Source organism: Panthera pardus, unplaced genomic scaffold, assembly GCF_024362965.1.
Source record: "Panthera pardus isolate Hobbes unplaced genomic scaffold, ASM2436296v1 HiC_scaffold_26, whole genome shotgun sequence".
Lineage (NCBI taxonomy): Eukaryota > Metazoa > Chordata > Mammalia > Carnivora > Felidae > Panthera > Panthera pardus.
The window spans coordinates 2,256,295-2,372,328 of record NW_026526832.1 but is presented as its reverse complement, the minus strand read 5'-3'; the positions used below and the strand labels follow the sequence as shown (position 1 = coordinate 2,372,328).

The window sequence follows — 116,034 nt, the reverse complement described above, 5'->3', positions numbered from 1 at the left end:
GGTTGGCACTATAAATCAGGAGAAGGCCAAGGATCCTCTTTCTTACCCACAAAGGCCTGCAGGGAAGGTTTAGGGCAGATTCCCAGGTGTCTTGGGGGCTGGGATCAGCAGTGAAGGCAGAGGGGAACAGGGCGCACAGACCATGGCCTGCTCTCCAGCACCCCCGAGGGGAGGGGAGGTTGGACTTACTGTGGCAGGTGAAATGGGTATGTCAATAGCACGTCTAGAGTCTAGAACATTCCCTGACAAGGAAGATGAGAGACGTGAGCCCAGCTGGGCACCTGGAAACCCCTAAACAAGTCTCATGACCCTAATCGCCCATGATAAAAACTTAGCTGAGACTGTCTACAGCTACAAAAGTAAGGAGAGGAGAAAAGGACAAAAGAAGGAAGGAAAGATCATAAAACAGTGCTATTTAGAAATGTGGAGAAAAGTACTAGGGGGGAATAAAGCTAAAAGCGTTGAACATGGTTGCGATCGCCTCATTACATTACCATTTATGTGTGTTTTGTGTGTATTTTTTGATTCTCGGGCGGTCCTGATTCTCAAACTTTAGTGTGCCCTAAAACCCGGAGGGAGCTTACTAAACTCCGGCCCCACCCTCTGACTCTGAGTAGGTCCACCGCAGGCCCAGGTGTCTGAGTGCTTAATCTGCCACAGGGATTCAGAGGACCACTTGGGCACTTCTGCTCTAGATTCTGAGAGGGGTAGAGGGCAGGATAGAGCTAAGCCTCAAATTGTCTTCCAGGTCACATCCCCCTCGCTGTGAGTTTTTGCGCCAACCACTTTGCTTCTCTGTTTCCCCGTCTTAGCAAGGGATCGAATTAGGTCAGAGCTTCTCGAGATTTTTGAGAGGTTCAAGTTGAGGATCTAATGTAAGTCTTATCAGAGAAATGCAATATACTTTGCACACAATTTCGGGGTCCCTTAGGTTTTTGGTTACAGTCTTTTGGAAGGAATATTCTCCAAGAACATGTCCCTTTTAGCTCTGATGTTCAAGGCTGATATGGATTCTGGAGGCTGTGGGCAGGCTGGCTGGGGAGAGAGGGCAGGACTCCCATCTGGACAGCTACTTAATAGTCACGGCCCATAGGTGGTCTCATGCACTGAACGGGCACCTCACACTGCCTGTTATGGGCTCAAAGAGCTGATCACTAACTTGGCAAATATAAATCTCCTCCACCTTGACCAAGACACTAGTGGCTAAGTCTCCTGCTGGGAATGATGAGGGACCAAGGACATCAAGGGCTATAAGAAATCAGAACATCTCAAAGAGTTGCATTTAATCAAAAGCTGATTCTAAGAAAGACAGGTCAGCTGGGGAAGTGGGCCCAGCTCTACCCTTGTCCTTCAGATCCTGGAGAAAATGGTCTTTCTAGATAAGTAACGATTTTGATAATGGCCATGGTGCTCATTCCTCATCTGGTTCATGGGCTCAGATGCCCTGGGAAGGGACAACCTGTACAGTTGTGAGGCCCAAAGGTCTTTAGTCATCTTTGTCAAGGCTGAGAAGACCTTTCATCCAGACGGAAGCCTATTATCTAGGGCCATCAGAGGCCGAGATTGAGTGCTGAGTTCAGACCATTTCGGGTCTAATCGAAGGAACAATTGGCTCCTGCTGCTTCCCTAATCTCAATGAGATTAATTGAATCTGTGGCACATGGCCAGCTGGTCAATGGTCACAGTGCCAAGTTCTTAGATAGGAAGAGCAAACTCAGGGCCACTGAAGTTGTGAGCCACCCATTGGGACATGTGTGCTGGCACAGGACTCCTGACCACAAGCCGATCACCATCCCAGCCTGGAGGAATGGCCGTCCGTGGGAGGCTGGTGGGACTGGCCTCCCCAAGATATTTACATCCCCCATCAGCCCACCGTCCTGCTCTCTCATTCCCAGTCTCAGTATCCCACTACTACATCATGACGCATTATATAACATGGCAGAATAAGGTTGTCGACTGTTCTGTCTGAGATTGTGCCTTCTTTGTCTTTTTGTTTTGTTTTGTTTTTGTTATTTATGATATGGCATGATTACACTAAATTAAGTGTCATGCAGAAAAGAGTATATATGGTATGATTGCACTTACACAAAATTCTAGAAAATTCAAACTAACCCAGTGACAGAAAGCAGATCAGTGGTTGCTTAGGAATGGGGGCATGTGGGTGACAGGGAGTGAGAGGGAGGAATTATAATGGGGCACAAGGAAACTCTAGACTGTGATGAATATTTCATTATGTTGATTGTAGTAATGGTTCTAGGGATTCATACATATGTCAGACTTCTCAAATTCTATATTTTATTTTATTTTATTTTATTTTTAATGCTTATTTATTTGTGTTGAGAGAAAGAAAGGAAGAGAGAGGAAGGCAGAGAGAGATGGTGAGAGAGAATTCCAAGCAGGCTCCGTGCTGACAGCACAGAAACTGACACCAACGTCCATCTCACAAACCATGAGATCAGACCTGAGCCGAAATCAAGAGTCAGACACTTAACTGACTGAGCCACCCCAGTGCCCCTCAAATTTCTCATTGGAAATATGTGTAGTTTATTATATGTCGACTAGACCTCAATAAAGCTGTTAAAAAATTAATCTCCTAGTATAAAATAGTTCAACAAGGTGGCCAGATTTCTGTTAACAAAAAAAGAAAGAAAGAAAGAAAGAAAGAAAGAAGAAAAGAAAAGAAAAGAAAAGAAAAGAAAAGAAAAGAAAAGAAAAGAAAAAAAGGCACCTTCCTATACCAGGACTAATCAGTTCGAAAATATAATAGCATCTACAATATCAGCACAAATCACAAAACATCTAGGCACTGACTTTTTAAAACATGTGACACCTCCGTGGGGAAAATTTTAAACTCCATGAAAGAATCCAAGAGGATATGCACTTGATGGGATGACTCAATATTATGGATGACAAGTGTCTGTAGATTGACGTAGACACAGACATAAGTATGGAAAGTACTTGATTTATCAGAAATGCCCAGAGCTCCAAGTAAGAGAAAGTACAGCACCATCTGAGCACAGTGGGGGTTTTATTAGCAAGGAAGATGTCAGGAAACAATCAAAAGGGTCTGCTGCATCACTAAGCATGGTGCAGGGAAAAGTTTCTGACCGGGAGTCAAGAGCCTAGGGTTCGAATACCAGCCCCCACACAAGAGCACTGGAACTTTGGGTCAATATCTTAACGTTTTTGGCCTCTTACCATCATTTATAAAAGCAAAGTCTACACCATTTGATCTCTATAGTATATGTAGTTCCACATTTTACTGCTGAACTAACAGGCTTTGGGAAGGTTAAGTGAGTTGATTCCTCCTCAGCCCTCCTGTTCCTACACCTTCAACTCATGCATAGCCACCCAGGGAGTAAGGAGGTACCTCCAGTCCTCTGGATCCTCAGCCCTTGTCCTTTATGAAGATATCCACATGATTGATCTCCATCAATCCTCTCAGCAAAGCCAAGGGACAGCCAGCACTGACATCTGGGAGGATCAAAGTTCTGCAGACGTCCCACGGATAATGGCCCCAACTTGTTAATATCTTGGATGAGCAAGGTCCTGGCTTGAGGTAAATGCTCAATAAATATTTGTTGAATGAGTGAGTAATTAAATTGCTTCTTATTCTACAAATGGGAAAACTGTGGTCAGGGAAGCTGATGTACCCCCAGGGTGGTGGGGCCAGGAATCCACGATACCTGGCCACAAATCCTACAATCTTTTCAGTAGATGGGAATGCCTATTTCTCATGTCCATTGAAGATTGGGAGCAGAGGTAGGAGTCAGAAGAAGGGACCCTCCTCACGGGCCACTGAAGATGATTTGGCAGCAATAAACTGTAAAGGCTGCAGTCTGAGTCTGTGAATGAATGGTTCAAGGTACAATTTGGGGCTGTCCTGTTACGCTCACTTGAGGGCCAGAGTGGTGTCCTTAGGCCAGCGTGCCATGATCTCCGGTGGAGATTTGAACAGAGAGGATGGTAGTTAACTTGCAGGGCCAGTGGGGGAGATTCCAGGATGCTCAGGGAGGCCTCCAGCAATGCATTCAACCTCATCAGCAGAGCCTTCCCTGGCAGCATTAAGGGCCATGCTTTACTAATGAAATACAGACTTTTCCTTGTTTTTTTTCTTTTCTTTTCTTTTCTTTTCTTTTTAAATTTTATTTTATTTTATTTTCTTCTTTTCTTTTCTTTTTAAATTTTATTTTATTTTATTTTAGACAGAGAGAGCAAGCAGGGGAGGGACAGAGAGAGAGAGAGAGTTTCCCAAGAAAGCTCTGCACTGTCAGCACGAGGCCTGATGCAAGGCTCAAACTCACGAACTATGAGACCGTGACCTGAGCCGAAGTCAGACACTTAACCGACAGAGCCACTCAGGTGCCCCTCTTTTCTCAAGCTTCATTCTGTGATGATGTGACTCCCATCACTTGGTCCTGATCATCACCCTCACCCCTGAGGGTGAGAGAAAGAAATGGCTTACACTAGAAACAGGACAGGGCAATGTCCGCCACTCGGGTGTGGAAGCAGAAGGCAAGGTCAAAACCACTTGCTGCCTTAGAGGCTCGGTGCTGGGAGTGGGCAGGGGCCTGGCACTCAGCACAGTTCTGAGAGCGCCAGCCAGGTGGGCTTCAGTGGCTGGCAAGCAATTGTGACTGGGACAGACTGGACCCCAAGAGCCAGGGAGTCTGCTCTTTCCCGGACAGCTCCTGCCTGGGCTCAGCCTGGGCCTGAGGTGAACTAATAGGAAAGGCCAGAGGCACTGCTCGTTCGTTCATTCATTCATTCATTCATTCATTCATTCATTCAATAAATGGTTATTTAACACCTGCAATGTGCCAGGCACTGATGTCTCTGATTTTCTGGTCTAGTAGCCAGACTCGCTGGTAATGCACTAGAAGAGAAATTCCCCAACTCCGAGTATATATACTTCGTTAAAATACAAAGTTGCTTTGCATTTAGAATGAAAATGTGAAGAGGAGATACCTCTGGCACGGAGGAGACAGTTCTGACATTGCTCCCAGAAGGGCTGCCTTCTCTGCTGTTTCCTAGCTGTGCAGCCTCAGACAAGATGCTTTCCGTCTCTGGATCTCCGTTTTCTCTGGGTGAAATAGGAGTTGTAGCGTGCATCATGCCTGCCCGATGGGGCATTGGGAATGCATAAGTCCTGCTGAGCTGTGCTGTGCAGATTATGGTTCAGCAATTTATTCTAACCTTTGGCGATTTGGATTCTCTTTGAATCAGTCTCCCCAACTAGAGTGAAAAATATCAACCCAACCCAGGGTCAAGAGTTTGTCCACTTGGGAATCAAGCAAATGGTTGGAGACACCTGACTGGTCCCACTCAGGCCCACGCATCTTTGGTTTTTATTATTATTATTATTATTATTATTATTATTTTATTTTTTAGAGAGAGAAAGGGAGAAAGCGTGCACAAGTGGGGGAGAGGGGCAGCGAGAGAGAACCTTAAGCAGGCTCCACGCTCAGTGCGGAACCTGATGCAGGGTTCAGTCTCACGACCCTGGGATCATGACCTGAGCTGAAACCAAGAGTTGGACACTCACCCGACTAAGCCGTGCAGGCTCTCCTGGCCCACACACTTTTGTAATAAACTTTGAATCCCACTTAACTCAGTTAATCCTGCCCTTTCTCGAGACACCAGAGTCTCCTTGGGAAACTTTGCCCTGACCTTGGAAACAACTTCTTTCAAGGCTATTTTCAGCAAAGACAGCAAAGAAAGCTGACAGACTCCAGGGGCCTAAGTTACAAGGGGGGTAGTTTAGTCAAATAATATTTAGTTGAAATTTAACCATATTGTCAAAAGCTTTGGTCAAAGCAGGGACTTGGGCCAGAGATGGACATGTGATTACAAGTGTCCCTACCCCTGACACACATACCTTCAGCAGATGGGGCAATCCCTCCTCTCAGTGGACCATGTGCATGTCATGAGCTCTGCCCACATCATGGAATCCTGTACTTCTCCATGTTACTTTCCAAGAGCAGGGGGCTCTAGTGTTTCTATGAAATGTTTATAAGGATGTTGCTTAAACAGACCCAAGGCCCTTTCTCATAGATCTCTAATTACATCTTCACTCCGTGCAAGGCGTTTGTTTCCCTGGGTAACGGAAGATCTGCCAGGAGGCAAAAGCCAGAAGACTTGTCACTTGTAGGCCAAGTTTGTGACATTTGTTTTATTCTTATCCGTTCACTCGGCTATTCCACAGACACGCCAGGCATGTCCGGAGTGCCTTCTACTCTAAGGGATTTTGCTAAGCTCTAAAGATACACATAACAACACAGTCCCTGCCCTCAAGAAAGTTACAAGTAATAAACAAAACAGAAATAGAAAATGGGGTTACAAACCCTAACTCTCCAACTGTACCATTTTACTCCTGAGTTAATATTATGATGATCATTCCCTAACAGTTGAAATCCTCCCAGTCATAGACTGATAAACTGAAAGTAAGCAGTAGAAATTTTTTTGTGTATGTTTTTTGAGAACTTTACTTCTTTTTTTTAAAGTTTATTTATTTATTTTGAGAGACAGAGAGAGAGAGATGCAGAAAGAGAGAGAGAGACAGAGAGAGAGAGACAGAGAGAGAGAATCCCAAGCAGGCTCTGTGATGACAGCACAGAACCCGATTTAGGGCTCGAACTCATGAACATTGAGATCATGACCTGAGCCAAAATCAAGTCGGACACTTAACTGACTAAGTCACCCCGTCACCCCAGGAACTTTGCTTCTTAATCAAATTTCCACAAAGTTTACAATGTAATAGTTCGATAGAAGCTTGAGGTACAAGGGGAGAGATGACAATTCAGGGGTCCCCAAGATTTTCCGTTTAGCCTCAGACCAAATGGAGCTTTGGGTATCCCCGTGCTTGTCGACAGTGCTGCAGAATAGCTCAGGGTTACACTTTGAAACCTACCACCCTTTGAGACCTTGGCAGTCTCAAAAATCCTGCAGAGCATTTGGTGAGGTACCAAAGTCGCACATGTGAGGCAGTCGCACACGTTTGGAGAACGTTTGTGGGAAACATCCTGATGAAGGATTTAGCATGGTTCCTCCTAAGTGGGCTCACTCCCAGGTCCAGTATCAACAAAGGGAGGATCAGGATGGTTTTGACATTAATAGATCCTTCTGTCCTGATTTCCATTCAAGGTTCCTATGAAGTTGGTGAGTGTAGTTAGATCCCTGTGAATCAGGATGCACCGAGAAATATGACAGAATCTGACTTCTCACCTTGCATTGGAATCAATGGTCTGGGCAGTGTAGCCCGAGTCCGTGGGTTTGAATCCTGGCTCCTTCCTCTGCTTCTCATCTGCGTGGAGCTTAAACTTCCTAACTTCTCTGTGCCTCATCTCTAAAGTGGGTTTTAATGTGTTGTGAAATACGATAATTCATATAAATGTGCCTGGTACCAGTGAGTGTCAGGAAGCATTAGCTGTAACAGCAACGACGTGCCAGAGGGCCATGAAGCGGTGCCATTGTGAGTCCGGGTGAGACCTCCCACTGAGGTCTAGAGCTGGAAGTGACTGGCTTTTCCCACAGCTACAGGAGGAGCCAGGACCCATCCTTCTGTAGTGGAGAGAGACACTGCCTGAGTATTTCTCACGTGGCAATGATGGCCCCATTGTCAGAAATCTAATCATACAAGCAATCCACTGTGAAAAAATCAAATGAACACAGGTAAAAAGTACCTTTCTGCTACTCCTTCCCTTCCCGCTGCTCTCTTCTCAGGTAACCACTGTGAACCGTGGGGTGTGCCCTTCCAGACTTTCTCTGCATGTGTGTGGGTGTATGTGCATACATAATCATGGCTATTGGGCTTTTAAAATTCAAATGAAATCGTTCTATATTTTTCTGTAACCACTTTTTATTACCTTAACAGTCCATCTCTGGAAATATTCCCAAGTCACTCATGCTTGTCAATGGCTATACAGTAATTCAAGTCACAGATGGACCATAATCAATGTAGGCAATCCTGTACGGGCAGATATTCTGATAATCCCTCTCAAGACACCCCCTTTTTCTGGGTACTACAAAGAAAGTACCAATATGGAGGCTATTCCTTCATGAACCCTCCTTCACACAACTTCCAGACTAAGGATATTCGAGACCACAGACCCTTGAAATGAGAAGGTGCTACACTTTAAATTTGGTATTTAGGGATGTCTGGGTGGCTCAGTTGATTAAACGACCAACTCTTGATCTCAGCTCAGATCTTGATCTCAGGGTATGAGTTTAAGTCCCGCATTGGGCACCACACTGGGTGCAAAGCCTATAAACAAACAAACAAATAAATAAATAAATAAATAAATAAATAAATAAATAAATAGTTTAGTGTTTACTGAGCTGTACTATGTATATGGGAATCCCATCAGGTAAGAGGTTGAGTGACAAGGCAGCCTGAATGAATTCCTCTAAACGATGTTCACCAAGCTTTGGCTGTTTCTGTTGAGCTGTCGATGTGGATGCTGGATTTTGCCCTCAGGATTTTAAGGGACCATGGACATATGACAGTGCACAAACAATCTACTAGGAACAGAAGAGGGGTGGAGAGGAGAGGAGATTGTACAGCATGAACATACACAAATAACATCATTACATCATTACAGCCACCTTGTTCCTCGGGCATACATTGATCCTTCTTTGTGCCAGGGACAATGAAAGTCCAGTCAGGGAGACAAGGGTGAATGACTGCGCCCTGCTACCTAGCACCTTACCATCCAGAGGGAAAGGAAGACATAAAGCTAGGTGAGATTAGAAGATAGAGTGGTACAAACAGTGAGAGAGGCATAGAAAGTCAGGAGAGTTCAGAGTGAGGAGGACATACTTCCAGCTGGGAGAAGGAGGAGAGGGAAGAGGTGAGGATGATCTCCCGCTATTACCCACTGGATGGCACTGACACCCCCATGGTCACCGGGGCTGGAGCTTCCGGGAGCGTCTATAGCCCCTCCCCCATCCATGCACCTACAGTAGACTCCCGAACACTGTAGTGTTACATTTAATTACACAATAGCGTTCCAAGTCCCACCCACCCACCTCCTCCAGAGATCAGGTCCCCCTCTTCTCTTGCCAGAATTTTTGTAGAAGTTTCCGAACTGATTTCTCCACCTCCAGATGTCTCCCCATCAAGCCAGTCTTTCCTGCTGCCTCCACAGAGTAATCTTCTAAAACCACAATCACACCTCTCCTCTGCTTAAAACTTTTGTTGGCTGTCCATCACCTAGCATAGCAGTATCCAAAATGCTGTCACTAGCACATCAGCTTCACTATCTCTTTTTGTCATATCTTTAGGTACCTTTGTGCCAGTTTTTTGACCATGTCTCTCAGTCCCTTACCCTCACTCACCACTATGCTCTGTATTTTAGGGACTTGGAGTCTACAAACTACATTTTCTGAACTCCTTTGCCAGCTGCCTCCCGTTAGGATCTCAGGCATGGTGATCACCCAATCAGAAGGAAAGTGGAAATCAGAAGGAGGAGGCAATCTTGCTTAGCAGCAGTTGCTGGACATTCTAGTGGTTGCTGGTTGGTAGCAGGAATGCAGGGGCTCTAGATTCCAGCAGCCTGGCTGGGGGTGGCCCCCTGTCAGTCACTCATGCCTGAGCCAAGGTGGCAGCCGTTTACCGAATCCAGCACTGAAGGCACCAGCAACCTCCAACACTGTAGAAGCAAGTGTAGGCCTCTGGAGCCCAGCCCAGGGGCATAAATATCCTTGAACCTCCTTTCTTCAGTTGTTCCAGCTCTTCTAAAACCTTGGTGACTAATCCCCTGTATTAAATTTCCTCATTTGAAATGCCTAGGGCACTTTCTGTTTTCTGTACTATTAGTGATGTACTATTCTTCTCTAAGTCGCTCCTTAAAAAACAACTTTCCCTTGTCCTAAGCAATAACATCTATGAGGTCATAAGTTGGTGTATATTTTCCAAATCTATATTAGACTCCACGCATAACTATTAATATTAATATATCAACATAAAAATGTTCATCCATGTACCATCTAAAAATCATCTCCTGTGCTGATACATACTCCATTCTCGGTATATACAGACTCTCGTCTGGGGATCCAATCCAATCTCTCCCTCACTGTCTGGCTGTGGCCTCCCTTTCTGGCCTCCATCCCCAGTACGCCTACAGAGACTCTTCCCTTTTCCTCTCTACTCTTTTTCCCTGAACCTCCCGCTTTGTTCAACAGCAGCCTATTTTTCCATGTCTTTGCATGCTTTGTTCTCTATTCGTGAAAGTATTTTGACTCCTTCCCTGACCAGAATATTCCTTCATTTATTAATTCAATCATTCCCTACATTTTGAAGTTTTTTTTTAAGTTTATTTTATTTATTTTGAGAGAGAGAAAGCAGGGGAGGGACAGACAGAGAGGGAGAGAGAGAATCCCAAGAAGTCTCCATGCTGTCAGCATGGAGTCCGACATGGGGCCCAAACCCAGAAACTGTGAGATCATGACCTGAGCCAAAACCAGGAGTTGGATGCTTAACCGACTGAGCCACCCAGACACCCCTATTTTGAAATTTTATTCAAACTTCATCCTAGTCAAAAGGCAGCTTAAATTCTCATTGTGCTCCCTACTACACAGTGAGTTCCTTTGTGGATTCAAAACGTAGCTCTCCCCTCAACAATTTCACATAGTAGGTCAGTGTATGCTTGCTGAGTGAATACTTGACAAGTAGGTGAATCATTGGATGCCTGTGGCTTTGTTGGGATTGAAGCTGGGGAAAGGCTTCCCAGGAAACCCTGGAGGAGGGACCAAAATGATGTGCATGATCACCATAGAGCACAGGGTGTGCTTACAGAGTGACCCATATGGGATATTCCAGTAAAACCAATATAGGAAGAACTTTAGATCATACCATTAAAGAATTAGAATTTAGTGAAATATGCTTTGCACTGTACCTCTCCTGAACACAAGGGCCCAGCAGCTACCTCTGGATCTTTCATTTCTTTGAGTTTTGTCTTCATACACATGGACCGTCAGGTTACTTGATCTAGACTAATAGGACACTTCTGAGCCAACAGTAAGTCAACCATGAATGACTCAAGAGGTCAATGGCATCTGGACTATTGTCCTACCAACATTTTCTAGACACACACTCTACGGAAAGTGCAAGCTAAGCTCTGGTGTAGAAGAATTTTCAGGAAAGTAAGCAAGGTATACCTTTAAAAATTATAATATGGAAATAATAAAGGTAAAAAATATAAGCTTTGGGGTCCAACAGACTGGGTTCATGTTCCTTTTTACCAACTTCTTATTTGGTACCTGGAAGCAGTTACTAACCTCTTTGTACTTTAGCTTTCTCATCTGAAAAATGGGAATATAACACTTACCTTATAGTATTGTTCTGAGAATTTGATGAGATGGCACAGAAAGACTATCTACTTAGTGTTCAGTTAATAGAAGCTGCTATTTTATCACTATGAATACAATAGAATTAAGGGAACATATTAAAAATTGCCATTGGGTACTTTGGTCTAGGGGAGTAGAGAAAGCAGAGACCTCAGGAGGGCTGTATGGTGAGGGAACGTGGAGCTGAACCTTGAGAGATGTCAGTGGAGTGGCCGTCCCAGATCTGAAGGGCTGGTGACTCATGGCTCTAAAGCAGAGACAAGGCAGAGTTGCAGGGCAGAGGTGACAGGCTGGCGAGATTTCTCTTTGAAGTGTCAGGCTGACTTTGAGGCCAACTGGACTAGCTTTCAACCCTCAGAGAGCAAGGGACACAAGGACACAGGGACATAGGACAAGCAAACACTATTAGCTTCACAGCCAAAATAGGAGCCTAATAAACAAGACTTACAGATAAGTTTTGAGTTGTCTCTTGATTACATCAGCTCACAAATCATCCCCATTGCCTGCCACAGAATCCACAGGATTTTCCACTCCACTGTGTCACAGTGAAGGAGAACTCTCGGGGCGGGGGTGGAGGGGTGGCTTAAATAAATCACAGGAAGGTTTCCCTTTCTACAACAAGGATAGTCCTAAAAGTTATAAAGGGAAAGTTTGTTAAGTGGACTTTTCAGTGCAGTCTGTGTAGTGTGATTCTTTTCACAGTGCAAACCACCACACACAAAGTTTGTTTATCATATTTGCACTTTTGGGCCCCATTGGGTTCTTCAAGCAGGCAGACGTCTAAAAATGCCAAGGATATTGGATGGTTTTAAGGCAGATTCCATTCTAAATACAGGACAGTCATTTACAGAGGGTTCTTTAAGGAAATGCAATGCTCGAGATAGAATAAGCATATGAAAAGCAAAGCTTAAGGAATGTCTTTTAGGGCCAACTCAGCTAGTGGGTTAAGGGCTAAGCACCTGACTCTTGATTTTGGTTAAGGTCTCTGTGCTGCCAGCATTGGAGCCTCCTCAGGATTCTCTCTCCCTCTCTCTGCCTCTTCCTTGTTCGCTCTGTCTCTAAAAGTAAATAAATAAATAAAAATAATGTCTTTCAAAAATTTTTTGTTGAAAAATGTGCATCCCGAAATCCCACCAAAAGGATTTAAGAGAACACATAATAAAATCACAAGTCTTGGGGCGCCTGGGTGGCTCAGTCGGCTAAGCGTCTGACTTCAGCTCAGGTCACGATCTCGCGGTCCGTGAGTTCGAGCCCCACGTCGGGCTCTGTGCTGACAGCTCGGAGCCTGGAGCCTGCTTCGGATTCTGTGTCTCCCTCTCTCTCTGACCCTCCCCCGTTCATGCTCTGTCTCTCTCTGTCTCAAAAATAAACGTTAAAAAAAAAATTAAAAAAAAAAAATCACAAGTCTTCCAGGTCCCATGACGTGGCCAACTGAGCTGATGTAAGCTCTTCCCTCAGCATGGCAAAAATATGCAGGCTGAACCCTAACAGTCTTTCGGATATACAGCTGAGGTCACAAGAAGAAAAGAAAGAAAAATCCCCAAGTTCCACAAGCACAGAGGAAACTGAAAGAACAGTAAGCAGTTTGATGAGGCTGGGGTGCCTGCAGGGGAGGGGTGGCCAGACCTGGAAATAAGTCCCGTTGGCCAAGAATGTGGGTTTCCATGCCCTCAGGAGCAGGAGATGGGGCCTCGGGCTTGTAAAATACACAAAGTGGGAGAGATGACGGCAGGGTTGGAAGGCACTACCCACCAGCCCAGAGAGATGTGAAGGAGCTTGTCCCCAAGCCAAGAGGTACACATAAAAATTGGTCCTGGGCTGGAGATACCTCTGAGACACCTGGAAAAGCCAATGCAAAGTGCTCTGGCCCCCTCTGATAGGAGCTTCACGGTCCTGAAGGACTTGACAGTTTACACAGTGCTCTCACAAGGCAGAGAATGCCGTGACCATTTCACAGAAAAGGAAGTAGAGGCTCCATAAGGCTGAGTGATTTGTCCAGGATCACACATCAGGGAGAGAAATCTGGGCCCAAACCCAAGTCCTTCACCTCCTCAGACATGCCTCTTGCAGAAGTATGAGCAGCTCAGGGCACCTCCTGGAACACCCTGGAATGGGCACGCTGGCACTGCGGACACCCTGGGATCAGATACAACTGTAGAGGTACCTGGCTTAAAATGAATGCCAGTCATATTCTGACCACCAAGAGCACGTCTCCCCTTCTCCCATGCCTCCACACTGCTCATCCGAAGAGGGAGCATGAGAAGGGATGTCTAGTGGGAAGTCGGAAGGCATTATTGTTTGGGGGTTGAGAAATCACACATTGCTCCCATGAAGTGAGAGTCTTTTATTTTTTTTTTCTTCTTGAAAGCCACTTGAACTTTGTCATTGCAGTTAAGCTTATCTCTTCTTGTGTTTGCTTAGCTTGTGGGCAGGGGATATCATAACTCTCTCCTAATTTTATGGAAAGCTACTTACAAGTGTTAGATTTTGAAATGGCCACTAACCTTCTTGGCCCCAAGATTCACTAAAAAAAATGGGGGGTAGGGGTCAAAAGAGGCCATTGCCGATTGCCTGAGAAGGCCTTCTTTGGGATCTTGGGGAGAGAGGAGGTCCTTGCCTCATGTCTGTCAGGCTCTTTGCTCCAAAAGCTGGTAAGTCTTCGCTGTTGTGCCAGTCCATTGACCAGCCTCTGAGTGAATCATGCCCAGGTGTTGCCTGGACTGGGTAGGCAAGAAGTACAGAGGCAGGCAGAAGGGTCTGGAAAGAGTCAGCTCTCAGATACCAGAAAAGGAGTTCCTATCCCAGGCTTCCTGACAGGGCTCTGGGATGGGTGCTAACTTCCTCTAAGGAGAAAAATTCATGACCTTCCTTCCTGCTCTCCACCTTGGAGCCCAGAGAACAGCACTATGGGGTGTGTCATTTGACATCTGTGGTTAAGGGGAGTGGGTCTAGATGTAGACCCAGGTACCCTTCATCTGAGGATAGATGCTGGGCAGCCAGTGGTGGCACAAGAGACCATGGTGTAGCCAAGGCACTGCCAGGAGATCCTCCCAGATGGAACACTTAATGGCTGGGGGATGGGGGTTTAAATGGTCTCATCATTGCCATTTTCTTAGTGGTTATTTCATTGGCTTTAGACTACAGAGCTCCTATGCTCCCCACTGGTGCAAATTTTTACTGATTTACTCCTTGATAAGTGTTTGAAAAGTTCTTTGGGTAGGTGGCAGGTGAGGTGGGGTGGGTGGGGTCTCAAGCATGACTTGAATTTAGTCCAGCACTCAGTCACTATGGCCATTAGACAGACACACACTAGCTGTTAGCCAGTTGCTATTAGCCTACGTCACTCAGATGCCATCTCAGACCACATGGCACTCTGGGATTTGGATAAAATTAGATTAATTTCCCCCAAACCCCTCGCTAAGATTTCTGGGGATCCTTGGAGGGACTGTACTCCCATAGACACTCTACTCTCTGATACAGACAGTCCCTGACCTATGTTCATCTTGGGAGTTTTTGAGTTTACGATGGTGTGAAAGTGATACTCATTCAATAGAACCCGTACTTTGTGACTTTTGATGCTTTCCCAGGCTGGTGATATGCAGTACGATCGTCTCTTGTGATGCTGGGCTGCAACAAAGAGTCTTGGCTCCATCAGCCATGGGATCGCAAGAGTAAAACAATCCATACACTAACAGCCATTCTGTACCCAGGCAAACTTTTCTGTTTTTCACTTTCAGTACAGTAGTCAATAAAATACATGAGATATTCAATACTATATTATATAATAGGCTTTGTGTTAGATGATTTTGCCCAGCTGTAGGCCAATGTAAGTATCCTGAGTACATGTAAGGTGGGCTGGGCTAAGCTACAATGTTCAGTAGGTCAGGTGGATTAGACACATTTTTAGCTGACAATGGGTTTGTTGGGATGTGACACCATCATAAGTTGAGGAAGTTCTATACTGTTTCAACTCCTGGACATCAATCTGGAAATGAAGCTCAGCCCTTCATCATTTTCTATTTGCACACGTATTGATTTATGAATTATAATTTACTGAAGCATTTGAGATAGATGGGGACAGAATTAAAAAAAATGGATAAAGATTCACTTTGTGGCCAATGAGCAGCTTCAAATTCAACATTAGCTTTCCTGGAAGCCCTTAGTGCCTCACTGTCACTGGGGGTGTCTTTGTGACCCATCACCCCATACCCACTCAGTGGTTCCCCCTCCTTTTTGCCTGCTGCACTGTTCTTTCCTTTCCCTGATGTCCAGGTGGAGAAAGAAGACACAACCAAGCCTCTCCCTGGGTCCTGCACAACCCAGAAGTCCTTCCCCATCACTACCTTAGCCCTGGTTGACCACAGACCGTAGGTTTCACTCACTCTCTCCCAAGCAGCTTCTTTAGCCATTCACACACACACACACACACACACACACACACAGTTCATATCAGAGAGGAATTCTGATGCTAATTCTTAAGACACTGGATTTTTTACTTCCTTACATATACATATATAAAATAAAAAATCATTGTCCCACACGGAGGAGATTAGGGTCTTCTATGGGCACCCTCAATACAATAAGACATATATAAAGGTACATAATCAAGGTTCAGAACAAGATGAGAGGATGTGCCCGTCATCCTGTGAGCCACTCTCTCACTGCCAGCTAGGTGCAAGGGCATTTGAGGTAGCTAAAAATGCCTGTGAGTTCTGGACATACAAGCCTGCTTAGTGTTCGCCAGGGACCATCCTGACCTGTGGCCTGGAAAGCACTTTGTGTCCTGGGCACTGTTAGAGGAGGAGGGCCGAGCAGAGAGGGCAGAGTTGAGCACCTCTCTGCGCTGGAGGGAAAGGTTGACTGGTCTTAGGATCCACATGATGGCAGGCAACCAGTGCCCTCTGCACATGCCGCTCAGAAGGGAGTGATCTCTCCACAGAAGGGAGGAGGACTTTGACATTGAGCACATGGGTGGATGAGAGGACTTCTCAGGTACTTTGCCAGATCACCATGTCTCAGATTCTGGAGGTTTGGGAGAGGATGTGTGAGGGAGTTGGAAATAACAGAGACGCCTCTACTGCGGGCTGACGCACTTACATGAGTGCCGTGCTCCTCCTTAGGTTTGTCTTCCTGCGTCCTTGGCACGAACCTTCATCCACTCACCTATCCCCTGACTCATCTACAACCAGAACCTGAGGGCTGCTGGGTCTCCAGAGCAGACCCCCAGGAGCCCAGAGTTGGCAGGTGGGTAAGTGAGCATGTAGGCTTCCTGGGGATCGTGCTGCAGACGAGAACAGACAGGATCTCCTGGCAGGGGAGAGCACTTCCAGGAAACAGAGGACTCTGGCTGTGATCTCCCTGGTGCAGGCTGGAATGGCAGAGCAGATCTCTCCTGGTGCAGGAGAAGGAGAAAGAATGGGCAGGGATGGGAAGACAGTGGCTGGCCCTGGGGTCTGGGGTCACCTGTTGCCAGCCCTGTTCACCTCCTCTCACACTGGAGATTCATCTAGGCATACAAGCCCGGTTAGACAGACAGACAGACAGACACACACACACACACACACACACACACACACACACACACACACATACACACACACCCTGATCCTGGCTGCCCAGTCCCAGGGTTTCAGTGATTTGAGGGGATAATGGGCCAACCCGACTACTCCATGTTTCTTATTTTCCTTTAACAAGAAGATCCATGGCCTCATTATCCTTTGATGGTTTTTATTTGCTGACTCATCATGAATTGGACAATTGCTATGTGCCGGGTATTGGGAATACCAAGGAAGAGATGAAAAAGAATACATAGAGAAATAATCCCAGTAGGATTTGGATGATAGGTATTTGTGAAGTGCTCCAGGAGCCCAGGTGGTTTATAGAGGAGGTGAACAGGTGGAGGTGAAGGATGGGCAGAGCCTCATCGGGAAAGCAAACCCAGGCATGGGCGCCCCTGACACCTTCAGCTGTCAATATGTACAGCCCAGCACGTACTACCTGCTTTCCTTCTCCTACCTCGTCTCTGCCTAATAAAGTGCATCTCAATTTCCATACACCCCATTTCAATGGTTCCCATCTGCCCTTCAGTACGTAGTACTTTGACATCTTTTTTTTTTATTTTTTTTAAACGTTTATTTATTTTTGAGACAGAGAGAGACAGAGCATGAACGGGAGAGGGTCAGAGAGAGGGAGACACAGAATCCGAAACAGGCTCCAGGCTCTGAGCTGTCAGCACAGAGCCCAACGCAGGGCTCGAACTCACGGACCGCGAGATCATGACCTGAGCCGAAGTCGGCCGCTTAACCGACTAAGCCACCCAGGCGCCCCAGTACTTTGACATCTTTAAACGAAGACTGACGTGGACTGTGCAGAGCTTACAATTATCAAGAGGATTACCAGAATACAAAATAGCTCTAGGGGCTTATGACAACTTTGTAAAAATTAAGTTTGCGTAATGATAAAAATGGAAGAGATCATAAGGTTATGTAAATAAGATGAAGGTTTTTTGTTCCTTTTTTATTATTATTAGAGAGAGAGGGGGCACAAGTGAGTGAGGGCGGAGAGAGGGACCAAGAGAAGTGAGGCCAGAGGTAAGACTCAAGCTCACAAACCCTGAGATCGTGACCTGAACCAAAGTCAGATGCTTAATGACTGAGCCACCCAGACGCCCAATAAGGTGAAGTTCTGAGTTTAAAGGGGTTCTTTGGTATTTTTCTGTGTATCTACATCTCAACACACACGCATGTATATGCACACACTTACATACATATGCACACATACCTGTTCATGCAGGAACATATATGTGTGTACATATATGTAAGCATACATATACACACAAATTTACATTTCATGGAGGATTAGCACATTAATGTCGCAGGGACTTAGGGCTTTGCACTTGACTGACCTCCACTAATGTTTGCTGAATTAGAGCAAACCACTGCTGTGCCCATCCTGGTTTTTTTATCGTTGACCATTGCTCCTAGCAGTTAATGTTTGAACCTGGCCATAAAGGAGTCGACAGCTGCTGACCTATGGCCAACATTCGAAGCGGAAGGAGCCCCCTATAAATCAGCCCACACTGGACATCGCAGCCCACAGAGCTGCAGATCAGCTGTGGAGGGAGCCTCATCACCACCATGAACTTCTCCGGCAAGTACCAACTACAGAGCCAGGAAAACTTTGAGGCCTTCATGAAGGCAGTCGGTAAGTGCTGGGCTGGTCGCCAAGGCGGGGGGTCATGGCGATGAGGGTCTGGCCCTGCCAGGGGTAGCGAATCAGAGTCTCGATGCTGGGATGGGAGGAAAGTTTCAGGCTCTGCACAGGCCAGAGGCCATGTGGTGCATCCTTTGCAAATATTTGCGGCTTGTGCTAGTATCACTCACTGGACGAGGCTACTTCATAGGCAAGTGGAAAGCACCGAGCTAGGGGCTGATCTGGATCGAACCAATCTCTGCTGGTACCTCACTGTGTGAGCCTACTCATTCATTCATTCATTCATTCATTCATTCATTCTTCTAACATTGATTCAACTCCAATCATATGCCGTGTTGGATGGATACCAGGGAGACAGATAACAATGAGCCACATTTCCAAGTCACAGTTTACAGACAGACAAAGAGACGAGATAGATGCAACAAAGTATCCCCTGATGTGTACTGAGCACTGACTCACTGCCAGGCACCGTGCTAGGCCCTTCACATGTAATAAATCCTCACCACAAATCTCTAAGTTGGGTACTAGTATTTTTCCCATTTCACAGTCAAGACAACTGAGGCCTGAGAAGGTTAAGTGATCCTGACCAAGTTCACACAGGCAGGAGTGTCTGCCTTGGGATTTGAAGTAGAGGCTGGTTTCAGAGACCCAACTCTAATCCCCTGTGACTCCCAGAGTCATGTGCAGGAGGATGAGGTGCTCGCGGGAGGGCATGGATGGAAGGCTTGGTGGTGGTGAAGGTGAGCCTAGGCTGGGCCTTGGAAGATGAGTGAATATCCCCTAGGGGACAGGGAGAGGGGAATGTGCTCCAGGTAGCGGGAACCCTCTGAATAAAGGGTCGATGTGCCAAAGAAGGGTGCCCAGGAGGGACAGGGTGGGGAAGACAGAAGGCAGGAGAGGAGGACTGTCAGGGATAGGCAAGGGCTAGGCTCTTCTCCTATAGGGTGTCATATCATCTCTATTTCGAATCCTTTACCTGGGCCATAGGACACTCCACCCCCACTGACACTGCACGTGGACCTCAATTTGTTTAACAGTATAGATATGGCCTGAAATTTGTGAAGCTCTGTCCCAGGGTGAGGGACTCCCACTGTGCCTTCCTCAAGAGCCTCGGCAGCAGAGGCTGAGGCAGGGGTAGGGGAAGGAGGCTTTGTGGACACAACCCCAGCTTGTGAGTGTGCACCCGGCACCTTATTCGTAGCTGCTCCTCTCACTCTCAGTAGGGACCTGGCTCAGGAAACGAACCGTGTGGTCAGTCTGGGTGTGGAGAATGGCACGCTGACACTCAGAGAGCAAAGTCTGGCAGGAGGAGGGAGAGCGAGAGAGGAGGGAGAGCAAGAACCGGGGTGCTCACCAGAGGACAGGTTCTGCGGGACCCAGGAGTGTCCTCTTTACAACCCTCCTGGCAAAACAGCAGACCGCCAGGTCAGACCGAGGCAGGCCACCAAACTTTCCCTTCAGAGGTCAGCCCATGTTGCTCACAGGACTTGGTTCGTGCCTGCGTCTCTGGGGAGGGTCACGGCGCCTCCCTCCCTGCCCCGTGCCACAAAGTTTCCCTGTGACCATCGCCTGGCAATCCCCACCTCTGCTCATCTTTGAACCTCACATGGTTTCCACCAGGTCTGCCTGACGAACTCATCCAGAAGGGGAAGGACATCAAGGGGGTGTCGGAGATCGTGCAGAACGGGAAGCACTTCAAGCTCACCATCACCACGGGGTCCAAAGTGATCCAAAATGAGTTCACTTTGGGGGAGGAGTGTGAGCTGGAGACCATGACTGGGGAGAAGGTCAAGGTAGGAGGTGCCCCTTCGAGCCACCCTCTGGTTCTGGAACTTTCCTTGGAACCTGGCCGCAGAGCTTCATCCCACCAGGCTCTCACCTCACAGTCCCCACCATGGATACCTTATCTCTGAACCCACTTCTGGGCTGGGAGGCAGAAAGATAAGACAGTTCTAGGGAAGAAGCTCTAAGGAAACCCTTCCTGTTTTCCTGTGACTGTGTGGGTACTCTGACCCAAGAACCCGAGCTCTCCCATGTGGAGGATATGGGGGGACCAGTCACAAGTTCTCCCAGGCCCAGACAAGCAGGAGTCAGCAAAAAACCCTAAGCAGAGCTGTGATGTCATCCCTGAGCCCAAAGGAAACTGGCCTTGCTGAGCCTAGAGCTGCTGGTCATGGGGAGAAACTTCCTGGAGGAGGGGCTGGCAATATCAAGAATACCAGAATACCAAGACCCCAGGCAGGCCCTCAGACTGAGTCCAAGCCCCTGGCCTCAGCTACCTCATCTGTAAAATGGGCACAGACACCCTTCCCTGACTGAAGGCAGTGGGCAGGGCACCATCATTCCGCTGGGCTGTGGCTCAGGGTGTGCAGTACCCTGAGTGTAGATTATGGGAGTGGTCAGAAGGAGATGGCAGAGAAATCCAGGGGGCAGGAGGCTCCTCACTAGAGACCTCTCTTCCTCCCTGGGAAAGTCCACACACCCCAGCACAGCCAACGCCACAGAGCAGCCATCTTCACCCTTCCCCTCCAGACAACTTTATGCATCGGCCTCAGCATGCTGGCCTTTTTACCTCTTCTGATGGCCTCTTATTTCCGCTTCTCCAGATATAACATCACAGGTCAGGAAATCTGTAATAGGAAATTTTCTTGAGAGGCCCATAGTAAGGGGCAAGCCCTTATGGGTTTTACCACAGTGTCTTTTTCTTTCTTTCTTTTTTTTTTTAACGTTTATTTATTTTTGAGACAGAGAGAAACAGAGCACAAACGGGGGAGGGTCAGAGAGAGGGAGACACAGAATCTGAAACAGGCTCCAGGCTCTGAGCTGTCAGCACAAAGCCTGACGTGGGGCTCGAACTCACGGACAGCGAAATCATGACCTGAGCTGAAGTCGGCCGCTTAACCGACTGAGCCACCCAGGCGCCCCCATGGTGTCTTTTTCCAATTGTCCATCCTGGAGGCAAATTTCTAACTTTGGCCAGGGTGTTCTGTTACTTGCTGGGTTTCTGTTGCTTCCTCCTGGACGGATAAGGCTTGAAACAGAGACCACAATAGAAAACATAAACGTGCCAGAAGGAATACATACCAAAGCTAAATATGTGTTTTCCCAACTGGCCAGTAGTTGGAATTTTGCTACTACCTCTTTCCATCAGCTTGGACAATTAAGATTTTACTGATTTTATTTTAGTGCTTGTAGTCGACACCACTTCGGTGTCCTATGCTCATTTCTAGTTCACATATCATAAATTAAAAGTTTTTGGGGCCCCTGGGTGGCTCCTTCGGTTACGAGGCCGACTTCAGCTCAGGTCATGATCTCACGGTTCGTGGGTTCGAGCCCCGCGTCGGGCTCTGTGCTGACATCTCAGAGCCTGGAGCCTGCTTCGGATTCTGTGTCTCCCCCTCTCTCTGCCCCCTCCTCAGCTCGCAATCTGTCTCTGTCTCTCTCAAAAATAAAATTAAAAACGTTAAAAAAAATTTAAAAAAATAAAAGTTTGACAAAAGGAGCCCTGACATTTTCTTTAGGTTTTAAATTTTTTTCTAATTTTTATTTATTTTTGAGAGACAGAAAGAGACAGAGTGTGAGCAGGGGAGGGGCAGAGAGAGAGAGACAGAGACACAGAATCTGAAGCAGGCTCCAGGCTCTGCAAGCTGTCAGCACAGAGCCCAATGCAGGGCTTGAACCCACGGGAGATCATGACCTGAGGCTTAACCAACTGAGCCACCCAGGCTCCCCTTCTTTAGCTTTTAAATGAACCTCCCATCTTTAGAGCTGGAGAACAAGGGGGTATGCTAGGCTGAGGTTGCCTAAGCAGAGACCCTTGCAGGGGAGGAGCCAGCCTCATTAGCGAGACGTTCCTCACAGGTCATCTCTTCTGTCTCCTGCAGGCAGTGGTTCAGATGGAAGGTGACAATAAGCTGGTGACAACTTTCAAAGGCATCAAGTCTGTGACCGAACTCAATGGCGACACAATCACCAACGTAAGTTGGCCCTCTGAGCTTATGGTTCCCAGTGCTTGAGGGGAGGGGAGAGGTAGAGTGGGGAGGAGCTCTATCACCTTTCCTGTTGTCAGTCTCTGCTACCACTTACTGAGGACCCGTTATGCTCGGCACTTTACACACATTCTATCTTACCCAACAACCCTAAGTTTTCTAAGTGGGGAAACTGAGGCAACACATAGCCAGGGAATGGCAGAACTAGGGTTCCTCTGATTGGGGCCTGTCACACAGGGCCGTCCTCCACAGCTGTACCCTGCACAACCCTACAGGGAGCCACTCCCATTATAGATGGTGTAGACTTGTATTCTTATTACCATCTTGAAGTGCATGTCAGTTAACCGTCTTATTCTGACAAAACTAATGCAGTGTATTTGGATAGTTTCCCAGCAGATAGAAGTATAGTATCTTGAGGAAGGGGCGTCCTTTTTTAATTCACCCAAGACCCCCCATGTGCTGGAGGTGGGCCCCAGCTGGTGCTTCTCCACCTCTCTTGAGTTCCTTCAGTCTGCCCTTCCGTCCCCACTTTCCAGGTCGGGGTCAACCTCCCGCTCTTCCTTCTCTCCTCATTGCTGTTTTCTTTCTTCCACCCACACCCAAATGGGATGGGGGAACAAGAGGTGCTTGGTAGGACGAGCCACTGTTCGTGCATGGCCCACCTTTCTCAGTCTCCACTGGGATGTGGCCACAAGACTTGCTCACAGGCATTTACGAGGAGAATCATATTCATAGCAGCTTTGTGGCAGCTTATCAGAGTGGCACACACCAGTTGTGCAATCCTCCTTGGTGCCTGACTGTCAACCATGTCCTATCGCTGATTTGGGGGTGAATAGTACAGTGTTTCTCCTACAGTTATATTCCCATGGCTCTTCTTTGCTTTGGGGAGTAACAGAAGGCAGAACACTACCCAGGGAGTCTGTTGCACCCCTGTTCAAGTGGGAAAAATCCCTCAACTAGGGAGGGTGTGAGAGTCAGCCAGGAAACATGTGGTCCCACCCCTATTGGACACATTCACAGCACATCAGGAAGGTGCCAGAAGGAGGAAGGGAGATGAGCCTAGACTCAGTTCTGGCCAAAGTCCTTTGATAGGCTTTTTTTGTACTTTGATATGCATTTGATAGCTCCCCTAATCTTTCCCTCTGCCACGAGGGAGGCAGGCTGAGGGACTTAATAGACAGGCTGACCTGTCCAAGGTCACCCAGCTAATGAGCTATAGAACCATGGTTCAAACCTAGTTCTTTCCATTCTATTCCATTGCTGCTGAAGCTAAGGGGCTCCTCTGTAACCCTGATGACATTACCCTGTGTCATTGTCACAGACCTGTTCAAGAGAACCAGTGGGGGGCAGTGGTGGTGGGGTCGTGTGGGAGAAAGGAACGTCCCCCCAAAATTCAAAAACTGGTTAATCCAATGGTCCAATGCTTTTATATGCTTCATAGCTCTTTGGGAGGAAAATTTTGCAATACCTACTATGTTCCAGGCTATGTGCTTACGTGTGTTTCCATGCACATGTGCTCTTGGTCCTCAACATGTGTTTGGTACGTAGTAAGCAGGCACTCAATGAAACTGAGAAATTGGACTGGACTGGACCCATTTGGATGGTCTTGCCCTAACTGCCATTGATATAGAAAGGAATTCACTAAAAGGCAGGACAACTCTCCACATGAGGAAGTGAAGTGGCTAAGATCTGGCAAAGGATTTTAGAAAAGACTGCCAACCCTTCCTCTGGTCCTATAGAAAACTTCGGGTTGTTTCTCATGCTAGCATATTTGGGATGATTTTGTAGCCTTAATTACCTTTTGCAACTCCACATCAGATGAACATTTTGTGATTTTTTCTTTTTTTTTTTTTTTTTGACTTTCAGACCATGACACTGAATAACATTGTCTTCAAGAGAATCAGCAAGAGAATTTAGACAAGTCTGCATTTCATATTCTTTTACTGTGTAAAATTAATGTAATAAAATGAACTTTGTTTTAAAAAAAAAAGTCTTTTCTTCTTGATAGCCTGTCATTGATGGTGCTGAGTATCAGTGTCCACTGACCACCTATATCTTTGTAAACCTTGATCATCTGCATGTTCCATCCTGCTGGGTCAAGTCTGAAGGGTGATTCTCACCCTGAAAGCAGACCCTAGGCTGCCCACTCAAGTGACCCTACAGGGAACCCAAGATGTGGCTGGATGTGTATGGCAGCCCTGGAATGACGTTCCTGGTCATCCAGACAGGCAAGGAGCTGGAGTAAGAGGGTGTGCTGGCTGCCTGTGGGGACAGAGAACAGGAATGCTAGGCAGGCAAAGGGGAGCTATGCCTGTCAGTATGGTCACGGTGTCCCCGCCCACCAAGGGACATGAACCAAAAGACCAGGCTCTGACCCACCAAATGAACAATTCACTCTCCTGGAGAAGGGCTGACGGAGGAGCTTAGCAGGAGGCACCAGAAGTGGACAGAGGAAGGTCAGGTAGACATTCCCTCTGTGCTATGGGCAAAGGCAGAATGTGGAAAAAGGATTTCTCTGAACAGCACTTTGTATCAGGCTCTGGTAGCTGTTATAGGTTGAGTTGCACCCCGCCCCCCTAAAATTCACATGTTGAAGTCCTAACCCCCAGGACAGCAGATTGTGACCTTATTTTGAAATACAGACATTGCAAATATAATTGGTTAAGTTAAAAGGAAGTCATGCTGGAGTAAGGGGGACCCCTAATCCATTATGGCTAGTGTCCTTATGAAAGGGAGACATTTGCAGACAGAGACATCCACGCAAGGAGGATGCCACACGGAGATCAGAGTTATGCAGCCACAAGCCAAGGATGTACCAGAATCTAGGAAAGAGACCTGGAACAGATCCTTCCCTACCTCCTTCAGAGGGAACATGACCCTGTCTTCACCATGATCTCAGACTTCTGGCCTCCAGAACTGTGAGATAATACACTTCTGTTGTTTACGCTGCGCAGTCCGGGGTACTTTGAAATGGCACCCCTAGCAAGCTGATACGGTGCTCATCCCCCACATCCAAAGAACTGCCAAGCCCAGACACGTCTACCTTCATCATGTCTTTCAGCCTCAGAATGGCACCAGCCCACAGAGCACTCTCAACAAAGTTGCCTTAAATATGAATGAACCTGTCACATTTCCCACCTCCTCTCTTCCCACTTCCAGAGTTGAAACCCCGTAACTTGTAATGGGGATGGTTGCACAGGCCCTATGGCATCTCCCCACCCCCCCCCCTCAGCTACAAATCTCCACCCTACTAATAGTCCTCTTCCGTAAAAATAGCACTGATCATAAAGCTTCCTAATTCATTGCCTCTCACATAAGAGTCAAACTCCTCAACCTGCATTCATGTCTCTATATCAGGAGGCAGGAAACCTTTTCTATAAAAAGCCAGAGAGTAAATATTTTCAGCATTATGGGCCATCCAGTCCCCATCACAGCTGCCCAGTTCTGCTCCTATAGCACAAAGCAGGCCCAGGCAATACACCAACAAATGGGCATGGCTGTGTTCCAACAAAACTTTATGGACACTGACATTTAACTTTCATATCATTTCCGGGTGCCTGGGTGGCTCAGTCAGTTAAGTGTCCGACTTCAGCTCAGGTCATGATTTTGCAGTCTGTGGGCTTGAGCCCCGCGTCAGGCTCTGTGCTGACAGCTCAGAGCCCGGAGCTGCTTCAGATTCTGCGTTTACCCTCTCTCTCTGCCCCTCCCCTACTCCGTCTGTCTCTCTCTCTCTCTCTCTCTCTCTCTCTCTCACTCTGACTCTCTGTCTCTCTCTCTCAAAAATAAACATTAAAAAATTTTAATCTCATATCATTTCCATGTGACATAAAATAGCATTCTTCTCTTGATTTTTTTCTCAACCATTTAAACACAGAATACCATTCTTAGCTTGCACACCATATAGAAACAAGTGGCAGCTGGATCTGACCCATGGACTGTAGGTTGCTGACCCTTGCTTGATTATAGCCTGCCCTGCCTTATCTAGCTTCAACCCTTTCCTATAATATACATTCCAACCAAGCTAAACAATCTCTCATTGCCCTAGCAATTTAAGTGCCGCCTCCTTCAAGAAGACTTCCTGAATTGCACAGCTGAAAGTACTCTTTCCCTCCCTCTGGCATTTTATCTACACCAGTTTATTGGATGAAATTCTTCCTGCCTTGCACTACAGTATTTGACATATGTGGAGTGGGGTCTTAGAAAAAGAGGGAGCCCATAATTTGGGGAACTGAGGCACACTTAAGGAAAGAGCTTCAGAGCTTCAGTAAGAATTCAGAGGTAGGAGATACAAGAAAAATAAAAAACCCTAAAGCACACTACAATATGCCATTCACAAAAATAAGTTCTAGACGAACTAAAGAGCTAAATGAATAAATGTGAAACATTAAAAATAGACATAGTAGATAAATCAGTATATATTGACGTATAGGTGCAAAAACCATGAAAAAAAAGATTAATCCATATTACAAAGGTTTGTATGAAAAGAGACTATAAACACAGCTTCCAAAACAAGCAACCACGTGGGAGAAATTATTTGTGACTTACATAACAGAGGTTGGCACAATATAAAAACCTCTTCCAAATCAGTAAGAAGCCCGACAAGTCAATGGGAAGGTGGGGTGAGCACATTAATGGGCAATTCACAGTGTGAAACATGCTTAGTCTCAAAGTAATCAGGGAGGAGGGTTTTAAGATGAGATACCATATTACAAATTAAATTAGTAAAAAGTAAAAGGATTGATAATAAGGAGCGTTTGCAAGGATATGAGTCAAGAATGGCTCTCCCATCATTGGTAGAGATATAAATTGTGTAACAGTATCTACTAATATTTTCTAAGTTCCCTAACACCTAGCAATGCCACTCTTGTATGTCTTCCTAGAGAAGTGTTTGAACACATATATAAAAATGCCCACGAGTAAGAAAGGGCTAGATAAACTGTTGCATAGCCATACTCTGAGTTATTGAACCCATGTGGTGGCCCGTGGTCAGGCTGCATGTTGTGCTTCTCTGAGACTGATGAGGTACTCCTGGGCAACGTGAGATTGGGGGATTTGTATGTAGTGCTGGGCAGGGAGCGGGCAAGGCAGCTTCCAGAGGTGCTGTTAACCCTCACGCACTGGATGTTATCATCAGCACTGTGCACACCTCAGTCCAAGAGCTTGCACCTCTGACTGCCCTCACATATGTTCCTCTTCTCTCTGCTGCATGCCCCAACTATGCTGATTCCCTCCTGCATTCTTTTTTTTTTTCTTTTTTAATGTTTATCTATTTTTGAGAGAGAGAGAGACAGAGCATGGGCAGGGGAGGGGCAGAGAGAGAGAGGGAGACAGAGAATCTGAAGCAGACTCCAGGCTCTGAGCTGTCAGCACGGAGTCCGACATGGGGCTTGAACCCACAAGCCCTGAGATCACGACCTGAGCCGAACAAAGTCTGATGCTTAACCAACGGAGCCACCCAGGTGCCCCAGGAAAGATTTCTTTAATGGCGTTTTTAACTATTCGTTCTGCTACTCGTATGTAGCGGACCACGTTTTTATAGATTAACAACGCTACAAATGAATGTGTTTTTTTAAAGTTAAGCCAATTGCCCCGGTATAAATATTCCCACCATGGCCAATACCAAGCTATCGACGTGATGTTGATGAATGCAGAGTTTGGAAGAGATGTGCACAGTCCGCTCTCACAGGCCGGGAAGAGCTGGTTCCCACATACTGCTGCTTGCATCTACCCTCGACCTTCACTTTCCTCTTAGGGGAAGGGACCCTGGACAGCACCATGGCCAGAGTGCCCACGAAGGACTTAGGATGAGCCAGGCACCATTCAGAGGGCTTTCACATTTTAAAAGTTTAATTCTCACATCAACTCTGTGTGGTAGGTAGAAATGAGGAAACTGAAGCATGGGTGAAACCACCAGTCCAAGGTCATGCTAACATTAGGAGAGCTGAGAAAGGAACGTCACTTGTCTCTGCATCCATAATCTTAAAAACCACACTATTCCCTGAAACTGCATTGTCTAATACAGCAGCCAGTAACCACGTTGGCTTTTAAAACTGAAATTAGTTGAAATTAAATAAAATTTAAAATTCAGCTCCTCACTCATACTAGACACATTGCTAGAGCTTGAAAGGTGTAGGGGCTAGGGGCTACGGTACTGCACAACACAGATATGGTATATTTTCATCATTACAGAAAGTTCTATCAGAGAGTGCTGCTCTAAACAGACTATCAGAAAGAAAGAAGCCACACATATTTGCTTGGAAATGTGGACGATTTAATGGCCTTTGTTGACTGCTATAACATAAAAACTCAAAAACACGCAGTGTTACTTGTCTCTTCTGCTCTGAGATGAGCAAAGTCATTCACTTATTCATTCATTCAACACATATTAACTGAGCACCTAGTCCCAGGGCCTGTGCCAGGTTCTGGGGATTGAAAGACAAAGAAAGGGACACAGCTCCTGCCCTCCAGGAGCTCACAATCTGATGGAGGAGGCAGACAAGGAAAAAGGCAATTATTAGTCATGAGGACAGTGCGATGGTGGGGGATTCGAGGGTGATGTGAGAGACTGAGATAGGCAGCCAGCAGAATCCAAGGCACTCAGGGAAGGCTTCACAGAAGGGGTGATTTCCTAACCGGATGTTGAAAGATGAATAGGAGTTGGCAGGTTTCAGATATTTTAGACAGAATGTTTCAAAATTCAAAGAGAGGCCCAGGAGAACATGGGTCACTCAGGGACCCAGGAGTGAGTGGGTTTGACTGGAGTCTAGGATGCAGTGGAAGCAAATAGCTAGAGCAGAAGTCAGTCTGAGGGGCAGATGTGGGGGAGGGGAGAAAGGAAAGAGAAAGAGTTTCGTTTTGGATGTGCCGAGGGTGGTGTGCCTGGACAACATTCGAGGGGGTATGTGGGGCTGGAGCTCAAGAGCAAGGTCTGGGAATACAGATTTAACACTCTCAGCCTCAAGGTGGTGATTAAACAAAAGGCCTGGCTGGGCTCATGCAGGGAGTGCGCAAAGCAAGATGAGCACGGACCAAGAATGACCAGAAGGAACAAACCCAATCCCAGGAAATACGTCAATGTTTCCGGGGCAGGTAGAGAAATGGGGTCAGGGAAGAAGAGAAACCACACCAGAGGATCATCACAAGAAGTGGTATCCAGATATCAAGGGCTGGGAATGTCAACTGGTGTAGAGAGACCAAATAATATACAGACTAAGGTACCCGCCCCCCCAGAGTCCAGCTTGGTATGAGCCATTTCAGTGGAGTTCAGGAAGCCAGCCTGCAGTGGGTTCAGGAACAAATGAGAAGTCAAGAAAGGCAGAGAAGAACTATGAGAGACAAGTCTTTTATTTTTTTAATGGTTACTTATTTATTTTGAGAGAGAGAGAGCATGCAAGTGGGAGCAGGGGCAGAGAGAGAGGAAGAGAGAGAATCCCAAGCAGGCTCCACGCTGTCAGCATAGAGCCTGATGCGGGGCTCGATCTCACAAACCATGAGATCATGACCTGAGTCAAAATCAAGGGTAGGACACTTAATTGACTGAGACACACATGTGCCCTGAGAGATAAATCCTTTAAAAAAAAGTACTCAGTGGGCTCCTGAGTTAAGTGTCTGACTCTTGATTTCTGCTCAGGTCATGATATGATCGTGAGATTGAGCCCCATGTTGGGCTCTGTCTGCACTGAGCATGGAACCTGCTTGGGATTCTCTCTCTCTCCCTCTGTCTCTGCCCCTCCCTTGCTTGCACGCTCTCTCTCAAAATAAATAAACATTAAAAAAAATACTCGGCTGTGAAGATTATGATCAAAGAGCCCTCAGCACGTTTGTTGACGGCATTGAAGAAGGCAGTGGACAGAGGAATGTCAAGGACCCATGGTGGTGAGGGAATGAAAGGTGAAGCAAGGCCCTGAGGACATCAGAGGAGAAGAAGTCCACAGCACAGGTGGAGAGTTAGCTTTGTGGGGGGAGAGGGGCTCCCGTTCCACGAGTGTGAGAAGGAGGAAAAGAAGGTCAAGCACAGACAAGACGTGCATGAATGTGGGAAGAGGATTGAGGGAGTCCCATCTTCTGGCCTCTGTTTCTCCATGAAGCAGGAGATGAGGTTCTGCTGAAAGCAGAGGACTCGAGGACAGGAGCGAAGGCCTCAAATAGCTACTGGGCAAAAGGGAGAGACAGCCAATGAAGGGCACATGAAATACTTCTGGGCTGCACCCAAAGGCCAGCTGAGGTTGGCAAGGAGTCTGTAGAAGTGTATGTTTTCAGAGAGCCACTGTTCTCCCTGACTGTTCTTAGCATCTCCAGGAGCAGCAGACAGAAAACAAGACAGCCAAATTAATCCAGGGTTGAGACTCTGCCAGGCAGAAAGGGACAACGGGCAGAAGCTTATTTGGAAGGAAGCAAAGAAAGTAGCAGGGTGAAACACTCCAGTATACATGTCATATAGTAATCTGGGGTGGAGAAAAAAGAGAGGCAAAAAGGTAGGAAGCAATGACCAGAAAGTTAAACATCAAAAATGGAGAAATTGAGGCGCCTGGCTGGCTCAGTCAGTAGAGCATGTGACTCTTGAGCTCATAGTTGTGAGTTCAAGCCCCACACTGCATATAGAGTTTACTTAAAAATAAAATAAAATAAAAATGGAGAAACTATGGTCAGGAGAGGGTGCTAATGGAAAAACTGGAAAGATATCTGTAATTGAGTAAATAAAGAATCTGTGAAGCAAGAGGATTAGATGATTTTTGTGAGGGGACATTGAAGACACCAAATTTGAGGCAGAGGGGGTGGAAAATAAGACCATGAATATGGGAGCATGACCGGCGGAATGGCAGACGACAGTGACAGAGAAGGGTAGTGGGTGGGGGGGCAGGTTTATAGGAGGCAGAAAAGCAATTATTTCAGTGTGCAGTTGGGCCCCTGGAAGAATGCTGGTGCCATCTGTAGGTCTGTTGGTATGAAGGCTTAGAAGAATGGCCAATCTTCCTGTGAAAGCTTCTAGAGAAGGGGGTATCCTTGAAGAAGAGCCAAATGCCAGACATGAATATTGTGCAAAGACGTAGCACATTCACAGAGCTTTTGGACAGTTTTTTGGAATATTTGCAGAGCCACTGGAAAGGCTAAGAGGGAGGCAGTGGGTGGTTTTGAGGATGAAAAAGTAGGAACGGAGGAACCAACACTTTAGGCAGAGATGACAAATATGGGGCCTGGTGGCACCGCTTCCAGATGGTTAGAGCTCTGGGGTCAAGGGTGGCCCCAGGTGGTATAGAAGAGTTGGTGACATTCCCCAAATGGATAGCTTTGCTCCAGGATTCCCCCAAAACATTGGTGAGAAGTTTAGGACCCCAGAAGGTAATGGGACAACTAGATTTGGCTGATCCCAAGACCCTAACTCTTGGGTGGAAACCATAGCAACCTCCCACCAGGAAATGATGACAAGTCAGTCACGTCCCCAGGGAGATCCTAACCTAGGCATGCAGAGTCCGGATTAGACTTTCCCCCTGGTGAGACTTGCAGAGGCCTCAGGGGATGGGCAGTGAGAGAAATTAAGCAGAGAAATCATAATTATTCCTTACCAGGAATAGAAATTTGCTCGGGACCTATGATGACGCCTAAGCCAGTAAAGACTATCCAGGCACATGTAACCAAATAAAACCTCCCCAAACCAATTCTGCTGAACCCATGACCATCAGGTATGTGTACTTCCAAGTTTCTCCTTCAGCTTCACCCTGCTAAGACTTCAGTCCTGGTTGACCAGTGGCCAATAAAATCTCAGATATTGTTCAAGTAGCACCCACATCACAGGGAATCAAGGCTTGACAGTGAGGATGGGTGGGGGGAGACACTCCCTCTGTGTGTTTTAGAAATAGTTTCAGAATAATACTTGGAATCCAGACTTTAAACTGAGGCCTTGAGTGGTTTGGGCAAAGCCCCACCTATTTCTGCACATTCATCTCATTCTCATATTTACTAAGAGGTTTTGGTTCTCTGAGTAGAACTCAAATGGCCCAAACATCACCCCTTCTTTATAATCCCACACTAATCTGAGGAAACTAGACATCATCCATCCTAGTCGGACAAAACCTGAGTATTCCAGACCATGAGTAAGACCAGCAGTCCCTGAGATACCTGCACAGGTGTGTCAGCAGTCACCTGAGACTCTTTGCACCTGCCACCCTCTTAGCTCAAATAACATCTCCTCCATGACACTCTTCCAAATGCGTGTGCGCACACACATGCACACATGCATGCACACACACACACACACGCACACCAGCCACATGCCCTCCACTGCACCCCCCCCCCATATAGTTTACCATTGCATTTATTATTATACTGTGCTTTAATTGTTTACATTTTGGTTGCCCAGCTACATTTGAAGCCTCTTTATCCCTTGGGTCTACCACCCAATAAATATTTACAGGATAAATTGGGCGAGGCTAGGCTGGGCTGGGGTAGAGTTCAACTGAATCGAACTGAGTTTAAATGGACCAAAATGAACTTAGGAACATAGAGCAGTATACTCCCACAGCAACAAGCGTGAACATGACCCCGACTTCCTCATCAAGGGTCTTCCCAGAAACCTACCACCTCCAGAACGTCTCCCCGGGTCCCCAGCCACGGTGCCCCTCCCCCACCAGACCGGTCCTCATTGCTTCTTATGGAACAGAGCCGGGGCTGGCTCATTGCTGGGCTCTGCCATGACCTGCATGGGCTGGTTGTTCAGGGCGGCCTCACGCATCTTGTGGTACATGAACTCGTTCTGGCGGAACATGCGCAGCTCCATCTCCGTCTGCATCCGCATGGCCTGTGGGACATAAATACACGATAAACGGTGATGACAGGTCACCAGGACGTATTGGCCTCTGACCTACCTTCGCCCTTTTGGAAAGGGCAGACAATGGGGTAAATGACTCCCAGACACTGAGATTCAGCTGTTCCCACTCAGAGGACACACAGATATACACACTCACACACACACACACACACACACACACACACACACACACACACATCCTCTGGGGGCTTAAAGTCCTGGGAGTGGGCTCGGTTTGCTAGGGAGAGGGAGGCAGACCCCTGAGAAAGTAGCTTGAGGGATTGTTCACAGCAGAGAATGCTTGTTCACAGGAACTGACAAGTGGGGATTGGGTTTGAACCCTGGATCTTGCACATAGGTCCCAACTAACACTGTGGGACCTTAGGCAAATGACACCTCCTTTCAGACCTCAGTTTCCTCACACATAAAGTGGGTGAGATTCCTTCATACGTCATAATGGACCAAGAAGATTACAGTATGTGATGCATAGAAAAGCCCCTATGCTCCCATATTTCCATGCAAGAAACATTTACCAAGGGCCAGGCATCATTGAGGCACTAAGGATACAGCAGTGAAGAAGGCAGAGCCTTTGGCAAACTTAATATACTATACATAAAGTTAGTCTTCTCAGACATTTTATGACACTGAAGTCTGTCCTCTTTCCCTGTACCATACTGAATGAGGACCGTCCTTTGAACCCTGTCACCCTCAAATAAACCAGCTCTTCCAAACACAAAGGAAACCCCAGCTATTAAAACCAGGCCATTTGCTAGGCACTGTTCTGAGTGCTTTTTACACATTAACTCACTGAACCCTTATCACAACCCTATCCTTTTTCTCCATTTTACTGATGAGGAGACTGGGGCCCACACATTCCACGTTTGCACTCACACAGCTAGAAAGTGGTAAAGCTGGAGTTCAGTCTCAGCAGCCTGATTCCAGGGCCTATGCTCCCCAGCTCTGCTCTATGCGGCACAAATTCTAATGTACCTGGCTGCACGCATACTGCTGGTTAGGCTTTCCCGGTCCACGCTTGGAGCACCTCAGGGTTCAAACCTCAGCTTTGCCATCCACTCACTACGTGACCAGAGACAGGTTAATCCCCTTACTGGGGCCTCAGTTTGCTCAGATGTAAAATAAGGGGGATGGTGAACTAAAGCAGTTCTGAATTCCCTTCTGCAATCTATGGACTCCCCAAATACAGAGTCCAGAACTCTGGGGTCTGCAGCTCCCATCCTTAGAGAGCTCAGACCAGACAAGGACGCCCATCCCTGAGATGCTACTTGCCTCTAAGTCCTTGGTGATTGGGTGGGAGGGTCCATGTGTCACCAGGAGAATGGCATAGGCTTTGCAGATCATCCCGTGCCCCACCTCAATGTTCCCAGCATGCCAGTTGGTCAGCCCTGCCCGCATCACGGCCATGCCCAGCTGGGCATTGTTGGGGTGGTAGAGCTTCCTGTGGGGGCATAGCAAATAATTGTACAAATCATCCCAACCTTCCTGAGAGGTGCACGGTATTTGACAGCTCACCATGTACCCTCATTGATTCACTCCATCTGCTCTCCCATCAGCACCATGAGGCATCTACAGCCCATTGGGCAGGGCCTGAGCCACAGAGAAGGTGGGCAGTGACCAAACACATTGAATGGTGAGGCTGTGAGAGCTGAGACTCTGACCTGGGCCACCAAGGCAAGTCCTCATGGGGAAATGGGGTCAGGATTGGACTCTGAACTAGAGGGCAGGAGGCTGGGAGCTCTCAGGAGCACCCCAGCCTTCTCCCTGCAAAGTAGACGTTCAGGGGAATAAAAATAACTTGAATGTCCTTTTTGGGACAGAACTGTATTCTCACCTCCTTGGCACGGTCCTAACAGAGCTTCCTTTTAGCATATTGTACAGTCTTCCTGGCTTTTGTTTATGAGGAACATTCTCTCCAAAAGAAATCTACCTTCTTGTGCCAACATACTCATTTGGTCAAAGATACAAATTCACATGCCAACGTGGACATGGAAGGCAAGAGAAAGACATTGGTAGAGGGAAGGCAGGAACTGTGCATTTTTTTTTTTTTTTATTTTTTTTATTAAAAAAAAAATTTTTTTTAATGTTTATTTATTTTTGAGACAGAGAGAGACAGAGCATGAACGGGGGAGGGGCAGAGAGAGAGGGAGACACAGAATCGGAAGCAGGCTCCAGGCTCTGAGCCATCAGCCCAGAGCCCGACGCGGGGCTCGAACTCACGGACCGCGAGATCGTGACCTGAGCTGAAGTCGGATGCCCAACCGACTGAGCCACCCAGGCGCCCCTGCATTTTCTAATTTATAAGCAAGGATGGCTAACACCTTTTTTTTTTTTTTTAATAAAAGAAAGGTCACAGGGTTGCCTGTGCTGACTGCCAGGGGGAAATCCTTTCGAAGCACTTAAAAGCAAGCTGAACTTAGCCTTAAGAAAACCAAATGCAGAAGGGGCCACCCAAGTGGTAAATGTGCTAGAGGATTTGGGAAAGACCAGGGATGACCCATAGGTATCATCTCAGGTACTAACTCTGATCCTTCGGTCGGTACCACTCAGAGCACCATGGTAAAAAGACTCAGTTGTAAAGATAAAAAGGACTGGGCCACCTGGGTGGCTCAGTCAGTTAAGCAGCCAACTCTTGATCTCGGTTCAGGTCATAATCTCACAGTTTGTAAGTTCGAGCCCCGCATCAAGCTCTGCGCTGACAGTGCAGAGCCTGCTTGGGATTCTCTCTCCCTCTCTCCCTCTCTCTCTCTGCCCCTCCCCAATTCATGCGAACACACATGGTTTCTCTCTCTCAAAATAAGATAAATAAACTTAAAGATAAAAAGGACCATGATCGATTACTGATGCCTCCCGTGGGTGCAGGAGGGAGAGACAGCAATATGGGCGCCATCTTTGCCATCCCTGGAATAGACACTTTTCCAGGAGACTTTCTGAGACCCAGCATTGTTACCTACATATAGCCATCCACCATCCTCCTGGCGTAGTGCGAGGCCTCCTCAAAGGCCTGGAGGTAGGAGAGGACCTCCGAAACAGTGCTCAGCATCCGCAGCGTGTAGAGGTTGGTGTCGGCAAACACCGGCTCCTGCTTCTGCAGGCACTCCCGGCACAATTTCACAACCTGGAGGAGACAGAGGACCTGTCCGTGACCACGGCACCACAGCATGCACTTAGCTCACATATGGGGGCATCACGATGACACTAGACATTCATTCTTTTAAGGCCGAGGAAATGGCTGACAGAGGTACAGGAGCACCAGTCTGTGATCTGAATAGCAAAATGGCCCTATTTGGCTATGATGCAGGGATGGAAAGGGTGACAGTGGGAGATATGGCTGACATATGACAAAAATGAGTTTTCATAATCAGTAGGTAGCAGAGAGTTATGAAAGGGAGAGAGAGAGAGATTGACTGATTGATTGATTGACTGACTCTTACAATAATGCAATGAGATAGGTACTACTAACATTCCCGTTTTACCAGATGAGGAAACTGAAGCACAGAAAGGGTTAAGTGCTTTGCCGAAGTCACGCAGGTGGTAAAACATGGAGCAAGAATTCAAACTAAGCAGCCGGGCTTTATCTGAACCACCATTCCTGTGACTCTCCACCCTGGTTGGGCTCTGGAATTACCTGGAGACATTTTTAAAAACAGCAGTGTCTGGACCCTACCCCAGACCAATTGAAAGCAAATATCTGGGGGACGGACCCTGGCAACTGTAGGGTATATAAGCTCCTGGGTGGTCCTTATGCACAGAGAGTTTGGACAATCATTCCCCGATGGAAGCATACAAGATGAGCTGGCAGAAAGGGAGGCTCCCAGGAGGCTGGGAGACCCACCAGGAGGATGTCACCTTGGTTCTGGTAAGGAATAAGATGGGCCTGACCCCAGTGAGCTTGGAGTCAGGTTTTCCTCACTGATTCCTGTGTCCACATGGGCTTGGGTTGCAACCTACAAAGTCAGACGGTCTCCAGATTTTAGTTGTTCATCGTTCCCCCTTCGCTTGCCGCTTTCATGGGAGAAATGTCACACAATTCCTTCCATTTCAAATGAGCGGAAACTAATTTTGCTCTGAGACTCTCCCAGAGTCCCATGGGTGGGGGTGTGACCAACTGTGGACTGACCATCAATCCATCCTGAAGACAATCCTCTTAACCCTACACCTGGTCCTGTTAAGTTTGAATGGAAGGGGAGAAATGAGAAGTCAGAAGAATGGAACCAGCGGAGCCCTCCTGATTGCTTCAGCTCCTACGTCGTGCCTCTGACGTAGGTTTTCCACATTGTACAGTAACACCCTGCTGGCGTGCCTGTCTCCCCACCCATGAGAACTCCTGGGAGACAAGGAGCATGTCTCGCGTTGGTCACCCCACCAGTAAGGGCTCACAAATGTGCAATGAATGAGTAAATGAAGAGGATGAAAATAAAGGAGAAGCAGGTGGAAATGAAAACAAATTCATCTCTCACTGCCATGCCTTGGTGGCTTCCAAACCCAGCTACATGCCTGGGTTGTTGAAAGAGCCTGGGGGAAAAACACTGATTCACAGTCGCTGTGTTCTGTTGCAGATTTGACGAATCATATCTTAGGGGGCGAGACACGGGAATCTGCATTTCCAACAAGCTGCCCAGGTAAATCTGATGCAAGTACTCTGCAGGTCAGTGTGTGGCAGTGGGTCTCCATTTTGGGTGCACATTGGAATCACTTGAGAGTTTTAAAAATCCTGACATCTGGGTTTTACCCCCAAGAGATTTGGGTGAAAATGCCCTGGGTCGGAGCCTGAGTATCAGGAGTTTTCCACGATTCTAGTGTACATCCAGTTGACAATTCCTGCTGCTTCGAGAGCCAGGGCTGAATGCTCAGTTGGTAGAGACTGGAAACTGTAGCCAGGACATGCATTCAGTTAGGAAAAAGCAGGCAACCCACTGCCATTTCCATTTCTCCACCTCTGATGCCAACCTGAGATATCACAGACCCCCCAGGGACATTTGCCAGGCTGCCTGTGCTCTCCTCAGACCCAGTTTCAGTCGGTTGGGCAATCACTGAGAACATATCCCCAAGAGATGCTAAAGGCTTAAGGGCAAGAAGAGTCATGGTCCAAACCAAGGGCTATCCTCCAGAAAAACAACCTGCTGGGTAGCCTCCTCATCTCCACCCCTCCCCATGTCCCTCCCATACTAGAGAATCTTTCTGCCCTCTTCCCCACCCCATCCCTATAAAAATGAATTCTTACCTCATGGTACAAACCCTCAGAGCGAGCCTTGTCAATTTTTTCCAGTGTATCCTTGGACAACTGTATCATTTCCTTTACCGCTTCCTGAGAGGGCTGGGAAAAAAGGAACATTGAGTTAGAGACCCCCTCACGAAGCAACCCATTGCATCTTTGAATAGCTGCCATCTTTGACATTCAATGTAGGACAAGATTAACGCTTTCCTCATTCTGAACGCTTCATTTCCATAAATGCTGCTCAAGATCCCTATAGCTTTTCCAGCTCCCTCATCATGTTTCTGACTCACGTGCACTTTCTACTGACCAAGCCCCAGCACCTTGCTGCCAGCCAATTGTTCCCCACCTGGTGCTCATGCCTGGGTTTTGGAACCCCAGTGCAGAATCTGACATTCTCATTCTATCACCCAAAATATCTTCCATTATTTGTCTTTACTTCAAGTCAACCACGTGTTCTACAGGTAATGCCCTCGCATTTTAGTCTTCGCACAAGTCATGGATTTAAATACTGACTGGCACAGGACTGAGGACAGAAACTTACGGCTTAACCAAAAAACCGTGCTCCAGTTTGCCATTGAGCTCATTATAGAAGGGACTTGTGGTTGTGGGCATTCAAACCCTTCCAAAGTATCTTTGCACCCAGTTCATATTTCTTTGTCTTGACCAAATTATATCATGAGAGAATCTGTCAGCTGTCTCTGTGAAATCTAGACTCATCAGGTTTCCTGCATTTGCCTACATGGTCCAGTGATCTTATTTTTCAAAAACCAAGCTTTGATATTTCAGGCAAGGAGGCACCATAATTGAAAGCCCACGAGGGCATCATAATTTTGAATAAGAAGTGCCAAACTTCTCAGTGTCCAAAGAAAAAGTTTACTTGCCGGGCTCATCCATATCAGAAACTCTTTTCCGGAATACAAAAATAAGAATTTTTTTCTTTTTTCTTTTCTTTTTTTTTTTTTTTTGCCTACACAAATCTGATAAAACTTTTTTCCAAAATGAAAAAAACTTTGTTATTTATTCCGACCATAAAAATGACATGTAGAAGTTGTAAAAAAAAAAAAAAAAAAACTAAACTAAAACACGTGAAAAAAGCATGGAGAAAAAACAGAAATCCTTGGAATCCACCCAAAGATGACCATAGCATTTTGAGGAACACTTTCCAATGCATATATACAGGAATAATATTTAAAATATTTAACAACTGGTACAGGAAAGGCACTGACCAATCAGAGCTGACACTGACCATAAGCAGCCATACGTTTATACGGCCTTAGCAGTATGTCCTGGCTGAACCGCCTGTACATGTGCATATGCGTGTGTGTATATGCCAACAGCACCAAATATTTCTTCTAATTGGAATAGTATCAGATTTCCATCTATAGTCTGTTTCTTTCACTCAGTACGTTATGGATATTTTCCCCTGTCAATATAAAAATACAGCACCACGCTTAATAATTATAGACTTTTCCACTATGTAAAGCCAGAATAATTTATTCAACCAGTTTTCCAATTTTTTCACTGTAAGGAATTGGGTCCAATGGCTCCATTTCGATTTGCTGCTTACGTTGTTTTGTGAGATCATGACCTTCACCAAACCACCAAAAAGTAACAAGAGGATGGGCATCTGTTCCCATGAAAATACAGTCCCTTAATAGATGGAGATCAGGATCTTCCCTTGGTCTCCCAGCTGTCCTGAGCCAGTTCTATACTGAGTATCCACCTTCCAGTATGAGAGGCCCTGGCCAGGACAGCTTGCTTCAGGGTCAGGATATTCTAAGGAATGGCCTTTGTATTTATTCTTCTATGCACTGCACTTCGGCTTCCGCAGAGTTCTTAACTAACTAAAGTGTTAGTTAACTAACACTACGGTTTTGACTACCCTCATTTCCTTCTGCATCTGGCCTCCCTGGAATCCTTCTGCATCTCTGGGGTCTTGCGTGGCCTGACGCCAACAAGTGTTGCATCCACCAGTGCTATGATTTCTGCTCACAGGCCTCACTCCTGACCCAACCTTTGTCTTGATCTTTGATGTGGTTCAGATTTCTGGCTTCTGGCTACCCTCTAGCCCCAGAGTACTTCTTCGCCTTCTGTTAACGCGGATCGTGTCTTGGTTCCAGACAGGTCATTTAAGTGCATATCTGCTTTCCTAAACTCATTTGAATCAAGCACATAAATAAGAGGGGGTCTATGTCTCATCTGGTTGGGCAGAGTTCTATAACTGGTAGTCCAGAGGTGTACCACCAATCCGTCAAACCTAGATTTTTCCTTTCATCCATAGCTTGTTGCTCAAATAATGGCTCATTGAAGCACTTCTAGTTTATGAGCACTAATCTCTAATCTATAGTAAGTTCCATCATCTTTAAAACTCAAAATTCGTAGGGAATCTTCTGGAGAAATCAGGGTAGAGCTGGAGAATACCAAGTGGTCAGGTATTAATAAAATTCTTGTTCAATTTGATGTTGTAAGGAAGAGTGTTACTTCAAGCTTGGGAAGTGAATCAAATTTGCTCAAGGAGGCAGCTGCCAAGATTCTCAAAACAACCTGGCTAGTAGGTTGTTAATTGCATGTGCAACATGTGATAAAGCTATTCTGAGAAAGGAAATAGGGCTGTTCCATTTGGCTCCACTTTTCAGAGTAAAGGCAGGAATGCATGATCTGCAGATAGGATTTTAGGAACCCTGCAGAGAGAGACTCTCCTCCCCAGAAATACAAAATAAATAGAAAACCAGGAGGACAAGAGTAAGGAGCTGGAGCAGAGGGAAACGTCAGTGGAAGAGGAGCCAGAGGAAGAGGAGGAGGAAGACTAGGAGGAAGGGGAGAAGTCAGCAGATGGGGAGGAATCATCAGAAGGGAAGGACCCACTGGAGAGGGAGGAGCCAGAAGTAGAAGAGAAGAGGGAAAGAGGGATACTGGTTCCCCAACGTTGAAAAACTGGCATATTCCTATCGTGAAAACCAAGGGTGAGAACTGAGGAGACAGAAAAAGAAAAACCTAAGCAATCCAAACAAGGAGGGCCCAAAGCTATAGTTGAGGGGAATGTTAAACATTTTGGTGTTATTTTCGCATTTTGTAAATATTTGGTTTTGACTTTTATCCAGGTTAACATACACACATATATTAACGAGTTAATACATCCATATATTAAGGAGTCAGGAGGGATTCTGATGCCAATCAAAAGTTTGAGGAGGAGTCACAAAGCCTGGATTACTGGATAGGGCTTATCAGGCCGAGATAACACATTATAAACGCATTTAAAGAAAAGCAGCTTTGACAACCACATAGATAGGATAAGCTTGAAAAAACTGCTAACAGTGCAACTCCCTTTTTACAGATGAGGACACTGGCTCAAAAGGAAGATGCTTGCCCACACTCAGAAATATTCAGTGTCATAGCCCGAACTCTTAACACTGGCCTCCTGGCTCATTTTCCCGTATTCTCTCTACTACATTATAATGGCCTTGAATTTGCCTTAGGATGCATTGCTTTTTAAAAAATTATACTCAATATTTGGGGCACTCGGGTGGCTCAGTTGCTTAAGCGTCCGACTCTTGATTTTGGCTCAGGTCATGATCTCATGACTCGTGAGATCGAGCCCTACACTTGCTGACAGTGCAGAGCCTGCTTGGGATTCTCTCTCTCCCTTTCTCTCTGCCTCTCCCCTGCTCGCTCTCTCTCTCTCTCTCTCTCTCTCTCTCTCAAAATAAATAAGCATTTAAAAAAATAAAAATAAGTTAAACTCAATTTTTTTCTAATGAATTTTTTTGGTTGACTAATTTTGGTTTGGGTTACTTTTATTTTGTTTATTTTTTTTTCATAGAGAAACCAAATTTTACATAAAAACAATAGAAAGCTTTTGCTTTGAATCCAGGTAGGTTCAAGCAGAAATCATCAATCTTTTATATCAAGAGAGACGCCAACTCTGCAATTCCACACTGGAAGACATGGGCATATCATCACCAGCTGGTACCAGCGTATCTCAAGTAAAGAGAGGAAAACCAAGAGCCACATATTGCGTGGTTGTATTCCTAGCCAGGAGCCTTCATTCCTAGGTCTCTTTATCTGAGGTCTTGACCTCTGGAGGCCTCCTTCCAGAGGAGGAGGAGGGAACCTTGAAGATTCTCTCCCCCACTCCAACTTGGTACCCAGTACTTTTCTACTCTTAGCCCTTCCCCCACAGCTTCTTCCACCCTCTCCCCATCTCAGGTCCATAAAACTGCTGAACCCCTTTGGCTGAGCCCCTCAGCAGAGAGAAGACCCCCACCTGACCCTCCACCTGTGCACTTTTCCATGGGGGAAAATGGAACAAGAGGAGTCCAGTTTTAGCCTTTTGTTTATACCATTGCTGGGCTCCCTCCCAGCTCAGCCAAGCTCCTGAAATCCCCCTCAGGAATCCTTTAGCTGCTTGGTGGTCTCACCAGCAACCAGACAGCAAGCTATTCAGGATTTAAGCACATTACCCAATCCCTACATTGCCCATTTCCATGGGACTAGGAATATCTTTGTGATAACCAGGCAAATAATCTCTTTGCCCATCTGGTCTCAATATATGAAACTCTCAGCATTACTTAACCAGCAAAAGGGTACAGAGAAGAACTAAAATTTACTCAGTGTCCACTCTGTATGCCACTCCCTTTACATTTATCACTTTGTTCAGTCCCCACAGCAACCCCTTCTGGTGGGTGCCATCATTCCTATTTTACAGATGAGAACACTGAGCAACTTCACCAACGCAAACACCTGGCAAGCGGTGGCCCCAGGACGCTAGCTGGGACCTTTCCTCTATGCCCTGTCCACCACCCCACAGCACCTTTCTAATAGTCACAGGCTGCTTCTCTGCACGGATGAGCTGTGAAATCCACCCTTGCTGGCTCCCAGAGAAGATGGTCGCAGACACCCCAGGAGCAGGACTACAAGTACCTTCGGGTCATCTTTCACCCCCAGAAAGAGGTCATCCTTCAGCTTTTTTTGGCAGTGCTCACACGTGCAGTCAAAGTAGTACTGCTTCTTCAGCTGCCTCTTGCGCTCCTCACTGACGTTAAGGAAGTCGATATAGGATACAGTCAGCTCCTCTCCTTCTGAGATCTTGCCCAGGGCCCGGAGCTCAATTCTGGACAAGGTAGAGGAAAGAGTAAATCAAATCCAGGGCTCTCAGAGTGGGGTCTCTGCTCTCCAAGGTCTCAGGGAGTTGAGTCTTAAAGACAACTCCCACTAGCACTCCAAGAAAACTCCCAATCCCACCCCCCCCCCCAAAGGACCCAAAGGACAATTTTCTGGATAATTCTGCTCTACACATTATAACAAACAAATCTGCTCCATTCAGTTAATTGCTCTGAAATCCAATTAAATGGATTCCCAGGAGAGGGCTGGGCATGGTCACAAAGCCATACGTAGCTTCCCCGCCTGCAATTATCCCTGTACATTTAGCTACTGGCTGCCTGCAACAAAGGAAGGGAGAAATAATAAGGTAAACGTTCCAAATAGGAGAAGACTCAACAGTTGCCTCTGCTTAGTTTAGAGACTACTCTTTTGAAAGTACGTACATTCAGTTACCCACAATTGTGGCCCGTTCTGGGTTCAACATTAAGCCCTCCCACACCTACCCCTCAGTCCACTGGTTCTGGTCTACGTTATGGAAAGAGACAGGCCTGGAGATCGCTGATGACGAATAAACAAAGGCTGGCTCTGTTAGCCTGCTGCATTGTTCATTTTGTATTTACCGGGGGACGCGGGTTTTGGTTGAAGGTAGGTAGCAACAGCAGATGGCATTTCAATCCCCTTCCAGCCTAGACCTGACCCTGTCATTACCTACAGCACTACCACCTTACCAGGTAACAGATACAGAAGGTGCTGAGGACAAAAGCCCACTCACTGCAGAGCTGACATCCAGCTAAGACAAACAAGCAGAGCAGCTCGTGGGCCTCTCAATCATGCACCCTCCACCACAAGGCCAGGAACTACAGAGAACAACCGGGGAGCCCCGCAAGCTGGCTGCCTAGCTGTGCTCTTGTGTCCCCCCAGGATCTTCTCACTGCCCAGTGGGAAGCCATCACCCGGAGAGTGGGTGGCAGGACACAGAGGGCTGGGGAGAACGTCTGCAGACAGGTCTGTGTTTATTTCCGCTACCTCCCAGAGAGGCTGAGTCAGACACCATGTGACCGGCAGCCCCTTCCACACACTCTGAGGTGACAACCAGGTGAGTAACAACCACTGAGTGGAAGTGACAGGCATATCCAAGTATCTTAGGTGACCACTTAAAGTAAAAAAGCCTTCTCCCAAATCAGGGTACCCTGACATGCCAAATAAATGTGATAATATATACAAACAATTCAGAGGGAGCCTGGCAAAGTCTCAGTGCCTGTTCACGTGCCCATGGGACCCCTTTCTTTTCTCCCCCACCCCAATTTTTGGCAGCAGCTGTTCCTGCCATGGTGAAAGGCAAGAGGGAGAGGTGAGTTGTGTGATTCTCCTCACAGCCCAGCTTAGAATCCTAATAGTCTCAGCTGCAGGGGATCAACGTCCCCATTTCACAAGGGAAGGCACCGCCACCCAGAGAGGGGAAGGAACTCCCCTCATGAGGTCCCACAGCACTTTGGCAACAGTCAAGATGAAAAATCGAGTGCCATTCACACTTCACCTCAATATAATCTTCTCCCTAGAGTATCCTCAGTCTGCCTCCCAGGTCTGCCATGCACAGGGAAAGAAATGCACCAAAGCCTTTGACTTCAGAGCTCTGCCAATGTTCTAAATCGTTCCATGCGAACAACTCCTGGGCCAGTGTTGAGTGTGGATCTCTGGCATCTGGTCCTGGTAAGGTAAGTAATTCTGCCCCCACCAACCCCACACGGCTCCATTGTGACATATTCCCATTCAACAGTGATTCAATGCCAACTGAGTGAGGATTCCCAATAGCCTTTCTTCCTATCACGGCTCAGTCAGTTCTTGCAAGGTCTCAGAGTATCTCAAATTATCTCAATTATGTAGAGAATTTTCAAAACCAAATGAACTTAGTGTCCCTTAAATATGAAAATATGCATGCCCCATTTCACCTTACTTGGGATTCGGGGTCAGGGGATGAATAGCAACCATCAGTCCATTCTCCCTTTTCCATCTTTAATGCCTGCAATTCTGGAGTTCAGCTAATTGAGGCACACATATTTAACGTATTTAACGTATTTATAACTTATTTAACGTATTTATTTCTTGAAGAGATTAGAAATGCAATGCAGAGCCCCAGAGACTTAAAACTAGGAAGGTCCCTAGAGATGTGCTCATCTTGACCTTTGCTCTATAGATGTGGGACCAAACGCCCAAGGGATGATGGGAATCATCCAAAGTCATATGTAATGCAGACCAACACACACTCCAATGCAGCAACCACTCCTACCCCTGCCTTCCCAGAGCCCAAACTCCCATGCAGAGTTTTGTTCTTAATCTAAAGAGCATTTCAAGTACTTTCAAACCCAGCCTGAGAAATAGATCCATCTGGGGCCATTTATTTGTCACTAAGAAAAGTCAAAGCAAAATCTTACCTAAACCACTAATTCATAGTTGGCCAGAAACATTGAACAAATAGCGTAAATAAATATTTGTCAAAAAGATTGCAGCTATGGGTGCTATTTTCAGAAGACAGTCTGGGTGAGAAATTGGGGGTTATACATAAACACAGTCCCTTTAGTACGTCAGTAATATCAGCATCCAGTAATATCAGGACTTCGACGCACAGCGTGGGTTTTGCTAAGGTGATGTGGACTAGAAGGGACTGGCATGCTTTGGGATTGGGGTAGTGAGAGAAGCAAGGAGTGAAAGACAGGAAAGAAAAGAAGCAAAGGCACGGTGGGGAGTTGGTGGGTGAGGAACAAAACGATTAATATATATGCATTTAAAATATAGCATTCAGCAAAGACCAGACTCTGGGCTGTGGAAGGATATTACAGCCAGAGAGCAGCTTCGGAGTCTCGGGAGGGGGCGGCCCCAGCAAACCAGGCAAGTGAGGGAGATGGGTCAGAGGGGCAGGGATGCTTGCAAGGACTGACCCACCTCATCTGGGTGTGAAACATGGATTTCACTGCCTCATGACTGAAAGACAAAACAGACACCCGAATGGAAATCATTACCATTGGCTGGTCCAGTACAGCTAGCAAGGGAGCACAGCATTCCAGCTTATGCAATGAAAGCTTTGGCCATCACCACCACCTTTATCCCAGCCCCTTCCAGTGGGGGCTCACTTGACAAGAAGCAGACTGCTATAGTGGAAAGTGCACTGGATTTAGAATGAGAAGTTCTGGGTTCAAAGGTCCTCAGCTCTGGACAAGTTATTTCCCTTTCCTGGGCTCACTGTCCTCAACTGCAACCTGGTAATGGGACTACCATGAGACAGTGCATTTAATAATAGGTGCTAAACCCTGTATGGGTGCTGTTATCTCACTCACAAGCATCGTGGCCTCTTTGATGTCTATCTTGGGGACTGTGTGAACTGCAAATGGAGGTTGGTTAGGTCACATAGATAGTATGTAAAATTCCATTGGGTTAGAATTGGGTTCTTTCCACTATGGCAGGCAGCTAGACTATGACTGCAAAATCACCTTCTTTTGCACAACAGCCAAGAAGCCAGGTAAATATGGCTGCTCAAAATTAGTGGATGCAAAGAAGCCAGAGCAGACATCAGATTTGGTCTGAAGAAAGGGTTCCTGGGCTCCTACAGCTGTTACATGTAGTGACAAGGGGAGCCCTGGGTCATCACTGCTTAGGGGAGTGGTGTCCCAAAAGACCAGCCCCATAAATGGCTGAATTTGATCCTCAGCCAAGCAGGCTAACCTGGGACAACAGCCCCTCTGAGGAGTATTCTATGAGGTCCACGTCAGTGACCCCAAGAGGCTTAGCAAGGGAAATGCAAATTCCGGGGAAAAATGATCTGGGTCCCAAATAAACTTCTCTGTCTTGAGTAACTTTCTCACTTGCTTAGAGCCTGGTGTCATGCAGGCCTTTGTTTCCAGAAATAGGAAGGAAAAGGGAACTCAGAGTCCTTGCTATATTGGGGTTTAGGCTTGATTCTTGACTGAGAACCAGAAACCATTGTCTCTGGTTTCCAGGATGTTTGGGGGCAAAGCAGCTCATTGTTGATGGCTCAGAGTTGACTTACACCTGTCATAAAATCTTGTCTCATCTCTAAGAGCAAAATAAGTAATATTGCTTAGGCCTCATCCTCCAAATTCCCCCAGCCCTGAGTCATGGACAGCCAGGCTCTCATTCTGTTTGCTGACTTCTCCATTTATGCCCATCCCAAGATCCATTCTTTGTCCTTCTGTCCCCTGATCTGTGCCTTGGGAGTTGGGGGTGAGGGAGGATGACCTCTGGGAGCCTCATCACCCAGAGTCCTTTGCTCTCTGGCTTCTGGTTGGAGTTTGGCCAGTGGGAGGGGATCAGAAGATGGGAGGAGAGGGAGGCTGGGGTATTTAATTCTCCTGGCTCCCTCTCTGCCTGGCCATGGTTCCAGCAGTGCCAGTTTTCTCTACCAGTACAGCCAAGCCACTGGGTGGGGAGTGGAGAAACGGAACTCTCCCATGCTACAGCTCTCACCAGATGCAGGAACAGTACTTCCTCCACCTGCCCCTCCAGGTCTGGAGGTGGTAAGGATTTCATACTATTGCTAGACCCTGCACACCTCACCATTCCTTGTTAGTTTCTTAAACTTTACCCCTACTTCTGTAAATTTTCCTGTTATTAAACTATCTTTGGGTAAACACTGAGTGTACCTTCTGATTTCTGCTGGGACCTTGACTAATATATGCTTCTGCCAAGCACCTTCTCAGTTGATGTTGTTCTGCAATGACTGCCTGATAGATAATCCCAGGCTTTGAGCTTTAAAATAGTAGAGGTTTGGAGCGCCTGGATGGCTCAGTCAGCTAAGCATCTGACTCTATATTTCAGCTCAGGTCATGATTTCATGGTTCGTGGGACAGAGCCCCACATCCGTGCTGACAGCATGGAGTCTACTTGGGATTCATTCTCCCTCTCTCTCTCTCTCTCTCTCTCTCTCTCTCTCTCCCTTTCCCCCTCTCAAAATAAATAAATTACCTAACACATCTAGACAGCCTCAAGAAACATGCAAAGACTCAGTTATTACCCATGTGGAATTCTTTGCTTTCTCATTACCTTTCTCTTATCCACAATTATTCTAGAATGAAATGTTTTTTAATTTTTTTTAACTTTTTTTTTGGTTATCTCTACACCCAATGTGGGGCTTGAACTAATGACCCCAAGATCAAGAGTCGCTTGCTCATCCAATTGAGCCAGCCAGGTGCCCCTAGAACAAAATTTCTATTTGCTGCCCAGTCAAAATCCATGCTAGTTCAGGTTCCACAGTCTGGTTTAGGTCAAGTAGAGAAAACACAATAGGGTCCACATCCCCATGATACCATCCCCAGTTAAAGACATACTCACTTGCCATTGTTAAATATAACGGTGCAGTTGGGCCAACAGTCATGGTTCACCAAGCCCAGGTTGGGGAAGATGCCCACACCCACTGCCTGCAGGCCTCTCTGGTCACTGAGTGTGAAGCCATTGCAGCTAATCTACTCAGAGGAAAAGATAAAAGAGTCAATTAACAGACATAGACCAAGGACAGAACACCATCTTGGCTGTTCAAAGTTCAAGAAAATAGAAGACTCAGTCTAATCCTGGAGATGCTTAGAGAGTCTGCAACAAAACAATTAATTTCTTGTTCTCTAGGTGACTCCAAAGGACCCTCAAGGTGAGCACCCTGGGAGAGTACTGTACTTGCCAAAAAACAAAGCCACCTTGGAAGCTTTTGGTAGCTGTATTCTAAAAAGGCCAAAGATGGAAACGTTAGTTCTGGGAAGTCTCCCTCTTTTCCTGTTTCTGGGTCTCACATGAGTTTTCCCCAGTATCTATTTTGGTTTTTCTCCATGACCTGCTCTGCCTTACTCTGTGTATGTGTGTGCATGCACATGCGCGCGCGCGCGCGCGCGTGTGTGTGTGTGTGTGTGTGTGTGTGTGTACATAGATACAGAGGGCTGTGTGCCTCCCCTGCTTCCTTTGCCTACCCACCCTCAACTCCTATAGCTGCTCATAAAATTGACATCTCTTTTTGATTGTTTTGGGTCTGGTGGATGGATATTTTTTACTCCTGTTCACAATTTTAAAATCTGTTGAGTGTAACACTTAACATATATCTTTGAATGCAAGACAAATCAAGTTGGTTACTACTTATGTGGCACTCTACTGACTTCCTTTCCCCCCAAATCACTTATTCTTTATAAAAACAGATTCCAAATACCTTTTCCGAAAAAATGCATAAGAATAAATACAACCTAGAATACATTAATCACTCACACAAACATCTGCTGTCTGCATAAATACGTATGTAAACATGTGCTACACTGTGCTCATGCATATGCATGCATGCACTCACGTGGCTATGTGTCATAGATATTGCAGGAATGTCCCTTTCTCCATTCAATGTCGTCAGTCATTCAGCAAATACATGAAGTCAAGCCTGTCAGTACCACTAACAAGCTGTTACCTCGGGCAAATTTCCTTCTTCCCTGAGCCTCAGTTTTCCCATCTGTAGGTTGGACTAGATGATCTCTAAGAGTTCTTTCATCTCTGCACCTTGGTGATTATGTGGTCCTGTGACTCTAGTCCCTGGACCACTTTAGTGATACCCAGGATCGGTCTGTGACACCCATTCACCCCAAGGCTATAGAGCATAACTGCTAAGAGTAAAAAATCTAGAATCACCTGCCAGACTGCTTCTAGTCCTTTCTTGGATACCAGCCCATTATCACTATGTGGGCTTTGGAGATAACATAGCCTCTCCAGGCCTAGGCTTCCTATTCTATAAAATTGGAGTGCTAAAAGCAATGATTTCATCTTGTATTTAAAGATTGCATAAAATAAATATATGGAAAGATATGATGGTTAATTTTATGGTTAATATGGGCTGTAGTGCCCAGATATTTAGTTAAACAGTATTCTGTATATAACATTTAAATCGGTAGACTAGGGGTGCCTGGGTGGCTCAGTCAGTTAAGTGTCCAACTTCGTCTCAGGTCATGATCTCACAGCTCGTGAGTTCGAGCCCCACATCAGACTCTGTGCTGACAGTTCAGAGCCTGGAGCCTGCTTTGGATTCTGTGTCTCATCTCTCTCTGCCCCTCCCCTGCTAGCTCTCTCTCTCTTTCTCTCTCTCTCAAAAATAAATAAGCATTAAAAAGTTAAAATCAATCAATCAATCAATCAATCAATCAGTAGACTCTGAGTGAAGCAAACTAGCCTGCATAATAATGTACAGGTGGGCCTTATGCCATCAGCTGAAGCCCGTATTTTTTTTTACATTTTTAAAAAATATAATTTATTGTCAAGTTAGCTAACATACATTGTATACAGTGTGCTCTTGGTTTCGGGGGTAGATTCTCATGATTCATCATTTACATACAACACCCAGTGCTCATCCCAACAAGTGCCCTCCTCAGTGCCCATCACCCATTTTACCCTCTCCTCAACTGCCCCATCAATCCTCAGTTTGTTTCTGTATTTAAGAGTCTCTCATGGGTTTACCTCCCTCTCTGTTTAAAACTATTTTTCCCCTTCCCTTCCCCCATAGTCTTCTATTAAGTTTCTCAAGTTCCACATATGAGTAAAAACATATGATATCTGTCTTTCTCTGACTTATTTCACTTAGCATAATACCCTCCAGTTCCATCCACATTGCTGCAAATGGCCAGATTTCATTCTTTCTCATTGCCAAGTAGTATTCCATTGTATATATAAACCACAGCTTTTTTAAAAAATATTTTTTAATGTTTATTTATTTTTGAGACAATGTGAGAGACAGAGTGCAAGCAGCGGAGGGGCAGACAGAGGGAGACACAGAATCTGAAGCAGGCTCCAGGCTCTGAGCTGTCAGCCCAGAGCCTGACATGGGGCTCGAACTCACGAACCATGAGATCATGACCTGAGCCAAAGTTGGACGCTTAACCGACTGAACCACCCAGGTGCCCCAAAACCACATCTTCTTTATCCATTCATAAGTTGATGGACATTCGGACTCTTTCCATGATTTGGCTATTGTTGAAAGTGCTGCTATAAACATTGGGGTGCATGTGCCCCTATGAAACAGCACTCCTGTATCCTTTGGATAAATTCCTAGTAGTGCTGTTGCTGGGTCATAGGGTAGATCTATTTTTAATTTTTTGAGGTACCTCTACACTGTTTTCCAGAGCGGCTGCACCAGTTTGCATTCCCACCAACAGTGCAAGAGGGTTCCCGTTTCTCCACAATCTCACCAGCACCTGTTGTTTCTTGAGTTGTTAATTTTAGCCACTCTGACTGGTGTGAAGTATTTCCCTGATGATGAGTGATGTTGAGCATATTTTCATGTGTCTGCTGGCCATCTGGATGTCTTCTTTGGAAAAGTGTCTATTCATGTCTTCTGCCCATTTCTTCACTGGATTATTTGTTTTTCGTGTGTTGAGTTTAGTAAGCTCTTTATAGAATTTGGATACTAACCCTTTATCCAATATGTCATGTGCAAATATCTTCTCCCATTCTGTCGGTTCCCTTTTAGTTTTGTTGATTGGTTCCTTCACTGTGCCGAAGTTTTTGTCTTGATGAGGTCCCAATAGTTCATTTTTGCTTTTATTCCCCTTGTCTTTGGAGACGTGTTGAGGAAGAAGTTGCTGTGGCTGAGGTCAAAGAAGTTGTTGTTTGTTTTCTCCTCTAGGAGGAGATGGTTTCCTGTCTCACATTTAGGTCTTTCATCCATTTTGAGTTTATTTTTGTGAATGGTGTAAGAAAGTGGTCCAGTTTCATTCTTCTGCAGGTTGCTGTCCAGTTCTCTCAGCGCCATTAGCTAAAGAGACGTTTTTCCATTGGATATTCTTTCCTGCTTTGTCAAAGATTAGTTGGCCATATATTTGGGTCCAGTTCTGGGTTCTCTATTCTATTCCATTGGTCTGTAGTATCTGTTTTTATGCCAATACCATACTGTCTTGATGATTACAGCTTTCTAATAGAGGCTAAAGTCCAGGATTGTGATGCCCCACGCTTTGAGTTTTGTTTTTTTTTTCAACATTACTTTGGCTATTCAGGGCCTTTTGTGGTTCCATACAAATTTTAGGATTGTTTGTTCTAGCTTTGAGAAGAATGCCAGTGTAATTTTGATTGGGATTGCATTGAATGTGTAGACTGCTTTGGGTAGTATTGACATTTTAACAATATTTATTCTTCCAATCCATGAGCACGGAATGTTTTTCCATTTCTTTGTATCTTCTTCAATTTCCTTCATAAGTTTTCTATAGTTTTCAGCATACAGATCTTTTACATCTTTGGTTAGGTTTATTCCTAGGTATTTTATGGTTCTCAGTGCAATTGTAAATGGGATCGATTTCTTGATTTCTCTTTCTGTTGCTTCATTATTGATGTATAGCAATGCAACCGATTTCTGTACAGTGATTTTGTATCCTGCAACTTTGCTGAATTCATGCATCAGTTCTAGCAGTTTTTGGTGGAGTCTTTCAGGTTTTCCATGTAGAGTATCATGTCATCTGCAAAAAGTGAAAGTTTGACTTCTTCTTTGCCAACCTGGATGCCTTTTACTTCACTTTGTTGTCTGATTGTTGAGGCTAGGACTTCCAACACTATGTTAAACAACAGTGGTGAGAGTGGACATCCCTGTCTGATCTCAGGGGCAAAGCTCTCAGTTTTTCCCCATTGAGGATGATTTTAGTTGTGGGCTTTTCATATATGGCTTTTATGAGGTTAAGGTATGTTACTCCTATCCCAATTTCTTTGAGGGTTTTTATTAAGAAAGGATGCTGTATTTTGTCAAATACTTTTTCTGCATCTATTGACAAGATGATATGGTTCTTTTCCTTTTTGAAGTCTATAACTGAACAAAGACTGACCTCCCCCAAACAAGAAAGGATTCTGCTAGCAGACTGCCTTTGGACTTGAACTGCAACTCTTCTCGGGCCCCCTGCCTGCCAGCTTACCAGCAGGTTTTGTATTTACTAAGTCTCCACTATCACAAGAGCCAATTCATTAAAATAAATCTCTTCTTCCTCCCTCCCTGCCTCCCTCTCTCCCTCTCTCTCCACACACACACACGTGCGCGCGCGCTATTGGTTCTGTTTCTCTACAGCACTCTATCACAGAAGTTCTGGCACATGGTGAGGACAGGAGAGGTACAGTATGATCATGCTATTGTTGTTATTACAGTAACCTCCCCCCTCAGCCCACTCATCAGCACCACAGAAGGAAGACGCGCCAGTTGGAAGACATCTACCCCCAGAACCCAAGGCCTGAACCTGCTAATCCATGAAGCTCCTACCCCCATGCTTTGGCCTCTTATGGCTACAAGAGCTCTGGTTTTGCTGCTCCAAGGCAGCTCTCTCCAAAAGTCCTTCTTCTCGTCTCCCTAATGTCCATAACACACGACTCCAGGCTCTCCATTATCCTGCCTACCATACTTGGGAAAAGGAAGGATCTCATTTCCAGAGTGACTTGGGCAACAAGGGATGGTGATTGGGTCTTTGCTCTCAGTATAAACAAGAGAAAGTAGAAAGCAGAGATAAATAAGAAGGTCAATTCCTATCCATATCTACCATGCAGGGATAACCGACAGTTTGTGTGTGGGATGCCTGCTTCTGATAGGGTGGGAATGACTTTCTGGTAAGCAAGGCCAGAACAACAGAAATGGGATGAAAGTTCTTCACTTTGGGCCTCTGTCCCCTCTGGTCCTTCTCTCGGCCTCCCCTCCCCTGCTCCAGCCTGGTAGCCTCTGAATACTTCTTGGTTGACCAATCCCAGCTGCCACCTCCCACCCCCGCCACCTTATGGGGGATCATACCACGCCAAAGATGTGTGAGATGTACTGCATGCTGAACTGCTGGCTCTGGGGCGGCCAGTACTGTAAGAAAGTGTCCACGTCCACCCGCAGCTCCTTTTGCTCCTCCTCCCCGAAGTGCTCCACGTGGTTCTGCAGGTCATCCACAGCCACCAGGCAGCCCTCTGTGAGCCCAGTGCCCTCTCTCTCCACCCGCCACATGATGCGGGCCGCCAGCCTGTGGAGAGGGGCAGGGTTAGGGATGCCCCAGCACAGTCATTCATTCAACAAACACTTACTGAGCACCTAATGCATGTCAGGCACAGGGCTGACCTACATATATGGAATTTCTTTTTATCATGGAGCCTTTATTTTATTTTATTCTTTTATTAATTTTTTTAATATGAAATTTACTGTCAGATTGGTTTCCATACAACACCCAGCGCTCATCCCAACAGGTGCTCTCCTCAATGCCCATCCCTCACTATCCCTTTTATAGTGGGGAGACCTAAGTTTAAAAAATAATAATTTAAACTAGCGTTAAGTGCAACGCAAAGAATAAACTAGGGTAGAATAAAAACATAGTAGAGGGTGACTGGGGGAAGGGATGCCAAGGTGATTAGGGGAGGTGATACTGAGGATGATACTCAAGCTGAAAATGGAATGACTAGGAGCTGGGTCCGTGCAGATGGGAAGGCGCAGTGAGTACATAGACCTTGAAGAAGGAATGGGCTTGGAATGATGGAGAAACAGCAGGAAATCCAAGGTGGATGGAGCATAGTGAGTAGGGAGTGGAGAGCAAATAAAGATGGAGAGGTGGGCAGGAGCCAGGTCATGTGGGGTCTATGAGACCATGAAAAAGGCATCTGGGGACACTGAGGTATGGCAGCCTGGGTCTCTCCTGATAATATGGCTAACTGAGATGAGCACTAGAGAAGGAGTCTAACAACCTGGGTTCAAATCCATTTCCACTTACTATGTGACCTTGGGCAATTCCCTGGACCTATCTAAGGGCCAGTAAAAGATGATAATACATATCCCCTGACATAATATTTGGAAGACAAAGTGGTGTAACCGATGTCTACATGTGTGTGAACTTATCTGTAGTCTTAGTGATTAAAGGAAGAGGTGGGAAAGACAATCTGGGTGGGGAAACAGTATAAGAAAAGGCTCGGAGGCAGCTACAGGCTTGGCATATGCAGGAAGCAAGGAGGGGAGGGGGCTGGCCTGGCTGAGGCAGAGGGCTCTGAAGGAGGAGGGGAGGCAAGGTGGGATAGGAGGGAGCCCTGGAGAGCACAGGGTGTGGAGTGTGAGACAGAAGGGTGCAGTTCATCTTGAGGACAGTGAGGGTTACCTATTTGGTAGCCTATGTTCACTAGATGAAGCCTATGACTGAGAGGCATTTTGGCAACTCTCGGCTACTCATTGAATGCATGCTGGCCAAGCACCTGCAAGGGGGTGGGGGCCTAAGGCAGATCTTGTCCCTGAGGGACCTCCTTGGCAAAGAACAGTCCCGTTTCTCCTCTCGTTTGGGTCACAGAGTTATTTCTGAAAAGATGCCCTGCTGGCAATCCCAGGTGCCTGGGAACTGAGGTATCCCCACATGGAGCTCAGGACAGCACTGGAGAAAATAAGGCTCCAGTAGGGTGTCTGTTGCCTCCAAATACTAGGGAAATGGTCCCTAAGTGTCCATCAATGGATGAATGGATAAAGAAAAATGTGGTGTGTGTGTGTGTGTAGATATATATACACACATATATATGCTGTATATATATATATATAACATAAATATAATATATAATTATATAATATAAATATATATAATATACATGTATATATAATATATATACAGTATATATATATATTATATATATATAATATATATATATATATATGTATAAAATGGAATACTATTCAGTCATGAGAAAGGAGGAAATCCTTCCATTTAAGACAGCATGGATAGACTTTGAGGGCATTATGCTAAGTGAAACAAACCAGACAGACAAAAACTGCATGGTATCAGTTATGTATGGCATCTTAAAAAAGAAAAGAAAAAAGTCAAACTCATAGAAACAGAGGAAAGTGGTTTCCAGGGTCTGAGTAGTGGGGGAAACAGGGAGAGGCTAGTTAAAGCACAAACTTTCAGCTAGGAGATACATAAGGTCTGAGGATCTAATGTAAAACATAGTGACTACAGTTGACAACACTGTACTGTATAATTATAATCTGCTGAGAGAGTAGAACATAAAGGTTCTCACTTGGGGAAAAAAAGGATATATATGTCAGGTGATAGGTATGTTAACTAGATGGGAGGTGTCCTTTCACATTGTATACACATCAAATCATCATTATGTACACCTTAAATATCTTACGATCTTATATGCCAATTATACCTCAATAAAGCTGAAATTTTTAAAACATGAAAATAAAATAAAATTGCAAAAGAACATGTTTTTAAAGAAGCAGGATTTCAGCAGATGGAACTAAGGGGATGGGGAGGCTGACTGAGCCATTTCATTTTGTAGTTTCCTAAAAATTACTAGGATATGATGATTCCATTCTGTACTTGAACTTCCCACCCTACCCACTGAAAATGGTCCCAACTTCACCTTCCCCATCTCCTCTGCTCTCCAACACCACCTCCCAAGCACTGACCTGCAGCCCTATCTTGTGGTGTTGGCCCTGAGATTCCTGGCCACAGCCGCCCTGGGGATGCCACTAACTGTTGTGAATGTCTTTCGCGTATAATGAGTGCAGAAGGCTGTGTGCACAAGCCAAGGGACTAGTGGTCTATGGTTACTTGAAAAGCTCTGCATTTTATCTTGGTTTGCCTGTCTGTTTTTTCCCTTTGATTATTTGTTTTGTTTCTTAAATTCCACATATGAGTGAAATCTGACTTATTCCACTTAGCATAATCCTCTCTAGCTCCATCCATTTTATTGGAAATGGCAAGATTTCACTTTTTGATGGCTGAGTAATATTCCATTGTGTATATATACCACATCTTCCTTGTCCATCCATCAGTCGATGGACACTTGAGCTGTTTCTGTAATTTGACTATTGCAGATATGCTGCTATATAACCACAGAGAACAAAGTGATGGTTACCAGAGTGGTGGGTGCATGAAATAGGTGATGGGATCAAGGGGTGCACCTGTGATGAGTGCCGGGTGATGTATGGGAATGTTGAATCACTATACTGGACACCTGAAAATAATATTATACTGTATGTTAACTAATTAGAATTTAAATAAAACCTTTAAAAAAAAGCTCTGCTTTTTTGTGTGTTTAATTCTGCTGGAATTAAATAGCTCAGCTGCTGTTGAGCTCTAGCTCATTTTGCCAAATCTTCAGATTTTTTTCTTTCAAGAGAAACCAGAAATCCTAACTTTTTTAATATGGAATTTTCCAATTTTTTTAAACATTGGCAGATCAAAAAAATTTTTTTTTAAAGTTAAACACTAGGGAGCCATTGAGAACAGGTCTGCAGTCAAGTCTAGACGGGTTGTGGACTAAAACCATGGCCACAGACACCCAGTTCTAGATGGGCTCCCACACCTAAAGGGAGTGCACAGAGATGCCCCTATCCAGTCTCTCTGAGGCTCTACCGTGATCTGCACTCAGCCTGGCTTCCTTGGGCCTGGGAATGCTTGTCACTAATGCCTTCCCCACCTGACACTTGGGAATCCCAAACACTAGCCCCGGGGCCCAGCTCTGACCTGATGTTCTCATTGGGCACCTTCCCATATCTCTTGATGGCCGAACACTCGTTCTTGTGGTTCAGCCAAGCATCCTTCTGGCAGGTGCGGTCACAATAGTGGGCGAACTTGCACTGTCCACAGCGATGAAGCTTCTCCTGCCTCTTGAAGCAGGTATGGCACACAAAGTTAACAAGGCTGGGAATGAAGGGAGAAACAAGAGATTGGGGGTGGCACAGCAAACAGGGACTGCACTGGACATTGGACCCCAACGTGGGGACACTACTGCACGCTGCATATAAGCCTTTCAATTTAATTCTGCAAGTGTAGATTTAGACCCATATGCGGTAGGCACTGGGAATACATAACCTGCATGAGAAAGCTATGATAGCGGCCCCATGGGGTGTTCCTGGAACACACTGGAACAGACACTTGAGGAGCCCAGGAAGTCTTCCAAGCCAAAGGACTAGGTGGAAATTCCTCATGGTTCCCTCGCCAAAAGCCACAGGTCACTGGTACCATAGCACTCTGTGTGACATGACCCTCTTGTTCTTGAAAGGCAATGCCCCTTTCCCTTGAAGAATAAAACTCATAACTACCTACAATATGATGGGACGTGAAACATGATGTATTTTTTGCAAAATGGGGTCTGCGCATTCTGATGTATGTCACAGTTCCGTGTGTTTTGCAAGAGTAACAATTACAAGGTTACTGATGTCACGGAGGTCACCCGCTGTATTCTCCTGACTCAGAGAGAGAGAGTGGAAGTGACAAGGAAGGTCATGCCTGCCCACTCAGTGGGAGAGGGAGAGATGAATAGGCAGATGAGGTTCCTTACCCCGTATTTCCCACCCCCCAGTGTTCCCAAGAGAGAGCTTTGTGTCTCCCAGGTTAGAGCCGTCTTTCAGGCGGAAAACAGCATAGGCTACATGATGGAAACCTAATACCAAGAGTGAGTGAAATCTGGCGTGATGCGCAATATCTCAATATCTTTGCAATGTGGAGAAAAGAAATCCTGGCCACTGAGGCAGAAAAATGATGAAAACAAGCTCAGCGGTATGCGCAGAAACGCTGAGCTCCCTGGGAAAAAATGGGTATGTGAACTCAGACTGGAGTTTACGGTCTAAAGAGGCATCTCAAAAGTATAGGAAAACAGGAGCTTTTGGAATCACAGAAGGCTAGGGCCTGAAGAAAGAACCTTCAATAGAACATACAAACACAGAAATCCCTGTGTCCATCCTTGACCTTGTACTTTTTAAGTTCCCATAGTGAAAAAGAGTACACTGTTTCCAAGAACAGTTAATCCACTGTTGGCCAGTCCTAATTGTTGCAGATTTCCTCCTTGAGTTCAGCCTGAATTTGCCTTCCTGAGAAACATACTCCTATCATCGAATTCGGCTCTCTGGATCCTTGTCCAGTGGAACAGGCCTAGGTAGGTCAGTGATGCAAGAATCTGAAGACCGCTGCTGTGACTCCCTTTCATTCACCCTCTCACTCCCAGCTCCTTCAACAGTCCTATTCCGGTCTCTGATGCGCCCACAGTGGGTCCTGTAGCCAAAGGAAAGTGGGCGCAGCAGGGCAATCAAGCAAGATTCAGAGACCAATGCTAGGGTGCTGGGCTCAAGGAGACCAAAGGTCAGGCCCTGTGGCCCCAGGAGGGCCTCAAGAAATGGAGAGAGGTAGAGAGCCAAACTGAGGGCACTGCTCAGGCTATTGCTGTAAGCTAGGTCCTGGGCTTCCTGGAGTCCAGTTTTCAGCCACTGGGTGGCCAACTCAACACACTTCTGTGTCCCCATCTGCTGTGAGGTATGTTGCTTATAACTTGTTACTAATCATGAAATACTCATGGGCATGGAAGGTTAGTGGTTATAAGTTTAGAGCAGGTTCAAAGTTATCCCCCTAATAATGTCTTCCTCACTCCCATGCAATCCCTTAAGCTTTCCCAATGGGAGAGGAAGAGTAGAATTACACTAGCATATTTAGAATATGCTATATTTGCACAGAATCTGCAGCCCATCGTAGCTATACCAAAGAGGGTATTCCCTGCTTGAGAAGGTCATTTGTCATGAGCGCTCCAGCAGAACAGAGCAGATAGGCTCATGCAGGACCCTGACCATTTAGTGGAATCTTCAAACCCCTAGAAATGGGGAGCTATGAATTTCTCGTATCTGCCTCAAGTCAAGATGGCATTCTCTGGCAGAAATGTGAAGTTCTTCAGCAGAGACTGAATTGCTGAAGAACCCAAGTAATTTGGATCCCAATGAGGCTCCAAATCCTGTCTCCTGGCCACTCAAGGGTGGATACTGGGTCACAGAGTTTTATAATTACAGGGCCAAGAACAGAGTATGGTATCCAGTGTGGTGCTATAAATGCTTTCCTGCAAAAAAAACTCAGTTATTTGAGATAAAATTAAAAATCTAGTCACTGGTACGTCCCAGGTTTTCTCAAAGGCACACAGCCAAATCAGAGCTTCCCTCCATTTGTCCATATGATGCTACCTTTTTTAAATAGCTTGACGTATGACTGACATACATATCCAAAATCTTTAATTTGGTAGACTCTGACATGTGCATATACTTGTGAAACCATCAACATGACCAAGACAGTGAACCTATCCACATTCCCCCAAATTTCCTCATGACATTGAATTCTTTAACCTGAAGTAGGGTCTTCACCTTTATGGTATTCCAAACGGTCAAAATCATTTTGAGCTTTCAGTTTTTCATCACTTATAACAGTATGCTAAGCCATGAGTCATCTCCAAGTCTGAGAGCATCTCTTAGTTTGGGATGGGGAAGGAGGAGCAGCTTCTCGCCTCTGGGGTATCAGGACTCAGACCAGGAATACAAACCCAAGGCAGGAAAGAAAGGGAAATGGTCTGGAGAGGGGAGAGTTAGAAGCAAGTATGATCATGCAGGCTGCCATTTGTGACTTGTCACTTGGAACTCCATGCCTATCTGCCCCAGGGATGTCCATCAGGGAACAAACCCGCACTGGATTGCCCTAACATTTTATACCCAAACTGATATTTTTAGAACATTCAAGCATTATATCCTCATATTTTTATTTGTACACATATATTCACATTCGTATACATATTCCATGCTGAAACTGGAATTTACACCTACCAAATATTATGCATTGCAGTTCTCACACCATTTCGCTGTTTCACATTTTAAAAAGGACCACAAACTCCAGGTGGTCACCTAGAATGACAAAAGTTCTTCTGCTTTATCTTTATGAGCTCCACTTATTTCTTTCTTCTTTAAAATTAAAAAAAAATTAATATTTATTTTTGAGAGAGAGAGAGAGAGAGAGAGAGAGAGAGACAGAGCATGAGTGGGGGCGGGGGGCAGACACACAGAATCCGAAGCAGGCTCCCGGCTCTGAGCTGTCAGCACAGAGCCTGATGCAGGGCTTGAACCTATGAGCCACGAGATTATAACCTGAGCTGAAGTCAGACGCTTAACCAACTGAGCCATCTAGGCACCCCTGGGGTCTGCTTATTTCTAATACACTTAAACTTCAGGAAGAGATAATAGCATAGGGGTTGGAGACATGAGCTGTGGCCTTCATAAGCTCAAGCAATTGTGAACCTTAAGAAATTGTTCTTGCAACAAACATGTAGTGTTTGGGAACATGTGTTAGGGGCCAACTGAGAGTCTCCCGGATTAGCTCCCAGGCAGAATACAATGTTTATTAAGGGTTATGTGATTTTAAAATGTGCCAGTTTGAAGTTTATGCAACGGCAATTGTTTAGAACTTAGATAAACACAGTTTTTCTTTCTTCCCAAGGAAGAGTATTTTATCCCTGACATTGTTTAGAATTACTGGTGCATGGTGATAATAAAAACAGAATCTTTTAGTCAGGTTTTTAAAAGTCAGTTCTGTTATTGTTTTTAAATTCTGTGCAGACAACGCCCCCTTACTGTCTGCCCCATGGTTGGACCTCTGGCATTGCCCTTCCCTTCATCCACACTGCCTGTGAGGCTCAAATTTTCTTAGTCTGGCTCATAGAAAGACAATACATCTGTCCTGGAGCCTGCATCCAGGCCCCCATAAACTGACCTAACACACTTCTTAATGGAGCCTGATTATAGAATAATCTATCTGCCGTGAACTACAGCTATAATATGTCCATAAGAAATTCTAGTGGAAAGCCCCTCACATCTCCCAAGTCACTAACAACCATTTTGACAAGGAGAAGGCTGGAGACTAGAAGGACGATGAGGGTAGGTTTGAAGCAGAGCTGGGTTTCTCAAACTTCCGTGTACACACATCACCAGAGATCTTGTTAAAATTCAGGTTCCAATTCAGTAGGTCTGGAGTGGGGCCCAGGATTCTGCATTTCTAACAAATGCAGTCTAACAGTGTAAAGACTTCACCCCAGACTGGATGATAGAGAGACCTCTCCAGTCACTATACAATCAATTATCAGTCCTTGAATCAATTCAGCTATCATCAATTCAATTCATCAGTTCAGCATTTCACATCATCTTGTCTCATCAGAGTCTTTACACTTTTCTATAATAAACTTTTAATTACTTTTCATAGAAAGAAAATGTGGTCAATTTGGAATGGTTCTTTTTCTTATAGTGAACACATAGTGGGTTCCAAATGTTAGCCACCCAACTATGCAAACTACTTCCAAAGGCTTACACACCTGTTTTATAACCCATCCTACAATTTTGCTAGGGCCTGGAGTCAAGTTTTAAAGGCTAGTGAAAAAGCATTGGGAGTTATCTCCTAACTTAGATCTCCTTAGGATGAGGCTGACCTTTCTCTCCATTACCTCACCTGCCAGTAAAGCTTAGCCATGAGGCTGGAACCAGGAAGGACAAGGGGGGTAGGTTTGAAGCAGAGCTGGGTTTCTCGAACTTCTGTGTGCACACATATCACTAGAGATCTTGTCAAAATTCAAGTTCCAATTCAGTAGGTCTGGAGTGGGGCCCAGGATTCTGCATTTCTAACAAGCTCCTAGGTGATGCTGAGCTGTAACTTTGAGTAGCAAGAATGTAGAGATGAGAGAAAACCTGCTCCTTCTGGTGGGGTGTGCAAGGAAGTGTCAGGCAGGCAGAAAGGGGAAGCTTAATTAAAAAAAAGAAAAGCCCATCTCTCTGGTCTCCATCTCCTTTAATGGTGGTGGGATGGGTATTATGGAAGGTCAGACCTGGAGCCGGTCAGAGCTGGGTTCAACTCCAGATTCCAGTATCTACCTCAAGCAAGTACCCTAACCTCTCTGGGCCTTCATTTCCATACGTGAAAATGGGAATAATAATACCTAGATCTTGATGCCTTTTTAAAAAAATTTTTAACATTTATTCATTTTTTGAGAGACAGAGACAGAGCATGCATGGGGGTGGGGCAGAGAGAGAGGGAGAACAGAATCCAAAGCAGGTTCCAGACTCTGAGCTGTCAGCACAGATCCCTACTCGGGGCTCCAATCCATGAACCGTGAGATCATGACCTGAGCCAAAGTCAGACGCTTAACTGACAGAGCCACCCAGGCGCCCCATAACAACACCTAGATCTTGATATCTTTTAGACAAATATTGCTTTTTAATGAAACATGTTTACTATTTTTAAAAATTCAAGCAAGAAGAAGAGTACAAAGAAGTTCCCAAATCCCACCACTATCAGATTAAATGTAAAGTTAGCCAGCTCTGAGCCTGGCACAAGATAGTGCTCAGTAGACGACAACCGGGTCCATCCACCCATCTGTCACATGGGGAGGTTGGGCCAGGTGATCTCAGAGCTCCTGCTGTCCTCCAGCATCCACTAATTCTCAGGCAGCCACCAGCGAGAAAGACCTCCAGGCTAGCAGAGAACCCCTGTAGGAGGGGCAGGTAATTCTCTGACAGAAATACCTCCCCTCATTCTTACTAACCCTAATGAGAGGGAGAGGGAGAGGGAGAGGGAGAGGGAGAGAGAGAGAGAGAGAGAGAGAGAGAGAGAGAAAATCCAGAAGACAGGAAGTCCTAAAACCACTTTTTGGGTTGCAGGAGAAAGATGCTTCTTCTAGCCAGGCTTAGCCAGGCAGCCTTGAGGAAGTCCCATTTTTCCTCCTAGTCTCTTTCCCCAGTGCCCACAGAGGATGTTAATTCCCACCTACACAACCCCCTGCAATTTTCAAAGAGATGTTGCAAGCAATTCTCCTTTGTTAAACCTTCACAACAACCCTTAGGAGTAGTGATTACTACCCTCCTGGGGATACGAGGATCCTTATAGGGGTTCCTCATGTCTGCCACTGCGCCCAGCACAGAGGACAGAGGAAGTCCCCAAAGCCCACTTTTGAGCTCTGCCTGTAGTCCTGAGCGTTCTTTGCCCTGGCCAGCGGGTCCCCACTCACTTCTTGCTCTGCAGCCCTGCCCTGGGTCATGTCACCTGTCAGAATCAAGAGGGCTAGAAGGGCAGCTGCTGCTCAACTCCTTATATGGAAATAACCAGTTGCTGGACAGATAAATGCCAAGAGAAGGCGCCTGCAAGGTGGACAAGCCGCCTAAAAACACAGCCAGAAAGGACTGAACCAACAGCTCTCACTTTCTATACTGCTTAAAGACTCTCAGCCTGCCAGGAGCTGTTCCTTCAAAAACCAAGGGGGAAGGGGGCACCTCCTAAAGAACATCCCACATTCCTCAAGTACCCAGAGGATTTTACAATATTTTAAATTCCTCTCTCTTTCCTTCCTCGTCCCTTCCACTCTACTTTCCTTTCACAAGTATTTATTGGGCATCCATTATGTGCTGTGCGTTGAACTTGGTAATACAGGGCCTTAAAGATAAACAAGACACAAACCTTGCCTTTGAGCAGTCCCTAGGCTGAGCTGGGGCATTAACACATATAAGCAAGGTGAGGCATGCCATCTAGGAGTGCAGGTAACTCCTGCAGGGTTCGAGGGAAGCCTAACTCCCACTGAGGTGGGGGAGGCGAGGAATCTGGGGAGGCAATCATCTGTGAAGGGAGGAGGCACTGTTCTGACCCTCTAAAGATGGGCCGAGTTTGTACTCAGAGACCGTCAGTTCTTCCATGGAGAGGCACTGGCTTGAGTCAAAGGCATCCATATAGGGGCACAGGTACATACAGGAGAGACGGGAGTAAGCTATCTGACAAGATCATAGGATGCACCACACTGGGAAATGATGCTGGAACAATGACCGGAGGCGAGGGGACCTGGAATGCTACTCTCAGTAGTATGTCCTTATTCTGCAGGCAAAGGGGGAACCACTGAAGGCTCCTGCAGAGAAGAGACACCCACCCAGAGTTGGAAGGCTCATTTTCTTTTCCCCATGGCATCTACTTAATGTTGTTTTGAAATGGCCCATGTCAACCCCTGAGGGGCATCGCTGGATTCATGTTTGCACTATACAGACCTTAGCTTAAGAAGTTAAGGGGCGCTTGGGTGGCTTAGTCGGTTAAGCGGCCAACTTCGGCTCAGGTCATGATCTTGCGGTCTGTGAGTTCGAGTCCCGCGTCAGGCTCTGTGCTGACAGCTCAGAGCCTGGAGCCTGTTTCAGATTCTGTGTCTCCCTCTCTCTGACCCTCCCCCATTCATGCTCTGTCTCTCTCTGTCTCAAAAATAAATAAACGTTAAAAAAAAATTTTTTAAAAAAAGAAGTTAGGTGATACTGCTTCCTTAGGTCAGATCTAGGTATTGCCTATTTTTTAACATCTCTTCTATATTCACGTAGCAATTCTCCAGCTTTCCTCTGCCACAACTCACACGAAGAAGTTCACACTCCCAACTCAGACCTGTCTGCATTTCCAACACTGTAGCTGTGACCACACCTCATTTCCCATGCTTAAAACACATCTTCAGATGCACATGACTGAAGATGAAATCACTGTGGGGACAACCTGGCATTTGACCTCATTTATATTTAAAAAGCAATTATTTGCAAACTTCTGCATTTAAGGATTAAATGCATTTCATAAAATGTAGCAATACAACCTGTAACGGGGCACGTGACACGTCACCACGTCTTGCACCTGCAAAAGTGTCAAACTAAAGACATTGCGAACCTGGTTGGCTCAGTTGGTATAGCATGTGACTTTTGAGCTCAGGGTTGTGAGTTCAAGCCCCACGTTGGGTATAGAGCTTACTTAAAATAAAATAAAGACATAGTTTTAAATCTGCTATGGTTATCCGCAACATCGAGTGTAAATGTTTAACACTGTAAATTGAACAATAAACAGTGATTCATTCATTTCTGAACTAACTGTTCAGGAATTTCCCTAATCCTTCTATTAAATGATTTCCATTTATAGCATCATTTGCTCCCCCCACCTCCCCCACCAGCTGTTATCAGATTAAAGGCCACAGTGTGTTGGTTGTGTATGCCACACTAATCCTCCTGTTCCCACAAGCCCATATAGAATTACACTGGCTAAAAGCCCAGCTGTCTCCAGTGGACCTGAAGCTCATAACTGGTCCAATTTTCAAAAAAAGCCTGGCTGGCATTAATTTCTCTTAAAGTACTCTACTTTTTCTTATGTTCTTATCATTGTTTATTCCTACATATATGTACATAATCTCCTAGACACTTTCAACTGCTTATACAGAATCACTTAGGAACCAGTCAAGTTTTTACTTAAAGAAATTTTTGTAAAAATCCACTATCCTTGCTCCTTCTTAACATTTTTTTTTGCGATGAATTGGATTAATAGGAAATTCATCTTACTGGTTGTGGTAGGTTGAATAATAGCTCCCCCCAAAATGACAAGGTCCTAATCCCTGGAACCTGTGAATATGTTACACTACATGGCAAAAGGGACTTTACAGATGTAATTAAGGTTAAAGACCTTGAGAAGGGGAGATAATCCTGAAACATCCTGGTGGGTCTAATGCAATTGCAAGGGTCCTTATAGGAAGGAGGCAGGAAGTCTCCTGTGTAATCACATGTATATTCCTGTTTTTTACCTAGGAGTCTCTGAGTCTAACCATTCTCAGGTCCCAGAACCAGATTTTGATTGTTCTGAAATTGATGGATGAGTATTGTTTCCTTTATTAAGACCAAATATTATTAACTGGACTGACAAGGAAAGAAGAAATTAAGTCAGCGATGCCAGACCCACTTGGGGTGGGGGGTAGTGATAAAGGACAAGATCTCAGGAATCTTAGTCCTGCCCTATGCTTGTCCATCCATGTATGACCTGGGATGGCCTGCCTGTCTCCTCACTAAGCCTCAGCTTCCTGATCTATAAGAGAGGACTGAATATATCCAATGGGTCTCAACCTTCTTTTGGGTTGAAAGTGATTTTGAAAGTGATGAAAGCTATAGACTTTCTCCCCAGAAATAAAAAGCACAGATGCACATCCACACAAACTTTGATCTTTCAAATATAGTTCTCTCCTTAGCTAAGGATCCATGGACCCAAAGCCTAGATGCACTCTAAATTCATAACATCTGGGACTGTTAAAAAGGAACCATCAAATAGCATTTTTGGCTCCCGGAACTGCTCATGAGCACCATTCCCATGCCATGTCTTGTGTTTAATGCTAAAATAAAAAATAACCAGAACAAGCTCCATTTTATATTAGTCCAGCACCCCTCTATTGCTGCACCGGAGTCCTTCACATGTACTGAAGAAATCATGAAACCCATAGAATCTCACACTAGAAGAGATCTTCAGGGTCAAATGACCCAATTCCCCTCTACTGCCCAACTCCCCAAGGAAATCATCTCTGCCAGGTTGCCACCAGAAACTACAAAACCTTGGAAATAGCTTCCCATCTCCAGACAGCACTGGTAGCCCTGGTCTCCCATTAGGCAATAGAGGTTCAGTGTCAAGGGCCTAAAAGTTTACAGGTGACCCAGGAAAAGGTTTGGAATTCATCACACCTTTGAATAGTCCCCAAATTTTCTTAAAACAAAAAAAAAAATGCAAAATGGAAATTAATAACAATTGTAATAGCAAAGTTATAAAAACCCATTCAGAAGTGGTAAGCAAAAACTACCTTTTGACATATTGTGAGATAGAACCTCTAAAGATAAAGGTGTCCAGGGCCTACTTCATTCTTAAATGTCTTGAGCTCTAACTAGCACTTTCCCCACCACACATCCCATTTTGACCAGAAATAACTTCTGCTCAAGATGCTTGGTTCTCACCCTTCTGTCAAGTACAAAAATAAAGTTTAGAACCCTCTGTCTTGCAAATGACAGTTTGTTATTTGTAGATGGCTTTTAGGAGAAGAAGTTCTCCAATGTTATTGTAAAATATGCTTCAAATTCCTATCCTGGTCAAATCTGATTCTATTCCACATTGGCCATGAATCTATTTGTTTGTGGGTTTTGTTTGAAGACGGTGATGGTGATGGTGGCAATGGGATTGTACTCAGTGTGATAAATGGCGCCCCATGGACCTCAGTCTGTAGGTCCACTGGGCTAACGAACTGATTTTATAGTTTGGAAAAGATGAAGGTTCTACTTCAGAGAACTGGAAGGGTCCTTTCAAGACCAAACAGCGAAAAGATAAGGATTGAATCTTGCTGAAGGCCTGAGTCAGTCTTATGGCTAAAACCATTTATCTTCTCATTCCCCTTGACAGAAAATGAACTAAATAAGCTAAAAGTGAATAAATTCAATGAAATGAATGTGAATAAAATTCAATGAAAGTGAATAAATTCAATGGCAATAAGTAACTGCATAAAAATAAACTAAAAAAAAGAAACTTAAAGCTTAGGCATAATTTTAACATATATATTATATATATATAATATATATGCACATATGATAGAAAAATGAATAGGTTTTAAAATAAAAGACATGAAAAATAAAGAAAGTCAAAAGTAACTGAGGACTAGAAAAGAGTTAAAATCAAAAGGGCTAATAAACCAAAATGATTCATAAGAATTCAAACAATTTAGAAGTTCTGAACATTAAGGAGTAATAAAACAAATAAGCTTTGTTTTATTAAAGAGTAATAAAACAAATGAGGAGTAATAAAACAAAGTTTTAAAATGAGGGGATCAATAGAAAATAGACAAATCACAAAAGAAGGATGTAATGATCAATAAACAGATTTTTTAAAAAAATATCTCACTTCCTTAATCAAAAAATTCAAAACAAAATAGTACTAAGTTTTTATAGGTGAAGTCGGAAAATACAAAAGTAAAAGTTAGTTTTCTGTGTTAGCCAGTGCTTGGATAAGGAGGCAAATGCTATAACCCTCATGGGAAAAACTAGTATAATCCTCTTGGGGGGGAGGGGTGATTTGGAAATCTATAGTAAAAGACTCAAAACTGTCTTTTCAATCCAAAATATACACTTCTAGGAGTTTATCTTTAATAAATAATCAGAGATGTACAGAGAGATCTGTTAGGAAAACTGAAATAACTTTGACATCCAAGTTTGATGGCACTTGCTAATCTGATATATAACAGTCAAAAGGAATACTACGCAGTCATTAAACATTCCTTGGAATTTTTAAATGCTAAAATATTTGGCTCGGTCAGTTAAGCATCTGACTCTTGATTTTGGCTCAGGTCATGATCTCACAGTGTGTGGGTTTGAGCCCCATGTCGGACTCTGCACTAACAGCATGGAGCCTGCTTGGGATTCTCTCTCTCCCCCTCTCCCTGTCCCTCCCCTGCTCATGTACTTGCACTCTCTCAAAATAAATAAACTTTAAAAAAGTAAATTATATATTGTTTAAGAATATGTACACACGTGGTAAGACTATTCCTCAAAAGGCAAAGGAATAAATAACATAAAATTCAGGCTACTAGTTACCTGTGGGACAAGTTGGGGACAGGATAGGGGAAGATAGAGAAGATACAATAGAATCACATACTCTAACTAAACAGGATGATGGTTTTATGGGTGTTCATTTCTTGTTATGCTTCATAACATATATAGGTACATACAAGTCATATGTTGTTTGAAAGAATTTTCATTTAAACGTTGTGCTCAACTAAAAATAAAATCTTTCCTCATATTTGTGTTTGGAGGGTAGGGCAGGAAGCCCGGCTTGCAATAACATGGATTAGGATGCATCTCTTCTATAGAATGATTAAAATGTGCCTCTTATGTGGGTCACTCTCAGTCCTACCTTCCCCCCTCAGGTTTCTCATCTACAGTGGCTGAGTCTCCCCAGGAGGCCACAATGGGAGGGCAGGATGGGCAAAGCTTTCCTCCCATGCCTTTCCAAGCTATCTTTGGTATACCCAAAGCGCAGCCCCTTCATGTTTGCAGTGACACACTTGGGAAAAATCACTTTTTAAAAGTATCTCTTTTAGATTTTTTTTTCAATCATCTTAAAGATCGTTTACCCCAATCATCCCAATTTTTATTACTGTAATAATAACATAACATTTTGCTAGCATTCTATCTGCAATGTTTACTAAAGTTGTTTTGTAATTATTACTTCTAATGAATGATGACTTATTTATACCAAGAAAACCATGGAAACATCAGTCAGAAAAAAAGTGGTAGGAGAACACGCAGCCATTAAATACTATGTTTATGAAGAGAGTACAGTCACCCAGAAGTACTTAAACTATGAAACGTAAAACATCATAGTTTCTGTAATAAGATCCCAGCTGTGCAGTACAAATGAAACCTACCTTTTAAAATAAATGGTAAGGAAACAGACAACAGTGTTTAGAGTTAGTATCTTTGTGTGAAGATACTAAAGATTTTTTTCTTCCTTAGTTTTCTTTTTATAACGGAAGGAAAACCCACTCAACTCCACTCTTAAAAGGGACACTAATTGGCTATATTAGCTTTTAGGGAACTAGAGGCACCAATGGAGGTATTCTATACAAGGCAGTGTGGCGACTCAGTGGCGGCATCAAGATGAGTGTTCCGACTTATTTCACTTAGCATCACACTCTCCAGTTCCATCCAGAGAAAGACAGATACCATATGGTTTCACTCTTATGTGGATCCTGAGAAAAATAACAGAAACCCATGGGGGAGGGGAAGGGAAAAAAAAAAAAAAAAAGAGGTTAGAGTGGGAGAGAGCCAAAGCATAAGAGACTGTTAAAAACTGAGAACAAACTGAGGGTTGATGGGGGGTGGGAGGGAGGGCAGGGTGGGTGATGGGTATTGAGGAGGGAACCTTTTGGGATGAGCACTGGGTGTTGTATGGAAACCAATTTGACAGTAAATTTCATATATTAAAAAATAAAAAAATTAAAAAAAAAAAAAAGATGAGTGTTCCGAGTTTCTGTTTTCTAACTTTTTTGTCTTTATTCTGAACCCGACTGACTCCTTTACCACACTCACCTCCATGCACGACACACATACAAGTAAATTAATAAAGCCAGACAGACTCCTGTTGAAGAGGTATAACTGTCTCCTTCCGCAGGTGGCAGTCAGCCACATACTCCATTCACTGCCCTCTCCCTGCGGGTCCTGGTAGGCAGGAAGAAACGAAGATCTGAACGCTAATCAAATTATCTCTGAAAAGCAGTGCCCGTTCCCAGGATGGTCTATACAGCGAGCCAACCACAAAGCCTAGATATCAGAGGCCATCTTGATTCAGATCACATCAATGTCAGGCAGGTCACCCAGCTTTAGGTGGAGGGAACATTGTCATAGTTTAATCACTAGGCAGATTTTGTTTTGTTTTGTTTTGAAATAAAGATTTAATACTAATTTAAAAGTTTGGTCAAGTATAGACATGGTTGTGGGGAAATGGGAATGTAAATTTAATAGAGCCACTTTGGAAGGCCTATTAAAATAGAAACAGCACACTCTGGAACAATTCCCCTTCTAGCCATATATCCTTGAGAATAATCACACATGTGTGCAAGTGGACATGGTCTAGGATTTTATTTCCAGAAATGTTTGTTTTTGTGAAAAGCTAGAAACCACTGAAGGTCTCTCATTAGGGAAGTGGATAAATAAGTTTTCATGTATTTATTGGGTAGAATATCCACAGCAGTTGTAATTGGCGATCCACATAGCATATGGATCAACACGGATAGATCTACATGGGGGTAAAAGAAACAGATCTTTGAGGATTTAAAAGAATTATCTATAGACCTATAGTTCCCATGAGGGTCGATATCAAAAACATGTTCAGTGAAGACAGCAAGTTCTAGAATGACATCTGAAGTATGATACTGCTTCTATTAAAAAAAAGAAAAAGACAAACTACAGTGCTACATTCTTGATAAATGAAGATATATGTATGTACTAGTACAAGAACATTCTAGAAGGAAGCACATTAAAATCATAACAAGTATTACCTCTGAGGAAAGACAGGAGATTGGTATTGGGAGTAGTAATGGTAAAAAGGGATTTCGGCTTCATGGTGATATTCTAATGTTCCAAATGTAAATGGATTGTAATGTTTACAATTACTTTTTAAAAGTCTCAGCAATTACTTTATGCTGTAATATATTTATCATACTCAAGAAGCTAAAAACATGGAGCCTTTTGTAAGAAAATGTTTCCTATGGGGCGCCTGGGTGGCTCAGTCAGTTGAGCATCCGACTCTTGGTTTCAGCTCTGGTCTATCTCACAGGTCATGTGTTCGAGCCCTGCGTCAGGCTCTGTGCTGGTAGTATGGAGACTGCTTGGGATCCTTTCTCTCCCTCTCTCTCTGCCTCTCCCCTTCTAAGTAAATAAATAAACTTAAAAAAAAAAAAAAGAACAAACGAAAGAAAGAAAGAAAAGAAAGAAAGAAAGAAAGAAAGAAAGAAAGAAAGAAAGAAAGATGTTTCCTATAGTACCACACCCACCTCTCCAGTGGGCTCCAGCACACCCACTCAGCCAAGTTCAATGGTATTGTGAGAAAGTACCCCAGTGCCTTGGCTCACCTTTACAACCCTCCTAGGGACCAGAGCAAATCACATTAGTGATGACTCTTTGCAGAAAAAGTTATTCCAGAAAACAGCTGTCAGAAGTGCCATTTTGTTAAAAATGATCAAATGGCTTCTATCCCTTTCCCTGAAGATTTTGAGAGCAAAGTGTTTTAGAGTTTGGCACCGGCCAAACCAACAGAGAAAAGAAGGCAACACCCCACATTTCATACCTGTCAAAAACCACTGCGGAATAAGCCCGCTCGGCGAAGATGACATCCGCAGCCCAGAACTCCTTAGTGGCCTTCAGACCCCTGCCTTTACCCTCAGAAGTGAAGACCTCCACGTTCTCCATTCTCCCTATTGTCATTTCAGAGTCTTTCAGGCAGCTCGGCAGATATTTAACACGGAGCCAAGTCCCCTGTCATTGCTATTTCAGCACCTTCAGCATCCCAAAGAGCAAGCCTATAAATGGACAAGCACCTCCCCTTCCCTACCCCCTCTCAGCAATGGGGCCCTCACCTCCCCCTCTGCCACGCTTCCTGGAGGTGGAAATGGGGCAGGCAAGAGAATGGTGATCCGAGAAGGGTCACGTTCATCACCAGCAAAGCTGGCAAAGCAGAAATGACCACGGGCTGGTGCACCTCTCGAACTGGACCTGAAATTTTTGCAAAATTCCTTTGCAAGAAGCAGCTCAGTCCTGGATGGCGGTTGTGCTCAGCTTCAGTTGGAATAGGGAACACTTGGTCAGTGGGGTATTTTTAGCAGCCAGATGCCTCTGTCAATCCCAAGCAGACAGCTGAAATGGTCCAAGAGAAGAGGTGATGCTTGCTGCTCTGGGAACCTTCAGCTGTCAGGCTCATACTTTCTCAAGTGAGATGGGCCCCTTGTTCCCCTCTCCCCTCCCCCACAGGTGGATTGCTTGCAGAATACAGCAGATGCCCAACTGACCCCCTTCGCACATACGGAACAGTACTATTTAGGCTCCAAGTGACATCCCTCTTCTCCAGTATTACCTGGGACTCCCACAGCACCCCCACGCAGGGCTCAGAGGTCTGGGAGCCCCCTGATGATACAGGGGTGCTGGACGCAGGCTAGGAGAGGAGATAGGCCTTGAAAATGAAAACCCTCATTTCTGTCTTTTTATCAAATCTCCCTTAAACCGTGTCTATTGCCAGGAGAACACCAACATGCTCTGTCTTTCTTCTTTCCCAGGAATAAGGACATTGGAGGGAAAATTCTAAAGTGTCCATTGACCTAAATGCCACTCTTCTTTTTTTTTTTTTTTTTAAAGTAAACTCTACACCCAATGTAGGGCTCGAACTCACAACCCCTAGATCAAGAGTCACAAACTCTACAGACTGAGCCAGCCAGGTGCCTCTAAATGCCACTCTTCTTGATTGCCAGACAGCTCTTCCCAAGGTTGAAAAGACAAATACCACGTGATTTCACTTATATGTGGAATCTAAAAAACAAAACCAACAAAGCAGAAAAAAAACTCACAAATACAAACTAGTGGCTGCCAGAGGAAAGAGGGGTGGGGGCATGGCAAAAGGGGAGAGGGAGATACAGTCTTCCAGTATGGAATGAATGAGTCACAGGGATGAAAGGTACAGCATAGGGAATATAGTAATGGTCTGTAATAGCCTTGTATGGTGACAGACGGTAGTGACACTTGTGAGCACAGCGTAATGTACAGAGTTGTCAAATCACTATGTTGTACGCCTGAAGCTAATACTAACATTGTATGTCAATGATACTTCAATAAAAAGAAATAAAATAAAAATAAGTTTTTTTAAGTAATAAATAAATAAAACAAGACTGGATGCCCCAAAGAGTAAACATCACATGCTCCCAATGGTAAAAAAAAAAAAAAAAAAAAAAAAAGATTGAAAAAGAGCTCTTCAATCCAGGTTGACTTCAAATGAATACCTGGACCCCCATTGCCTGGCAACTCGGAGCTCCCCTCAGGAAGGGAGTAGACTGTTCTCTAAACACTATACCCCTGGAACAGGTTCAGCCCAAGCCAAGGTCAAGAAAGAAATCTTGCTGCTCCAAGACAGAAAGAGAGGGAACATCAAGCCCAATGCTTTAGTTATGTATCTGTGGGTCTTGACCTTATCAGAACAAGTATTATATTAAAGTGTGGTCAATAGGGGGCAGCTGGGTAGCTCAGTCAGTTAAGCATCTGACTCTTGACTTCAACTCAGGTCATGAGTTCAAGCCCTGCGTGGGGCTCCATGCTGAGCATGGAGCCTGCTTGGGATTCTCTCTCTCTCTCTCTCTCTCTCTCTCTCTCTCTCTCTCAAAATAAATAAATAAGCATTTTAAAAAAACCTTGAAAAATGAAAAAAAATAAAGTGTGGTCAATAGAATAAAGGCCCACCCCCCACAAAGATGTCCAGGCCCTGCTCCCCAGACCTGGGAATATGTTACCTTACACGACAAAAGAAACTTTGCAAGTGTGATTAAGTTAAGGATCTTGAGAGAGGGAGATTATCCTGGATTGTCCAGTGGGGCCCAATGGAATCACAAGAATCCTTATAAGACGATGGCAGAGGGTCAGAGTCAGAGAGACATTTGAAGATACTATATTGCTGGCTTTGAAGATGGAGGGATGGGTCATGAGACAAGAAATGCAGGTGGTCTCTAGAAACTGGAAAAGGCAAGGGAGCAGCTTCACCCCCTTGGACCCCCAGAGGGAAAACAGCCATGGTGACATCTTGATTTAAGCCCAGTGAACCCAATTTCTGGCTTTTGACCACCAAACGGTAAGATAGTAAATTTATGTTAAATCACTAAGTAATTTGTTATGGCAAAACCAGGAAACAAATATATAAAATATTATAGTTTTTCATTCTAGTATATATTTTATAACATCCCTTTTGCTACTCTGAAATGAAATGGCATACATAATTTACCAGCTCTTATACCTAAAAAATATAAATTACTATATCTTGTAGTCTGAATGTTTGTGTATCTCACTCTCCTCAGCCCCCAGCCCAAATTTCAAAATATGGAAGTCCTCACCCTCTAAGGTAATGAATGGTATTAGTAGGTATGGCCTTTAGGAGGTGCTTAAAAATTATGAATGTGGAGCCTTCGTGAAGACGAGGCTCCAGAGAGGTCCCTAGGTCTTTCTGTTATATGAAGGCTGTGAACGATCTAGAAGAGAATCCTCACCCAACCATGCTGATGCCCTGATCTCTAACTTCCAGCTTCCAAAACTGTAAGGCATAAATTTCTATTGTTTATAAGCTACCCAGTCTGTGGTATTTTGTTATTGTAGCCCGTACGGACTAAAACATTTACCTAACCTAATAAGGGAGAGATAAAGTGAAAGTTAGCCTATGATAAAATAATATATAATCATGCTAAATTAAATATGTCAATGAACTCACTATGCATATGCTTGGGCACAACTACAGTAGAAAACATGATACAGTGGTCATATGTTTGCACCTTCAAGTAGAATGGCTGTGAGAGTGAGAGCCGAAAATGTAGATTGATTCTGGGGACACAAATATCACACAGGGCACGGTTGTCTGTGACATGATTTTCTGAAATGGTGAATGACTCTTACTTAGTCAAGTTCTGAATGAAAGAAAGCATAATCCTTCAGTTAACAAGAGGTTGCCTTGGAAAATTTAGGATATATTAAAAATGATTCTGTGATTATATATAAAACAGAATTCCAGACTCTGATAATTATAAACAAAGTTTCATATACCTAAAATGTACATCTGTATGTTTGAGGCTGTGTAGGACAGGCAAAGAATCTTCAATGTGTGACTGTTCCTTTCTTCCCAAGATATCCTGCATCTGTGGCCAGGATCAATGAGACAGGGGATGTTGGCTCCAGTTATTAGGCTGGTGACAAGGACATGTCCTGGTACATGTCCCTGCTATACTGCGCATCAACATAAATCTTCTATAATAGTTTTTTCCCATCTGCCCCCCTCCCGTTTTGTTTTCCACTGGGACCCAAAACCTTCTTTGTGACCCTGGTCCTGCGCACAACATGCCAGCACCACTGCACAACCAAGAGTTGCCCCGTGACATTTCTAAAATGGCCCCTAAGTAGTGGAACGGCCTTCATGAGAACTGCTGGTCTTCATGACCAGGAAAAATCCATCTAGAGTTTTGGAAGGATATCTTACTGCTCTACTGGAGATGCTCAGCTGAAAAGACTCAGGAAGAACCTAAGACCTCTCTTCAACATCGTATATCGAGGTGTGGAAGAAACGGATTTATTCCATGTTTGCTGAAAGATCCAACTAGGGGGCAGAGTGGACATAACCATGTGACAGTTTGGTGTGGTGGCTAGGGTCACAGACTTGAGCTTCAAGGACCTTCAAAGTCAAATTTCCGTCAAGCCCTTTTCTGCTCCAGGAAGATGGAAACTTTTCCCATTGTTAACAATTTTAATAGCCATCCAGTCTCTTTCTTTCGTGTGTCTGGATAAAGAAGGGTGGTGAGAAAGGGAGACAAATGGGACAGCTCAAGCCAGGGGACTCCTAGTCTGGAAGAGAAATCTAAGCTGGGAGATTTCAGACAAGAGGATGACAGGAATAACCACAATGGTTCTATGCACCTCTATTTCGGCTGAACTTCCCTTGCACCTCAGGCCACACATACATGCCAAGAACGTCACTATGGCTACCAAATACTTCCATACCCTAAGAAAGGTGTGAGAAAATTGTTGCAGAAGATGCTAAGCCAGGGCTATGTTCGGTCCCCAGTTGGGCACCTTAAGGGTAGAAAAAGGTGACATGAAGAGGCCAAGAATGGGGGCTGTTTTTGGAGTTTTAAGTATCAACACTTGGGCTTCAAGTATCGTCTCAATATAAGCTCCACTTATTAATCTGTATCTCAGGTAACATCTGTTCCCAGATCTAAGTTGCAGCTCCCAAATCTTCAGCCATAGCCTGTATTCAATTATTGTCCTCCTGAGCCTTCGAGCAAATAATCTCAGAGGATTTGAGAGCGATTTCGTTCCCTTCAGTTTGATATGCTGCAATGGAAGGAATTTGTACAAATAAGTGTGAAGGTGGAGACATAAATGAAACCCAGAAGAATGGTTTTTGAAAGTCTGGGACAGTTTGTATGCCTGTGTTAACAAAGCAGTGGCTGATCTACTATACTTGGAAAAACTTCAATCATCCCTTCTATTGGAAAGACTCACTGGCTGGGCCACATACCTACAAGGGACCACCATCTAGTGGTAAATCAAGAGAACTGCAAGATTTGTTTAGTAAAAGAACAGTCCTTTATCACTGGATTTCACCCCCTTTGTACCTGGAAGTAAGGTTCATTTCCACCTGGGGTCAACAAGTTTTTTTTGAAACCGTGAACTAAGCATGGTTTGTACCTTCCTTAATAGTTGGGGGGAAAAGTCAAAAGAATATGTTGTGATACATGAAAATTATATGAAAGTTAAGTTTCAGTGACCATAAATAAAATTTATTAAAAAACAGCTATTCTAGGGACACCTGGTTGGCTCAATTGGTGGACCATGGGACTCTTGATCTCGGGGTAGTGAGTCTGAGCTCCACATTGAGCACAGAGCCTACTTTCAAAAAAAAAAAAAAAAAAAACAGCTATACTATTCTGTTTACATATTTTCTACGGTTGCTTTCACACTGTAACAGCAGAGTTGAATACTTGCAACAAAGACCATATGGCCCACAAAGCTGAAAATACTTACGATCTGGCCTTTTACAGACAATGTTTGCCAACGCCTGCTTTAAACTAATAACAGTTTAAAGCCTGGCAATGTTAAATAAGCAAGGGGCTGCTCACTGCCTTCAAGTGAATTCACTGGCTGATTCATGCATTCATTTTATAATCCCTAGGACTGACAGATTCAAAGAAAAAGTTCTTGCGTACGTCTAGCTCTCACATTCCAGAATGACAGGCACAGGTCTCCTCCTTAACAGTCCATTATATCCTATATAACTACATCATTGGCAAAACTTCAAACCCTCGCGGCACTTGGGTGGCTTGGTTGGTGGAGCATCTGACTCTTGATTTTGACTCAGGTCACGATTCCAGGGTCATGGGATCGAGCCTCACATTGTGCTCCATGCTGAGTGTGCAGCCTGCTTAAGATTCTCTCTCTCCCTCTACCCCTCGCCCTTTGCCCCTCTCCCCCACTGTCTCCCTCCCTCTCTCTCTAAAATTAAAAAAAAAAAAAGCCTCCAAAAAACCCCTTCAAATTCTCCGGTCTCTGTGTTCCTAACAAAAGAGCATGCTTGCTTCCATCTCTCTTCTTTTGGCTCCAAGAAATCTTTGGCTGCAAATTGCTTTCTTCCCAAGAATTCCTAAGTCCACTCCTGTGTAGTTATCAGCACATTTATCAGCACTGTGCTCAGTGCCTGGATAAAAGACGAGTAACACGCAGCCCCTGTCTTTAAGATACTGACCATTTAGAAAGGATTATGGAAGAGCAGGTAAAGATGGTGAGAGAGATACAGGAAGGGAGGGGAAAGGATATCCAGGGCAGGCTGAGGAGTCAGGAAAGGCTTCAGAAAAGTAGCCAACAAAGATAAGAAGGGAGTGAGACAACCAGAACTGGAGGAGACCATTTCAGCCCCAAGGACACATCAGCACAAGCAGAGGTGTGGAGGTAAAGAAATGGCAGACGTACAGACACCTACAATAGGTTGGGTACCTTGGAGCTACAGGAGCATGCATATTATACTTCTGTTCACCATTCTAGCACCAGACTATTGCCCTGGTGACCCACTGTTTCATATACGTTTGCAAGTTTTCTAACATAAATGTATGAATGTCTGAAATGGTGTTTTATTAACATTACCTCGTATGTTTTTCATAATACCCTTCGAAGTGGGTATTATCAAAGCCTCTATTTAAAAAGCAGCAGCATCTCATAAGTATAAACCCCAGAGAAACTCTCACATGTATGCACAGGGAGACTGCACAAGTACATTAGAACAGCACTGTCTATAAAAGCAAAAATGAACAACAGGCTCAATGTCTGTCAAATGGCTAGTTCATGGTGTTTTCATGCAACAGAATGCTCTAAAGCTGTGAAGGTAAATGAATTAGAACCTCACATCTCAGCATACCTCAATATCAAAATATAATAAGTGAAAAAAGTTGCAAGGGAATAAACGGGAAAATATAATAGGGAAAATATAATAACATTTATGTAAAGTTTTAAATCATGCAAAGCAATATTTCATGTTCCTTGGGGACACATACATATGTAGCAAAAGTATTAAGAAATGAATAGGAATGAGAAATGCTGCATTCAGGACAGAATTTACTTCTGAAGGGAGGAGGAGTTCATTAGGAAGTAGGGAGAAGGCATTCCAGAAGAGGGAGCAGCATATACAATAAACTGAGTTACGCAGTAATTTGGTATTTATAGGAATCAGTAAAGGTTTAAGGTTGCTAAATCATAAAGTGAAAAAGCAGGGTGGGGAGGTGAGAAGTAGAAAGACAGAGATCAGGGTGCACAGAAGCCCAGTAGTACTCCTGTTTGACTTTCTCCAACAGACAACGGAGAGCCAAAATGACTTCTACATAGAAGGCTTTGGCAGTAGTATGGAGAGGACACTGGGCTGGTCAAGTTGGAAGGATAAGTTAGGCATCTCTTGCCATGGTTCTAACAGGAGATGATGGGCACCTGAAATTAGGCAATGGCAGTGTGACAGGGAGGGAGAAGCCATTCAAGAGAAACTTTGGCACCCTGCACCAGGAGTCATGCCCCTCAACAGGAAAATGGGTGGAATACTGTGCAGCGGTGAAACAAACACCTACAGGCAACAGCTTGGATGAACCTCAAAATGTTGAGTGAAAACAAGTTCCAGAATACTGCACAGAGAAAGATACAAATCTTAGGAAATTCAAGAATCATCCAAACTGTTTTTGGCCGCATACGTATGGAATAAAGATATAGATATGAAAAGAAACTACAAAGGAGGGTAGTGATTTCTTTGGGAGATGGGGAATGAGATGAGGTGAGTTTGGCTGTGCGTGTGAGTGCGCGCATATAGGCATATATTGACGGAGGGCGACAAAAGTCATTTACGGACCAGTGACGACAACGTATCAGGACCGAGGCTTCTGCTTACTCTAACTCTGTGCAATAAAGGCCCTAACAAAGGAAAGACAAACAGATAAAGGAGATGACGTATTTCTCAGATACTTTGGAGGAAGAATCCGGAGGTTCCCAGACTTTTTCTTTCTTAGTCGGTTTTAGATTCACTCACCCCAGGCGAGCGGCCCCACGCGCTCTCCCTTCCCTCCGACAACGAGGGGAAAGTCCCCGGGGAAAGTACACGAGACGGAGAGGACACAGCCACAGTTAGAGCCGAGACCCCCTCCCCCCCCCCCCCCCCCCCGCAAAAAAACCCCAGCGAAAGGGGCCGGGCTAAAGGGGGCGGGGCTAAAGGGCCTCCCTGGAAGGGAGGTACCCGCGCAAGCGCAGTAGCGCGCCTTGCCGCCATGGCGTTGGCGCCGTCCAGTAAGCCGCCGGTGGTGGCGGAGACTTCCCCTCAGGAAGCCTGGTCTCCGCCTCCTCCTCTCACCCCGCCTGCTCGGCGGCGGAGGCGGCGGTGGCGGCAGCGCCTGTCCCTGCCTCTCCGCCACCTCCACCCCGGCCTACCCCCCGGCCGGCGGCGTTGGCGGGGAGGGGGACAGTAGTTGTAGACGCCCGCCCCTGCCTCAGAGAAGGTGAGTTCCCGCCCCGGCGGCGGGGGCGGCCCGGTCTTCAGCCCCTCAGCTCCCTCCGCGGCCCAGAGAAGGCTGGGCGCGCCCCTAGCGTGCGCCATGGCCGACCGGGTCGGGGCCGGAGTCCGTCCGCCCTCCTCACCACCCGCCGCCCGGGGAAAGGGGCGCCACGGCCCCCCGGTGGAGCGTGGAGGGGAGAGGGACACCCCAGCAAGCTCAGGAAGCTGAGGATTGAGGGGGCAGAGAGATGTCCAGGGAGAAGTCTTGACTGGAGTGGCAGGGAAAGGGAAGGAGGATGGATGAGGCAGCTCCGAGGATAAGGAGAGAAACGGCCTGAGACGTGGAAGCGAGGAAACCTCGGCGGGATGAACTTGAACATCCGGGGAAGTAGACACTTGGGCCGAAGTGGAGTTAGGACTCTGCCCACCGCAGGAAGTAGCTCCGGAGCTTAAAACTGTCGGGGCCCTGGGGGAAGAGCGGAGGGGCGAGGGCGTTGAGAGGTCCCTTTGGAGAGTTTTCCGGGGCTTTTTGAGGATAACACCCTATAAAGCAAGCTTCTGAGCTTTATAGGCCTATTTTGATAGTGGTCTGAGTTCAATAGGGATCTACAGATCAGTGTCAAAGGTAGCAAAGTGGACAGTAGTGAGAGCGGTGAAAAACAGAATTCATCCAGACACTCCCGACTGTAGGGGAAAGAGCTGAGCTCCATTTGCATTTGCGCAGAGGTGACTGGGAGTTTCAAAGGGAAAATGAGGGACTGGAGGAGAGGTGGGGGTTCCAGAAGAGTCAGGGAAGTGAGGAATTACAAAGGGGATGTTGTTAGGCCAGCTGTGTCTGGCTGCTGGCAAGTAGGGAGGGACCTTAGGATTCTATCCTCCCACAGCCACTGGGAGACCTAGGCGTCTCCTTCCCGATGATTACACTTCAATGGAATGGCTTTCAGGTCTTTGAGAAGGACACTCCTGAGTTGTAGGAGGGACACATCCTTCTCAGAGACAGGAAGGATTCACAATCCAAATTCAGTAAGTACTCTTAAAAAGAGAGATGGGGACCTGTTATCAGGTGTTGGCTCTAAAAACAGCAGATTTCTTTTTGACAGCCCTGAGGTTTTTCTTGCAGGAGCTCCAAAGGGGGCTGGGTCATCGCTGGGATTCAGCCTTAAGCTGCTAGAGGCCATGTTAAAATTTGGTCAAGTCTCCCTGCAGGAGTTTGGAAGGAGTGTTTCTGCCCAAGTTTTCACAGTTCTCACCAACACATTTCCCCTAACACAAAAAGCTATTTCCTCATCATCTCGATCTAACAGATGTTTAAGTTCCTACAAGTACTATATGCCTGTGAACACCCTATTTGTCCCAAACTATGAGGTAAGACTGTAAGGCAGTTTAGGAAAGGATTTTAGATGGTGGAGCTTGATCGCGTTGCAGGTCTCAGTAAAACATTTCACCATCTTCAGTCTCACCATTTTTAGTACTTACCGTGTTGACTTATGTTGCTTTTTGTCCCCAGAGGGAAAAGACAGTGGAAGCCAAAATATTGTAGAATAATTTAGATTCCTTTTTTCTGGAGAGGCATCAATATAATAACCTCATGAAAATAATTTTGTTTTTACCCTTTTTCGTGATATATTCTATTTTTCTGTGCTATTCCATAATCTTTTACGCATTTCACTTTGGTGGAACGGCAAAGTAAAAAAAAAAAAGTATACGTTTCTTAAAACATTTTTATAAGCACTTTATATAAATTCCGTGCACTAAAAATGGAATGAGGAAGTCATTGCAACCAAATGATGTTCTAGTAAATCTCTGAATGAAGGCAACCTTCGGAAAACTAGATTTAACGTCTTGAGTCAGCCTAGGTTAGTTATCATTGTTCTGAGGTCAAAAATAAACTCTGGATTTAGTTTTCATACCAGACTTACTGCCTCTCACCAACAAGTAAGCCTGAGCAGTTTATAGATTATGCAATTTGTAATACAGTTTATAATTTTTATACGGTTTATAGTTTATACAATTCAGTTTGGCTCTCAGCCAGATCACAGGAAGATTTGGAAACAGTTTCTCATGGAAAAACAAGTTTTTTTGTTTTTCGTGTGTGTGATGACTTTAAATATGTGCAATTTCTTAAGACTTTGTACAATGTCAGTTCACACAGTGCTATCAGTAACCTTTCTATACGACTTCAAGGTGGTATACTGAGAATACTGGAAGAGGAATCTTGACTAGTACTAGGTTCTAGTGCTAGTTTGTCCACTAGTTGTATGACTTGAGTAAGTCCCAAACTTTTCTTTTCAAACTTTCAAAGTCCCAAACTTCCGTTTTGAGTTTTGTCATCTGTGGGGAGGGGGAATGGGATTAGCCCAATTGAGTGGTTCTCAGCCAGGGGTTATTTTGCATTCCTACCCCAGAGGACATTTGGCAGACATTTTTGGTTTCCACCACTGGGCAAGGAAGGACAGGGTGAGCACAGGTGCTACCTGGCAGCTATTTGATAGAAATAAAATGCACAGGGCAGTCCCACACCCACCCTAACAAAGGATTCTCCTACCCAAAATGTCAGTAGTGTCGAGGTTGAGGACCTCTGCACCAACCAAACTCTGAGGTCCTTAAAATTGTTAACTGGCTTTACAGTTCGGTATTGATATTCTTTCCATGAGCTGGCTGTGTACTGGAATAGCAGTTCATAAAACATGAAACCTCGACCTATAATGGCCATCAGGTGGCATTCAAAGAGTGATGAAATCTCTGAGTTAAGATTGAGACTATTCATGAGGATATGAAAAACAAAATATAATTCGCTACCTAAAAATTACCTCTTGTCACATTATTTTGGGTAAATATCCTTCATTAACTGTTCAGTTAACTGCTACCTAACAAATGGTAAATATGTGGCATATTATACTATTTAAAACACTAGTAGAAGTCATATATTTTTACTTGAGATATTTGTAAAAGCCTTAAATAATTGCCAGGTAAGACAGTACATAAACAAGAGGAAAATGTTGCTTGTTACTGACCCAGTATTTTTTTTTTTCCTTAAAAGACTTGGTTAGGAGATTTACCTTAAATGTATGAATTATTGTGCTTCCAGTTACTAAAATCCCAGTCACTGTCAAGATCCTGATAGGACTATTCAAACTGATTTGAAGAACATCTGCTAAACCATTTTCACCTATAGCTGTAACACTGAGAGGAGCTCCTTTGTACGGGCTCGATAATGAACAGATGTCGGTAAGGATTAAATATTGGCAAGCAGAGAATATGTAGAAAGTGTCAGATTACAAATAGGAAATTGAGAAATTAAACTCACTCACAAAAACCCAAAGAAATACCGCATAACCAGACTTCTATGAAAAGACATATATATAGAATTTATGGTGAAGTTGTCATAACGTTTTCCAGGACACTCTAATTCATTCAGTGAGGTTTCTCAAAAAAAGTTTTTTGGTTTCTCAAGTATTTTTGACAGTTAAAAATTTTTTTTAAGTAATCATATTCCTGAAGAATTAGTAAAAACAAAACCACAAAAAACAATTCCAGCTTATTTGCTTCTTTTCAAGAAATTAAATGAACTTGGTTTTAGAATGAAGGACATTTTTGACTCCTTATTGAATCAGTAACCCATTTACATAGCATTACCTAAAAATGTTTTCCTTTGTTTTCATGATAGTAAGCAGAGATTTGGATCAAATGACAGAAAAATCTAGCTAATAGCCATTGTATTATTCAGAAAACACTTTTTGAGCTCCTGGTATGTATCAGGTACTGTGCTCAGTCCCAAGGATATACTGATGAATTAGGCACAGCCCTTTTAAAGAGCTTAGTAGTTAATGTTTTTTTGTGAAATTAGAAAAAGAAAAAACAAAACAAAATGCAGTTTGGGGGTTTTTTCTTTTAAACACAATAAAAGTTTATTTATCTCTCAAATTACGTTAATGGTGAGTGCTCCAGAGCTGGCATGATTGCTTTCTTCTTCCTGACACACAACTTCTATCTCTTAATCTGAAATGGCTGCAGAGGAAATGTGGGATAGTAGTGTGAGGCAGTCAAATTCTCCATGGAGTGGGGAGGAAACAGGTTAATTGACAACTTCTAAAATTGGTAAGAAATAGCAGGATGAACACATTAGAGAAAATGTAGTCTTAAATGTGGATTAGCCAGGACTCCTGGGATAATCAGGAGTAGTTCATTGTTTTGTATAAAGGTGTGCTCTGTCCAAGACATATTTGCTACGTGCACACCAGGGCACGTTATGTTGTAAATCTAGTGTTGACAGATGGGTAGAATAGTTGGGGAGAAAGATCTCTGGAGAGACATTGATGATTATTTGTTAGTTGCAGATCTGCTGACTTTATTAGATGTCAGTGTGTGAAAATAGTGACTAAGCATGTTAAAATGGCTAAAAAGATTTCCCCTACTATATTCATCACATATATGTTAGGGCATCTATGTGAAAGCATTGGGGCTTTCCCCCACTTCTTACAGACCCATTCACATTCACATTTACTAATCCTTTGAAAGGAATGGAATGCATCTGCTGGCATTCTGATGTTGGATGTCTGCCTTGGGTCCAAGTAAAACTAACTTCACAAGCATGATCCTTGAGCTAGCTAGCCACAGAGTACTTACAATTACTGATGTTCAAAGACTTAGTTTAAATAAAGACACAAATTTTATATTAAATGTGTAACTATATTAAATGTGTAGTACTCCCAATTAATGATTTTGTTAATTCTTTTGTATTTTATCATTGGAAATTTGCCATAATAGTAAACCCTTAGTTATTTTTGTGATTGTTGGGTTAGTGTGAAATAGCTAGAGCTTGGCAAACTCCTAAATCAGATACTAATCTACGTTCCTGAAAAGACAAGGTTAATAACCAACATAGCTAGGAGTATTTATGAGGCTGACAGCTACAGGGTTGCATGTCTAGCACAATTAAGATCTCTAAAAAATACTTAAATAGGTAAAAAATAAAAAAATTAAAACCTGAAAAGATAGCAAATAGTTACAAAAGATAGCAAAGATAACAGTCAGTTACCTAGTCTCCTAAAATGTAATGCTATGCTCTGCTTAGCCTTTCCTGAGATTATAATGATGCTAAAAGATTGCAAAACTCAAGAGCAGGAATGAGGGGAGGCTATACACTCTCACCACTTCTGTTCAGTATTGTACTGGTGGTCCTAGCCAGTACAGTCAGGCAAGAAAAACAAAAGATGTTCAGATTGGAGAGAAATAACACTCTCTATTTGCAGATGATATGATCATCTATGTAGGAAATGCCAAGGAACCTCAGAAAAGGCTACTAGAATAAATTTAGCAAGGGGGCAAAATATTAGCTCCATATACAAAATCAATTGTATTGCTCAATGTTAGCAACAAACAGTAAGTTCAGATTTTTAAAAATACTGTTTACTACTGCACCAAAGAACAAAATACTTTTAGATAGCTTTAATGGAATACAGAGAATGCTACATAACATGGCTGAGAGAAAAATGCAAATAATGGGAAAATATAGAACGTCTCCTAATACTTCTGACTGAGTTAGATTTAAAAGTATTAGACCGTAAGGCGCCTGGATGGCTCAGTTGTCGGTTAAGCATCTGACTCTTGATTTCAGTTCAGGTCATGATCTCACAGTTGGTGAGTTTGGGCCCTGATTTGGGCCCTGAGCTAACAATGTGGAGCCTCCTTGGGATTCTCTCTCTTCCCCACTCACATTTCTCCCTCTCTCTCTCTCTCTCTCAAAATAAATAAACTTCAAAAACAAAGTATAAGACCATACCATTTTGGGGGTGTATTTATTAAAGGGAAAGAACTGAGCTAAAACTAACCAAATTAACATCCTAATTTTGCTCATTTTTTCTTCAGAGATATTTAATATACATTTTTTTAAAGATGCTGTATAATGTTTAAGTGCCGTGTCACAACAGAAATGATGTGCGGTGGGGCATGACATTTTTTAAATAGATTTTTCACTTAAATTCAGTTGATTTATTCATCAGAACTGAGACTTACTAAAAACATTTTATACAATGCAAAAGCTCAGGCTTTGCAATTTCCATTTTTTAATATATTTTTTTTAATATTTATTTTTGAGAGAGAGTACACGTGCTTGCAAGAGCAGTGGAGGGGCAGAGAGAGAGGGCAAGAGAAAGAATCCCAAGCTGACTCCCTGCTCCGCTTGGAGCCCAACACAGGGCTGGATCTTATGACCAGATCAGGACATGAGATCTATTTCTAGAAATAGAAAGGTTTTCAGAATTTTGCTAGATTTTTTCCAAAAAATATTAGAAGGTAAATCTAAAATAATACTCCAGATGAGTTTCAGTCAAGACAAGCTATTTCTTGCTTGGGACCTAATACCAGCCTGTAAGTAGTAAAATTAGCTAGTATCCTTAGAGGTTTCTGCTTGATATTCCATACTCTTGGGTTTTGTTTTTTTTTTTAATTTTTTTTTTTCAACGTTTTTTATTTATTTTTGGGACAGAGAGAGACAGAGCATGAACGGGGGAGGGGCAGAGAGAGAGGGAGACACAGAATCGGAAACAGGCTCCAGGCTCCGAGCCATCAGCCCAGAGCCTGACGCGGGGCTCGAACTCACGGACCGCGAGATCGTGACCTGGCTGAAGTCGGACGCTTAACCGACTGCGCCACCCAGGCGCCCCAACTCTTGGGTATTAAAGTAGACATGGCACCAATTAACACAGGATATAAACTGAAATCTTCAAAGAATTGGTTCAAAATAGAGCAGCCAGAAGACACAATAATGATCAAGTCTAACTTTCAGCTTTCTTTCTTTCTTTTTTTAATGTTTATTTTTGAAAGAGTGAGAGCAAGAGAGGGGCAGAGAAAGGGGGACAGAGGATCGCAAGTGGGCTTCACACTGACCGTAGAGAGATGGAGGCAGGGCTTGAACTTACAAGATCAAGACCTAAGCCAAAGTCAGACGCTTAACCAACTGAGCCACCCAGGAGCCCCCAGTTTTCATTTCATTTCATTTCATTTCCATTTCGTTTCATTTCATTTCTTTCTTTCTTTCTCTCTTTCTTTCCCTTTCTTTCTTTCTTTCTTTCTTTCTTTCTTTCTTTCTTTCTTTCTTTCTTTCTTTCTTTCTTTCTTTCTTTCTATGTTTATTTTTGAGAGAGTGTGATCGGGGGGGAGAGAGAGAGAGAATGAGAATCCCAAGCAGGTTCTATACTGTCAGCAAAAAACCAGTGTGGGGCTGGAACCCACCAACTGTGAGATCATGACCTGAGCTGAAGTCAGTCGATTAAGTCTCCAACTTGTGATTTCAGCTCAGGTCATGATCTCACATTTAGTGAGTTTGAGCCCCGCATTGGGCTCTGCACTGACAGCGTGGAGCCTGCTTAGGCTTCTCTCCCTCCCTCTTTCTGTGCCCTTCCCTGCTTGCTCTCTCTCTCAAAAATAAACATTTCAAAAAGTAAGTACTAAAAAGATCCTCTAAAACATGAGTTATCTTGAAATACAAAGAATTAGGTACTCCTGTCAGGCACTCTTGCTCTGTTTACACATAACCTTTCCTTTATTTGGCTTTCTGTAGTTACGAGAAAAGTTGGCTGGGAGAACATTTCACTAGGTCAGTAAAATGGATGAAATCCTGAGTAACGATAAAAGCTCATTCATTCAGTACTTGCTATGTACCATATACTGTTCTAAGCATTTTATGTATATTCATTTCCTTAAGGCTCACAACAGCTCTTTGAAGTATATGTTATATCCCTATTTTAGAGATGAGGGACTTAAGGCACAGAGAGGTTGAGAAATTTAACCAAGCTTACACAGCAAATAACTGGCTTCAGAGTCCCTATGTCTGGCTCATAAGAGCAACGAGATAAGTGACACATATGATGGGCAGTAGTTCTGCATAGGTGAATTGGCCTTATGTTAGGTGGATAATCTTTCTGGGGGAAAAAAACCAACATTTAAAAGTCCAGTTTAACAAATTAAGGTAAAATTTCATTTTCCAAAAACATCTGTTAATAGATCTTTAAGCTCTTCTAGTACACTTTATTGAGATATACTTTACTTAAAATACACACATATTTAAAGTACACAAGGCAATGTGTTTTTGTCAGGTATATACTCAGCAACCATCATAAATAAAATGCCAGATATTTCCATCAACACCCAGAGTTTGCTCATGCCTCTTTACAGTCCATCCCTCCTTCTACTCCTGTCCCCAGCAACCACTAATCTGCTTTCTATCACTATAGATTAGTTTATATTTCCAGAACTTTTTGCAAATAGGGAATCATACAAGTAGGTACTCATATCTTGCACTAAGCATGATGATTCTGAGATTCATCCGTGTTGTGTATATATTGCTATTTTGTTTCTTTTTTGTTGCTGAATAATTCTACCATATTGATATACCTGGTTTTGTTTATCCATTAACCTATTGACAGACATTAGGGTTGTTTTAGTTGGGGGCTATTACAAATAAAGCTGCTATGAACATTCATGTACAGGGCTTTGCATGGATATATGTTTTTGTTTCTCTTGAACAAATACAAGTGAAATGGCTGGGTCATATGATAGATGTTGAATGTTTAAAGAAATTATCAAACAGCTTTGTAAAGTTGTACCATTTTAAATTCTAACTAGTAACGTATGAGAATTACAGTTGTTGAACATCCTTACCAACATTTGGTATTTTTAGTCCTTTTAATTTTAATCATTTCCAGTGATAGTGTAGTAGTATCTCATTGTGGTTTTAATTCGCATTTACTTAGCCATACACACACACACACACACACACACACACACACACACACTCTTTGAGGTGTCTGTTAAAATCTTTTGCCCATCCATTTTAATTTGTGTTTATCTTACTGAGTCATAAGAGTTCTATATATATTCTAGATACAAGTCCTTTGTCTGATATATGAGATGGGAATATTTTCTCCCACTTTATGGCTTGCTTTTCATTTTAATTTTAGAGTCATAAGTAAATTATATACATTAAGACAACTCAGAAATAATTCAGAGAGATACTATATATATTAGAGACACATTTTTAAATATTCATCATCCTTTCTAAAAAGTTTATCATTTACAGTTCTTGAACTCAATATTTTTAGCCAAACCTTTTTAATCTATACACTTGTTCTGAAAATTAACCTGTAGAACCTTTAAATTCAATTTTTATGGAGTTTTTAATTACAAAGTAATTTTTTTTGCACAAGTTAAAACAGTACAGACATATGCAGAGAGCAGAATGTTAAATATTGTCTCTTACTCCTTTCCTAAACTCATATCCCAAGCCCCATTAAGTGTATATCTTTTCAGATTTTTTTTTCTATGGGTATTGAGATATACAAGATCAAACTGTCAAATCACACTAACACAAATCAGTCATATTACCTAGTATCAAGGCTTTCTAAGTATTTCAAGGATACAAGCAATCAAGCAACTCTAGAGAAGCAAAGATCTCTAGGACATGAAAGATGGCTCCTCAGACCTGCATCTCTAACCCAAAATAATAGATAGATGAGGTTTCTAAGTAAGGATCACCTCACACAGTGTGGGTATTTAAATTATGAATCATTTTATATACCCTTGCTTCATAGAGCTATGCCTCATTGGTCCTGAATTTATTTACTGTAGATCATCCTTAGCCAGGAACATCTTGCTAAGGGCATTTCAAAGATAAGTTCCTATTCTTTTAGCCAGTATCATTGGTCTCTTTTCTCAGAGGTCCAGAAGTCACCTACCCTCTTTCCTTTCCCCCCACCCCCAGAAAGGAAGTGAATGGATTGCAGCCCAGCTCCTTTAACTCCTTCCTTACAATAAATACATGTGAATATATTTATTTTTTGGTTCTGTGTTGTGTTTTTATACTAAAATTGGATTTGAGATTGGTCAACAGATAGGTACTCAGGTAGGTAGATAGATAGAGTTCTACATCTTGTTTTTTCCCCTTAATATATCATGGACTTTTCTCCATGACAGTACATGGGGTTCCAATTCATATTCACTTAAGTGGCTGCATAGGAAGTACAATTTTGACGTTCCATGATTGGTATCATATTTATAAACTAATAAATTTATATATATATATATATATATATATATATATATATATATATATATACATATATGAAATTTATTGTCAAATTTGTTTCCATACAACACCCAGTGCTCATCCCAACAGGTGCCCTCCTCAATGCCCATCACCCACTTTCCCCTGCCTCCCACCCCCCATCAACTCTCAGTTTGTTCTCAGTTTTTAAGAGTCTCTTGTGGTTTGCCTCCCTCCCTCTCTAACTTTTTTTCCCCTTCCCCTCCCCCATGGTCTTCTGTTAAGTTTCTCAGGATCCACATAAGAGTGAAAACATGGTATCTGTCTTTCTCTGTATGACTTATTTCACTTAGCATAACACTTCCCGGTTCCATGCACGTTGCTACAAAAGGCCATATTTCATTCTTCTCATTGCCACGTAGTATTCCACTGTGTATATAAACCACAACTTCTTTATCCATTCATCAGTTGATGGACATTTAGGCTCTTCCCATAATTTGGCTATAAACTAGTAAATTTCAATAAAAATACATTTCAACTGTTAGGAACTTTAGATAGTAGTATAGACCTCAAATATACATGTGGTAAGTTTGGTGTAGATTATTTATTGAGGTGAGGAACACTTTGAGCAAAAGTTCTGGAAGTTAATATGTGAATATGACTATAGCTTTGAGTGGCTTATCTGAGCCTTGTTTAGGGAGCCTTGCTTGTGATCATTTTTGTACAACTATAGAGGACTGTTGCCCACCACAGGTAAAGATGGTTTGTGGTTCCTCTCTGTGATTCCCAGATGACCTGAGAGATACAGCTAGAATCAGTAACTATCTTAAAATAGACTATTTCTTGAAATTGTCTGCTATAAAACACAAAAATGCCAAGGCCAGATATCTTCTCGCAGCCTTTCAATACAGATCATTTCCATAAAGTCCAGACTCCTACTGGTGACCCAGTAGCTTCCCTTTCAGAATATATTCTGGACTAAATAAGAATATACTACCATATTAAATAGTAGAGCCTTACTAAATGTTTTCATACTGAAATTTCATTCTAATTAGCAAAAAGTTAGTAGATAGTCTTGCAAGCACTCAGGAAATTAAGATTTGAGATGGTATGTGAAGTGATATCTAGTTACAGATTGAAAATATTACCTTAAATGTTTAATATGATCTTCAATCATCCCTCCCTTTATTTTATTCATAGATACCACATTGAATGAATAAATATTGAGCTTTTACACATACTCTTTGTAAAAGGTATATGGGAAGTAGTGATATAGTTTGAATTGCAAAGGATTTCATATTATGAGGGAGGTTGAAAATAAAGATCTTCTGAATCATAGGATAATTTCTCCTGAAGCTGATACTTTGATTTGAATGCAAACAAAACTCTGTCCTTAAACTTTTAGTTCAGACTAAATGTGTTAAAAATCATGAAAGCTATTTTCAAATTTAGAAGTAGACATTTGGGGTCACTGTGTTGTAAAACAAAATATTATTTATTTTTCCAGAGTAAAATATATGCTCAAAAAGTTAGCCTAACTTTCAGGTTTATAGGAAGTAAAATGATAAAAAAGGATATGGATTTGTGAATTTTCAGATACTGGATCTATGTTGGTGGTATGAATCTAAACTTTGAACTATTTAATCTTTGTAACAAGATTGTATTTGGTTTCAGATGACTGGGAGTGGAATATTAGACAAAAATAGATTTTGGGATCTCTGCATCATGTTTTTTAGCTTCCTGGTTGTTGCACGGTCTCACCATTTGGGGAAAGTCCATGCTAGAAAACTGAAGCAATTAATGGGGGAATATGATCAGATTTCTTCACCAAGTTCCCAGCCTGATAAAGGTAAGTTTCCATTAACCTCTTCATTGATTTCTGCATGATATGTGGGCTTTGGGGACTGGCTTCTTTCATTTAGCATGCCTTCAGGATTTATCCATGTTGTACCACATATTAGTACTTCATTCCTTTTTACTGCTGAATAATATTCCATTGTGTGAATATACCACATTTTATTTATCCATTCATCAGTTAATGGACATTGACTTGTTTCTGCTTTTTAGCAGTTATGATATTGCTACTGTGAACATTTGTGTGCGAGTTTTTGTGTAACCATAGGTTTTCAGTTCTCTTGGGCATATACTTAGGAGTGAAACTGATGGGTCATACAGTAACACTGTTAACAATTTGAGGCATTGCCATACTGTTTTTCTTTTTTTTTCTTTTTAATTAGGAAACATTTCCAATGGTTATTCATAAAATTATTAAAACAGCAAAAGTTGATTTACAGAGCCACATGTCAATAACAAAACAGGAAGGAAATGAAACGTTCAAGAGACATCTTGAAAAGTTTCAAAGAAGTATATACCAGGCTAAAAATCTGCAGTTAAACTATGGTTGCATAACAGTTTATACTCATTCCTACATTTTCTCAATAAGTTCTTCCTTATATTTGCCTTTCTCTTTTCCAACTTGTTGAGATTTGGCTTTGCATTCAAGATTTTTTTTCTGATCAAGAGTGCCTGGGTGGCTCAGTCAGTTAAGCATCTGACTTCGACTCTTGACTTCAGCTCAGGTCATGATCTTACGGTTCATGGGTTCGAGCCCTGCATCAGGGCTTGGGATTCTCTCTCTCCCTCTCTCTCTTTCTGCCCCTCCCCTGCTCCCTCTCTCTGTCTCTGTCTCTAAGTAAATAAACTTTAAAACAAAAAAAGAAACAAAGTCTTAAAAAAAAAAACAACGGAATTTATTCCTGATCTTTTCCTGTTTTATCCTCCTGATAACCACCTTGTTTGGGTAAATGCATGCATGGACAGTTGTGGTATTACCTTCTCACATTGAACCTGCTCAATGTAGATGACCTATTTTTTTCTAAACACCTGGACTACCTTGCTGATTGCTGACCTTTATAGTGCCCTTGAACCTCCTGAACCTCATCATCTGTGTGGACGGGCATGGAGCAGACCTTGTACTTCTGCCACCAATCCTTGGAGAGTGGGGAAGACATGATCTTCCTGCGCATGTGCAAGGGAGCACTGAAGTGGCATTTGGGGTTTTTGCTGTGGTCCGAGGTCACAAAAGGGTTGAACTTCATTGTGATGGTCTACCTGGCTCCAGGCAGGCTCAGACCTCTGTGCGTGGGGCCAGAAGTCCAAACTATTTTTCAAAATAGCTGCACATTTTACATCCCCACAAGCAATGAATGAAATGACCCATCTTTCCACATCCTTGCCAATACTGAATCTCACCTGTCTTTTTTTATTATAGCCATCCTTGTGGGCACGAAGTATCAATTTCTAAACATAAAAGTAGACAAAATGGTATAACGAACCCTCATATACCAGCATCCAGCTTCAACAGTTATCACCATCTTTTTCATCTTGCTAGTGACTTTGTAAAAGCAGCTTTTTGAGATATAGTTAACATACAATAAACTGTACATATTTAAAATACAAAATTTGAGTTTTGACAGATATATGTGTATACCATCAAATGATCAATACAGTAAACATATCCAGACTCCATAATGTGCCTTTTATAATCATCCCTCCCATCCTTCCTGTCTCATCCCCAAGCAAACACTGTTACTGTACATTAGTTTGCATTTTCTAGAGTTTTCTGTAGACGGAATCATATGTTATGTACTCTTTTGTCAGGCTTCTCTCAGCGTAATTATTCTGAGATGCATCGATGTTGTTGACTCTATCAATAACCAATAATTCTTCCCTTGTTACCACTGATAGTATTTCACTGTATAGATGTACCACTATTGATAGTTCCATTCACCTGTTGATCATCATTTCTGTTTTTTCCTTTCTGGGGCTATTACAAATAAAATTACCATAAATATTCATGTATCATTCTTTGTAAGGACATATATTTCCTTTTCTTTGGGGGGACATACTGAGGAATGGAATAACTAGATCGTACAGTAGGTGTATGTTTAACTTCCTCAGAAACCAGCAAACTGTTTGCTAGTGGTTGTACCATTTTCTGTCCCTGACCAGCAGTGTGTGAGAATTCTAGTTGTTCCGTATCCTCACCAACTACACTGCTGGTATCATTCTTTTTATCCCAGTCATTCTAGTGAGTGCGTGGTGGAATTGCATTGTGGTTTTAATTGACATGACCTGATGACTATTGATATTTTTTCATGTGTTCATTGGCCCTTTCTATATATTCCTTTCTGAAATGTCTGTTCAAATCTTTTGCCTATAATCAAATATTTGTTGCGTTATTCTCGTTAGAATTTTTGTACTATTTAAGTTGAATAGGAGCTAAAGTTTCTGATTCACCAAATTAGACTTCATTTAGACTTTATTTTTTGATCTGAAATTTCCAGAAAACGTAGCTGATCATTAGTGACTCTGGAGTGCTATGTCATGCTTCTTTCTTTCTGTTAAAGGGAAGAACATTCTGTTCTCCGTGGGTATGCCACCTTCTAATTTTTAGAGACAAAGTATATCACCAAAACTACATAGGACATGATCTTGTAGTAAGGATGTTTTCTGCTACATTTGTACTTAATGCAGGATTTGAGGTAGGGGAAAGAAAGAAATCAGAAATAGTGCTGCCCCCACCAAAAGAATCAAACAAGCCAACAAAAAATTTGTGTCTCTACTTTAAATTTCTTCTGAAACTTTTCTCTGCATCAGTCTGACCCCCTCTCCGCTTTCATCTCCATTCCTCCCTTAACCCTCCCACCAGTACTGTAATAGAGAACAAACCAGAAGACATTCTAGAATGCTTTTTTTTTTTTTTTTACCAATCAGAAGTAATGGAATGAAATCCAAGCCCTGGACAGAAGATACGGAACTCTGTTCCCTCATCTTCCCTCATGCCCTATACAAAAGAGTAGTTTCATCTCGTAGCAGAATTTCCAATTTCCAGCATTCCCAAACCATTTTATAAACATCCTTTTATTATTAAGTCTTAATGGTGCTCTAGTCAGGTAAGTAGGCGTATTTATTTTATTTTGTTTGAGTAAACTGAAGATTTTAAAAATTACTTCTCTATGGTTCTATTACTTCTCTTAAAAAACAATATAGAAGAAACTGATTAGTCAGAACTTTAGGAAAACTATGAAAACTATCAGCCACCTATCAGGGATGTGTGGCCCTTAACCACACATCCCTATATGCTTTACATTTTTAGCCATACAACAGAACCCTATGTGTTATCTGCTCTCTGCCCTCTTCATCCCACTTCTGAGAATGATAAACCTACTTGTGAGTGGCCTGGGAGATATTTGACTATCCTAATGTACCATTTTGGCGTATAATGTCATGATATTTAACTTCTTTGCTGAATTAGGTTTTAATTTGTCTGGGCTTCTTTGTTTTGTTTTTTGAAGCTCTCTTCAAGAGCAAAGGAAATATTCAGAATACAATAATCTAGTAAGAAGAATTTTCTCCCATCTTCTCTACAGAGAACCCCTTGTTGTCAACCTAATGAAGCATTCAAAGAAGACATATGACTCTTTTCAAGATGAACTTGAAGATTATATCAAAGTGCAGAAAGCCAGAGGCTTAGAGCCAAAGACTTGTTTCAGAAAGATGAGAGAGGACTGTTTGGAAACTTGTGGGTACAAAGAAGAGGTTGATTACAGACCGAGGCATAGAATGTTTGATCACAGACTCTCATCTGAGACTGTCCAGACCTACCCGGGATCATGCCCTATTTCACCAAAGGTGGAAAACCGGTTACCTCAGTGGCTACCAGCTCATGACAGCAGGCTAAGACTAGACTCTCTGAGCTACTGCCAGTTCACCAGGGACTGTTTCTCAGAAAAACCAGGACCCCTGAACCTTAGTCAGCAAGCATATAACTGTCGCCCATACAGTGTGGAATCTGGAGTTTACAAGCGTCTCTCCTCAGAAAACAGTGCCAGCGCCCATCAAGCCAGTCATAAACAGATACATCAGCACAGGAAAAGGCACCCAGAGGAAGCCAGAGAAAAAGCAGAGGAGGAGCGGCCCAAGCATAGGAGGAAAAAAGGTTGTGAGGAAATAGATTTAGACAAACACAAGAACTTCCAAAGAAATCTAACACAAATGGAAACAGTCAGGGTCAGTACAGAAAAGCTTAAGAATCGAAAGGAGAAAAAAGGCCGAGATGTGGCCTCTAAGAAAGAGGAACGTAAGCGTAGAAAAGAGAAAAAGGAACAAGGTAAAGAGAGGACAGAGGAGGAAATGCTTTGGGACCAGTCTATCCTTGGATTTTGAAGATCCTGAGTTGGTTCTCCTGAGGTTAAATTGAAAAAATAGTTGAGGAGCTTGGTTTTATGATGTCCATGTTCATATCGATTTTTTCATGTGAACAGTTACTTTAATTTCTAACAACAGGCTGAGTGAACCAAAAGTATTTAATGTGGTTACTCTCCAGCACGGAAATTACTTTTCCTCATTTCCTGAAAGCATCCCTACATTTTTCTTCTATATAATGTAATTTTCCTTAATGAGAGTGGCACTGCTTTTACTCATCAAAATGCTATGATAGTAGAAGTATTTTTCCCTTGGGAAGTCACTTATTTTAAATTGAAGTATTAACGGGCTTTGCAGAATCTATTTCTTGATTAGGTTTGTTTTAGTTTTGGGTGGGATATTTTTATATTCATTAGTTTTCTCTTTGACACAATTTAGACTGATTTTTTTTCCTTTGTTAGACCTAACTTGCAGTGTATTTTCTAGATTGCAAAGTGGAAAATGAAATACATTATAATAATAATAAGCTAAGGTTACATATAGTTTTAAAAGTTTCAAAGAGTCTTGATATAAAATCAGTTTATATTCTGGAAATATTTATAATAAAGTGTTCTAATTTCTGCATTTTGTTATTCTGTGTCAATTATATGTTCCCATTCAGTGATGATTTTCTTTTGGAAGAGAAATAATGGAGTAGTTACACTTGCGAGGAAGATCTTTTGGGTGGGTCACACTTTACAGTTGTAAAAATTCTTTACCTTGCTTATTCATATTTCAACCCACTTTTTAGGATAGAAATCTATTAATGACCATAATTTTTCCAAATAGTTGAAATTGATAATTCCCTTTTTTATGTAGAAAAAAATTATGGCCTGGGAAACTGAGTCCCAGAATCCAAGTCTCAGCTATGCATTCAAGTTGTTATGTGACTTTGGGGGAGTCACTTAACTTCATTTTCCTCATTATCAAATATGACTAGAAAGATTGGCCCCTAAAATGCCTTGGATAGCAAGATTCTGTGATATGAAAACTCTTTTTGCTTTCCACAATGCTGGGCTTACATGTCTATTTTAATATTAACTTTAGAATTATTTTGCTAAAAGTGATTTTAACTTATATGCTAAAATACATATAAATATTTATAGGTGTGTGTGTGTGTATATATATATACACATATATATATGTTATATGAGAGATATATATGTATCATATATATCACTCCATATATTCCCCACACACACAGCCATCCTCTTGCATGTAACCAGTCTCCCTACCCTTGCTGGGCTGCTGCCTTACTCAGCCCTGGCCTTTCTCTGGATCACCACCCTACCTAGCCTCCTACCTGCCTAGGCCCCAAGTAGCAAAGAAGGAAAGAAGGGGAAGAGGAAGGAAGAGAGGGTATATGACCCATTTTATTTTAAACTAATGACCACAAACCTCCAATCCATTGAGTTTCCATAGTAAGTTTCCCACTCTCAAAGACACCACTTTTATATTCTCTTCCCTCAAAACTTTCCCTTCCTAGTGCCTCCCATAAGGCCTCCTTTCTCAGCTGATGACCTCACCTCACACTCCAGTGAGAAAAGAAGTCTTCAGAGGGGATTATAACTCATTGTGGTACCACCAGACTGATAAACTTCCCTCAGGTAGTCTGTTCTCTGTCTTCCCTCCTGTTACAGTTAAGGTGTCCCTGCTCTTAGTAAAGACCAATGTCTCCCCTCATGCACTGGATCCTACACCCTTTCACCTCCTCAATGTCTTCATCTCTCCTGCACCATGAGTCTCTCCACTTTTACTGGATTATTCCATTAGAATGCAAACATGCTTCTGTTTCCCCTCTACAAAAAACAATAACAAACAACTCCCTTGACCCCCATATCGTCTTTCAGCTACCTCCTTTCTCTTTCACAAAAGAACTTGTCTATGCCAGCTGTCTACACTTTCTCACCTCTCATTCTCTCCTCCATCTCTTCCATCTAGTTTCTGTCCCTACCACTTCGCTGAAGCTGTTCTTGTCAAAATCTCCAATGACCTCCATGTTGTCAAATCCAATGGATATTTTTTTATTTGTATTCAGTTCAGCCTCTCAGCAGCTTCCACCTGGTCAGCCCCTCTTCCTTGAAATGCCCCTCCCTCAGCCTTCATAGCATTGCATTTGCCTGATTTTCCTTACCTCCAGAGCTCCTCCTCCTCATGGGCTTCTTTACTGGTTCTTTCTCCACCTATCTCGAAATGCATCATCATGTATAGTGCATCAGAGACCAGCTCTAGACCATCACTCTGTAATCACACATCCTAAGTGATCTGATCCAGGCCCATGGCTTTAAATGTACCTGTATATCGATGTCGTAGACTACATGTTCACTACCCACCAAATTCATATGTTGAAATCTAATCCCCAGTGTAATGGTGTATGGAGGTGAGGTCTTTGGGAGGGAATTAGATCATGAGGGTAGAGCCCTTAGGAATGGGATTAGTGCCTTTATAAGAAGAGGCCAGAGCTACATCAGCCACCTAGTCTATGGTAATTTGTTATAGCAACACAAATTAAGATACCTCTAAATTTCTATTTCTAGGCTACATCTTCTCCCTGAGTTCTAGATTCATAGCCAACTGCACTTGTTGATATTTCCACTTGGAAACCCAAAAGAGTACTTGCTTCCCTCATCACCAGGCATTCCTTCCCGCCTCTTCACCGTCCACTCTTGCCCATCTCTGTGAATAACAACACCAACTCCATTGTTCAACCTTTCCTCTCCTACATCAGGCCCATCAGTAATTCCCCCTGGTTATACCATCACATAATCTCTCCTATTTGTCCACTTCTCTGCATCTTCGTTGACGGCCATCCTATCCCAAACCATCGTTTATCCTTGCACTAAACAGGACAAGTAAGTCTGCAAAGAGCTGCAGAACTGGAAGAAATCATCATGGGTTCTGAATTGGTGAGTGCAAAACAGGCACCAGAGGCACCCAGCAACCTATGACTGTTATGGCCATCTAAGCCCTGAGGATTTCAGAAATACCCAGCAAACATTTCCTTCAGAAGGACAAAACCCTGCCTCAAAATGAAACAAAACAAAAAAATCTGCTGGGTTGAGAAACCAAACTGAGCTGGGAAGTAACACTAGGAGTAAGGAGAAGAGAATGTTCAAACAGGGAGCAGGAAAAGGTCCCAGATGAAACAAAACCCAGAAACTGCTGTAACAGCAAAATACAGCATCTAAGGTTCTCACCTTGGCAGGTAAGACCTGTAGGCCAATAGGAAATAGAGCAGATTTTTCTGAAATGAGCCTTAGCCCTGAAAGGCAGAGAAATAGTATTTTGCACCCTTCACAATAACAAAAGAGGGAGCCCTGAGCTGTGAAGCTGTGAAAGGTACCCTAGGTCATTCCTTCTTCAGAAAGGAACCTTCCAGTAGTGAAGGTTAACACATTTCATTTCAATCTTGGAAAAGAGGAGGAGAAAGCGACCTAGCCACACATAAGGTATTACAAGAGAAAAAATGAACTGCACATACTTTGACAAGAAGACACCAGAAGAATTCAGACACTAAGCAGATGAAAACTCTGACCTAACACTTCAAACAGGGCTGAAGTGAGCATAGACAATATAGAAAAAGGAAATAAAGCATAGAAAGGAGAATAATGAGGATAAGGCAACAAAAGTAAGGAAAAAAATACAAAAGACCTGCAAAAAGGTGATTAAGGATAAAAGATAAGCAAAGAAGACCCAAATACACTTGGAGTCTCTAAGGAAGAAAACAATCAGTGAAGCAGAACAGACACTTAAAGCTGTGTTTATTGATGTGTAATTTGTGTTTATTAATGGCAATATATATATGCATTTGCAAAACAGTTGCAGGTGTGCGTGCAAAAGGTGGTTGACTTATTTAGGCAATGCATGCAGCGTTCTGACCCTGGGCAATAACTCCCAAGACAGTTTTGAACTTTCAGATCTGACATACTTGGTTTTGAACTCCAGCTGTACACTTACAAGCTATGTATGGCACATTCTTTGTTGGGGCAAATGGCAGCGATAATTCTTCCTCCCTGTACCACCCCTTAGGTAGTCCGTTCCCGTACTGCTGAGCTTGGCCGTGGGACTTGGCTTGGCCAACGGGAGAATAACAAATATGATGCAAGCTGGATTTGGAAAAGTGCCTGTGCTTGCTACTCGTGCTACTTTTGGAACTCAGCCACTGGGTACAAGCCCTGCTGAATAATGAGAGCCTCGTGGCCGTGTCTCCATCACTCAGCTGACATTGAACTGACTCCTCCTCTTCCCCACATACAAGAACACCTTGGTCATCCAACCCCCACTGAGCCAGGCCAGCCAGCTCACAAAACTGTGAGAAAACTTCTTGCTGTTTGAAATCATGAGCTGTTGAGCGGTTTGTGATGCAGCAAAAACTGACTTATATACTGTGTGATTTTAGGTGAGTTTCTTAATCTCTCTGGGTCTCAGTTCTCTCATCAGTAATATGGCGATGAGACAAGTACCCTTGCAGGGCTCTTCCGAAGATTAAATGAGAAGATATATGTGAAGTGCCTGACACGCCATAAAATACTCAGCATAATAAAAACAAACAACCTCTGCAGGCTGGAAAGGGGCAGTCCTCAGGCTGGGCACACTGCTTTAGTACTTTGTAGGCAGTCCTTATACCCAGAATGCCAGAGGAAAGCATGTGAGAGAGCTGGCAGCTGAGACCAAGGTATGAAGGTGCAACCCTGGGTCACAGCATTAATCATGGAGGAAAGAGGGTGCACTCTAGGATTTCCCTGCCACCTGCCCCCAGGCTATCTGCCCTGGAAATGATGGATGCAAGGGCACTCGGGGATTCAGCTGGCTCTTCCAGGAGCAGAAAGTATGGACTTCCATGGACAAGAATCAAACCAAAGAAAAGGACGATTCTCATAGGCAGTGTGGATATCCAAATGTATCGTGGATTGCCTGGAGACCAGAGACCCTAATAACAGTCTGATGCTGACTGGGCTCTGACTCACAACAGACATTTGACATTCTTGTACATCTCACCCCCACAGCTACCATAAAGGGAACTTCCACTGCTCCCACCATTTTACGTGGAAGAAAGCGAGACTCTTGAGAACCACTCAAAGTAATTTGTCCAGGGTTACCCTGGAGCCCAGGCCTGTCTCCTCCCAGATTTGAGGTTTGAACACCAGCCCTTTAGGGAGCTGCAGTAGAATCCAGGAGAAGGTGTGGTGGGTGAGGGTAGCTGGCAGATGGGTACTGGCTGGACTTCAGAGAATCTAGGGTCTTCCTGGAGGGGCCAAGAGTGAGGAAACAGTTTTACTATAGACTTTGAAGGAAAGGAGGAAGTCACCTCAGCATGTATGAGGGAATATGCTGAGAATATGAGGGCACAGAAGGTCTCGTGAGAGCTTTGAAAAGTAAGGTTGAAGGGCTCAGAAGGCCTCATAGAATATGCAGAGAATGTGAGGGCACAGAAGGTGCTGGAGTCCTTGAAAAGTAAGATGATAGTCTTGGTCTGATAGGAAAGGGGTAACGGGCTGTTTCTAGGCATAAAAAGAGGACATTGGACCAGATGGTCTGGAAGATTTCCCTCCAAATGGGGAGAATGGAGCCACGCACCATCAAATTTCACACTTTATCATGAGCTGTCTGTCAAGAGATGCCACCAAGAGGATGAAAATGTAAGGCAAAGAGTGGAGATCTCACACCCAGAGAACCAGCAAAGGAGGGGCACCTGGGTGGTTCAGTCAGTTAAGCATCTGACTTCAGGTCATGATCTTACGGTTCATGGGTTTGAGCCCTGCATAGGGCTCTGTGCTAACAGCTGGAGCCTGGAGCCTGCTTCGGATTCTGTGTCTCCCTCTCTCTCTCCTCCTTCCCTGCTCAAGTTCTGTTTCTCTCTCTCTCAAAAATAAGTAAACATTAAAAAAAGAGAGAGAGAGAAGAACCAGCAAAAGACTCATCTGCAGAATATAGAAAAAATGCAAACTATGCACCAGAAAAATGTTCAAGAGACCTCGACCAGAACTTCGCAAGAGAGTGGGCCATCTAGGTGGCTCAGTCAGTTAAGTAGCTGACTCTTGATTTCAGCTTAGGTCATGATCCCAAGGTTGTGGGATTGAGCACCCCCTGTTGGACTCGATGCTGGGTGTGGTGGAGACGGCTTCAGATCCTCTCTCTCTTGGGGTGTCTTGATGGCTCAGTCAGTTAAGTGTCCAACTGACTCTTGATTTTGGCTATGTCATGATCTCACAGTTCGTGAGTTTGAACCCCACATGGGGCTCTGCACTGACAGCGTGGGGCCTGCTTGAGATTCTGTCTCCCTCTCTCTGCCCCTCCCCAACTTGTGTGCGCGCACTCTCTCTCTCTCTCAAATAAATAAACATTTTTTTAAAAAAGATTCTCTCTCCCTCTGCCCCTCTCCCCAACTCTAAAGTTAAATGAATAAATAAGCAAACAAACAAGAGCGCAACCCCCCAAAGCCAGGAGATATTAGGAAAGGTACTCAGTATCATTGGAAACAGGGAAATGCCTGTTTTTGTTTTGTGGTTTGTTTTCTTTTATTCTGAATTTCACTTTAATTATTATAATTAATACAGAATTTAATTCCAAGCATTAGAAAGAATCAGAAGCACCCAAACACTTCTGGGGGAGGAGTTCAATTGGTAAAACCTCTTTCAAAAAATATTTGGTGTTGTTGTGTTTGATAAAGCTGAGTATACAATGCCATGTTAACACAGAAATTCCACTGTGAGGCAAACAGCCTCTAGAAATGCAGACTTGTGGGCTTCAGAAGATGTAAATATGAATATTCATGACAGTGGTGTTTAAAATGGCCCTAGGCTAGAAACATGCATAAGCCCATGAATGGATAAATGATCTGTGATTATATATATTTTTGAATAGAATGGAATACCACACAACCATGAAAAGGAACACATTATAGTGAAATTCAGAAGTGTGTTGAACTAAAGTATGCCCTACGATTCCGCTTAGGTAAAGTTCAAACACAAAAACTGAACTATCATTTTTTTGAGATGTCTACTTAAGTGATAAGCTATACGGAAGGACGAGATTACCACAGAAGTCAAGCTAGTGCCCCACAATTGGGATGAGGAGGAAAAGGAGCCAAACTTCTGAGGTGTGGGCGGCATTCTGTTCACTGACCTGAATGTAGTTGGCTGGACATTTCCTTTGTGATAAATCATTGTGCTTTATATTTTTGTTTTGTGCATATTTTCTGCATATGTGTTTATTTCGCAATTTAAGAGTGGCGTATTTTATTTAAAATTTTTTCAAAATAGACTTGAAACAGGCTATGATGATGTCGATTAGGTTAGAGACAGATTGCATTCCAAGGTGGCTTAAGTGTTCCTGAATCGCCTTAAAAACTGATGGGAGAGCCTGGATCTGTAGGACGATGAGGTCTAAACTCAAAAGCTGGAGACTAAGGAAGGGGCGTGGCTTGCTGCTTCCCCGGCTCCCAGGGACCTGGCTGAGAAGGCTGAGCAGTGAGAATGTTGGACTTCTGGAGCTCAGAGTGAAATTTGCACCCCGCCTTAGACTCCTTCGCCTCGAGAGTCTAGCCAGGGGACTCTGCTCTCTGTGGGCCCACAGGACTTCTACTTACCATGACCTCAAAGACTTGGAAGCTCGAGATGAGGGTTCCATCCGTTTGTGGAAATTGCTGTCAGTAAGCTAGTGCATTCCAGGTAAGAGGTGAGCCAGACATGCGGGTGGCATGTGGCACTAGTTGAGAGGGAGGACGGCTGAGGTGTGAACTGGAGGAGGGGGGCAGGGAGGCCCGGCTGAGGCAAGTGGGACTTCTTGCATCTGGGCTTCCTAGTGGGACCCGCACATTGACGATAAAGTGTCCGGGCCTTCCTTGGCTTGTGTATTCATTCAGCAGTATTTATGAAGCATCTACTCTATGCCCCACACACTTCGAGAGGGTAAGGAACTTATATTTGAGTGTTGGGGATAGAAAATGGATCAAATTTCAAAAAGTTAAATTGCATTTAGATCCTTGCTACTCAACGTGTAGTCTGGGTCCAAGCAATGCCAGCATCACCTGGGCCGTCGGTAGAAATGCAGAATCTCAGGCCCCATTCCAGACCAGTGATTCAGAATCAGCTTTTTAACAATATCTCGAAGCCCCGTGTTAGGTCATGGAAAATGCCACGCAGAGCAACAAAGTAGGGAAGGGGCATAGGGTGGTGACACTGCATCTAGGCCTAGGAAGGCGGAGTCTTCAGAAGGAGATAAATAAAGAGCTTTGTTGGCTTCAGGTGGAGACGGACAAAGGCCCTGAGGTCAGGGCGTGCTGGCTTGTTCCCCTCCAGCCTGGAGAACGGTGTAGCTGGAAGGCAGGAGCACTGGGGTTGCTGTCACAGAGGAAGCTGAGACCGCAGGGCAGTGGGACAACCAATAGTGTCTGTACTTCTAGGCCCTTCTGCGTGAGGGAGGGCCTCTGATGGATTTTGAGCAGAGGAGTGACTTTTAGCCAGGATTACATTATAGTTAAAGGATTAATTCTGGCAGCCGGTTTGGAAATAGACTCAGTAAACAGGAGCTGGGAGACCAGTTAGCAGCTGACAGGCCTGATTCAGCAGAGATGGGGTCTGGCCCCAGGGAAGGAACCATTAGAGTGAAGAGAAGTGCTCCAATTCGGGGTGTATTTTGAATGTAGAACACGGGGGACCAACTGACGTGCTGTGTGTGCCACATGAGAAAAGCAAGGGAGCAGCGGTGTCTCCTGTGGCTCTGGTCTGAGCAGTGGAAGGAGGAACAGGAATAAAGGACACAAAGAGCCTGCCGGAAGAGCAGGCTCCCCTAACTTCCCACAAGTTCCTCGGAGAAGCATGGACTGGAGTCTCCTGGGTCTGGGGTGAGAGGCCTATTGCAGAAGGAAATGCCTTAGAGAATTTGATTTCACCTGCACATTATTTTGCAAATTCTGCTTTCTACTGTATAGTGTAGCCATGTTTGTCTTAATATACAGCACCCCAGCTAAGAAAACAAAGCCAGAGAGGCAGAAACGAGGCAGAGAAGAAGTAGGCAGGGATGTGACGACCTAGCAGGCTATGGAGAAAAGTAATAGTTAAGGTAAGGACTCAAGAATGGCCTGAACAGAGGCTCTGTGGCCTGAGGGAGCACGGCTTTTACAGAGAGGCTGGGGAAAATGGGGGACAGCTGTTGTGGCTGGTACTTGAGGAATAGGTAACAGACCAGACGTGGGTGGCCTAGGACTATTTTAGAACAATAGTAAACACGAGGGTTTGGCTGGAGGAGGCATAACCAGACTGACTTTTAAAAATTTACTCTGAAAAAAAAAATAATAATAATTCCTCTGGCTGCTTCCTGGAGCATGATTCAAGGGTGTGTTCAAGTGGATGAAGGCTGATTTGTAGCGCAAGTGAGAGAAGACGGGGCTCAGACGAGGGATGGAGCAGCGAGGTCGGAAGGCAGGGGTATATTCCCCAGGGTGTTTAGTAGGTAAAATAGGCCAGACCTGATGGGTCTCATGATACAGACATTTTCTGCCGACACCTGAGTCCTCTTCAAGCAGAGCCTGCTTCGCTCTGCTCAACATCCCTTCCCCCACCGTCCGCCTCCCAGGACACAGCCTGGACCTCTCCTCTCCTTACCAGCACTTGTCATGGCTGTTTTGCATATTGAGGGGGCAGGGGTATTGTCCGGCCATCACACAAGACCGTAAGCCTTCCCAAGGCAGAGAACATGTCCGTTTAGTTCTCATACTTGCCCAATACCAAGCGTAGCACCTGGCTGAGGGTGCACGCCCAACTGGGCGTGTGTCATGGATGGGCAGACAACAATATCACACCAGTTGGCACCTCGCACCACAGGGGACACTACATATGAGGAAATGGGGACCCTGATAGAATAAGATAATCGTGCAAGTCAACACATGAGCAAGCGACCAGCCTGGCTCCAGATCCACATCTGCCTGCAGTTGTGACCTGGCTGAAGTCACTCCTACCAGAAGTGAAACCCAGCCCCAGCCCTAGCCAGGGGGATAAGTCCTCCCCGGGGGGATGGGGACCCTATAACACACTCTGGCACTTTCCTCTCTTAGGCTGGGCTAACCACCCTGGGATCTTAACTGCCAGCCTGTACTAGTAAATCCTTCACCGGTCCAATTTTCACTCCTCCTCATTCTTCCGTTTTGAGGAAGTGACCTGAGGCCTCTCTGAAATTATTTCATTTTGCCAAGATCCAGAATTGATTTAAAACCCCCCCGCAAGGGGCATCCGGGTGGCTCAGTCAGTTAAGCTCCCAGCTTACCCTAAGGTCATGATCTCAGGGTTCGTGAGTTCAAGCCTCCTATGAGGTGAGTTGAGCCCTGCATCAGCTGAACAGGAGCCCCAGTTGGGCTCCGCTTTGTCAGCATGGGATTCTGTCTTTTTCTCTCTCTACCCCTGGCTCACTCGCGCCCTCTGTCTCTCAAAAAAACAAAAAACACCCTCCAGAAAACATTGAACGCCTCTCCTGGCAAATTCAGTCTCGCTTTATGTTCTATTTAGGGAAGGAGGTTTCCCTCCCGACCAGTAACGTTTTAGGGCCAGACCGGCCCGACCTTCCCAAAGATGAGTGAGGGTCCTGGTCCCACAGCCCAACCTCTGGGTGTGCACAGCCACGCGTGGGCCCAGAGCACTGGGTGTGTGCGAAACATTGCTGCTTTGTTGGTCAGCTAAAAACTAGGAGCACCTACATTTGCAGGGATTGCATTTTGCTTTTAAATCACAGTCCACACCTGTTCTGTCACAGCAAGCAGTCCTCTTTAAAATGAGGTAAACCCTTTGTGCGCTGAAATAGGGGATGGATCTAAATACATTATTTGGGAAGAAAAGCTGAGTTGAGAACCAGAATGCACCATCTGACCTCACATCTGTTGGATTAGAATTTAGATACGAAGCCTTCAGGAACACAGTAATATACCCAGTAGTTATCTCTGGAGGGGGAAGCCGGGGAAATGTGACTTTGCAGTGTATAACTGTCGCTGTGATTTGGTTTTTTGATTTTTTGTTTTGGGTGTTTACGTTTAGCACAAACAGGTATTTATTTTGATTAAATGGAAAGACAAAACACAATGAGGTAGAATGGATACAAGGTCTCCAAACAGACCACCCGTAGCTCATTAGATGCTGCCGTGTCATTCCAGCCTCCCTCTGAGAGTGTCATCGCTAACAGCCACCGACCAGTCACTCTGTACCCAGCACAGTTCCAAGCCCTTCATTTGTAATCACGCTTTAAACCTCACAACGCTTGTAAGATTGGTACCACTATTGGAGTGGTCAAGTGAGCAGGCTCTGGACCCTCTCCACGTGGGTTCAAATCTTGGCCCTTCCACTTTCTAGCCATGTGACCTTAAGTTATTTAAACTCTCTGTAACTCAGTTTCCTCATTTGCAAAAAAAGGAATAATGATAGGTCCACATTTACCACAATTAATAGCATCTTCCTGTGTTCTTTCATGCCAACTATGAGGTTAAAATACAGACACACGCACGCACACACGTTTATATACATACACATAGTGTGTGTGGGAGAGAATATTTGATGACCCTTATTATTTCTTTGGGCATAAGCACAGGGTCAAGCCAGTTCTGGTTTTGTAGAATTTTTGAGTGATTCTAGTTTAAATTCGTTGCTTGGTACGTTTTTGTTTTCTCATAAATAACTCCATTTTCTTTTTTTCATTACACAAGTAGAAGTATTTATGACAAAAAAAAATCACAACATACAACTAAGTAAGAAAGACTAAAATTATCCATAATCCTCAAACCTAAGGATAACCACTGATGAATTTTACACATTCATTATGTGTTTCCAATCCTCAAATTTACACAGTGTTTTAAGACTCATTTCCTTAGTCTGTTATATTTTAGGATTCTCAGCCTATGTCAAAAATACACACTTTCAATATCAATGGCTACCTGGTATTTGTAGTATATGAGCATGACATAATCTCCGCTAGAAATTTGAAAGCTCGATCTTTTCAAGGACAAAGAACACATTTGTAGCAAAAGAATGCATTTAACATTTAACAGAAAGTTATTCCTCTATCTTCCTTAGCAGAGATTCGTCCATAGTCAACAGAATGGAAAATTCTAGGATCTATGACTCTTTTCAACATGAATTTGAGGATTATGTTAGAAAGCAGAAAGCCAGAGGATTACAGCCAGAGGTTTGCTTTAGAAAGATGACAGAAAACTCTGCGTGCAGAGAAAGGGGACACGCTCCACCCCAACCTCTAGTGGGGGAGTGGAGACTCCCCTTCAGGAGGTCCCACGCCTTCTCCAGTTCCCACAAAAGGCAGAGAACAGTGGGCAACCAGTTACCCCCGGGGTCTGACCTACATCACCCCAGACAAAGACTGGAATCTCTAAACCACTACCAGAAAAAACACGACCATTTGTTCAAGAACCTGTGGCTTCCGAGCCCACCTGTGCAAGGAAAGCCCCCCGACCCCCATGCTGCACAATGCAGAGAAGATACCAGCCGCCTGTGGGAGGAGGGTTACACCAGAGCCTATCAGGCTGGAGATCAAGATCGAGGCCAGAGAAGGTCCAGGGAGGAGGATGGCAGAGGAGGACGCAGCAAGGAGAAGCAGGTAGAGGGGAAGACGAAGCACGGCGAGGATGGAGATTCCCACAAAAAGAACAAGAAAAAGGCCACGGTGCAGCCAGTCAGCACAGAGAAGCCCAAACACAGAAAGAAGAACAACCAGGACACCACAAAGGAGGGAAGGAGGTCCCAGAGAGAGAAGAAGCAACCGGGCAAAGAAAGCACGCAGGAGAGGGACTTGTGGGATGAAGCTATCCTCGGCAGCTGTTACTGATGTTGGGGATTTGGGGCCCCGATATTAAATGACTTGAAGCTGTAAGAAAGGCTGGATTCAATGACATTGAAGCAATTCAGTGGCCACCACCTCAAAGATGATGAAACTTGATCCCCACCTCAGACTCTGTTAAAATATAAAACCCAGATGGTTTAATGATGTAAATGTAAAAGCTAAAATATAAAACGATTAGGGGGCACCTGGGTGGCTCAGTCAGTGGAGCATCTGATTCTTGATTTCAGCTCAGGTCATGATCCCAGGGTCATGGGATCGAGCCCCAGTGTCAAGCTCTGCTCTAGACTTAGACCCTGCTTGGGATTTTTTCTCCCTCTCCCTCTGCCCCTCTCCCCTGCTTGCTCTCTCTCTCTCTTTCTCTCTCTCTAAAATAGAAATAAATTTAAAAATTTAAACTATTAGAAGAAAGCATAGGAAAATTATTTTTAATCTTGGAGTGTGAATGGTCTTCCTGAATGAGACGCAAGAGTCAGGGTCCATAAAAAAGAAAAAAATAAATGTGTTTGCAGAAACATTTAAAATCTGTATAACAGGGGCACCTGGATGGCTCTGTCAGTTAAGTGCCCTATTTCAGTTCAAGTCATGATCTCGAGGTCCATGGGTTCCAGCCCCATGTTGGGTTCTGTGCTGACAGCTCAGAGCCTGGAACCTGCTTCGGATTCTATGTCTCCCTTTCCCTCTGCCCCTCCCCTGCTCACTCACTCTCCCTCTCTCTCTCACAAATAAATAAACATTAAAAAATAATTTAAAAAATGAAAAAAAATCTGTATAACAGAAGGGTGTTTTTTTTTGCAAATTAAAAAAAAAAAAGACAAATATTGTATATATGCATAGAACACCTCCAAAAAGATTTGCTGAACTGTTGGCTCTGGGGGCAAAAACCAACTGAGTAGGGGACAGAGGTGGCAGGCAGGTAGGCTAACTTTTCAAAGTGTTCATTTCTTTCTATTTTGAATTTTGTAATATCTGAAACTATTACCTTTATTATTTTTTTAAGATTTTTATTTTTACTTTATTTTTTAAATGTTTATGGGGTGCCTTGGTGGCTCACTCGGTTAAGCGTCCGACTTTGGTTCAGGTCATGATCTCACGGCTTGTGGGTTCGAGCCCTGCGTAGGCCTCTGTGCTGACATCTCAGAGCCTGGAGCCTATTTCAGATTCTGTGTCTCCCTCTCTCTGCCCCTCCCCTGTTCGCGCTCTGTCTCTGTCCCTCTCAAAAATAAATAAACATTAAAAAATAAAATAAAATAAATGTTTATTTATTTTTGGGAGAGAGAGAGAGAGCAGGGGACGGGCAGAGAGAAAGGGAGACACAGAATCTGAAGCAGGCTCCAGGCTCCAAGCTGTCAGCACAGAGGCCTACGCAGGGCTCGAACCCACAAGCCGTGAGATCATGACCTGAACCGAAGTCGGGCCACTTAACCAACTGAGCCACCCAGGCGCCCCTCGAGATTTTTTTATTTTTAAGTAATCTCTACCCCCAACGTGGGACTGGAACTCACAACCCCAAGGATCAAGAGTCCAATGCTCCACTGACAGAGTCAGCCAGATTCCCCAAGATTGTTACCTTTTAAATAAACAAATATTTTTTTTTACAGGCAAGAAACACAGTGGGAAAAATATTTGTAACACTCTATATCTTTTGTGTCAGTTATCAAATAATTGCCTCTTTGCCCCTCTGTGAAACTGGATGGTGGAGACTGCTCTCCTTTGCCAGTTAGCTTGATGCTATAGTCTCAGCCAATAGAGGGCGCTGGAAGGACATTGTAAACTGGAAATAGGAGGAACTTTTGTCCCTTTTCCCAAGGTTGCCAGTTTCCCTTGGCAATGAGTCCTTGTCTTTAAGGGTGTGATCTAGGTGCAGTCCATGACTTCTGACATATTTCTTTGTCCCTGGTGAGCTGCTTGACCTATGCAGATTCTCCCTGCAGAGTCCGAATCTCAGTCATGCGGAGCGTCCCTCTTCAAAGTTTCTCACTTCCTTCCATGTTTACCTCCCTCAAGGGCCAAGGGTGGGCAAACTGCAGCCCACAGGCCAAATTCAGCCCCCTGCCTGTTTTTGTGCTGCCCTCCATCTAAGATTGGTTCTTACATTTGAACCCCAACTAAGCAAAATGCTATCCCAACAAAATGAATCCCATTCTTCTCATTAAAGAACTTTATTCCAAAGTTTTTGCTCACTTACTATTATATTTTTAATTTTATCAAGACAAAGGTTGTGGAGGTTTGCATTCTGTATTGTTATATATAAATATTCCACAAAGCCTAAAATATTTGCTACCTGGCTCTTTACAGAAAAAAACTGCCAATTCCTGCCTCAGACTCTCCTTGTACCACTTTTGGTAGTTAAAAACATTTATCTGCTTAAAATATTTTATATTTAATTTTCTCTGTTTAAGTTACTGGAATGGTTTGTCTTCTGATTGAGCCCCGATATAGCCCTACCAGACAAATAGCATCTATCAATTAATAAGAAATTATAAACAACCCAATAGGAAAATAGGCATCTACCTATCCATTTAGTTAACAGATATTGAATGCCAGTCATTATTCTAGGTACTAAGATAAAGCAGAGGATGAAATATAAGTGAAATACAAAGATGGAAAGAAGAAAGGAAAGCTTTATTGATGTATAAAATAGAGCTCATTTCTTGGCTTAGGTCATGATGAGTAGATAACTCACCTGGCGATAGGTCTGGAAGGACTTTGGGAATCTTGCAGGTTGTGGGAGTATTCATTGTTTGCTGGTTGGTACCATCCCACAGTTGTAGAGCAAAGAGTAAATGTAACCAAGAAGGTCAAAGACTTGTACACTGCAAAGTAAAAAATATTGCTGAAGGAAATTAAAGATTTAAATAAATGGAAAGGCATTCTGTGTTCCTGGGTTAGAAAATTTAATATTTTTAAGATGGCAGTACTACATAAAGCAATCTACAAATTAAATGCAATCCCATCAAAACTCCAACAGCCTTTTTTTGCATAAATGGAAAAGATGATCTTCCAATTCATATGGAAATATAAGGGGCTCCAGATAGTTAAAACAACATTTAAAAAGAATAGCAAAGTTGGAGAACTCATACTTCCAGATTTTAAAACTTACTACAAAGCTACATGTAGTAGTCCGGGTTCTCCAGAGAGAATCAAAAGGAGATGTATATAGAGATTTATTATAAGGTCTTGGCTCATGCAATTGTGGAGGCTGAGAAGTCCCATGAACAGCAAATCTGCAAGTTGGAGACCCAGGAAAGCTGATGATGTTGTTTGAAGGCTTAAGAGCCTGGAGGCCAATGATGTAGATTCCAATCCAAGTTCGAAGGCCTGAGGAACCAGAAGTGTGGAGGGCAAGAAAAGATCAATGTCCCAGCTCAGGCAGACATGCAGAGGGAAGGCAAATCCAACCTTCCTCTGCCTTTTTGTTTTATTCAGGCCCTCAATAAATTGGATGATACTCATCCATATTGGGAAGGACCATCTACGTTACTTGGTACACCAATTCAAATCTCTTCCAGAAGCAACCTCACAGACACACCCAGAAATAAAGTTTAATCAGATATCTGGGCATTGATGGCCTAGCCAAGCTGGCATAAAATTTACCATCCCACTGCAGCAATGAAAACGGTGTGCTACTGGCATTAGGACCGACATATAGATCAGTGGAATAGAATTGAGAATCTAGAAATAAGCCCGTACATTTATGTTCAATTGACCTTCAACAAGAGTGCAAAGACTTCAATGGGCAAGGAAGAGCCTCTTGAATAAATGATGCCAAGACAACTTGATATCCACATGCAAAACAATGAAGTTGTATTCCTACCTCACACCATATACAAAAACAAACTCAGAATGGATCAACAACTGAGATATAAAAGCTAAAATTATACAAATATTAGGAGAAAACATCAAGGCAAATATTTATGACCTTGGATTTGGCAATGGATTCTGAGATATGACACCAAAAGCATGAGCAACAAGAGAAAAATACATAAATTGAACTTCATGAAAATTGAAAAGTTCTATGCATCAAAGGACATTAAAATTGAAAAGACAACCAACAGTACAAATATTTGCAAATCACGTATCGGAGAAGGGTCTAGTATCCAAAAATGTACAAAGAGCCCTTATAACTCAGTAACAAAAAGACAACCCAATTTTAAAATGAGTAAAGAATTTGAATAGACATACAAAGAAGAAACACAAATGGCCAATAAGCACATGAAAAAATGTCTAACGTTAATCATTAGGAAAATGCAAATAAAAACCACAGTGAGATATCACAACGCAGCGACTAGGATGGATATATTAAAAAAAAAAAAGTGACAAGTGTTGGTAAGGATGTGGGACATTAGAACCCTCATACATTATTGGCAGGAATGTAAAATGGTGCAGCTCTTACGGAAAACAGTTGGGCAGTTCCCCCAAAAGTTAAACATAGAATTACCAAGCGACCCACCAATTAGACTCCTAGGAATGTACCCAAAAGAATTGAAAACGAGGACTCAAATACATATTTGTACAAGAATGTTTGTAGCAGCTTTATTCACAATAGCCAAAAGGAGAAACAACCCAAATGTCCATTAACAGATGAATCTCTAAACAAATTGTCTCATACACGTACAACGACATAGTCCTCATCTATAAAAAGGATTGAAGTACTTATACACGCCATCGCGTTGGATGAGCCTCAAAAATGCTACGCTAAGCCAAGGAAGCTAGACACACAAGGCCACACATTGTACGATTTCATTTATATGAAATGTCCAGAATAGGTACCTCCATAGGGACAAAAGGATGATTGGGGGAGGGGGGTAGTGAGAAGGGGAGGGGGCAATAGAAGATGACTACATAACAGGTTCAGGGATTTCTCTCGGGGAGATGAAAATGTTTTGGAACTAGACAGAGGTGGTTAAATACCACTGCATTGTACCCTCTACAGTGTTTAATTTTGTGTTATGTAAATATCACTTCAATTAAGAAAAAAAAAAGAAAACAGCTCACACCAGCCAGGGGTGTCCCCAGGGTTGTCTGTCCAGTGTATGCTCAGCCTCACACTGCTCATGGGAACAATGAAAATGTTGAGAGATTCTGGCCTCTGGCTGGGCTGTGGGAGCAGCCCTTCACCCCTCACAAGTGTGTGCCCTTGAGGGCAAGGCCTGGGTCTTGGTCACTCTAGGCCCCACCGAGTTTCTCAAAAAGAAAAGAAATTAAAAAAAAAAAAAAAAAATCCCGAATTACAGTCCAGCTCCACCCTGCACTTCCGTGGGAACCTTGGATATCCTGACCTCTCTGAGCCTCAGTTGCCTCAAATGTCACAGGGAGTCATGACCCTGTCCTGG

General features: G+C 43.8%; 4 protein-coding genes, 1 long non-coding RNA gene and 1 pseudogene across 6 annotated transcripts; 3 read left to right on the top strand and 3 right to left on the bottom strand.

Annotated features, from left to right (window-relative positions):
- Positions 1 to 3,127: 3,127 nt before the first annotated feature.
- On the bottom strand, positions 3,128 to 11,561 carry LOC128773638 (uncharacterized). Its single transcript, XR_008417982.1, has 3 exons — positions 11,328 to 11,561; positions 7,443 to 7,560; positions 3,128 to 3,549 (listed from the first exon to the last, which is right to left on the bottom strand). It is a non-coding gene; the product is annotated as an uncharacterized LOC128773638 (long non-coding RNA).
- Positions 11,562 to 18,411: 6,850 nt separating this feature from the next.
- FABP1 (fatty acid binding protein 1) lies at positions 18,412 to 24,539 on the top strand. Its single transcript, XM_053890922.1, has 4 exons — positions 18,412 to 18,549; positions 20,179 to 20,351; positions 22,443 to 22,535; positions 24,414 to 24,539. Exons 1-4 carry the CDS (start codon positions 18,483 to 18,485, stop codon positions 24,462 to 24,464), a joined length of 384 nt encoding a protein of 127 aa, XP_053746897.1. The 5' UTR covers positions 18,412 to 18,482; the 3' UTR covers positions 24,465 to 24,539.
- An 8,304-nt stretch (positions 24,540 to 32,843) lies between these two features.
- On the bottom strand, positions 32,844 to 73,322 carry SMYD1 (SET and MYND domain containing 1). 2 transcript variants are annotated; one of them, XM_019444207.2, is made up of 10 exons: positions 73,114 to 73,322; positions 58,153 to 58,329; positions 54,459 to 54,672; positions 49,028 to 49,158; positions 46,625 to 46,663; positions 43,505 to 43,694; positions 38,591 to 38,683; positions 36,321 to 36,484; positions 34,639 to 34,807; positions 32,844 to 33,342 (listed from the first exon to the last, which is right to left on the bottom strand). In XM_019444207.2, exons 1-10 carry the CDS (start codon positions 73,248 to 73,250, stop codon positions 33,184 to 33,186), a joined length of 1,473 nt encoding a protein of 490 aa, XP_019299752.1. In that variant the 5' UTR covers positions 73,251 to 73,322; the 3' UTR covers positions 32,844 to 33,183. The 2 variants fall into 2 exon arrangements, with proteins under 2 accessions (XP_019299752.1, XP_019299755.1); XM_019444210.2 differs by lacking the exon at positions 46,625 to 46,663.
- An 8,033-nt stretch (positions 73,323 to 81,355) lies between these two features.
- On the top strand, positions 81,356 to 98,452 carry KRCC1 (lysine rich coiled-coil 1). Its single transcript, XM_053891215.1, is given in 4 exon segments — positions 81,356 to 81,413; positions 81,416 to 81,475; positions 81,478 to 81,583; positions 96,979 to 98,452. Coding segments are annotated over 4 exon segments (1,095 nt in total). The 3' UTR covers positions 97,850 to 98,452.
- Positions 94,012 to 94,719, bottom strand: LOC109264235 (60S ribosomal protein L26-like 1; annotated as a pseudogene).
- Positions 98,453 to 110,047: 11,595 nt separating the features above from the next.
- Positions 110,048 to 110,686, top strand: LOC128773700 (lysine-rich coiled-coil protein 1-like). Its single transcript, XM_053891214.1, has one exon. The coding sequence runs from the start codon at positions 110,048 to 110,050 to the stop codon at positions 110,684 to 110,686; it is 639 nt and encodes a 212-aa protein (XP_053747189.1).
- The last annotated feature ends 5,348 nt before the right edge of the window (positions 110,687 to 116,034 follow it).

Excerpts from the sequence above, each read along its gene's own strand:
- LOC128773700 (XM_053891214.1), top strand. The coding sequence starts at position 110,048 with ATGACAGAAAACTCTGCGTGCAGAGAAAGGGGACACGCTCCACCCCAA.
- FABP1 (XM_053890922.1), top strand. The coding sequence starts at position 18,483 with ATGAACTTCTCCGGCAAGTACCAACTACAGAGCCAGGAAAACTTTGAG. Across the intron at positions 20,352-22,442 it reads TGACTGGGGAGAAGGTCAAG|GCAGTGGTTCAGATGGAAGG; the intron begins GTAGGAGGTGCC and ends TGTCTCCTGCAG. Across the intron at positions 22,536-24,413 it reads ATGGCGACACAATCACCAAC|ACCATGACACTGAATAACAT; the intron begins GTAAGTTGGCCC and ends TTTGACTTTCAG.
- SMYD1 (XM_019444207.2), bottom strand. The coding sequence starts at position 73,250 with ATGACAATAGGGAGAATGGAGAACGTGGAGGTCTTCACTTCTGAGGGT. Across the intron at positions 54,673-58,152 it reads GTGCCCAATGAGAACATCAG|GCTGGCGGCCCGCATCATGT; the intron begins GTCAGAGCTGGG and ends CCCTCTCCACAG. Across the intron at positions 46,664-49,027 it reads GTTATATTTAACAATGGCAA|TCATGAGGCAGTGAAATCCA; the intron begins GTGAGTATGTCT and ends TTTGTCTTTCAG.